The 142,584-nt window shown below is 45.1% G+C and overlaps 3 protein-coding genes and 2 non-coding genes across 11 annotated transcripts; 3 read left to right on the top strand and 2 right to left on the bottom strand.

Moving 5' to 3' along the window:
* Positions 1–30,521: 30,521 nt before the first annotated feature.
* On the bottom strand, positions 30,522–41,967 carry MFSD2A (MFSD2 lysolipid transporter A, lysophospholipid). 5 transcript variants are annotated; one of them, XM_069477747.1, is made up of 14 exons: positions 41,726–41,967; positions 40,178–40,309; positions 38,563–38,726; positions 35,068–35,191; positions 34,853–34,931; positions 34,357–34,514; positions 33,825–33,915; positions 33,588–33,709; positions 33,294–33,377; positions 32,751–32,834; positions 32,543–32,655; positions 31,951–32,094; positions 31,684–31,860; positions 30,522–30,982 (listed from the first exon to the last, which is right to left on the bottom strand). In XM_069477747.1, the coding sequence occupies exons 1-14, from the start codon at positions 41,816–41,818 to the stop codon at positions 30,919–30,921; spliced, it is 1,629 nt and encodes a 542-aa protein (XP_069333848.1). In that variant the 5' UTR covers positions 41,819–41,967; the 3' UTR covers positions 30,522–30,918. The 5 variants fall into 5 exon arrangements, with proteins under 5 accessions (XP_069333848.1, XP_069333849.1, XP_069333850.1 ...); XM_069477748.1 differs by having other exon boundaries at positions 38,563–38,687; XM_069477749.1 differs by having other exon boundaries at positions 38,563–38,687; positions 41,732–41,967.
* Positions 41,968–60,142: 18,175 nt separating this feature from the next.
* LOC138390947 (U1 spliceosomal RNA) lies at positions 60,143–60,303 on the bottom strand. Its single transcript, XR_011234613.1, has one exon. It is a non-coding gene; the product is annotated as a U1 spliceosomal RNA (small nuclear RNA).
* Positions 60,304–69,538: 9,235 nt separating this feature from the next.
* Positions 69,539–76,135, top strand: MYCL (MYCL proto-oncogene, bHLH transcription factor). The gene is made up of 3 exons (XM_069477746.1): positions 69,539–69,648; positions 70,012–70,516; positions 73,564–76,135. Exons 1-3 carry the CDS (start codon positions 69,568–69,570, stop codon positions 74,160–74,162), a joined length of 1,185 nt encoding a protein of 394 aa, XP_069333847.1. The 5' UTR covers positions 69,539–69,567; the 3' UTR covers positions 74,163–76,135.
* An 8,917-nt stretch (positions 76,136–85,052) lies between these two features.
* TRIT1 (tRNA isopentenyltransferase 1) lies at positions 85,053–125,851 on the top strand. Of its 3 annotated transcripts, XM_069477742.1 has the most exons (11): positions 85,073–85,246; positions 108,950–109,090; positions 113,205–113,303; positions 114,027–114,172; positions 116,401–116,543; positions 118,259–118,370; positions 118,746–118,858; positions 119,111–119,188; positions 121,958–122,067; positions 122,380–122,497; positions 124,983–125,819. In XM_069477742.1, exons 1-11 carry the CDS (start codon positions 85,073–85,075, stop codon positions 125,150–125,152), a joined length of 1,404 nt encoding a protein of 467 aa, XP_069333843.1. In that variant the 3' UTR covers positions 125,153–125,819. The 3 variants fall into 3 exon arrangements, with proteins under 3 accessions (XP_069333844.1, XP_069333846.1, XP_069333843.1); XM_069477743.1 differs by lacking the exon at positions 119,111–119,188 and having other exon boundaries at positions 85,053–85,246; positions 124,983–125,851; XM_069477745.1 differs by lacking the exons at positions 108,950–109,090; positions 113,205–113,303 and having other exon boundaries at positions 85,053–85,246; positions 118,265–118,370; positions 124,983–125,851.
* Positions 125,852–132,889: 7,038 nt separating this feature from the next.
* Positions 132,890–133,055, top strand: LOC138391188 (small Cajal body-specific RNA 1). The gene has a single exon (XR_011234801.1). It is a non-coding gene; the product is annotated as a small Cajal body-specific RNA 1 (non-coding RNA).
* The last annotated feature ends 9,529 nt before the right edge of the window (positions 133,056–142,584 follow it).

Genomic DNA, 142,584 nt, shown 5'->3' with positions numbered 1-142,584 from the left:
GGGATTGTGGACAATTCTCCACACTCTCTCCTTCTGGGGCAACTTTGAAAGCTGGGTGTTCAAGACAAGACACAACATGAAAGGAGCCTGGGGCCCTGAATTACTGCTTGGAGGAGAGCAAGTTACTGATCAGTGGTGAAATCCTGTTTTGGATTTCAGAAGTAAAATATCAACTTTTATTAGGAATTTGAGATGTTATGATTGATCTGTTAAACTATTAGCATTACATTAACTCCTACTGTGAGATTATAGGAGACCTTGACATTCTACCTTATGCACTTAGGCATTTGCATTTTGTAGAATTTTGTATTGTATTTATAATCAGCATTGTATCCTGAGTCATTTCTTCTTGCTTAACATTTTAGTGCAAAATGCAAAATTGGATAGTGGTACTAAAGGGCTGGTTGTTCAAGGTCTATAAGCATAGAAATCAGCTTGCTATCATTTCTGGTTTTCTTTATTGAGGTATGATTTGCACACAATAAAATTTACCCCTCTAAGTGTAAAATTCAGTGGTTTTAGTATATTTACAAAGTTTTGCAAACTTCACCAGTATCAAATTCCAGAAATTTTTCATCGCCCCAAAATAAAGCTCCATATCTATTAGCAGTCATTCCCTATCCCCCTCATCTGGCACCTGGCAAGCACTAATCTACTTTCTGTCTCTATGAATTAAGCTATTCTGCACATTTCCTGTAAGTGGAATCATATGATATGTAGCTTTTTGTGATTGGCTTCTTTCACTAAGCATAATGTCTTCAAAGTTCATCCATGTTGCAGCATATATCAGTGCTTCATTCCTTTCTTTGGATGAATAATATTTCATTTATGGATATATGATATTTTGCTTATCCATTCATAAGTTGATGGACATTTGGGTTGTTTCCAGTTTTTGGTTATTATGAATAGTGCTTCTATGAACATTTGTATGCAAAGTGTTGTCTCAACACATGTTTTCAATTTTCTTGAGTGTATACCTAGGAGTAGAATCTATGGGTCATAAGGTAACTCTTCATTTAACTTTTTGAAGAACTGCCAAACTATTTTCCACAGTGGCTGCACCATTTTACATTCCTACCATCAATACATCGAGGTTTCAATTTCTCCACATTCTCTCCAACACTTGTTATTGTCTGCATTTTTTATTGTACCCTTCCTATACATCCTAAGGGTGTGAAATGGTATTTCATTGTGGTTTTGATTTGCATTTCCCTAATGACTAATATGATTTCTTTTTTTAATGCTTGTGTGTGTGAGGCAGTGGTGGTGTGATAATCACCATGCTATAATGACAAGAACTTGTAGATTATATGTTGAAGAAAGCATAAAACACAGAAAAAGTTGGTTCCAGCCTCTCTTACATTTTTCATTCATCTGTCCTCCCTGCAACAAACACCCAATCGATTAATTTTCACCTCTTTATGTAACAAAGTGGCTAGACTGAACACAGTTTGGGAGCCAGTGCTTCTGATGAGTGAAATTCAGTAATACCCTTCCCTCCATCTCCACATACCTATTTCAATCTATCTTAGTCTACTTTGGGCTGCCATAACAAAACATGGGAGACTGCATGGCTTAAACTGCAGAAATATATTTTCTCACAATTCTGAAGAATGGAAAGCCTAAAATCAAGGAGCCAGTCAATTTGGTTCCTGGGGAGGGCTCATTTCCTGGCTTGCAAACCACCTTCTCACTATGTTTTCACATAGAGGCCTTTCCTTATGTCTGTGCATGTGTGAGAGTTCTCTGGTGTCTTTTATAAAGACACTATCTGCCAGATAGGGCCCCACCCTTATGACTTCATTGAATCTTAATTACTTCACTTAATTACTTCACTCCATCTCCAAATACAACCACACTGGGAGTTTGGGGTGTACACAAACATTCGGCATAGCCTCTAATTCCCTAGAAACTTCCTGAGAAACAAAGTCTTGATCTCTGTCCCCTGTTTGATTCAGACACAAACAAACCAATCTGATGGACTGGTACGGCCCTGCCTGATTGCAGGGAAGCTCAACTGTGCATCTGAGAGGCAATTCAAGAAAAAGAGTAGGCTGCATGAGGCTGGCACAAAAAGTCGAACTCAGCAACAAGACTAGGAGAGAAAAAGGTCGCTGCTGCACTGCATAAAGGCACCATTCACATCATAATCTATATGGGTGGCATTTCCTGGAGTTTTGAACAGTGTAAAATCCGTGAGGCCATACTTAGGTAATGGTCCTGAATACAATGTGTCAGCAATTACCGGCACACTGCCTGAAACCTTTTCCCATTCATACACTATGGAGATGTATGCCTGGGGAGAAAATTGCTATACGCATGTTAGAAAAGCTGGATCACTCACTAGCATCTCACGTTTGGGTCCTCTTCGCTATGGGACCTTCCTAACTGAGCGAATGCCAAGAGATTAAAATTCTTTGGCTACAAGCAACAGAAACCAACTCTGACTAACCTAAGGAGGAACATAAAGGAATTAATTAAAAGAAAACATGAAAATTCATAGCCAGCTCTGTGGCGCAATGGAAAATGTGAAAATTCACAGAATCAAAAGACAAGCTGGGAAAAAAAGGACAATCTGAACAGCCAAGTATCAAGATATACAAGAATCAGGGCAGTTCTGGATTAATAGATAACAGAAACGAACAGAAAATCCCTTCAGAATACTGCCCCAAAATGAATCAGCTTTAAGAATTTTCTGTCTTCCAGCCTCCCATTAAAATTTTCTTCCAGAGAAAGCATTTCCAACTGGCCTCGTTGGGATTGGATGTCATCACTGACCGGGGAAGAGCATGGAACTGTGATTGACAGCCCCACCACACCAGTCTGTAGTGGGGGAGGGGCATTCTCCAAAAGAAAGAGGTAGAATGCAGATAGGAAAACAACAGATGTCCTCTGCATTCCAACCATGGGTTGCCAGGCAACGTCTTCCCACTTTTTAAAATACCATATACAATTTTTTAAATGCCTCTGCCTAACATAATATAATTATCTCACATGCAAACAAAAGATACACTCAACTCCTTCCAAAAGGAAACAATACTTGTCTAGTTATGACATCCGTTTCTTTCCTGGTTCCATCATGATCTCCTCCACATTTTGCAACTTGTGGACAAAATGACAAATTTAACCGTCACCAACGCATACCATACACAATTCTAAAAATAGAAAAAGGAAGAGAAGAATAATTACTTTTTAAATATATCAGACTTTCTGCATATTACTGTATATAAGTTATGCTTCAATAAAAGAGAAAAAATATCCATGACACAGCAAAGAAGGACTGCAGGTAGAGGTGACAGTACTCCCTTATGGAATTGATCATGGTATTTATGACTTCTCTCATCTTCTGCCCAGTCCACATTGTCTTGGCATTGACTGGCCAGAACCTCAGTAGGTTTAGTGCTTTGCCAGGTGGGTTGTGGTACCCAGCCTTCAGAGTAGCACCCAATGACTCTCACCTCCTGGTGTCCAGGCCCCTGTGTAGTCCCCTCCCACATTAGGTATCTCCTGGAATATTTTAGATATTTGGAATTACGGCCCTTCCCCAGCATAGCTACACCTTCTGTTCTCGCCATCACCACTCTGGTTTTCAGCTCTCTCTTCACTTTGTACTCTGGCGATTTCTCTTTCTTCTTACAAGTTCAGTTCAACATTTTAGCTGACATTTCTAAGTGTTTCTCATAAGAACATTTTCAGGTTATGTATTCTGCCAGATTGCTGGAATTGGAAGTCCCATGTTTTTACTTTTCTGTCTCTCCATCTAGACTGCAAGTTCCACAGAGAAGGGAAGATACCTTGCTCATAATTATGTTCCCATAATCTAGCACTGTGCCTGGTACATAATAGGCATTCATTACATGCTTGTTGAATGAATGAATGTAACCAGGGAAGCAATAGATGCTATAAACGGACATGGGTTGCCTCCTTTTGGAAAGAGTTGAGTGCATTTTTTGTTTGCATGTAAGCTAATTATATAAACAATTAATTAACTAATTAAGACATAGATGACTTTTGCCCAGTTATAGAGAATGTAAAGATTATCTTTCAGAATTGTCTACTGCCGATAATTAAACTTTGAGACTTGCCTTTTACCTATCATTGCTTGGCCTGCAAATATAGTGGTCATTTGAGTTTTACTTCTTCTGCATTTTTTTTTTTTCAGACAGATCACTCTGTTGCCCGGGCTAGAGTGCCGTGGCATCAGCCTAGCTCACAGCAACCTCAAACTCTTGGGCTCAAGCAATCCTTCTGCCTCAGCCTCCCGAGTAGCTGGGACTACAGGCATGCGCCACCATGCCTGACTAATTTTTTCTATATATTTTTAGTTGTCCAGATCATTTCTTTCTGTTTTTTAGTAGAGACGGGGTCTCGCTCTTGCTCAGGCTGGTCTCGAACTCCTGACCTGGAGCGATCCTCCTGCCTCGGCCTCCCAGAGTGCTAGGATTACAGGCCTGAGCCACCATGCCTGGCCGTTCTGCATTATTTTTAAGCCTTGAAAGTCTCCAGAGGAAATGGAGTTTGGTCATGCTGACCTAGTTATAACACTGACAGGACATGGATTTCTCCATGGCAGGGTAATAGAAACAAAATTTATTTGCACAAATATATTATTTGGATTGGCATTTATAGACCCCATTTTTTTTTTTTTTTTGAGACTGAGTCTCCCTCTGTTGCCTGGGCTAGAGTACTGTGGGGTCAGCCTAACTCACAGCAACCTCAAACTCCTGGGCTTAAGCAATCCTCCTTCCTCAGCCTCCCGAGTAGCTGGGACTACAGGTGCTCACCACCACGCCCAGCTAATTTTTTGTTTCTATTTTTAGTTCCCTGGCTATTTTTTGAAATAAAATTTTCTATTTTAGAAATTTTTTCTATTTTTAGAAAAATATTTTTCTATTTTCTAAATTTAAGATCTTGCTCTTGCTCAGGCTGGTCTCGAACTCCTGACCTCAAGCGATCGTCCCACCTCAGCCTCTCAGAGTGCTAGGATCACAGGTGTGAGCCACCGCGCCTGGCCTATAGAGCCTATTCTTTAATGGATAAATATTTTTTTATCCATTGACTTGAAAATTTGCATTGTTTAGAATAGGTATACCATAGACTGTGAAGTTTGACCTGGTCGATTTCATGATAAAAAGAGAATTCTCAATTGCTATTTTCTAAACCTGCCCTTGTCCCCATCTTCTCCTTTTCTGTAATTTCACCTACTAGTTCAGGCCAAACCCTAGGAATCAACCTTTGATCCTCTTTTTTTGTCCCATCCCTCAGCCTCCCAGCCCACAGCCAATTCATTAGCAGTACTGTTAGCTCCCCCTTTGAAAAGCATCCAGAATCCAACCTCTTCTCAGAAGTCCTCCCTACTAAGACTCAACCCCCGCCATCTCTTGCCTAGACTACGCAAGAGCCCCTTAGCTCATCTGTCTGCTTTCACTCTTGTCCCCGCTATCAGTTCTCCACACAACAGCCAGAGGGAACTTCCCAAAGTACAGATTAGATCACATCAGATATATAATCATGGGCCAACTTAAAAGACAGCTGGAAAAGATAGCCTCTGTGTCATCCCTGACCACACTGCAGGAAGCTAAGGGCCATCTCTTTCAAAAATGGCATAATGTTCCATTCCTAACAAATAAAAGAAAATTTTTTTTTAACGGAGGGGGGTGTGGCTGCTATGGGAAGTTATAAATAGCAGAAGTTGGCCTAATCATCTTGACTCTTCTCTACACTTCATTGTGCAGCACAAACAACCTCTGAGCAATCAGCACGAGAATGCTGAGAAAATAGTCATAATAACTCAAATATTTGGCAGATAGGGTCCTGCCGTTTCTACTCATTTTTCTCATTTCAAAGTTGACATTTGATGAGCTAGTGAAAGGCCGGTTCCTGTGATGACCCAGGCTTGCTGCTCTGATGTTATGCCACCCACTCAGCGGGAATGAATATGGTGGATTTTGGTCCTTTTCCACGTTGCCTTCTAGAAGGACTATTGGCCAGAAATCCAGTGGGCAGAAAAAGGCTTCCTAAATCTCAGGCAAGCTTAGAGGCACATTTACGACAAAGCTAATGATGCTTCAGATTTAGGACCCCTTACTTTCAAGACACCCTTCCAAGGCCCTATCCCTAATTTTGTATTCATATTTTTGTATTCTTTTTCTTAAGAAGGACTCCATGTGTTTGCAACCAAGTTTACAATCCCTCTTCCTGGGTTTTGTGACAGTGATCAGGAACAGGAGGTTCAGGCTGTCCACGACATGAGGAACGAGGGGAGGAGAGCATTCTGTTTTGCTGAGGTTACCATTCCTCTGAAAAACCTTCCGTCCTCGCCATTCGGAGTCATTCAGCACCCATGTTCTTAGCTCAGCAAACAATGTCCTTGCTAAGACTCCCGACAGATTGCCAACTGAATGGACATCGGGGAAACCCCACTGGGAAAGATGTTCCTAAATATCTTGATTATGAAACTGCAGGTTAGCTTGATCATCTCTTCTGCACAGAACAACGAGGACACCAGTCTGCAGTAAGCAGTTCCACTTGGCGCTGCCTCTCCTCTACCCAAGATGTGGACTGTGATTCACTGAAGTCTGGGCATGATGCATTTGAACTTCTCGGAACACAGCAGGCTCTCTGGCTCAGTGAACTTAATTAGAAGTGACATTCTTTAAAAAAAAAAAAAGAAGTGAGACCCTTTGCTTTGACCTCTGCCCCAAGTCATGGATAATCAAAACATTCAGGATTTGTAGCTACTTGGATCCATGTTGAGGCAAAATCGCACTAGTGACTCCACCATCATTAGCACCTCCCAGGTGCTAACAGCACCGGCCCTTCATCATCTCCAAAAGCAGGACATTAAAGACTTACTGAGATATACCTTCAATAATAAATTTCAAAATAATATTTAAAGTAATAACATTTAAGAATCACCATCAAAAAGCACCCCTGAAACTATATAAACCTTACATTCCACAAAACCCAACTTGATCTCTTCCACTCTTCAGGGACCGGCAAATTGAAGATTTCATTATTGAAAGACTTTAATTTCTACTTACAGATCAAGTTAGTAAAAGATTAATATATTCTTGATTAAAACAGATATGCAGAACATTGCATATTTCCCAGCAGTAATATGGAAAGTAATGGAAGTCAATGTGACAACTCAAGTTCCCAGTCTGGCTAAAAGTCACCCTGCTTCTAACTTTACCTATATTCTGTGCTTCTCTCCTATTTATTGAGTATCAAGTAACCCAGGAGGTTCACCAGCAGGTTGCATGGTTGAAAAAAGCCAGTAGTTTTTTTCCTGAGGTTCTTACAACCGTATCATATGTAATGGTATTATAAAGAGAATGAATGCCATTAAATTTAAGACCCTACTTGATGGGTTTAGACATCCAAGTTGGAGGTTCAGAACTGGGGAGAGCTGAATTGCTCTGCACAATAGAGGAAAACAAACGTGGAGCACAGAGGGCAGGTCTAGAGGGAAGAGGAGATGGGAAGGGGAGGGGAGGAGCCAGCAAAATTCTTAAAGACTGGGTGTACATAGGGTTAAATGTTAGTGAGAAACCCCTAGAATGGTAGGATAACTAAAAAGAATTGTAAGATTGGAGTAGTCCCTTTTGCAAAGTTCAAGTGTGCATCATTTCAATTTAACCAATTTCTTCATTTTCTCCCTATCCTCCACCTACAAATCTTTTTTATAATACCTACTACCCAAACAAATGCTTAGTGTGAGCAGTATTTCTAAAGCCTAGAGAAAGAGATGAGATCATACATGTGGAAGGAATTCGAAAACCAGAGGGATAAATGAGAATGTAATCCCTGGGAATCTTAAGGAGGGGATGGATTTCCTCCTGGGGGTGGGGTTGGGTTGGGGGGGTTGGGATTGGAGGTTAGAAGCAATTCAAAGTCATCTCAGGGGGTAGAGAGCTGTGCTACACAGACAGCCTGGGTGCTTAGTCCCTCCTTTTCTCATTCCACAAGGTGTGTCTGGAGATGGGGGAGAGTTCTGGGCAACACCCTTGTTCTGAGTCTGCTCCTGTTGGCAAATGTTCCTTTGCAGCCCACTGGTTCTCAATGAGGGCTGCCACTCAGGGCCACTGAGCATAGCCTTGGAAGTGCCACCCTCTTCTCACGAAACTGTGAGAGGTGCCATTCAGAGTGGGGCACCATTTTATAACTTGCACCAAGGGGCCCTCTGGTATAGAGGGAGCCCTGCTGCCACTGGCTGTGTCAGAACAGAAAGGGGAACCCATCCCTCCCACAGCTGTTCTCTATAACACCTCCTCACCTACCTTCCCCTGGAGGTTTATACAACTCTTGGGTTTCATGAATTGTTCCTACCCTAGGGACCTCCTTCCCTCCCCTTTAAACTGCAAAGCTGCCCCGCTCACAATGGAGTTAGGACTTCGCTTTGCAATGCAGAACAGTTTTATTTATTTCTTTGATCCTTGGCCTTTCAAACTGTGCTCTCTTACGCCTGCTGGGAATAAAGAGCAAGCCTATTGAAGAGTCAGGTACCTCTCACAAGGCTTCTCCCTTTCCTACACAAAGACACAAAGGCATTGCCAAAGCTTTGAAACTAAACCCTTAGACTCCTCCAGTCTACGCTTGTGCATATTACATAAAAAGGAGCCTAGAAAAACGGAGAGAGAAGGGGACAAAGAGTGTGGTTTTCTTTTTCTAGTTACAATTGTGTGCATTTTCTGACTTTTCTGAAATGGGTGCACAGAGGCTCAGGGAGGTTATATAACTTGCCCAGGGTCACACAGCTAGTAAGTCACAGACTGGAAGTTGATCCCAGGACTTCAGATTGCTAGTGCAGGGCTCTTCCACTATAGCTCAGCTGTCCCTGGAAGGTTGAGGCTAGCTGCCCGGCCTGGAGTTGAAAGAGCTTTTTCCATAAGGAGAGACACATATTACTGTTCTCAGCAGGTTAAAAACAAACAAACAAAAAATGGTATAGGGCCTAAATATCTCTACAGTCAAAAGATTAAAATATCTAAAATACTTGCCTTCTAAGGCACCTGCCTACCAAGTGGGCAGCCCGAATACCAAGTGTGTGCTGCATGACTGTACATTTTGTAGCCACGGTTGATTGGACCAGCAACCACTCCCTGATTCGAGCTGGCTAATAAGGTGTCTCTCTGTCTCTGTCTCTCTCCTTTTCTCCCCTTGTCTCAATTCTGTAATTAGAATGAGGAGTTTCCCGTTCAGTCTGGGAATTGAATTCAGTTGAGCAGAGGAGATATGTACTCAGGAGCCGTGAGTTGGCCGTCTTCTACCTGCCATGTGGAACAAGAAGCTGAGGGGTGTTAAGCTGAAAGAGGAAGAATGATATATGACACGAAGAAATAGAAAGAGATTCCTGGTGTCTTCACTTCCAGGTCCCAGTGGGATCCTACTTTGTTTGGGGAGTCCAAAGAACTTGGGATGGAGGACACTACATCCCAAACCAGTCATTTTCAAACAATAAATCCATACCAACTTATCACACTTTTTTATGTAACAATAGGCTATATATGGCCGGGTGCAGTGGCTCACGCCTGTAATCCTAGCACTCTGGGAGGCCGAGGCAGGTGGATCATTTGAGCTCAGGAGTTCAAGACCAGCCTGAGCAAGAGGGAGACCCCTTCTCTACTAAAAATAGAAGGAAATTAGCTGGACAACTAAAAATATATAGAAAAATATAGCCAGGCATGGTGGCGCATGCCTGTAGTCCCAGCTACTGGGGAGGCTGAGGCAGAAGGATTGCTTGAGCCCAAGAGTTTGAGGTTCCTGTGAGCTAGGTTGATGCCACAGCACTCTAGCCCAGGCAACAGAGTGAGACTGTGTCTCAGAAACAAACAAACAAACAAACAAAAACAATAGGCTATATAGCTTTATGGTTAAAAACCCCAGTGAGGATTAAATCCTTTAAATCCCTTGATTAAAAGGATTTGTTCTGTAAAATTTGGATTCAATCAAAAGGCCATAGTCAAGGATCCAGAAGGCCACATGTGGCCCCAATTAAATTCATATACACTTTTTTATCCATGTTTAACTGTCAAACAATATCAATGACAATATCATGCTTCTACCTAACATGGCACAACTATCCTTCACATAAATTAAGGTGCTGTTATGAGATGAATTGTGTTCCCTCAAAATTCGTATGTTGAAGCCCTAACCATCCCTTCTGCCCCCAACCCAGTACCTCAGAATGTGACTGTGTTTGCAGATAGGGCCTTTCAAGAGGTGAGTAAGTTAAACCGAGGCCATCAGGATGGGCGCTAACCCCATCTGACTGAGGTCCTTTTAAGAGGAGGAAATTTAGACACATGGAGAGACACCACGAGTGTGTACACATAGAGGAAAGGTCATATGAGGACATGGTGAGAAGTTGGTTGCCTCCAAACCAAGAAGAGAGGCCTCAGGAGAAACCAAACCTGCTGACACCTTGATCTTAGACTTCCAGCTTCCAGAACTATGAGAGAATAAAGTGCTGATGTTTAAGCTATCTGTGATACTTTACTATGGCAGCCTTTGCAAATTAGACAGGTGTGTTTACCCTTTCTCCAAAAAGGAAGACAGGCTGGGTGAAGTGGTTCACGCCTGTAATTCTAGCACTTTGGGAGGCCAAGGCAGGAGGATTGTTTGAGGCCAGGAGTTCAAGACCAGCCTGAGCAAGAGCAAGACCCCATCTCTACTAAAAATAGAAAAATTAGCCAGGTGTGGTGGTGCAGGCTTGCAGTCGTAGCTACAGCTGGGAGGCTGAGGCAGGAGGATCGCGTGAGTCCAGGAGCTTGAGGTTGCAGTGAGCTATGATGATGCCACTGCACTCTAACCTGGGCAACAGAGTGAGACCTTGTCTCAAAAAAAAAAAAAAAAAAAAAGGAAGACACAAAGTGCCATCAGTTTCTGTATCTATCTCAGGGTGGTATTAATTTTTCTGGTTGAGTCATGACGCTACTGCAGTATCCTGTGAGAGAAAGACTAAATCACAAAGTTAACCACTACCAATACTTCCTGTGTAAGATGGTGAAGAAAGGGAAGGGAGAGGGAAAATCTGGTTAATGCATACAAATATATACACAAGAAAGCAAAGAAGAAAATATTCATAGTTGTAACAGTCTCTATTTCTGTATCAGGTCACATGGCCACAAATCAGAATTTATAACTTACAGGCCATGTTCCCTTAGCTTTCAGCCAACAGCACCTGAAACGCTCCTGACTTCCTACCCCAGCCATTGTAAGTGCCGTAAATGGGAGCGGAGAAATGGAGCCATATCTAGGGAGAGGCTTTTCATTTTTGTTTAATATGGGAGGTAAGGCAACATGTTTTTGTGCTGATGAGAACAGTCCAATGGGAAAAACATATGTTGCAGAAAACAGAGTGGTTTCAGAAGCAATGACCTTGACTAGGGGAGAGGAGACAGATTCCAGGTGCACAGGTGGAGGGATTGGGCTAAGATAGGAGCACAGTTTCATCCAATCAAACAGACAGGAAGACAGAGTGTATGGGTAGAGGTGCCATGGCAAAGTGTTTGGACTTTATCTTCTGGAAATGGGGAATTGACGACAAGTTTTTTTTTTTGTTTTTTTTTTTGTTGAGACAGAGTCTCACTTTGTTGCCCAGGCTAGAGTGAGTGCCGTGGCGTCAGCTTAGCTCACAGCAACCTCAAACTCCTGGGCTTAAGCGATCCTACTGCCTCAGCCTCCAGAGTAGCTGGGACTACAGGCATGCGCCACTATGCCCGGCTAATTTTTTCTGTATAGATTTTTAGTTGTCCATATAATGTCTTTCTATTTTTAGTAGGACGGGGTCTCGCTCTTGCTCAGGCTGGTCTCGAACTCCTGACCTCGAGCGATCCACCCGCCTCGGCCTCCCAGAGTGCTAGGATTACAGGCGTGAGCCACCGCGCCCGGCCTACGACAAGTTTTAAGAAGGGGGAGCCTCCTGGTTAGAGCTATGTTTAAGAAAAATCTCTGGCTACAATGTGGAAAATAGATTTAAGCAGACAAGATGGAGGACAAGGTGACTCTGAGGAGGCTGTTGTACTGACCTAGGTCAGAAATGATAATGGTCTGGACTAGGGTGGTGGCAGTGAGGATATAGGGAAGTGGACGGATTTGAGAGATATTTAGGATAATAAAATCAAACTCAGGAAGGTCAGACAAATAGGTGGCCTAGGACTTGAGCAGCCATGGCAAAGACTTTGGCTCTAACTGTAAGTGAAATGGGGAACTATTACAGGGCTTAGAGTAGAGGCATGATCTGATCAAACTCACATTTAAAAAATGATCACACTGGCTGTCATGTTGCATATAGAAAGTAGGGACCAGAGTGGAAGCAGGGAGACCATTCTGGTAGCTGTTGTCACAGTTCAGGGAAAGACGACAGTAGCTGGGACTGGGGTGGGGGTGACAGTGATGGTGGTAGTGGTAAAAAGTGATCAGATTGGAATATGCAAGTTATGTCCAGAAAGTATCCAGCCATGTAACTATTCTCATTACATTAAATAAATACTTCCGGACGGCACTCGTGTTTCTAAGGTAGAGCCAACCAAATGGTCTGATGGATCAGATGTGAGGCATGAGAAAAAGAGAGGTCTCAGGAATGAGTCTGATATTTTTGGCCTGAACAAGTAAAAGAACTAGATTGCCACATACTAAGCTAAAATAAATCTGGGAGAGGAGAAGGGTGGGGCGGTATGCGTTAGGGAGTAGATCCAAGGTTTTGGTTTTGACATGTAAATTTTGAGATGCCAGGTAATGGCGTAAATAGAGATATCAAGTAGAAATGGAACATATGTGTGTGTGTTCAGGAGAGAGCATGAGACTGAATAAATAGTTTGGAAGGCGTCAGTGAATTTAAATCCAGAGGACCAGAGGGGATCACCTAGACCGGTAATACTCTAATGGTATGACACTCCCACGAGAGACAATTTTGGCAAATTGCCAGGACATTGGGTGGGGTTGGAGGTTGTCATGATGATTAGGATGAAAAGCACTGCAGGATTCCATGGGTGGAGCTGGAGCTGCTAGATGTCCTGCAACAACACACAGGACAACGCTGCACAACAGAAATTGTCCCACATTCCCATGATTTTCAATTTTCCCATTGGACATTCACTTGGTGAAAAATACACTTCCTATTTGTCTCAATCTAGAATCTAACTCTGTTTTTCACATGAACACAAAATATTTTTGGTAAGGTCTTAATATGCACTGAGTTTCCCAGGAATACAACTTCCACGTCATTGATTCAAGAATGTGCTTTGTTTTGTTTGGAAAACCAGCAACACGCTGCTCGCTCTATCTGAGCTGCCAGCCCAGCTCTCCCGCATCAGTCTGCATGTGCAGCTTGGGCAGCACAGTGATTCTAGGAATGACTGCAAGCATCTTACGATGACATCAGGGCTTCTGATGAAGTTGTGCATAACTTTTACGTGTTCAAATATGGAATATTTTTATGCATTAATTTCCTCTTATATCTCCTTATATTACATTTAGGGGATTAGATTCATTAGTTTGAAGTTACATGTGCAGATTGGTGTGGACACTGCTTCCTGACCTAGGAGACCAACTTTTACAGATGGCATCAACCAGCTGGCTTAACCAGTGGCTTCCAGTTGGGTTCAGCAAAAGGAAGATACCACTCCCTCATGTTGGCCCTTCAGGCCCTGGGGTGGCAGATACCCCCTCCAGTGCTCTGTCATTTCTTGTCGGTTCCCTTAATTTTGCCTACGTCTTTGGCAATAATCCATCATTAAATTGGTCTCAATTGGACTCAGTTTGAGTGTACCATCTGTTTCCTGCCAGGCCCTAACTAACACAGTAGTTATATTATCTCTGCATTTCATTTCAGGACAGTAAAGGGCCAAGTTACAAAAGATTTGTTATAAAAAGGGAATACATCCAGAATGTGGAACATTCTACAGGACAATTGAGCGGGTTTCTGCAATAAATCAATGGGATGAAAAATAAAGGGGGAAGGACAAAAGCTGGAGATTTAAAAGATTTTAAGGGCACAGCAAAATGTAATGTGTAGGCCTTTTTTGGATCCAAATGTGAACAAACCAAACCCACTGTAATAAGACATATCTGAGATATTAGGGAAAGTGTAATTAGAGACTCGGTATTAAATGACACCAAAGAACTATTTTAATTTCTGTTAGGCATGGTCATGGCATTGTGGATATGCATGGAAATGACCCATGTCTTTAAGAGATGCATCCTGAAGTATGTAGGAACGAAATCACATGATGCCTGGGATTTGCTTGACAGTACTTTGACAAAGACAAAAAAAAAAAGAAAAGGGATAGATGAAGGAAATGGAAGGAAATATTGTTAAATATGGAATTCAGGTGGTAGGTGTATGGGAATACATTGCACTGTTCTCTCTGCTTTTACATGTATGTTTGAAAGTCTTCACGATAAAAGATTTAGAAAATAAAATAAATGAAAAGGGGTCATTAGGTCTGATAGGGTTGAGAGCTGCCAACCAAGGCAGGGAGTGTACACAAGAGAAGAGGTCAAGACTGGGTCCTGAGCAGTCCAGGTGGAGGTTGGGAAGATGGGAGGAAAAGCCAGGGAGGGAAGAAAAGAAGAGAGTGGTGCGCCTACAGGGTCATGCGAGTGTTGTAAGGAAGAATTGGTCATCTGGACTGCAGACAGGTCAGGTATGAGAATAACTGAGAACTGACCATTGTTTTTTTTTTTGTTTTATTTTGATTTTCAGAGATGGGGTTTCACAGTGTTGCCCAGTGGCTATTCACAGGTGCAAAGTGCACTGCAACCCAGAACTCCTGGCCTCAAGGGATCCTCCCATCTCAACCTCTGGAGTAGCTAGAACTACAGGCGTGCACCACTGCACCTGGCTGACCGTTGCTTTTAATTTTTTTTTTTTTCTGCATCTTATTTCAAGGGAGAAGACCATTGGTTTTAGTGACATGGTGGTCACTGGTGACCTTGACAAGTCAGTTTTGGTGTAATGGTAGGGGCAAAATCTCACTGGGTTTGAATTCAATCCTCCTCTTCTCTAGATCCTGCCCCATTTCTCTGCTCCCTTTTCCAGCACTCCCTGTGGTTAGGGTAAGTGGATTGGAGTGGGTTCAAGAGAGAATGGGAGTAGAGAAAGTGGAGACAGAGGATGGAGTCAGCCTTTTGAGATGTTTTGCCACTAAAGTGGATTAGAGAAATGGCATAGTAACTAGAAAAAAGTGCTGTCAAGGGAGGGGATTGGTTTGATTTGGTTTAAGGTAAGAAATATCATAGCATGTTTGTAAGTTGCCAAGGGTGCATCAGTAGAGAGGGAAAAATCGAAGATGCAAGAGAGATAAAAATAATTGTAGAAGGAAAATGCTTGAATAGGAGAGAGGAGATGGGATCTGGTGCACTGGTGGAGGGCCTGGCCTTAGATAGGAACAAGGACGGTTCGTTCACTCATTGTTGAAAGTGGGGAGCAGAGCACATGGGCACAGATGCTAGTGGGTCGGTAGATGAGGTGGTAGGAGAACAGTATAGAGGGTCCCTTCTGATTGCTTCTCTAATCAAATAAGAAGCAAAATCATCAGTTGAGCTTGAGGAAGGGGAGGAGACTTTGCGGTTTGAGGAGACAGAGTATGAAATAGGTGGCTAAGAGAGTGGGAGAACAAATGCACTAGAGAAATGAGCAGCATTACCAGCCCATTTAAAGTGAAAGTAGGCAATATCGTGTGTTTTTCTCAATCACTGCTATGGACTGAATTGAGTACCCCCCAAATTCATGTGTTGAACCCCTACCACCATTGTGATGGTATTTGCAGACAGGGCCTTTGGGAGGTAATTAGGTTTAGATGAGATTATGAGAGTGGAGCCCCATGATGGGATTGATGTCCTTACAAGAAAAGGAAGAGAGTTGAGAGCTCTCTCTCTCTCCACCATGTGAGGACACAGAGGAGGTGGCCATCTGCAAGCCAGGTGGAGGGTTCTCACTAGGAAATGAAATTGCTAGCACTTGATCTTGGACTCCACAACCCATCCAGTCTATGGCACTTTGTTATATAGTAGCCTGAGCAGACTAAAACAATCACGTTGATCTGAGATGTGGATTTAAACAGGAGTATATCCAGGCAATATCTGTAGAGGGGAAAGAAGGCAAGAAAGTAACAATAATGAATCTAAGGAATTCTAGCTTAGAGTCTATGGAATCTAAGGTAGATAAGTAGGCAAGATGAAGGATAATAAAAAAGTGATAGGGACTGGGAGCAGGGTAATCCTAGCACTCTGGGAGGCTGAGGCAGGAGGATCACTTGAGGCCAGGAGTTTGAGACCAGCTTGAGCAACAGCGAGACCCTGTCTCTACAAAATATAGAAAAGTTAGCCGGGCATGGTGGCATGTGCCTGTAGTCCCATCTACTCGGGAAGCTGAGGCAGGAGGATCACTTGAGCCCGGGAGTTTGAGGTTGCAGTGAGCTATGATAACACCACTGCACTCTAGCCAGGGTGACGAAGCAAGACTCTCTCAAAAAAAAAAAAAAAAAAAAAAAAAAAGATAGGATCAATGGGTTGGATGTTATGAAGAGGTCGAAAATTTACTAGGCTCAGGGTGCTGGAGAGAGTGAGTCAGAAAGGGTGACTCTGTCCCTAAAAATTAAAAAAAAAATATGTACAACCTTCCACCTGAAAACTATAAAATATTCTTAAGATAAATTAATCATGACTTAGATAAATGGATAGATACTCTATGTTCATGAATTAGAAGAATCAATACTGTTAAGATATCAATTTTTGTTTTGCAAATTGGTCCATAGATTTAATGCAATTCAATCAAACTCCCAGCAGGCTCTGTGTGTGTGTATATGTGTGTGTGTGTTTGTGTATGTGTGTACACATTTACAAGCCGATTCCAAAATGCGTATGGACAATAAAAAATCCTAGAATATCCAAAAAAGTCTTGATTTAAAATATGAAGTTGAAAGACATATACCACCAGATTTCAAGATTCACTGTGAAGGCCAGGCACAGTGGCTCACATCTGTAACCCTAGCACTTTGGGAGGCCAAGGCAGGAGGATGGCTTGAGGCCAGGAGTTCGAGACCAGCCTGAGTAACAGTGAGACCCCTGTCTCTACAAAAAAAAAAAAAAAAAAATACAAAAATTAGCCTGTCATGGTGGTGCACGCCTGTAGTCCCAGCTACTCAGGAGGTTGGGGCAGGAGGATCACTTGAATCCGGGAGTTTGAGGTTGCAGTGAGCTATGATGACGCCACTGCACTCTAGCCTGGGTGACAGAGCAAGACCTTGTCTCAAAAAAAAAAAAAGAAAGAAAAAATTTACTCTAAAGCTATAGTAATTAAGACAGGGGACTTCTGGACCAAGAATAGTCAAGTAGATCACCCGAACAGAATAAAGAGTCCAGAAATGAACCTGAATGTGTAAGCTCTCTTGATTTACAGCAAAGGTGCCACTGTGTAAGTAGGGGAAGAGTGGCCTTGTAATAAAAGGTGCTGGAACAATTGGAAACATCTGGAGAAAAATGAACTCTGACCCTTAACTCAAACTATACAAAAAAATTACTTTGAGGTGGATCATAAACCTAACTACAAAAACTACAATAATCAACTTCTATATAAAAACATAAGAGAATTTTTTTTGATATTGGGATAAATAAAGATTTCTTAATCGAATCACAAAATGCACTAAACTGTAAAAGAAAAATTGATAAAATGGACTTAATTAAAATGAAAAACATTTGATCACATGATATCATTAAGAAAGTAAATAAATAAGCTATATACTAGTAAAAAAAAAACCAAAAACAACTCATGTCCAGAATATACAAAGAACCCCTACATATCAATAAAAGACAAACATTCAATTTAAAAATGAGCAAAAGACTTAAAGAGCATTTCAGAAAAGAGGATACTTGAATGGCCAATAAACACATGAAAAGATGCTTAAAATAATAGCTCATCAAAGAAAGGCAATTAAAACCACAATGGGACACCACATCCATTTAGCAGAATGACCACAAAATTATTTTTTTACCAACTGTCCCTATCAAGGGTCGCTGAGGATATGGAGTAACTGGAACTGTCATATGTTATTATTTGGCAGTTTCTTATGAAGCCAAATATATACCTACACTATGATCCAGCAATTCCACAGCCAGACATACCCAAGACAGATTAGTTCATAAATCCATCAAAAGACTTGTGCAAGAATGTTCATAGCAGCTTTATTCATAATAGCCAAAAATTAGTCAAAATCCAAATATCCATCAGCAGGAGAATAAAATAATTCATGATGTATTAATACAATGAAATGTTACCAACAATAATAAAAATAAAAGAACTATGAGTGCACAGAACCATTAGTACACAGAACAACACTAACGAATCTCAAAAACATGCCACTGAAAGAAGCCAGACACAAAAGAATACATAATATATGATTCCATTGACAAGAAGTTCAAGAAGAAGCAAAACTAATCTATGGGCCGGGCGCGGTGGCTCACACCTGTAATCCTAGCACTCTGGGAGGCCGAGGCGGGTGGATCGCTCAAGGTCAGGAGTTCAAGACCAGCCTGAGCAAGAGCGAGACCCCGTCTCTACTAAAAATAGAAAGAAATTATCTGGCCAACTAAAATATATATAGAAAAAATTAGCCAGGCATGGTGGCGCATGCCTGTAGTCCCAGCTACTTGGGAGGCTGAGGCAGTAGGATCGCTTAAGCCCAGGAGTTTGAGGTTGCTGTGAGCTAGGCTGATGCCACGGCACTCACTCTGCCTGGGCAACAAAGCGAGACTCTGTCTCAAAAAAAAAAAAACAAACAAACTAATCTATGGTGATAGAAATCAGAACAGTGGTTACCTCTCATGGATTGAGTATTGATTAAATGGGGCACAGGGAACCTTCCAGGGAGATGGAAATGCTCTATATATTGAACTGGGTGCAAGTTACATGGGTGTATACAATATAGAAAAACTGAGCTGTGTGGTTAAGATTTGTGTACTTTCTGTATATAAATTATACCTCAGGCCGGGCATGGTGGCTCACACCTGTAATCCTAACACTCTGGGAGGCCAAGGCGGGAGGATTGCTTGAGCTCAGGAGTTCGAGACCAGCCTGAGCAAGAGTGAGACCCCGTCTCTACTATAAAATAGAAAGAAATTAGCCAAACAACTAAAAATAGAAAAAATTAGCCGGGTATGGTGGTGCATGCCTGTAGTCCCAGCTACTCGGGAGGCTGCGGCAGGAGGATCGCTTGAGCCCAGGAGTTTGAGGTTGCTGTGAGCTAGGCTGACGCCATGGCACTCTAGCCCAAGCAAGAGAGTGAGACTCTGTCTCAAATAAATAAATAAATAAATAAATTATACCTCAATTAAAAATTTAAATATAAGGGATTTCTTTTTTAATTACAAAAGCAAAATAAATGCATGCTCTTGTTAGATCCGGTTCGCCTTGGCCCCAGGAACAGAGAGGCAGAGTCATTGAGGCTGCAAAAAGGCAAAGGAGTTTATTGGCTAGCCCGAGCCAGGGTCCAAATTCCAGAGCACCAACGCAGTGGCCTCTGCAGGAACTAGGACCCCACCCTGGGGTAAAGGTTAAGCTTTTATACTTTTCTATATGCTAGTTTTCACACGACACGTTAGTCTGCACACGACACGTTAGTCTGCAAACAACACATTAGTCTGCACACGACATACTAGTCTGTACACGACACACTAGTCTGCACACGACACACTAGTCTGCACTTCATCCCCCTTTAGTTTATTTGTCCTTTTTTTAGAAGTGGCTGATTGCGTTGGCTCCTGGTTTGTTGACTCTAAGCTTCAGGCTTTTCGCGCTGGTGCCAGTTGTAGTTAACGTCATCCAGGGGAAGAGGAGGGTCTCCGATGGGGGTGGGGGGGGCTGTTGTTGCATACCTTCTAGTTTTTGGTTACAAGCAATACTGGGAATACACGCCCTGCACAAGCCGTTCATGCGCTGATCATGTCTTGCTCTTCTTATCTACTTAGTTGGCTGGAGGGCCTCTGGACTCTCCAGCCCTTTATCAGGAAGTAACTTGCGGTTACCTCCCCGGGGCTTTGTTTTCCTTTACTTTAGTGAAGCCTGCCATGGCTCCACTTATGCTAAGCACCAAGCCAGCAAGCCATATATACAGAAGCAGAACTAGGCTTCTCACATCCAGGAAGCCTAGCCTATCATGGAGTTACCTTTGCTCTTATCCCTGTTTTTTTTTATTCTGATTAACTACATTTATCAAACAACTAAAAGCAAGCATAGTCACAGAAGCGAATAGCATCAGTTAGAATCAAAGAGAGCACACATTTTCCTACTATCAATTCCTGTTCTTCACTCTTTACAGACTATTAAAATAAGTGTAACTATAATAGAAGAATGACGACCCTTGATCCCATTTCTAGGGACATGATCTGTTTTCAAATCTCTGCAGGTCTTCGATGGGACAGAAAGAGGGGGTGTATTGTATAGGCACCAAAGGGCATATCTAGGATCTGTGGGGCAAGCCATAAGGAGATAGTTAACCATTCAAGAAGAGGAAGACCTTTTTTACATCTTTCCCCAGAAATGAAACAGGGTGTCTGAAGCCGTAATGAGCTGTCTGCCATGTGCAAGCAGAAGGCAGCCTGCCAGCCAGCTGGCTATGTGACCTGTGCAACTCCCTTGCCCTCTCTGAGCCTGGGGGCTGGGCTGGGTGGTTCCTGTGCCTTCTCTAGTACTGGCAGCCTTTGAAGCTGCACGAGGGCCACTGAAGGAGAAGGTATTGGGATGAGTGACTTTCCTGACTCTAGTAGCAGTGAGAAGTCAGAGAGGCTGAAGGCCTCATTCCTCATCTCTTATGAACCACTGTAAGGGTAGATAGTCCTGCCTGTCCCTATTTCTCTGAAAGTAGGCTACCCTAGGACATCCTAGACTCCCCCTAATCCATTCAGGTCACTTTGGATCACCTTCGGGAGGGGAGCCAGTCCACCTACCCCAGGCCAGTTTCAACAGAATTTCTGCCAGATAGAAGCCAATTTCCTGCATGGTGAGCAATTTGGGCTCACCCTAGGCTGGGCCTCTTCAGGACCTCACCCCGGAAACAGCCTTAGGCCACAGTAATCAAGGACTTCCTTGATTGCCTTGGAGATGTGAGCCCCACCCAGCCCTGCCCAGCTGCCCTAGAGGAAAAGGGGAGGCTCTAGATCTTGTCCAAAACACTCAGTCCTAAACCTTCTCGGGCTGCTACCTCCTTTCTTCTCCCCTCTCTTCCCTGCCTCCCTTCTTTTCTTCAACATATATGGTGACTCCTGCACTGTGCCAGGCACTGTGTCAGCTCCTAGAGATGCAGAGACTTGTGATCCAAGGTGGGCCTTGCCCTAAGAATCACACAGCCTCAGAGAGAGACATGTACGGGTACAGTTCGTTCTCGTTATTTGTGGTTGTTACATTCTTTGTAGTCACCATGAACACTGAATCAGCAAATACTAGACCATTGCTCCTAGGGGAAATACAAGGTTGGGCTCCTGTGAGCCTCTGTCATAACATTTTTGTCAAATGATCAATACATAACCTTGTTTTATGTGTGTTTCTATTTAAAAAGACACATTATTTAATAGGTATTATTGACTCATTAACATTGAACTCACTATAACTTATGCCTGAACAAAGCTTGTCTAATGCACATATTTTTTTCTCTGTAAGGCACATCTCAACTGTCTTAGCCTATTTTCTGTTGCTATAACAGAATACTTGAGACTGGGTACTTTATAAAGAAAAACAATGTATTTCTTACAGTTCTGAAGGTTAGGAAGTCTAAGAGCATGGTGCCAGCATCCGGTCAGGGCCTTCTTGCTGCATCATAACCTGGCAGAGGGCATCACATGGCGAGAGAGCAAGAGTGTATGTGTCAGCTCAGGTCTCTCTTCCTCTTCTTATAAAGCCACCAATCCCATCATGAGGGTCCACTCTGTGACCTGATCTAATCCTAAGTAAGTCCAAAACCCAACAGAGAAAACATTAACTCTTGAAGCTGAAGAATAATCTCCTTTGTCTCTGTGTCCTGCATCTGGAGCACACTGGTGCAGGGTTAGGCCCCCAACAACCCTGCCCCCGCAGCCTTGGCTGGGCTCAGCCCAGGCTTCTGCTCTCTTGGGTTGGAGTTTCCTGCCTGTATCTCAGCCAGGCTGCTGCTGCACACTGGTAGCTCTACAGTTCTGGGGTCTTGGTGGTGGTCTCATCTCCCATGGCTCTCTGCCAGGCACAGTGGGGATTCTCTATGGTGGCTCCCCCTGAGACAAGTCTCTGCACGGGTCTTCAGGTTTTTCAGTACATCCTCTGAAATCTAGATGGAGGAAGCCATGTTCCCACAACTCTTGTTTTCTGCATCCACATGGACATGGTCAAAGCTTACTGCTTGTGCCCTCTGGAGCAGTCTCACGAGCTACATCTGGGCCTGCTTGAGCCATGTCATGGGGCCTCCAAGGTTTATGGCTTATATGTCCTGGAGAAACATGTCAAGTCACACCTTGGGCTTCACAGTGCCTGGCACAGTGCAGGAGTCACAATATATGTTGAAGAAAAGAAAGGAGGCAGGGAAGAGAGGGAAGAAAGGAGGTAGCAGCCAGAGAAGGTTTAGAGCTGAGGTGTCTGAGGGGCACTGTGCTGGTATGTGGGAGCATAGTCCCAGGGTGGCTCTGGGCCATGAGCCCATGGAGGGTGCCCTGGCCCTGGCCCTCAAAACCATTCTGCCCTTCTAGAGTTCTGTGATGGGAGGGGCAGCCTCAGAGGTCTTTGAAATGCCTTTGGGGTCTTTCTCCCATTGTCTTGATTAATAGCACCTGCTTCCTTTTATCCATGGTAATCTCTTTATCACAGGGTGGCATGGCCATATCCTTGCATGCTTTTTTGTTCTTTACGTGATCAGGCTGTGAATTTTCCAAATCTTTCTGCTCTGTTTCCCTTTTAATTATAAATTCTGTCTTCAAATAATCTCTTTCCTCTTGTATCTCACAATAAGCAGTTAAAAGTAGCCACACAGCAGTCTGAATGCTTCTCTGCTTAGATATTTTTTCTGCCAGATATCCTGGATCATCACTCTTAAATTCCACCTTCCATGCAGCTCTGGGGCAAAAACTCAGTTTAGACAAATTCTTTGCTACTTTATAACAAGGATGGCCTTTATTTCAGGTTCAATACGATATTCCTCGTTTCTGTCTGAGACCTCATCAGAATGGCATTTACCATTCACATTTCTTTTTTCTTTTCTTTAATACCCAAGGTGATAGTATACCATCCACATTTCCATCAGCATTCTGGTCACAACTACTTAAGTAAGTTCCAGAATTTCTCTAGTCTTCTTGTCTTCTTCTGAGCCCTCATCAGAATCACCGTTAGCAATCCATTTATGGCAATACAGGCTTTTTCTAGCCTACTCCCACAAACTCTTCCAGCCTCTACCCATTACCCAGTTCCAAAGCCACTTCCACATTTCAGGTTATAGCAACCACCCACTCTTGGCATCAGTTTTCTTAGTCCATTTCCTGTTGCTATAACAGAATACCTGAGACAGGATAACTTATGAAGAAAAGAAATGTATTTTTTTTTTTCAGACAAGATCCAAGAAAGGAAAGGGAAATGTATTTCTCACAGTTGTGAAAGCAAGGAAGTCCAAGAGCATGGCTCCAGCATCTGGTCAGGGCCTTCTTGCTGGATCATAACACAGCAGAGAGCATCACATGGTGAAAAGGCAAGCGTGTGCGTGTCCTCTCAGGTCTCTCTTCCTCTTCATGTAAAGCCAGCAGTCCGATCATGGTGGTCTGACCTTGATGACCTTATCTAATCCTAATTACCTCCCAAAGGCCACACCTCCAATGAACATATAAATTTGGGGATTAAGTATTCAACATATGAAATGTGGGGGACACGGTCAAACCATAGCAATAGTCTTCTTACGCTTAGGGACACTAGGCAGTACTTCAGCACTATGCTTGGGGGCCATTTTAAGTAGTGAAATCTCAAGAAGAGACACAAAAATAAAAAAAAAATGGCACTAAATAGACTGTGAAAAGGACACTTGTTAACAGTATGAAGTGAAAAAAAGGAAGGGAAGCTAGGAACGTGCAAATCAGACAACTCCACGTTTTCACTGCTCTGTGCATATCTGTTAAGTGATCACGAGCATTGATTTTGGGGTTACAAATAAATTGCAGCAAGTAGGCAAATTCACAAATATGGAATCTGTGAATAATAAGGGTCAACTGTATTTTGCATTGGGGGAGCCTGGAGGAATCCCTGACCTAGATTGAAAAAGTCAGGGAAGATTCCCCCCAAAATGATACTTTGGCTGTGTTCTGAAATATAAGGAGGTCCAGGCAGGGCCCCCCCCCCCACCCCGTGACCAAAAATTAAGTTATGTGGTGTGACAAAGAATTATTTCATTCTTATTTCTAGGTCTTCTGTTGCTCTCATAAATGAGGTTTTCTCTTTCACTGTATCTTCTCAGTCAATACTGAACAACAGAACTTTCTGCAATGATGGAAATGTTCTATAATAGCACTTATATGGTAGCCAGTAGTCACATGTGGCTATGACAACTTAAAGTGTGATTAGTGTGATTGAAGAACTGAATTTTAAATTTTATTCTATTTTAATTAATTTAAATTTAAAATCAAATAGCCACATGTGGTGTAGTTATCACTGAGGACTAAACTCTGATCTTTTTCTTTTGCCCAAATTCCTTTCTAAGGGGGGCTAGTGAGTCATGCCTACAAATGATAAAATCTCAGTAAACAGGTTTTTATGATGTGATTTACTTCCAACCTGATTCCGGTATAGCATCACATGAAAGATAGAAGACCCTTATCTTAACTCAAGCATTCCTTTCCACTGATTCCTGGTCTTTTGGACAAAGCCTAACTCTTTCAGCCAATTGTTAACTAAAGAATCCCTAAACCCACCTATGACTTGTAAGCCCCCACTTTGAGATGTTCTGCCTTTTTGGGCCAAACCAATGTATGCTTTCATATTGATTTATGACTTTACCTGTAATCTCTCTTTCCCTGAAATGTATAAAACCAAACTGTAATCCAGCCCTGGCGAGTCCACTTGTTCAAGGCTTCTTGGGAGTGGCTCTGAGTCATGGTCCTCAAATTTGGCTCAGAATAAACCTCTTTAAATTATTTCAGAGTTTGTCTTCTTTTCCATTGACATCACATTGAACACTGCAGTTTAGCTTATTGCAATTTGTATACAGAAAGGGTATTGATTTTTTTTTTATTAACTTTATTCCCCATTTCCTAACTGAGTTTTCTTGTTTATGGTAGTTTTTAAGTTGGTTCACTTGGGTTCTCTTAGAACAGAAACATATGATTGCCAAATAAAAATAATTTTACTTGTTCCTTTCCAATTTTTATTTCCTTTTCTCACCTAATTGTATTGGCTAATGCAATTTATATTGTATATTTATATCGGCCAACCAAGTGTTATATCGTAGCAGTGGTGATAGTGTATATCTTTGTTCCTGACAGTAGAATTCCTAAGTGTAATTTCTTCCTTATTTATATGAAAATTATACAAACAAGTGGCAAATGAAGAATTGTTCTGTCCCCCGATCTTGTTCCTGCTCCAGCATTTTCTGAGTAGAGGTGCCACTCATTGTTTCTCAAGTTAGAAATCTAGGCATTACCTTCAAATATTTCCCTACCCCACCCCCCCTTAATTATATCTAGTCCAACCAGCTGCCAAATCAGTCATCTTCCTTCTATCTCCACTGCCACCACCCCAGTCTGGTACTTTCTTTCTTGGGACATTACATGAGCAGCCTCCCCATTAGTCTTCCTGTTTCCATTCTCACCTCCTTCAATCCTGCCTCCACAGAGCGGCTGATATGGTCTTGCTAAACTCTTCATCTATCATATGGCTCCTCTACTTAAAACTCTTTAATGACTTCTCTCTGCCCTTAGGATAAGGACCAAAATGCTTAGCATGGCCTCAAAGCCATGTGTGCACCGTCTGCCTCCACCTTCATCCTCAGCCTCATCTTGCATCTCCTCCCCTCAATCTTTGTGCTCCAGCCACACAGCCGTTCTTCCATTTCTTGACTCCAGCATGATCTCCCTGGCCTCTGAACTTTAGCACATTCTGTTCCTTCTCCCTGAAAGGCTCTCCTGCTCCCTTCTTCTCTTTGCCTGGCTAACTCCTACTCTTTCTTCAAGCCTCAGGCAGGAGCTCTCAACCTTTTGATTCTGTGACACTTTCATAGCTCCTTCCTCTTCCTTGTAACATTCCTGGCATTCATGTTCACTCTGTAAATATCAATTTTTCCCAGCAGGTAGAAAATCCCTAAAGTCAGGATTCTATTGTCTCCCCCACACTCAGAACAGGGCCTGGCACATGGGAAATGCTCACTCAGTATTTGTTGACTAATATCTCTTCCCCTGGAATCATAATGCATAAACCAGCTTCTGCACGTGCTTCATTGAATTTGAGGGAGGCAGGATGACTCAGGCTGTACTTTGCAGACGGGAAGCTCTTGAGGGTGATATGGTTTGTGAGCCACCCAGCCCGAGCCACCAACAATCTCCCCTGGACCATTATAGGAGTCTCTGAATGTTTTCTTCCACTCAATGTTTTCCCGTCTCTAATCAATCCTCCACACGGCAGTCAGGGGAACATTTTTTTTAAAACATAAATAAATTTTCTTCTTAAATGTCTTCAATGGCTTTTCGGCTGCTCTCAAAATTCAAATTCTCACCGTGGGCTACAAAGCCCTGGGTGATCTGGCTCCTGTGCACCTCCCAGCCCCAGCTCGTACCACCCACCCTCTCGTTCACTACGCTCTGGCCACACTGGTCTCCTTCTTGTCCTTTGACTATTCCAAGGTCTTTGGTGTCTCAGGGTCTGCTCCAACTGTCTCTTCTACCCACAACAATTTTCCCGTAAGCTCTCCAAACTTCTGGCTAATTCTCCTCCTTCAGGATTCAAGGCAAATGTCACTATCTCAGAACATTCTCTCCTAAGCACCTGACTTAAAGTAGCCTCTGTACCGACCGGTTCCCTCTACCATGTCACCCTGCGTGTTTCTTTCATGGTGATTATTATGATCTGAAATTTTCTACTTTTTCATTTATTGGTCTTTTGTTCTTACCAAGAATGCAAGCTCTGTTTTGTTCACTGCTCTATTCTCAGAGCCTAGCTGGTGCATGACATATAAGAGACTCGTAAATATCTGTTCAGGTCAATGGAATCAATATTCCGGATCAAGGGAGCTGGAATTCCCTCTTGGCGATGTTGAAGTGTTGCCTCTTTCTTCCAGTAGGTGGAGCCAAAAGCTGCTCCTAGTCCTTAGAGGAGTTGGGGGGTGCGGTTGGCACGATTGAGGGGAGCACAGGAAGGGGAGAGAGAGACCAGGTTTGTCATAGCAACGCTGGGTCAAAGCATAGAGAAAGTCAAGAGGGCACTTCTCCCAAAGGATGGGGAGGGGGAGGTATAAACTGTCCAGAAGGGACCTGGAATAGCCAGTGACCCAGGACATGCTACTTTCCCGCTCTCCCCACCTGTCCCACTCCCAAATCAGCCCCCAGGAACTCAGTGGGGGTCTTGAAAAGGAAAGCAGTTCCCTGTGAGCATGAAACCAGAGAAGGCAAGGGTTTCATGTATTTATTTTGAGGATGTTTTGTTTTGTTTGAGACAGAGTCTAGCTCTCTCGCCTGTGTTAGAGTGCAGTGGCCTCATCAGAGCTCACTGCAGCCTCAACTACATATTTTTAGTTGTCCAGCTAATTTCTTTCTATTTTTTTTTTTTTTCAAGACAGAGTCTCGCTCTGTTGCTCGGGCTAGAGTGAGTGCCGTGGCGTCAGTCTAGCTCACAGCAACCTCAAACTCCTGGGCTTAAGCGATCCTACCGCCTCAGCCTCCCGGGTAGCTGGGACTACAGGCATGCACCACCATGCCCGGCTAATTTTTTCTATATATATTTTAGTTGGCCAGATAATTTCTTTCTATTTTTAGTAGAGACGGGGGTCTCGCTCTTGCTCAGGCTGGTCTCGAACTCCTGACCTTGAGCGATCCACCTGCCTCGGCCCCTCAGAGTGCTAGGATTACAGGCGTGAGCCACCGCACCTGGCCAATGTGCTTAATAAATATTGATTCAGTTAGACTTTAGAACTTCCCTATGAGGAAGGTACTATTCTTATTCCCATGTTACAGATAAGGAAATTGAGGCACTAAGTGCCCTGCCAAGGTCGTCAGACAATGCACTGGAAGAGGAGCTGGTATTTAATCCAGGCTGTCTGGCTATGGTGTCTGTGCTTTTAATTACCACTTAAGGCTGTTATGAGAGCCCATAGTTTTGCCGCTACCAAGCCAGGTACCACTGCCTTTGTAGCTGTCATCTCATGTCAGAGGCTGCCTGGGCAAGGCAGGAGCCTGGGGTGTGGTCAGGCCTCTGTAACTAAAGTGCTCAGGGACTCTGAGATCATGTTTTTTAGAGGCCCATCACCCCTTCCCTTGCCTTCCACTCTAATCGGTAATCACCAAGTCTTGTCTTTAAACAAAATTAAAATTTTTAAACCTCTCAAGCTTGCTTCTTTCCCGTCTCTTACCTGGAAGATTACACCAGCATCCTGGCTGGTCTCCTTGTCTTTGATTTCATCTCCTCGCATTCCTTCTGCAAACTATCCAAGATAGCTGAGTAGCTGTCCTGCTTAGAAACTCTTCTGTGAGTCCCCGTTGCTTTTAGGAGGAAGTCTGAGACCCCTGCCGACCCCAGCCCCGATCTAGATGCAGCCCTTCTTGCAGGCCACCTTCCTGGCCCTGGAATACGTGACTACTTCAGCTCTACTGGCAGACACTCGTCGAACGTGCCTGGGCTCCAGCGAGCCTCTCTGAAGCAGCATCCTGCCCCTCTGCCCCTTTGGGTGGCTCTGAGAGCCCATCCTCTACGTCTCAGTCTCCCACACCAAGCCTAGGGCCAGACCTGGTGGGTGGGGCAGGGCATGTGGAGCTGAGCGAATGTGAATGTGAGCTGTGACTGGACAGGGCTTCGGCTGGGAGCCAGACCCAATCCCGCTGACCCACTATGATGCTTCTCTCCGGGTCTCAGTTTACTCCAAATGTTCTATGGAGATTTAGAACTCAAAACCCTTGTCCTGGCACAGTGGCTCACAACTGTAATCCTGACACTCTGGGAGGCTGAAGGGGGAGGATCCCTTGAGGCCAGGAGTTCGAGACCAGCCTGGGCAAGAGCAAGATCTGGTCTCTACAAAAAATAGAAAAATTACTCAGGCATGGTGGCATGCACTTGTAGTTTCAGCTTACTCAGGAGGCTGAGGCAGGAGGATTGCATGAGCCCAGGAGTTTGAGGTTGCTGTGAGTTAGGCTGATGCCACGGCACTCTAGCCTGGGCAACAGAATGAGACTCTGTCTCAAAAAAAAAAAAAATTTATTAAGCACATATAACAGTGACTGTTAGTAACACTTTATGAAATTTATAAAAGTAATTCGGCAGAACTTCATTGGTAAAAATGGAGCCCCCTTCCCACCCAAAATGGAGCCCAGCATCCAAGATAAAATCCAAACCTGAATAGTCTAAGCACTCCTCTTTGTCTGGGCTTCATTTATCCATCTATAAAATAAGGAGGTTGGACCAGTAGTTCCTGATCTTGCCGGCTTTGCTTTCCTACGATTTTTGGAGCTTAGCCTAAGTGTGAGACCCAGTGGTGTGCTGGGGCAAGCTCCTACCAGTTTGTGAGAACTGTCAAGTTTTTAGGAATTTTTCAAGTTAGAACAACCATTGGTAACTTGAAATTGGTTATGGTGGGAATTACTTACACCATGGAAATCAGAGTGCTACCAACTAGGCTTTCCCCACCACCCTGTTCCCCACCAGACGTGTTTTTGTGTTTGTTTGTTTTTTACCAGCGCACCACTGGTGAGATCCTCCCTCATACGACACAAACACATCTAGCCAGGTACGTCCTCATCTCCCAACACCATTGGAACAGTTGTGCAGAAAGAATTGCAGGTCTCTAGGGGCAGACACTATGGGGCCCAGATCACAGAGTCAGCCCCAGCATAGCCAGCCCCACAAGCTCAGGCACGCCCGGGCAGGAAGCACAGAGCACAGGTGTGGGCACAGTGGCCGTCTGCCTCCAGTCCGTCGGTCACTCTCAGACTCAGGTGAGTGGACCGTGGGACCAAGGTACTGGAGTCTCACAGAGATGGGGTGGAATTCCAGTTAGGTCACTGTTGGCTGTGTGACTTTTCGCCAGGTCCTTCTCTGCACTGGAGCTCGGTTTTCTTATCTTTCAAATGGGGACAGTCCTGACTCAGTGAGATGGTTTCCAGGATTAAATGAGAACACCAGCAAGTGAACACAGAGCCTCCGCACCGGGCCTGGTACAGGGTGGGTGACTCGTAAACATCAGGTGAGGCTGTTACCATACCTCCAGACGCTTTCTCCCCACCCGGTGGCACCTGGGGCTCAGTGTGCCCTGTCACTATCTAAGTCTTGGCGCAGAGGGGCTCAGTGAGTGGCTGAGGACACAGACAGAAACAGGTAGCTCCGTTTTCCGGCTTTTATGAAAATTAATAACATTAATAGCTCACAGACATATACATCCACATACACCGCTATGTACACAGTCATTAAGTTATTAATTAGGCTCCGTATAAAACGTTTCTACATTAGTGTTCCGGGCTAGGCCCCATCAGTCCTTGGCATATTCACAGTCGCAGCCCCAGGGCTCGGCCCCACAGGCAGGCGGAGGGGAGGCAGGAGGCTGTAGAGTGGCCGGCCCCACGGCCAGCACGGCAGACGTCCTGGGCCCGCTGACTCTGAGTCTTCGGTTCCCTTCCTGGACCCTGCAGACCAGCTGCTCAGCAAGCGGGAAAACAGGTCTCGATGCCTCGTGTGGTCTGGTGGCACAGGACCTCGGCATGGTGGCTTCGGCAACACAGCAGGCCCTAGAGGATGCTGGCCAGCTCTGTGGAGTCTGTGTCAGAGCAGCCCGAGCTGCTGGCTTCGTCCCTGCCAGAGCCAGAGGAGAGGGGTTGGAGAAAGTGCCCTCACCCCTCCCCTGCCCCACAGGATCTCAGCCCTGCAGTCTTAGCCAGCTGTGGGACTCGTGTGAGCCACAGGGCACAGAGCTTGTTCACTTTCACTTTCAGCACAGAAATTGCTGGTTGGTCCGTTTACTGTCCTTGCTGCTCATGGGCACCACCAGCTCTAGCACTATACTCTGGCCTGGGCTGGCATGACTCATGCCCCCTGCCCTCTGGCCTCCTGAAAGGCAGGGCTCAGGTCACACCTGAGGTCCCTCATGCCAGGAGGGCAGTGAAGGGTGCAGGCTCCAGCCCCAGCTCCACCCCTTATCAGCTGGGCCAGTCACTCTTCCTGGCTAAAGCTCAGTTTCTTCATCTGCAGGGTAGGAATCGTAGGAATTTGTCACCTAGGGTTGTTGGAGGACCACAGAAGGTCACAAATCAGCACTCCCTGAAATGAGCTCCTCCAGGACAGAGATTTTTGTTTTGTTTGCTAGAGCAATGCCTGGCATCCAGTAGGCATCCAGTAAGTGTTTGTTGAATGAATGAATGTAAAACCACTCAGCGCAGTGCCTGGTGCGTGGCTAAGTGTTGGGGCTGTCAAGAGAAGATGTGCGGGGGGAGGTGAGTCTGGACTTGGCCACAGTCGTCCCCTCCGCCACCAGCTTGTCCCCTCCCCAGTCTCACCTCAGAGCCTGCAGGGCCTTCTTGTTCTGCCGCCGCTTCTCCTCGTCGATAGGGTACAGCTTGAAGAGCAGCAGGCCCAGCAGGATGAGGACTATGGGAGCCATGGTCACCAGCATCTTCAGGGTAAACCTGACACGTGCCGGCTGGGAGCAGCCACGGGTCTGGTACCCGGCAAAGCTGTGGGACCCAGTGGGCAGGGAAGTGGTGAGGAAGGGGTGCCTGGGGCCTGGCCCTGCCAGCCCTGCCCCAGGCCCCCAGCCCACTCACTCGAGACTGAGGGTGGAGATGCCCAGTGAGACTCCGGAGGCAAACTTGGTGAAGAAGACATAGAAGGAGAAGAAGATGGGCTCGGTTCCGTGGGAGTGGGGCTGCTTCAGGTGGAAGTCGTCAATGACGTCGGGCAGCATGGACCTGTGCAGAGTGGCAGCAGCCATGAGGACGTGCCCACCTAGCAACCCCGGGCTCCCACTAACCCAGATGGTGCCTCGGTGTCAATGGGAAGAGGTGGCCCTCGGGGAGCTTGCAGCACCGCAGGTGCACGGCTCAATGAGGGGATGGCACCTTCGCATGAATAAGAAAACAAGACCCCCTCCTCCAAGATGAAGTAGCCCCATTCTAAGTGCTCAGCTTGGCAAGTAGAGCGCAGGCCAGATTTTAGTCCCCATTTTCCACCCTGACTAGGGGGTATTGCACAGTTCCCAACCTGCACAACCATATAGGGTAGACTTGCCCCATCTCCAACCTAGGCCCACAGAATGGCCTGCAGAAGGAGAAGCCCCCATAGAACTGCCCCCAAGGCACTTCAGAACTAGGGGTGAGGGGCTGGGGAATACACTCAGGCAGGCCTATATGTACCTACCAGGGTAGTAAGAAGGCAGCTGCCACACTGATGCCAGCTGCCACGGCTACCACATACGTGACGATTAGGTTACTCTCCATGAGGGCCACCAAGATGAGAAATGGCACTGCTGACTAGGGGAGGGGAGTGAAGGAAGATGAGTCAGCTGGGAGGCTCTTATCAGTCACCCAAAACTCAACCTAGGCCCTGCCCTTTCAGCCCCACTCACTGAGATGCCAACGTATACAGCCGTCTTCTTGCCAAACCGAGTTAGGAACCACTGCCAGATGGGAATGGTGAATGTGGCCGAGAGCTATGGGTGGACAAGAGGGTGAGGGGGTGAGTTAGAGCCACAGAACCCCTCCTACGCTTCCCGGGACCCCAAAGGTGCTCCAGCCCTGCCCAAGAGCAGTTAGATGACAGCATCTGAGTAGCAAGGACGGCCACAGGCACCTTTGACAGCTCCCCAGGGGAGCTGGGAGGTGGTCCCGAGGGATCTCATCTCCTGCCTTCTCCTACCTCTGAGCACAAAGTTCCACAAGGTTCTTGGCATCCATCCCCTTGCTTTTGCTGTGCTCTCCACTTGAATATCCAGCCCCATACTTTCTTTCACAGTCCTACCTATTCAAAGTCCAACCAAGTATTCCGGGAAGCCTCCCTCATCCCTTCATGGCCTCAAGTCAGTCTGGGAAATATCCTCCGACTATCCAAAGAACCGTCCCACTGCCACTTCGGCCCAGGCTGCCAGCCCATGCTCGTGCCCTACACGTACCATGATGGCCAGGAGTAGATTCTGGAATTCGTTGCGGAAGCCCAAGGTGTAGGTGCAAAACAAGGCAAAGTTGCCCTCCACCAGCTGGGGGATGGGGCAGGGTTGGGGCAGGAAATGCAAAGAAGGAGGTTATGTTGGGGCTGAGCCTCCCCAAAACATTCCCTCTGCTCCAGAGACCTCCGTTCACCCCACCCCCATTCTACCTGCCCCTCAGGCTTCATGACATCCTGAGTCCTCTGCCTACCCGCTCCCATGACACCCCCTCTCGGGCTGAGCAGTCAGGTCCCCACTCACCATGAAAGCCAAGGAGGTGAAGAGGAAGCCAGCGATGAGCTTGATGTATGGGCCATGGCTCATGACCAGACGGAGGCCCCGGAAGAAGGATATCGGCTCAGCCTGCTGCGTCTCATAGGGTTCTGGAGACCACAGGGGACAGTGAGGGGGCAGCAGAGGCCCCTCCCAACGCCTGAGAGCCAGACAGACACAGCCACCTGTGCTTGGGCCTGCACCCCTTCCCAAAGCGCCCCTCACCTCTCTGCTCCCGCACTCCCAGGGTCAGGATGACAGCACAGATGACATAGATGGAGGCAATGACCCCTGCTGCCAGCAGGTATGCATTTTGCTATAAAGGAGGTGAAGGCGACATACATAGAGACAGTCAGTCTGGTCTCATCCCAGCAGCCCCACTGAATGATCTTGGGCCAGTCCCTTCTCCTCTGGGGGCCAACTGTCTCCACCTGTGCACCTCGGCTGGCTTCGGTTTCCTAAGGCTGGGCATGGTTCAGATCAACAAAATGTTAAGAAGCCAAGTGTGGAGTCTGAGAGCCCACAGTTCAAACCTTCTCCAATCTCTGCAATTCACTAAGTCTACAACGCTGGACAAATGCAGCCTCTCTAAGCCTCAGATTCCTTATCTGCAAAGTGGGTATATGGGGCCTGCTAATAAGCCTATTAAATGCCCAACATTTAATAAACATCAGCTATTATTACTGTTTTTAGGATGACTGCAAACCATCTCATTGCTCCTCATCTCCCCAAATCCCGGCCCTGCCAGGGGCCTCACCGTGTCTCTGAGTGAGGTGGTGCTCTGCGTGCGATTGGCACTGTCTGAGGCCACTGCAGAGCTGTTGGGGTCCTGGAGACAAGGTGTATCTGCTTGGCCCACGATCTGCCCCTGGATCGCTGTGCCCAGCACCGTGCCCAGCACCTCCACGGTCATCCCTGGGCAGGGAAAAGGGGGTCTTTAGGAGGAGCCTCATGGCTTGTGGGCCCAGGGAGGAAGGTCAGATGGATGGGAGCCCAGCTCTAGCTCCAGTGGGGTGGCTACAGGTGGCGGGGCAGCCAGCATGTTGGCCTGAGCACGTGGCCTTTCTCTGTATGGCCTCTGGTTAGTCCCTGCACCTCTCTGGGTCTCACCTGAGCAATAAGCGGAGTGAGTTATTTTTAAGATGGTTTCACACCCACACCCAAAAGCAGAGCGGGGAGCTGGGCCCACAAGGGAATAGGTATGGCAGGAGAGTCCCTGGTGGGTGGGGGCAGGGGGACCGGGAGAGACTTACGGTAGGCTGTGGCAGAATCCCGCTCGCTCTGCTCTGTGCTGATGAACATGGTGAGGGCTGAGTAGGGCACGTGGAAACACTGGCACAGAACAGAGGCCCTTGGCCAGTCAGATGGATGGACAGACAGACGCGGCTTCAGGCACCAACCCTGGAGGCTCCAGGGACTGCCCTCATCCCTGCCCCCAGAGATACCCAGGGGAGGTGCCCACACTCACCGTGACCAGCGTCTCAAAGAGGCAATAGAAAAGCAGGTACCAGAGGGGCTGGACCTGCGGGAAGTCGGGCACGAACCAAATGAGGAAGTAGGCGATGATGGCCAGGGGCGTGGAGAAGATGATCCTGAGGAAGGGGAGGGTCTGAGTGGGGCTGGAAGCCAGAACCCCAGAGCCAGGCCCCGCTGGGCTGCTCTGTTCCACAGGTACCCGCTGGGAAAGCAGTCCCGGCTCCTGAAACCACCCGCCTCTGGGCATCTGGGAAGAGGCTGGTGGCCAAGCCTAGAAGGGCACCCTGGGACGGGGCCTGGAACTGCAGTCCTGAGCAGGGGGTGCGAGAAGGGCAGACCCTGAGTCTCAGCCAGGCCTCACGAGGAGCCCGGGCTCCAAAGGCAGCAGCTTCCTGTGGGCTGGGGGAGCAGCAAATGGAGGCTAAGACCGCAGTGGTAGGGCAGGGAGCAAAGGAGCAAGCTCAACACCCACGTGTTCCCACAAGTGCACACTCATCCAGTGCACACACATGCCCTAGTCACACACACGGGGACGCGGGGGTGGGGTGGCTGGGGGAGGGGCCCTGTGGGAGGAACCAAAAGGGAGTGAAGGCCTGCCTCCCACGTGTGGGTCCCACACGCCACAAGGGGTGCGACCTCAGTCAGGATGGTCTAACTTGGTGGCATCAGTACAGAAAGCCAGCTGGAGCCACACTTCAGGGAGCCAGCTCTGGCTCTACCAACTAACTATAAATAACTTAGGCTTGGGGAAGTTATTGAACGTCTCTGAGGCTCATTTCCTCATCTGTAAAATGAGAACAGTAACAGCGCATAACTTACATTCAACGTTTACTCAAGAAATATTTATTAAGTGCCAACTATGTGCTGGGCACTATTCTAATTACTTAGGATGGATATATCAGTGAACAAAACAGACAAGAAATCCTTGCCCTTGTGGAACTTACATTCTAAAAACATAAAAATCATTTAAAAGTTATATATATTATTCAGCCTTACAAAGGAATAAAATTCTGACCCATGCTACAACATGGACGAACCTTGAAGACATTATGCTGAGTGAAATAAACCAGACAAAAAAGACAAATAGTGTGTGATTTCCCTTATATGAGGTACCTAGCATGGTCAAATTCATAGAGACAGAAAGTAGAATGGTGGTTGCCAGGGGACAGGGGAAGAGGGGAATGGGAAGTTCGTGTTTAATGGGTACAGAGTTCAAGTTTGGGAAGATGAAAAGTTCTGGAGATACAACAATGTGAATGTACTTCATGCCACTGAACTGGACACTTAAAAATGGTTATAATGGCCAGGCACAGTAGCTAGTCCCAGCTACGTGGGAGGCTGAGGCTGGAGGGAGCTGGCCTTGCAGACATCCGAGGCAAGAGGGGGCCAGGCGAGGGAAGAGTCAGTACAAAGGTCCTTGGTCAGGGGTCAGGCAGGTCTGAGGAAAGGTGAGGCTGCTGGGGCTGGAGTACAGTAAGCAAGGGAACAGGAATCAGATGAGGAGGGAGAGGAAATGGGACTCCTTACAGGCTGTTGTAAGGATTTTGGTTCTACCTCATAGGGTTGAAGTAATTTTGAGACTTACATAAGTTGATACTAAAATGTCAAACAGTGCTTGGGCCACTAAGTGCTACGGTTATCCCATCAGGAAAGCGCCACAGGAGGCCGGCATGTGGTGACTAGTGCAGGCCAGGAAAGCACTGGGCTGAGAGTCAGACCTCAGGCCCAGCCCCGTGTGACACCCCTGCCCACTAGGTGGCCTTGGGAACTCCAGGAATGTGAATGTCAAAGTATCCGTGGTCCGAAGGAGAGGATTTAAATGTAGGCTTACAGCAGGGGCTGCCCTGAGGGGGCTGCAGGGCTCCTGAACCCTGACAGGCCCAGCCTCTTACTGCGCTGAAAGAAAAAGGGGCTCCAGGTCTCCGGGCCTGAGAAGGGGCCCAGGTCCTAACTGTGGTATGGATGGGCAGGCCACACACATGGGAGCGCCTCAGCCCACAGGCCATCCTGTGTGCACTCAGACACGGGTCCCACCAGACAGGTGGGCACACAGACGTGGACACCTGCTAAATCAGAACCCAGCCTCAAAGGCCACCAGCCACTTCCCCATGCTGGCTGCCACACCTGCCCAGCAAGAATCTCTCATATCCTATCTCCCACAGGGAGACCCTGCCCACCTCCACCCTTCCCAAATCCACGTGTCCCCTCAGGGAACAAGGGCTCCTCATCGCCCTCGTCAGACACCCCATCCTCTGCTCGCAGGCAGCTGCAGCTGCCACTGAGAAACCCAGTGTGACTGAGAGTAACCCGGCCCGCCGCCGGGCTAGCCCAGCAGCTGCCTCCCATTGGCCGGGCCCCATGAGGAGATGTGGCAGCAGGGCCCCGCCTTCCACCGGCTGCCAGGGAGGCGGGCACAGGGCCAAGTCTCATGGGCGCCCAGGGAGCCCTGAGCAGCCTGCCCAGGTAAGGCAGCCTGTCCTGTCCCCGGCCCTGAAGTCTGGATCAAAGACTCCAACCTGGGCCTTAGCCAGGGGCTGGAAGGATTGGGGTGGGTGGGGGGCCTCGTGGGAAAGGAAGCTGTCAAGGAACAGGGGCTGGGGGAAGAGCTTTGAAGGCCGGAGACCAGGTATGGGCGCCCCTGGGGCAGGAAGGCGCCCACTTGAGCCTGGATGGGCTGGAGATGAAAGGGGTATATCCCCCCACCCTCTGAAGCAGGATGTCCTGGAGGGAACCAGAGCCCCGGCCTGACAGCCTGTCCTATGTGTCTCCCTTGCTGTCTGATCTATGGCACCACCTCCCCCGCACCTTGCCCCATAGCCTGAGGCTGAATAGTGCAGGCTTTATACCAAGAGAAAAGGGAGTTCACAGCATCCAAGGCGCGAGAGGTTATGGGTCTGCTACCCCATTCCAGTTTTACCCCGACCCCTGCTCCACCAGGGGGTACCTTGAAGAGGTGTGCAATTGTATGTCACTCAGGAACTGTACTTTAAATATTTAAAAAAATTTAATCCTCACCAAAACTCTGTCAGATAGACATAGTTATTTTCCCTGTTTTACAGATGAATAAACTTGAGGCTCAGAGATGTTAAGTGACTTGCTCAAGGTTGTACAGCTATAAGTAGTGAAGCAGGTCTCCTCTCAAGCACTCTGAAGTACTACCTCTGCCATGATGGGAAGCGACTAAGTGGAAGATGTTAGAATTCCAGCTTCACCAAGAGGAGCAAGTGGACCTTGGGGAGCAAAGGGGCCTGAGCTGGTGCAAGCTGCCCAGCCTAGCACTTTGGCCAGCCTGAGAATGAACTGGCTGAGTGTCCCAGTGCCCTGCCTGGGGAAGCTGCGACCCCAGATAGGGTTTCAACACTCTTGGGCTTTTGCGTCATTCCGTCTCCTCACCCCCTAGCCTGTGATAAGCCAGATGGAAGGACCAAGGGGCAGATATGCCAGAAGCCCCATCTCCTGCCACCTTGAAGGAGCCTCTTCTACTCACCAGGGCATGAGGCGGCCCAGGCGGGTCCAGGAGGATTTGCTAATGCAGAAGCCCACCAGGGGGTCTGTGAAGGCATCCCAGGCTCGGCCCACAAATAGGATGATGGAGGCAGGGAAAGGGTCCACCTGGAATGTGAAGAGGCAAAAAACAACTCCCTCATCCTTCTTCTCACCCCAACCCTCATTCACAGGCAAAAGCCGGGGCTCCTCCTCCCTGCTTCAGCCAGGCCTTTGAGACCCAGTGCTGCTCCCACGTGGGCGTGGGCATTAAACATCTTCGCTGGCCTTGTTAATAATGACAATGGCATTTCTCCAATAACAGTAGCACTGTGTGCCTCCTTAGAGGCTTTCCCAGATCTGTCCTCTTATTTCCTGCCCTCCACTGCCCTTGAAAACATTCCCATCGATTAGAATGAATCCAGAGACATTTCTTTCCCTCCCCCTCACAGCTCTGAGCCCCTGACCACCTGATATCAGAAAAAGCATTCACTGGGTTACCACAGTTGGCCTCAGTTTCCCCATCTGTATAATGAGAGTTATGATTTCTATCTCATAGGGTCAAGCTCTATCTTGGATGTGGAAAAGGAGTCCATAGGTACTTTTTAAACAGTGACCTGTCACTACACACTCAAGCTATCCCTCTCCCCACAAACCCTCTATGCCCTAAGTATGGATTTTCTGGACTCCTCCCCATCCATCAAAGCCCTGCTATGCTATTGCTCCGGGAAGCAGGTGTTCTCTCTCCCACACTGTGGTCTCCCTAGTCTAGCCCCCACCCCTCCAGCTCTCACACTCACTACAACACAGTTTTATAGTTCACACCCCACTCAAGATCCAGCCCATGGAAGTTGCTCAAAAACTAGCTGCTGAATAAAGTCATTTGTCCTATCTGGGGCTTAGTGTTCCCCACCTGCAAATGGATACAACTAAGATGCCCTGCTTCCCAAGTCAGATGCTACAGAGAGGAGATGACTAGTGAGGGAGCCCTGATAGCCATGGCTGTTTAGCCTCCCACTCTCCCATCCAAGCAGGGTGAATTCTCAGGATGCCAGGCTGCTGGCCAAGGCTCCTCAAAGCACAAAGTAGCCCTGCTTCACCCTCAGTACCCCTCCCAGTCAAAGACCGTGTGTGTGGGGGCACTCTAACTTAGCCCAGCACTTGCCAGCCCCTCTGCCCACCAACCTGCCTCTGCTCCTCAGGTGAAGGTGAGAGGCACCTTGTCCACAAGCCTGGCAACATCCACCAACCCCAGAGCCAAGCCAGCTCACTGTCTTCCAGCCAGGGACGTGGTGTGCCAATCTCTTCTAAGAACCATGTCACTAGCAGGCCTCGTTCTCTCTCACGCTACCACCTTCCCCTCCAGGCTCTACTGCTCTTGCTAGGCAAGGAGGAGTTGCCAGACCTCGCCAGCTAAGACTCCTGGGGTGAAGAGACTCCCCTCCTGGATGCTTTCCAAAGTCTTCTCATTTCTCATCCACTGTGATTCTGAGAGGCAGCAAAGGAGGGATTTCTGATCCCATTTCACAGATGGGAAAACTGAGTGAACTAACCCAGAGATGCTTAGTCTTTCCCACCTCAGGATGCAGGAGGAGCCCTGGAGGGCTCAGGCTACTCACCTGAGCAACATCCAGCAGGTAGATCTGAAGGAAGAAACCCAGGACACAGCCTGTCACCTGGTAGGGGGCCCCTCCAACTGCATAGCAAAGCTTGTTGCAAATGGACAACTGTTGTTTCTTCTTCGGTTCCTTCTGGGAAGAGGAGAAAAGGATGAAAAGAGGCCCAAGATCCTGGCCTCCATCCTAGAAGGTTCCAGATGCAAGACCATCCCTCCAGCCAACTCTGCCAGGAGGAACAACTCTGCCTTGCCCTGTTCCACCCAGGGAGATCTCATTTCCCACAAGAAAAAAGTATTTTCTGTTCTTAGGAATCTAGAAAAAGGGAATCCACACTCCTGTGGAAGTTGTTCCTAAGCCTCCTCCCTCCCTCCCTCAAATTCTAAGGAAACTTAGCCCACCATCTCTAAAGAACTCCTGCCAAGGCCTCTTTCCAAGTTACAGAGGGGGAACATGCTCTAGCAAAGGACCTGTCCCCACCCGGCACCAACTGCCGCAACCTGAAAATCCTCTTGCTGCCAAAAGCCGCCTGAGCCCAGCCCAGACTCCTGCCCTGGCTCAGAGGCCAGTATCCACCTGCCTGCTGGTGAGAGCTCTAGAAAGTTGTAGGGGCCCAGCCTAACTAGCTGCAGGCACAGCTGTTCCTTCCATCTGTCCCAGAGCGTCCCTGGCCCCCGTAGGCAGCCAGAGCTTCAGGCAAACCCAGGAGCTGCCCTACCCTGAGGCTCCCCTCCTCCCACCAGCTCCTAGGGGACCTTGGAGAGGAAAGGAAAGAACTCCAGATGCAGGACTGGGCCTTCTCTGAGCGGGGCACTAGGGAGGTTGGGGTTGCCCAGGGAAAGTAGAGATTACTCATACATACTAACAGCGTAATTGCTCACCCCGGCTCCTTCCAAGAATCGTTAATAAAATGAAAAGAAAAAGGCGGTCACCTCCCTGGCAGATATCTATTACCTGAGATCCCTTCCTGGGGCCGCCTGATTTCATTCGGTCCTTCAGTAGGTCCCCAGGGCTGGGGCTAGGGCCGATTGAGATGCGCGAAGCATCGTGCGTGCGCGAACACCCACACTCACACAAACGCCCGAGGAATGCGGCTCCTTTAAGAGCAGAGCCTTGTTCTTATGAATGAACTTGAGCGGCCCTCACGACAGAGTTGAGCGCGAGAGTAGGGAGCTGGGAGTGAGAGAAGGGGAATAAAGGGGGTTCCCAGATTTCTGGGGTCTCCCCAGTTTCTAAGGCGGCAAACTCCAGCCGCTCAGCACAGAAGAACCGAAACCAGCACAGAAAAGCCGGGCACCATGTGGAGCTGCCGGCGGAGCGCTTCCGCAGAGATGGGGAGTAGGGGTGAGCAAACGCGGGCGCCGGCGCCTACCGACCTTCTCCATCACCCTCTGCCCCCGGGGCACCCCCAGACCCTCTCCTACCAGCAGGCCTGCTTGTCCCTGGCTATCTCAAGTGTCTCTGGACCAGATCTATCCCCCAACGCCCCCCTCGCCTCATATCAGCCTGCCCCCCACCCCTTGCCTTCCTCTCGGGGTGCCAGACCCTCACCTTCGCCTGGGCCGGGCGTTCACCCGCTTGGAGGATGCCGGTGGGCAGCAGTCCCGCCGCGGAGCCGCTCTCGGCGCCCTCTCCTTTGGCCATGACCCGCGGGCCACGCCGCCTGGGACCAGGACGCCGGGATGCTCCTGTGTGCCGTGGGCCTCCGCTCCTCGCCGGGCTCCTGCCGTAACTGCCGCTGCCGGTGTCGCCGTGCACTAGCAAGCCCGGCAGGCAGGCGAGGCACGCACTCTGCTGCACGCCCCCTCCGCGCCTCTTAAAGGTTCGGCCCCGCTGTCTCGGATCCGGCCAATTCCTGAGCCCTGCTGTGCCGCCTCCAGCCAATCCCCTCGCCCGCCGGCCTCCCGCCCCCGCCCCTGCCCGGCTGCGCTCTGCAACTAAGCCACGTTCTCAAAGCCGCGGAACCGGCATCCGGCTGTGCTTGCTCCTGGCAACCCGAGAAGGCCGGCGAGACCCCCTGACGCGCACGAGGAAACTGAGACCCTAGGCTGAAAGTGAACTACCCAAGGTCCCCCAGAGTGAGTTCGCCCTGAGTTGGGCCTACGATCTACAACCCATGACTTTTGACCCCCAGGCCTAGGAAAGGAAGGGGCTCGGAAGCCCACTGCCCCCTTTAAAATCTGGAGTCAGGTCAGTGTCTCCGTCTCCAAACCTGGAGGATGTAGGTTGGCACTTTCGCCACCGATGCTCCCTCTCTCGTTCCTGTCCCCGCAGGACCTTCTGTTCCCTCCTCCTGCCGTTGCCATCTATGCAGTGGGGGAGAAAGACGAGGCAACTCAGCAGCGGGCCCTACCAGGGCTGCAGCCACTGGTACACTGTGATACTAACAGTGGCCTTTTATAGATAGCTTTCTCCAGGCTTAACATGATCTCTTTCGGGCCTCACAGCCACCAAATGAGGGTGGTACTATTATTATCCCCATTTTACAGCCAAGGAAAGGGAGACTGGAAGAAGTGAAACAGCTGTTTTATGGCAGAGCCAGGTCTGGAAGGTTTTGCCTGATTCGAAAGCCCTTACTCTCAACAGCTATCCTCTGTCTCTCTTAGCATAAATTACAGAAAGCTGAATGGGGTACATGTGTCTCCCCAACAAGAAGCCCTGGGAGATACAAGGCTACAGAGGCCCCCTGCGTTGAAACAATCAAGGAAAGTTTTGAAAAAGAGAGTTCAGAGTAATCTGGTCCTTGAAAGAAGATGGGAGGACATTAGTCTGGCACATAGCCAGAAAAGAACAGCGTTTAATTGCACCTCTGGGTCCCTTATGCCAATGTCACCCCAGTCTTCCCAGTTCTCTCTGATTAGTGAAGGGGTTGCTGGGACTCTCAAAAACCACTCACTCCTGTTACTGTGGCTCTCCATGTCAGACTCTTTTTTTCTTTCTTTAGATCTCTGATTGCAGGGAGGAGAAATGAGGTCTGGTTGCTCCAGGATGGCCACGCCAAGCTCCCTCAAATGCCCTAGCAGATCCTGTCTGGGCACACAGCTCTTGGCCACTGCTGAACCGAAGAAAGCCAAAGTGAGGCAGTCGGATATTATGAAAAGGGCATGGACTGGCCTCCCCACCTCCACCCTCAGCTGTGTGATACTGTTCTGTCCCTCGTCGTCCCCACTTTGGACTTGAGGTGGCTACGGTGGACTCTATGATCCCTTCCAACCCTAAAATCTTCACTCCCAAAGAATCACACCACATCACAAGTGATCTGGATCCCTCACCAGACCATGAGTTCCTTGGAGGTGGAAGCCATAACTTTTTCACTTCTGTAACCCCACTAACTAGCTTGGGGCTTGACGCATAATAGAAACTTAATAAATATGTGTTTAGTGAATGAATGTTCATTCTTCCCCCCTAAGGTACAAGCATAAGAGGAGCCCATTTGGAAAAGCCCTAGGCTCCTCCATTTATAGGCTGTGTGGTTGACCCTGTGCAACTCAGTTAACCTCCCTGAGTGTAAAAATGTGGATATTAATAGTAGCTACCTAGGAAGATTGTTTGGGGGATGAAACAAGAAAGTGCACAGGAAGCATTTAGCACAAGTGCCTGGGAGCTGAGGCTGAGTTGGTCCCCCTCCTGGCCTGATTCCAGTCTGTCAATGTAGCAATGCAAGATTCCAGATATGGCCTGACCAAGCCAGCACAATAGGCCTATTATTTCCCCCAGTCTGGACGCGACACATTGTTAATGCAGCCTAAGACTGCTGGGCTTCAGAGCCTTTCTCTCCCATGATTAGTTCCCATCAGGTTGTGGTCAACTAAATCATTCGGATCCTTTTCACCGGAGCTGGGGTCAAGTCAGGTCTCTCCCCCATCCTCTGCTTTGTGTAATGTCTTGAAGCTCACAACAGAACAATGTCATCTTGCTTATTCCAGCCTGTCAAAATTGTTTTGGATGCTGGTTCTATGGCCTACTGTTTTCTCTCACTCTAAATTTAGATCCAGCCTGGCCCTTGCAACTTCAACTTCACCAGCCATATTGTTGGTCAGGACAGAGTCCCATAACACACCAATAGAGACATTCATTCACCATTAACTGAGTCAGGGCACTGCCAATCCAACAGCTCTCAATTACCCAGCACCCATGGTATGATGGGCAATCACTATGCTAAATACTTTATATGTACTGTCTGATTTACTCCTTACAAACACCACTGAGGATGGTCATTTTTATTAACCCCATTTTATAGATGATAAAACTGAGGCTAAGAGAGGGGAAGCAGGGATTCCATTTTATAAACACAATGAGGCCCCTTTTTCTGATGATGAGCTTGGTTGTTGGTTTCATCATTTAGAGATGTTGTCTTCTAGGTGCCTACAGTCCTGACCAGATGACTCCACTGGCCCCCTTGGGCATTCTCCTTCCTACCTCCTTACCCTCATACCACCAGGCCTAGAGCCCAAGGGGCTTTGCTGAGGCTCCAGTCCATGGTGGGCAGAGAGCAACCTCACCAGCTCTATTAGCTTCAGGAGCCTGGAGCAGAGACCTGGGCCCGTTCTTTGTAGAAACATTCTTTCCATCTGGAACAGTGGCTTCTCCCTGAGGGACATACAGCTCCCTACTCTGTGGTGGGACCAATCTCCCAGCAGTCCTTGACCCTTTCTGGGTCTAGCCCAGCCTCATAGCCTGGGGCAAATCAACCAAAGAGCTCCCCTTGTTGTTCTCCACCTATCTGTATCCTGATGGGGATCAAGCCCCGCACAGTGGGCTCTTTTATGTGTCCCTAACATACTCCACTGAGGCCAACAGGGGAGGCCACCTCATACCTCGAGCTTCTTGGGAGGCAGGGCAGCAGAGTTAAGTGCAGAGATCCCAGAGTCAGGTTACCTGGCTTCATATCCTATCTCTACCATTACAGTTTACTTTTGGGCAAATTACTGAATCTCTTTGAGCCTCAGTTTCCCCAGCTGTCAAATGGGGATGATAACTGTACCTATCTCATAGGGTTGGCATGAGGATTAAGTGGAGTGCTTGGAACAGTGCTTAGCACACGGTAAGCACTTAAAAAGATTTATTATCATTATCAGGTGGGCAAAATCTCACCAAGTAAGGCCACTTAGGTCAAAGGGGAGAAAACTTGTTGGTGAGTGGTTAGGGGCTAGATTTATGTCTGGTGACTCAAGGTGGTATTTTTGGTGCAGTGGGATCCTGGGATACTTCCAGGGCAGAATTACCAGGTGGAACTGTTGGGGTGCTGGTGCTAGGATATTGTTGCTGAGTGAATGTGTTGCCAGATGCCAGTGTTGCCAGGTGGGGTAGCTTGCAGTCTGTCATCCAGTGGTAAGATCTTGTCAGTCCCTAACTGGCAGCCCTACTCCCTGACTTCTGAAGAAAAGGAGCCATGCCCATGCCTTGAAACACACTTGGCTTAACCAGCCACTAGAAAGGTGGCAGTGCTCTGTGGGACCAGCCACATTAAAGAGGTGAGGGCTGAGCAGGCCATGGAGCAAGGACTTCCTGGAACAGCCGCTGTGATAGGGATGCTTCAGCCTGTTTCCCATCTTGCTCCTTTGTTTGGCCTGTGGGGACGAGGCAGGCAGAAAATAGGGAGGAGGGACTCTCAAGGGTCCCAAGAGAGGCTCTCTGGGGAGGAAGTTATTAGAGGGCCCTTGAAGTCACTTGACTTCAGTTCCTGCCTGGATGTTGGTTGGGCAATTGGGGAGCAGGAGAGGCCTCCCAGCTGATCCATCTGATCTCATGAGGCTGTGGACCACTCCCCAGGGAGGTCCTCTGGGCTGGGCGATGGGTCTGACTGCCGAGCCTCAGTTCTCAGGGGGCTGAGGGGTATGGAGAGCACCCAGAGATTCCTTGGGACAGCTGGTACCCACCCCCAACAACCAATGTCCCAGTGTCTTCTCATCTTAGACTTCCCTGAGGTCCTCCCAGAAGAGAGAGACAGACCCACTCTTTCAGGAAGACTCTGACTGCTGAGGAGACATAAGAATGACGGTGAGCAAGAAGCTGAGTAACATCAGCCTTGGCTCAGACAGCTATGCCACCTGAGGACATAGTGTAGCTCTAGGATCCCCATTGGTTGGACCAAACTACAAGGTGGCCTCAGGGCCCATTACATTAGATCAGGTGAGGTGTTCCTTGAGCAAGAGCTCAGAGCCTGGCCTCAGAGAATAGGGTGGGGACTGATGCTAGAGCAATACATCTCCTTTCCTGGCTGGCCAGAACCCTGCTCTCCTCATACTCACACCATATTCCTACAGGGAGCCTCTGCCTTAGTCTGTTGGCCTGAACCTCGTCAGAGCTGCAAGAGTCTTTCAAAGCAAATGGTAACTTGCTACATTCAGGCCGGTGTACCTTGGGCACCCCTGGAGTCCTGCCCCTTCTTTGAATCTCCTTTTACCCACCTGCACAAAAAGCATGTTGGGCAACCCATGCTCTGTGATGGCTGCTTCCCACCTCCACTGTGGCAAGCCAGGACCTCCAGCTGGCTGCAGACCGGACACGCTAATGCTGTGATCTCATGCTGATTGACAGCAAGAGATAAAGGCATAGCTGGGGCTTCGTGTGCCTGGAGTCAGACTCATCAGGGTTTGAATCCAGTTCTCTCTCTAGCTAGTCACCTACCTTTTCTGAGCTAATACTTACTATGTTATCCCGAGGATCCAGTGAGACAATGTGTATATCCAAAACAAACCTTGCAGTTGGCTCTCAACAAATGTTAACTTCTTTCCATTATCTTTTCCCTCTAATTGGCAGGATGTATGTTTTTGATTAATAGACAACAGAAAAACAAGGTCCTTACCATGTTCTGAGATTAAAAATTTAAACATGGGGCCTTAAGGGAAAAAAGAAACACACAGAAGGATACTTGGTGATATAAAGGTAGCTTTGTCAGTGCATTCGTGGAGCCCACTCAGCAACACAGAGATGAATAAGGCGTGGATCATCTTGTCCTCTGAGGGGCTCACATCTAGTCATAGAGAAAAACACAAGCAGAGTGTTACAAAATAATTTGGCAAAGGCCTAGTGAAGATCTATCCGTGTATACAGAATTGAGAACATCAGATTCTATTGGAGGCATGGAGGTCTGGGAAGGCTTCAGAGAGGAGGTGATGATGGAGCCAAGCCTTGAAGGCTGAGTAGGAGTTCCAGAGACAGAGAAGGACATGCCAGGCAAAGGGAGCACCACAGACATGGCGGTGAGATGGAAGTTGGTGGGTGCAGAGTCAGTGAGCAGCTTGGACTGGCTAAGCATTTACTGGATGGGAAATTGGTAGACCCTGAGGCTGAGAAGGTAGGAGGAGGCCTTGTATTCTCAACCCGAAGACAGTGGGGAGTCATTGAAAGGATTCTGAGAAGAGGAGTAAAATGACCACATGTGTACTTTATGAAGATGACATTACCACTTGGCCATCCTTGGACCCTCGTCCCATCACTCCTGGACTGTTGCCGCAATGTCTGTTTCTCTCTGATTCAGTCTGCAACAACAATCAGACAATTTTTTAAAAAAACAAATCTAACTATTTTATCTCCCAGTTAAAAATCTACTTATTATATGTGTTCAATAACTGTTTAATGAATAAATGAATGCAGGGGCTACCTGTGATAGTCCCCTCCTCTATGTTTCTGAGTCTATGGGTCTAAATAAAGCACCTCCTGATTTCCCTTCTGGGAGAAGTAAGACGGAAGAAGGGAAGGGACTTGCCCAAGGTCACACAGCAAGTCAGCAGCAGCAGGACTCTGCTTCCTATCCCACTGGGGTTCTGAGAGGCAGCTCTTGCAGAGAAAGCCCAGGCCATGTTTTGCCTGATCTCTGAATCCCCTATATAGGTCCTCCAGACCAGGGCTAAGAGAACCATACAACGCCCTCCCCCCAATCCCACACTTCACACACAAATACCAGCTCCTTGTCTCCTCCTGCCAGGAGTAGGGTTGGGATCTAGAATGCCCCATTCTCAGCTTATAGCCTTGGCCTCTTCCTTTGGGGTTGCCCCTAGAAGGAGCATCGAGGAACTGCTAGGCTCTGGGTTGGGAGGACAGTTCTACCTACCCTGACTGTTAGGTGGGACTCAGTTCTGGAGCTAAGATGGGGTCTGTGCTGGGTTCTAGGCTTTGTGTAGGTTATGAGCTGGACCCTGGGCTGCTCTGGGCTGTAAACTAGGCTTAGTTTTGGTCTGAATTCTGGGCTCTGTGTTTGTGAGCTGGGTTATAGATCCTGGGCTTTGCTTTAAGTTCTGAGCTCTCGTCTTTGCCCCTGGATGGACTTTGGGCCTGTACTGAGTTGTCCTGTGAGTTCTAAGGTCTGGGTCCTGGGCTCTGGGTTTCAGTTCTGAATTCTGAACTGGACTTTAAATTCATGTTGGGCTGGGCTCTGGGTTCTAGGCTCTAGGCCCTAGTATGAGTACTGGGGTAGATTTTGAGCTCTGGGCTCTGGGTCTAGGCTCTGGGCTGAACTTTGGGGCTGGGCTGGTTTCTAGCCCTTAAGCAGTAAGCTGTGGTCTCTACTCTGAACTCCAGGCTCTGGGCTTATGTGGGGTGGGAGCAGTGGTATGGGGGGACAGTAGCAACTTCAGCCTCTCCCTTCACCCCACTCTTGTTCCTGGAAACTTTCAGCCTGACTCCATCCTCCTGGGAGAGGGGCCAAAGTGAAGGTGGTAGTAGACTTCCTTGAGCTGCCCAAGAACTTCCCTGGCCACCAAGAAGGTAAAGGGCAGGGCAGGTGGCTCATGGGAGTATCTTCTGGTGCCAATCCATCCTGTTGTTATCAAGAAACTTTCTGTAGAGCAGAGAGCAGTGAGGAAACCCAGGCACAGCCCACAGCCTGGCTTCCCAGGGGCGGGAGAGAGGCAACAGCCAGGGCCTGGAGCTGGGTCTGAGGTGCTCTTGCCCCACCTCTTCTACCTCATTCCCAGAGGCTTTGCATCCCCCTCCATTCTAGCTGGGAGCTGGGCTTGAAGCTCTCAGTCCCCAGAAGAGCCATCCCAGGGCTCACCCAAGCCTTTGGTGGAGTCCTGAGGCTCACCCTGATCATCTGTCCCTTACAGTAGACTGTTCCACTTTTGTTCTCCCTCAGGGTCCCCTTCCTCCCACCTCTGCCCCAAGCCTCCCACCCAGTAGGGTTCCTCCGCAGCTACACTGCTGGTCACACTCCCCCGGGAGGCCTCTTTCTCACATAGACCCCCACAGAAGACAGCCAGGCAGGCTTCACCTCTTTTACTTGCCCACGCCTTAACCTGCCCCCTCTAGCACCGTGAACTCAAGGCCCACGTGTATGCAACAGACTTCACTGAAGGGGCAGGAATTCCTGTAGGAAATACAGCTGGAAGAAATCATTTAAAATTGTACATGTCACATAACTGCCCAAGGAGAAAACAGCCAAAACCTCTTCAGCTTTTTCACAGGATATCCCCTCGTGGGTACGCTCAGTTCCCAACTTTATTCCCTCGTCTCAGATCCTCCTTCCCTACACCCGCAGAAAGAGACCACCTTGTCAGCCCTCCACTGGGCAAGACCTCCGTTAGGCTCTGTGAAGGAAACCTCACCCCCAAGACCCATGGGATAGGATCAACAGAAACTACTAGGTTTCTACTAAGAAACACTTAGTAGAATACTTCCCAACAGTCTAGAATAGTATCACAGCAGGAGGACGGAGAGCTGCAGGAAACAGCTTCAGTCAAGCAGTCTAGGTGAGGCTTGGCAATTCTGATCCTCAAGCTCCTGTTCCTTTTTTTTTTTTTTTTTTTTTTTTTTTTTTTTTTTTTTTTTTTTTTTTTTTGAGACAGAGTCTCACTCTGTTGCCCAGGCTAGAGTGAGTGCCGTGGCATCAGCCTAGCTCACAGCAACCTCAAACTCCTGAGCTCAAGCGATCCTCCTGTCTCAGCCTCCCGAGTAGCTGGGACTACAGGCATGCACCACCATGCCCGGCTAATTTTTTCTATATATATTTTTAGCTGTCCATATAATTTCTTTCTATTTTTAGTAGAGATGGGGTCTCGCTCTTGCTCAGGCTGGTCTCGAACTCCTGAGCTCAAACGATCCGCCCACCTCGGCCTCCCAGAGTGCTAGGATTACAGGCGTGAGCCACCGCGCCCGGCCCAAGCTCCTGTTCCTTTAAAGTCTTTCTACCAATGGGAAGTGACGAACTATGCCTCCTCCTCACTGTTGACACTTGGCCTTTGGGAGTGAGTGGGAATGAGAGTGGGGTGGTTAAATGCAGATCAAATACACACACACCCCCCTACAAAAGACAAGTGTTTATTCTCCGCAACAATACAGTCTAAATCCATACCGAGGAAGAAAAACACTTTCCTACGGGCTCTATAATCTGGTCCCTGCCTATAGTGAGACTGCCTATAGTGAGACTAACGCTCCGATTATATTTTAGAGTAATGTCATATCCTCTGGGTACATCCTCCTGCTTCCGGGCTATGTTCCCACCTCCTGTGTGTAACAAACGGGCCTGGAAAGGAGCATCAACCCATGATGGTTCCTCCTGGATATGTAATATTCCTGCAAGAGCTTTGAAACTATTACTTCCTTCACTTTAGGCCAGAGGAGAATCATGGGCTTGGGGGCTGGAATTCTTCCCAGCCCTAGGCAGAGCCATCCAGAAGCATGAGACCTTGGGTTTTCTGAGTACATCCTCATTTTTCCATCTCCACTCCACCCCGCACTCTGCCCACTGCGTCCTCCCTCACAGCTCTGCTTGTCCTAGGAAAGCCTCAGGGATGCGAACCTCCGTTCATGCTCAGTTCTTGACATGTTTCATGTCGGTTCATTCTGTCTCCCCAGCCAGGCTGGGAGCCTCAGGATGCCGCAGGTAGGCCTGGATGCCTTCACTCAGGTGAGCGTTTACTGAGCCCTGACTGTGTCAAGCAGAGTCCTTGAGGAGTTCAGAGTCTGAGGAAGAGGCCTACAGGTAAATAAATCATTATGGTAAGAGTGCGATAAAAAGTATGATAGAGGGAAATAGAACAGAGATACAGGTAAAGTTGCCATGTTGCACAACTCCTGGGGTCCGTATGACTGGTCCCCCTGGAATTGTGCAATGAGACAGCCTGGGTCATGTGCGAGCCCAGAGGGGGCATCTGGCCCAGCCGGGGAAGTCCAGGCAGGTGCCTCAAGAAGACCAGGCATCAGCCGAGGCTCAAAGGGCGAGTTTGCCAGGCAGAAGAAGAAGAGTAAACCGCATGAGAAAAGCCGCTGAGGGCTGAGGGAACATGTTAAGTGTTGGGAAATATCAGGAAATACATCTTGGCTGACTCACTGGGCACATGTGGAGGAATGCCTAGAGCTTGTTTGTTAAATGAGTTAATGAATGCAAGAACTATAATAACAAAAGTCATAATCACCAACATTTGTTAACCACTCTCTCTGTGCCAGGGGCTGTGCTAAGTGGTTTACGTGCATTGTCTCAGTTTAACTTCACAACAACCCCATGAACCCACCGGTGAGGTAGGTTCTTTGTTATCCTCCCCTCTGCAGATAAAGGAACCGAGGCTCAGGGAAGTGAATCTGTTCCCTCAAGGTCACAGAGCTAGTGAACGGCAGAGCTAGGATGGAAAACCAGATGTCCCGGCTCTAGAACCCTGAGCTGCTGACCACTGCTTCGCTCAACACCAGTGCCTTTGACTTTGGGCAGTGGTGACCTGAGTGCAGACGCAGAGGGCCACCAGCAGTCACGTCAGGTCCCCTTTGAGCTTCGCCAGCAGCAGTGCCCTCAGTGGGTATTGGCATTGACAGGGGTCGAGCTCCTGAGCAGGAGGAGGGGACATGGGCAGGGAGTCTAAATCTCCCAGCGTGTATATGAGAAGCCCCTGGGAGTCCCAGAGCTCTCCAGAAGGAATTTGAGGGAGGCCGGGGTGTTGCAGAGCCAGAAAAACACTATTTGGGTGAAGTTGTTTTTATCCTAGGCATGGTGTGGCCTGGTTACACCTGAAAAATGCCAAATTCTCTTCTGCTCACTCATGTCTGCATTCCTGCCACGTCACCTGTTTTTTAATCCCATCAGGACCACCCACCCTGATTCCCCTCCATCTTCTCCCAGCCCAGCAGCCCCGGCTAGTTTTAGTCTGTCTGTCCTCCCACAGGCTGGCATGTCTCTTGCTGCACCTTCCTCTGGCCTCAGCCTGGGTCAGGCCGGAGCAATTCCTTTCTCTGCTCCTGTCCCAGGCTGCCGTGAGCTGCTGGAAGAAACCATGTGGTCTCTGAGCTCACTTGCTCTGCAGCCCTTTGCCTGGTCCTTGCTGGCTCTCTGGCTTCTTCTCGGTCTTACTCTAGGGCTTTTTCTCCTCAACACGACCTTACGTGGTAGAGCTCTGAGGACCTCTTCCTTTAGTTCTCTTTTCACCCCACCATCTCCCGCCACTTCAGTGACCATGTTTATACCAATAACTCCCAAATCTATAGCTCCACCCACATATGGATCCCTAAATGTATATTTCACACGTTTGTTCATACAACTGACCTTTCTTGGTTTGTTAGACACTGTGCTTGGAAACTGACATGGACCCTGCCCTCCTGAGCTCACCGTCTAGCAAGCAGATAGAACCAAGCAATGAGAATGGAATGCAGTGTGTCAGAGAGAGAGCTGACAGGACAAGAGAAGAGACAGATGGTCCAAGGAAAGTGTATCAGTTAGGCTTGGGTTTGGCTGTGGGTGACAGAAAACTCCAAATCACAGTCATTACAACCAGTTAGAAGTCTGAAAATAACTAGCGCAGAGCTAATAGGCGGCTCCATGATCATCAGAGTCCTGGTGCTCTCTGTCTTATTGCTCTGCCACTCTCTGCCATCCTTAACACAATGCTTCTACTTCATTGCCCAGTATAGTAGCTCAAGCTCTAGACATCACATCTGCATTCCAGACAGTTCCAAGGAGGAATGGGTGAAACACAGCACATTCTCTTTTAAAACAGTTCCTGGAATTTGCACGGAATGCTCTGCCTACAAGCTGTTGGCCAGAACTTAGGCACATGGCTACACCTAGCTGCAAGGAATTCTGGAAAACATGGTTTTTACTCTAGGCCAACCATGTGCGCAGCTAAAAATCAGGCTTCTATGACTAAGGACATGCGAGATAATGGTTATTAGGGGACAACTAGTAGTTTTAGCCTCAGCCTGATGAGCTGGCACTTAACCTGGATTTTGAGAGATGTATCAGAGTTAGGCAGAGTAGAATATCTTTGGCAGTGAGCTGCAGAGTGCATTTTTGGAAATGCAAGTGGTTTGGGATGGTGTATGATAGGAAACACAGGCAGGATCACTTTATTTGAGGAGTCATTTAGAGGGAGGAGGCATGGCCCATTCTGAGGAAAGAGGCACACTTAGAGGTGGAGCAGGGAGGGGCCGGCCTGGGTTAAAATTTGGTTCCTCCAGAGATCAGCAGCCTGGGTACTACTTGGCCCTAGAAGTCCCTAACCTCTCTTCCTCACAGACCTGGAGTTCCAAGAAACTCTGATTTGCAATTGGGCCAAGTTTCCTTGGCAAGGATGTTCTGGAAGCTCTGGAGCTGGCTAAAGTACTGAGATAAGAATGTAGGACTGGCCAGTGGCAGCAAGGCCATCAGCCCACCACCCTCAACCACTGGTCAATGGCAGGGCAGTGGGATGGGAACAGAGCTCAGATGAACTGCCAGCTGGGCCTCCTCCCCAGACACGTCACCAGGACTTCCAAAAGTTGTATTTATTTTCCTGGTGTGTTTGCAGACACCAGGGCAGGGCAGCCAGCTGGGTGTGTGGCATCTGGCTTTCTGGAAGAATGGACTCAATCCCCTTGGCTCTGCCCCCACTGTGCTTCTTGGGTCCTGCAGCAAGTGTACAATGACCTTGGCCCAGGCCCCCGCAGAGAGCTTGATAGGAAATCCCAAATGCTCTAGCACCTCTCTGCTGCCCAACATAGCTTTCCAGCTCTCAGTGGCCCCAGTCCCCTTCCCACGGGCACAACACATATCACATGCAGACATGCCAATACACATTGCTCACACTACATACCCAGGTCCTCATCCATCTCCAGATATACAGTTCTTCACACATAAAAGTCACATACACCACACACCTGCTCTGTAGAGCCCTCCCACTCTCCACATTACATATAGGTGTGTGAACACCCTGACATACATATCACATACAGACATATACACACCACACATGATACTCCAACATGCCTACACTCACTACATACCATGTCATACATACACATCCCATACATACACCAATACCCACATGCTCACTCACCTACACATCACACTCAGACCCCCATCAATGTTGGTCCCTATGTTTGGGGAGCAGGGTCCCCAAGTTCTCTTATCCATGGGAACCCTTGCCTTCTGATGAGACGTAGACTCAGCGAGGCAGTTGGAGGACAGAAGGAAGCACCACTACCTCCCCGACCTAAATGCATATACTCAGCCCACAGCAAAGAAGGGAGACTGGCCTTTCCCCTACTACCCTGTGGACCTGTGTTTGCCCCTGACGTCAGGGACATGGAGTTCTGGGCAGAGGATCCAATATGATGCTTCAGCCCTGCCCCCGCTGCCCCAAGATACACTAGGCTAGGAACAAGAGTCCCAGCCAGCAGCCTGGAAGCAAGGCTGTGCCAGGCCCACCAATGTCATAGTGACAGGAAAAGACCTTATGCAATAGGCACTGTGGAATGGGCAGGGCACCTGCAGGAGCTGAGAACAGGGTAAAAGGAAAGGCCCTCTCGGTTGTTGACATTGACTCTGGGCCAGCACTGTACCCACAGCTCCACAGTATTGTCTCCTGTTGTTCTCACACCAAATGTTATCCCCATTTTATAAACAAGAGAACTGGGGCCCAAAAAGGGGCCCAAAGCCTCATGGCCATTAAGTGGAAGGGTCTTGCTTTGAACCTGGGACTATTTTTCCCCATAGCACGGCCAGCACCCTGAGGTTGGGCTGGGATGCTACAGCGCGATGGCTCCCAGGCAGGGGAACTGATTCCCGGGTGTGTGGGGCTCTGTCCCAGGCTTCTCCCTCCCTCCTTCTAGTGGGAAACACTGAGGCACGAAACTTGAGCCCAAGAAACTGGAACTGGGGGTCAGGAAAGAGGGAAATGGTTAGATGGGTTGTGAGTTTTGTCCCAATGCCATAGGCTAAGCCCACATGAGTTCTGGATATTCAGCCGAAGCTGGCGCCACACTAGGGCCTAGAGCTAAATCTTGAGGCAGGTCAGAGCTAGAATCAGAGCTGGAGTTGAATCAAGAGCCAAACCCAGAACTGCAACTGCTTGAGCGGATCCAGGGCAGGGCAAGGGGCTGAACCTGCAGCCAGAGCCAGGGTGGAGGGGATGGGAGACAGAGGTCAAGGCATTCCCACCACACGCTGAATAGAACCTTCCCAGCGTGTCAGGCACGATGTGGGCACAGAGGGAGGGACACACAGGAGCTCACACTGCTCAGTCGGGGAGAGATGAACACAAATAACTTTAATCCCGGGCACACTAGGCTCTGGCAAAAGGGCCCTCCATGAAGCTGGGCTTTGAAGGGTGGCCAGAACTTCAGTCGGCAGAAATGGATGAGAGAGATTGTGGTAGGAAGTCAGTGGTGAGAACAAAGGGGCAGAGCCAAGAAAGTTCAGCCCAGGGCCTGTTCGGAGGAGGGTGAGTGAGCATTCTGTTTAGCTAGAGTGCACAGCAGGCCACAGAGCAGTGAGCATGAGGCTGCTGAGGCTGGTGACAAGAGCCTACAGTATTGGGTGACCTGTTCAGGAATTTGAACTTTATCCGGAGGGCGATAGGATATCATTGGCAGGCAATAAGAAGGACAGTGATGTGGTCAGACTTGTGTTTTAGAATAGCCCTCTGGTTGCTGACGTGGAGCAGGGACTGGGGGTGGGGGTGGGAGAAGTGGAAGGCAGGGAGATCAAGGTGGAAGCTGATGTAGTAGCCAGCGTTGGAGCTCATGAAGCCCAAACTGGGAGAATGACCCAGGAGAGGAGGGAAGGGCACAGACGCACGATCTGCAGAGGTGCAAGAGGGACAGGATTTGGTGATCATTTGGAGGCTGGGTGTAAGAGAGGGTGAGGGATAAGACACTCAGGGCAGGGCCCAAGTGTGAGGGAGGCTGAGAGGCAGAATCGGGACCACCCCAGGAGAAACCAGAGGGACAGAGCCTAAACTCCCAACGCTACCTCTCACCAGCTGGGCATCCTTGGCATGTCACTTATGTTCTCTGAGCCTCAGTTTCCTCTTCTGTAGAATAGGGAAAATTTTATTTCCTCCGTAGGGTTTTCATGAGGGTTAGACAAAATATGTATGAGGGTGTCTGGTGCATATAAGAGTCAACGTATGTTTCAAAGCTCAGCTCTGCTCCAGCCCAGATCTCCAGCTCCCAAGCAAGATGCTGCCTCTCTTAATGCTGAGCTCAATACCTTCCGGCCACAAGGAATGGCGCTCCCTAGCCTGGCCTTCACCCAGCCTGGTATCCCATGGGGAATGGTCTGAGAAGCCAGTATGGTAGCCCTGGGCACCTCTGGCCTCCCAACACCACCATAGCTGAGATGTCCTGGGTGTCCTGTTTGTTCATTCTTCAGTCAGTGGGGCCCAGCTGGGCCCTTCCTCTGAGTTCCCCTTCCCAGCAGTGTCCCAGAGGCCCACCAAGTGGCCTTGGAGGGCAGGAAGGAGCCACTGAAGGGCACTTAGGTATCTTGAACTTGCCTGGGATTTTGTCACACCTCATCCTTTACCTGGCTAGAGCAGACTCTTGTTGGAACCCCTCCTCCACCCTGTTCCTCAGTCTGCCTCTGCAGTGAGATACTGGGAAGGGGTCCAGCCCTGCAGGATGGAAGCTAAAACCACCTGGGGAGGCAACTGGACCTTGCAGAGTCTTTCAATCTCCTTTCCTCCTCCATTAACATCCCTCCAACTCCCTTAAACATCTTTAATCCCTTAAATATAAATGGATCCTCATGGTCTGTCCTAGGTCCATGGTTGTTCTTTGCACACATCGCTGGTGGTGATTTTGCCACTCCCCAGACACCCTGTCTCACCAGTGGTGAATCTTAAGCCCAGCTCCCTCTCCTGGGCACCAGGACCCCGATATTCCACTGATCTCATGGCTGACCCAGACTCTCAGACCCCACATGGCTACAAGCAAACTCGTTTTCCTCCTCTTGACCCTCAGGCGAGTGAATGTGTCCACCTCCCACCCATTCTCCCAGGCCAGAAACCCAAAAGCCAACTTTGTCTCCTCTCTCTCCCCTCTACTCCACAGCCTGCCAACTCTACTTTTTACTAATAAATACCTGTCTCCTGTCTGCCCCTTTCTCTCCACCTGCACTTCCAGGTGAGATTGTCACTTCCTCCACCAGGTCACTAACTTCTGGTCTCTAGCCCAGCTGTGCAAACTCAAAGGCCTATAGATCTTTTTCTTGGTTCAGGAGACTAGATTGTCATAAGCTGTCCCATTCTGACATGGTTGAGAAATTTTCTATAGAGTATGTCCCAGAAGGCAATTTAAAACTCAGGCAATCAAGAATTACAACTAAATAAAATATCTGCCTTTCCAAATAAACTTGCCTTTCAGATGTTTGTAACAGGGGAATTGCCCAAGAGTTTTTTCTTGTACAAAAATAATTAACACTACTTTGCAAAAGGCAATACAAAAATACATTTTATATATATATATATATATATATATATATAAAAGCCATTGCCTCTAGCACAACACCCAAAAGCAGCTTAAAAAAACACAAGTTTCCCAGATCTTCAATCTTTTCAAAAGAAGTAAAAATTTGAGTTTTTAGATGAAATTTCACAACTTCTAACGGTTGGCAATCAATTTAAAAAATTAAACCACTGTTCAGGCCTCCAGTTTGCAACTTTGGGCTCTTCTAGTCCATGTTTCATTCCTGAAATGGTCTTTTGTAGTAATAAAAATAAAAATAATTTTTTATTTTATTTTATTTTAAAAAGGCTCAGAGTGGCTGCAGGACCCCCACCCCGGGCCTCATAAAAAAAGTAATTTTTAAAAAATCCTACATGTAACAAATGCTTACTAGTTGCAGACATGGTTTCAAATGCTTCACATAGAATTCATTTAATCCAGCTCCCCACGAAGTAGTAAGACGACCTCTGCTCACAAAACTTGTCATCTGAATCCCAGAGAAGTTAAGAAATTTGCCCAAATTACACAGGGAGTCAGCAGAGGAGCCAGGATTCCAACCCAGCTGTCTGACGGTGCACACTGCCACGACTTGCAAAGGTCCTCAGGATCATGGACTATGTTTTTGTGTACTAACTCCTGCCACAGCTCAATGACTGATGGATGTATGAATGAGTGAATGCATGAATGAATGAATGAATGAATGAAAGTGCAGATCTAGTCTTCTCTGTCCAGTTAATACCTGCCTGAAAGCCGCAGGCCCCGCCGCAGAAGCTGGACTCCAAGAACTCGTGCCAAGGGTTCACGGCTGCTCAGCGGGGAGCGGGGCTCGCACAATGCGGTACCGGCTGCTCCCTCCCTTCCGCAGCTTTGAGGCTCGGGACAGCCCGGGCCAGTGCTTCCTGCACTCAGCCCCCGGGCCTGTGACATCCGGCTGCCAGCACTCTGCCCCCGCCCCAGTCCCCCGAGCTCCAGGCAGAGGAGGGTGGGAGGGGAGAGGCCCTCCTTGCCAGGTATGGAGCATTATGGAGCATTTGGCTGAGTCCTGGCTGGAGGGCTGGTGTCCAGTCCTTCGGTTCACTTCCTGTGTTACTGGGGCACATCTGACACCTGCGCCATCATAGATTTGTTGCCTTCTAGTCTTTCTTGCTCCACCACGCCAGACTCCCTACCATCCTTGACACACGGGTGTCAGGCACTGAGAGCCCAGTTAACTTCAGCACCCCTACCCCACCCCAAGTATGATAATAATAATAGCGCTTCACCACAGAACACCTTCTAGGTGAAGGGAACACCCAGCTGAGAGTTTTGCACGGATCATCGTATTCAATCTTCACAACAGCCAAGCATGATGAGTAGTAGTCTTCCCATTTTACAAGTTAGGTTTTACAAGTTCGACTGGAGACCACATTGGGTAAGTGACTTTCTCAGGTCATATGGCTACCAGGTGGCACAGCCCAAGTCTGACTCTAATGTCCATCTTGCTTGTTTCTGAGTGTTCTGTGTGGCTGCTCCAGTATTTAGGCCCAGGGACTTAGGCCTGGGAATATAGTCCCAGTTGGGTACTTCCCTGGCTCTCGTAAAAACTCCATTTCTGATGGGGAGAACACTCTCTAGCACTGGATGACCTAGAACCTTACTTCCTTGCTAGGCGGACAAAAAGGCATGCCTAAGCACTTAAGTACAAATGAATTTCAGGTGGATGGAATAGCTTGTGCAAAGCTTGAGACTGGGTGAGCCGCTCCAGTACGAGTTCCTGCAACAACAGAACGCTCCCCCCACAGAACCCCCGCAACAGCCTCTGCCTGCTGAAATGGGGTGCTCCCTCCACAGGGACATCTCTCGGTGTGTCTATGTTGGCAAGACTTCCGGGAAAGCCGACCTTTTCCCCACAACAGCTGGTATGGGAAAGACCTAAGCAGTGATGTTCTGGTAAATGTTTAACAACGTGGGGGGTGGGCAGCAGTGGCAGGTGGGGAACCCTGATTGATAGCATTTGTGGGTTTCCATGGAGTAAATATTCTTTTCTTTTTTTTTGAGATAGGATCTGGCTCCGTCACTCAGACTGGAGTGCAGTGGCATGATCACAGCTCACAGCAACCTCGAACTTCTGGGCTCAAGGGATCTTCCTGCCCCATGGAGTAAATATTCTGCCATTCTGCCATGGCCAATTTCAAGCTACCGAAGTTGAAGTTGAACAGTAGTAGTACACCATTATATAGGTGTACCACCAAAACAGATACAATAGATACATAGTGTTAAAATATAGTAATTAAGGAATCTTGAGTTTGGAGTGTTTGTTTTAGCTTGTTTTGTTGTGTTTTTTAATACAGAAAAGATCAGGGGAAAATATATATGCAGTCCTCCACTACCACAAATTATACAGTCAAGTTTCTCACGTTTGGGGAAATCTCAGGGGTCAGCATATCCGGAGTGCAATAGATAAGCCTCGCCCCGGGAAAACCTTCATGATCATGGTATCTCCCCTTTTACTTTGTTTTAATATAGTTTATTTAAGTGTAAATTTATATAACTTAATTTTTATTGGCCATGTTTAACAACTAGCTCTCACGATTCCTGCAAATGCAGCAATCGGCTCTCACCAGGCTGATACAAGCAGCTCCAGCACAGCACTGAGCCTGACTCGCTCAGGTCCCGGGTCTGTCCTTCCTGCAGCCTCAAGGCTCCCACACAGATTCCCCATCTCTCTAGCCTGGGTTTCCCTCTAGTGGACAGAAGAGTCATTTCCAGGTGATTCTCTTGTTCCACCTGTACCCAGAGCTTAGCACCCAGAGAGGGGTATGGCTGAGGTTGGTTGTCACTCGTGGCAAGAGTTTCTTAAGGAGGGTCCATACAGTTTCGCAATTGTCTTCAGGCACTAGGCACTTGGTAATATGTCCCTGTAAGGGGCAGTGCCAGGAGGGCCACCGGGGCTTTAGTCATTATCACAATCTCCAGAGCTTCTCAGAAATCTCATCTCATCTCCCATGTCACATCTCAGGCTGGCTATATCGGCCCTTCAGGTTTGGGGAACACCCTTCCCCTGCCCCACATTCAAGTCTAAGAAGGCAAACTGGAAGACCCGGTTTGTGTTAGGAATTAAGTTCTCACGCAACTCATAGCCCACTGGGGAAACATTGACAGGTACCATTCACGGGTTGGGCACATGTGAGAAAACTGAATCAATAAAACGCAGATCTGGGGCTCAGGACACCCCCTCCTGCATTATGCCTGGACTCTCTTCTTCCAGAAGTGATCTTCCAAAGCACAGATATATCTATGTCACTCTTCTGCTCACAAACATCCTGATTCTCTGTCGCTTTCAGCTTCAGTCCAAGCTCCTTAGCCAGGCTGTTCAGGGCCTTGGATGGGACCCCACCCGGATTGTTTACCTTAAATCTCCAAAGAAAGAGAAGAAAACTGACATTTTTCTAACTATCCTCGGTGCTAAATGCAGGCACTGTGCTAAACACTTTGCAAACAGTTTAATTTAATTCTCCAGTGATACTGCTAGATAGGGATAACGACTTTACAGGTGAGAAAACTCAGTGTGACACAGCTTGCCAACAGAGAAGTTCTTTGTTCAACTCACTTCTCTTTGTTCTTGAAAGCTGCTCTTGTCTCTCTAGGCCTGGCCCTTTCCCCGGTTGGCTGCAGAATGAGGTGCAAAGTCTCTAGAACCCCTTTCTCACTGCACATAAAGCAGGGCTACATTCCTCAGGGTTCTAAGGAAAGGACTGCTTTGCAGGGAAACCCAAGCAGGGGTTACAGAGCCACAACTATGGGATAAGAAACCAGATTTTAATCTGGTTAAATTTTGGTGCTGGCCCCAGAGCCTGTCCTCTTCCTCCCTCCCCCCCACTTAACTCTCCTTTTTCATCCTTTCCCACCTTCTCTTTACTTCTACTGGAATCCTAGACATCTTATGGCTCAGATCAAATTTCTCTCCTCCAGAAAGCCCTCTCAGACCTCCTGCCTCAGGAATCTGCCTAATGAAAGTAAGAATTGTTGCAATTTGAAAGGAAGAGCAGATTGCTGGCTAAATATGAGGATTAATCACATGTGTTTATCTCTACTCATGCCCCAAATGCCACTAAAATGACAGCAAATGGATTAGAAAAAAAAATTTAAACTCACAAGGACAAAAAATAAATTAAAAAGAAAGATGGCCAGCCACGGTGGCTCATGCCTGTAATCCCAGCACTTTGAGAGGCCAAAAGGGTAGGCTTGCTGGAGGCCAGGAGCTAAAGACCAGCCTGGACAACATGACGAGACCCCATCTCTACAAAAAAATTTTAAAAGTAGCCAAGCATGGTGGCACACACTACTTAGGAGGCTGAGGCGGGAGGATTGCTTGAGCCCAGGAATCGGAGGTTATAGTGAGCTATGATTGCACCACTGCACCCCAGCCTGGGTGACAGAGTGAGACCCCCCATCTCTTAAAAAAAAAAAAGAAAGAAAAAGACAGAAACAAGAAAACTTGGACCTTTACCTCACACCATATACAAAAATTAACTTAAATGGATCAAAGACCTAAATGTAAAAGCTAAAATTATAAAACAAATCTACATGACCTTGGATTTTGTGAAGGATTCTTAGATATTCTTAGATATAAAGCACCAAAAGCCACAAGCAACAAAAGAAAAAATAAATAAATTGGATTTAATCAAAATTAAAGACTTTTGTGCATCAAAGGACACTATCAAGAAAGTGAAGGCCAGGCATGGTGGCTCAAGTCTATAATCCTAGCACTTTGGGAAGCCCAGGCTGGAGAATTGCTTCAGGCCAGGAGTTCATGACCAACCCGCGCAACATGGTAAGACCCCATCACTACAAAAAATAAAAAAAAATTAGCTGAGCATGGTGATGCACACCTATGGTCCCAGCTACTTGGGAGGCCAAGGTGGGAGGATGGACTGCTTGAGGCCAGGAGTTGGAGGCTGCAGTGCACTGTAACAGTACCTGTGAATAGCCACGGCATTCCAGCCTGAGCAACATAGTGAGACCCTGTCTCTTTAAAAAAAAAAAAAGAGAAATGAAGTGCCATAACACAGATGACCCTGAAAACATTATGACATTATACTTAATGAAAGAAGCCAGCACAAAAAGCCATATATTGTATAATTCTGTTTGTATGAAATATCCAGAGTAGGCAAATGTATAGAGACAGAAAGCAGATTAGTAGTTACTAGGGTTTAGAAGGGAAAGGGAGTGACTGCTTAATGGGTATGGGGTTTCTTTTTTGGGGTGATGAAAATGTTCTGGATTTAGATAGTGGGGATGGTTGTACAACCTTATGAATACTTATTGTAGAAATCACTGAATACACACTTTATATGGTTAAAATGGTGAATTTTATGTCATGTAAATTTTACCTTAATTTAGAAAACAGAAAAAGAGGAGAGGAAACAACAGCAATTGAGAGATGTGTACAAACCTTGTGACACTTGAAAGCAGGCATGTAGCAAAAGGCCAGAGAAAGCAGAAATTGTAACCACTTTTGGTGGAAGCGGGGAGACGGAGAGAGAAATGTCAATAAGCAGCCAGTCCATTAGTGAAATCAGAACCTAAGAACAGCTTATAAACTGGAGGCACTGGATACTTCTGAAGCCAGGGTTGTAGGATGGGGCTGAAAGAAGAATAGATGAAAGATAAAGGAGTTAGACTCCTAAATCTCCTCCCTCAACCTCTGTAGCCAGGTGACTGCCTTCTTCCGGCCTGGCAGAAGACAAGTTAAATTGAGAGACTGTGGATTTGGGAACACCAGGCACAGCTGAGAGCAGGAGTGACAGATTATACTGAAATGGGGGGTGGGGGGTGGGGGGGAGGATTTGCTGAACTGTAGAACACCTTCATCCCCTTCCCTTCTTGGTTCCCAGAAGATTGGCAGCCAGACTTATGACCTTGCCCTGGTAGATTAGAGGACTTCTCTACATGAAAATTGAAAGATGCCCTGGTGCTGACAGTTGAGGAGTCTCCTGGTAAATCTGCCAGGTACCTGCATAATAACCCTTTAGTGAAGCTCAATAATCAGCACCCCCCCCCCCCCACCCACACACATTCACACATATAGAGCTTGCAATCAGCTTTTAATGTCTCACTCTTTAATATAAATAAAAACTGACAGCAAGGATCACCAGATGTTTGATGAAAGCCTCTAACAAAAAACACAGAGCAAAGTAAACAGGGGAGGAGTCAGGAGAAATAGAGAAAATAAGGAGCAGGAAAAACTTTCAAACTTCATAATTAATATGAAAACTATTATTAATAGCCTCAGAAAAAAGAGGGGAAAAAATGTGTGCATGAAGAAAATCCAAAAAGCTACAAAAATGAAACATTTAGGGAATAAAAAAAGAGCTCTTAAAAATTAAAAAATATGTCCAGGCCGGGCGCAGTGGCTCACGCCTGTAATCCTAGCACTCTGGGAGGCCGAGGTGGGCGGATCGTTTGAGCTCAGGAGTTCGAGACCAGCCTGAGCAAGAGCGAGACCCCATCTCTACTAAAAATAGAAAGAAATTATATGGACAGCTAAAAATATATAGAAAAAATTAGCCGGGCATGGTGGTGCATGCCTGTAGTCCCAGCTACTCGGGAGGCTGAGACAGGAGGATCGCTTGAGCTCAGGAGTTTGAGGTTGCTGTGAGCTAGGCTGACGCCACGGCACTCACTCTAGCCTGGGCAACAGAGTGAGACTCTGTCTCAAAAAAAAAAAAAAAAAATATGTCCAAAAAATTTTAAGTTAATAGAAAGATTGGAAATTGAGAAACTCTCCCAGGAAGAAAAAAAAAAACAGAGGTAGAGATATGAGAAAAGATTTTTTAAAAGACTAGCAGGAGTTTCAGAAAGAGAGAAGGAAAAAAATGGAGGAGGGGGAATTTTTCAAAGAAATAATTCCAGAGTAAATGGGTTTCCAGTTAATAGTTTCAGGGTAAAGAATGCAAAAAAGATGTTACAATGCAATTCTGAGACTCTCTGAAATTAGACCAGCTTCACAGGTTAATGGCACAATTTCCACGAGATTGCCTTCACTTCAGAAACCAGCTGCAAGCTCAGGGTTTCCCAAGCCACCCACATTTCTGACGAACTGGGTACGAATTTGGGGCTTCCCACTACACTCTCGGGTTCAATAATTCCCTGAAATGTGTCACAGAACTCAGGAAGGTGCTATACTTATAGTTACAGTTTTACTATAGCAAAGATTATACAAATCAGGACCAGCCAAAAGAAGAGACACAATGGGCAAAATCTTAGAGGGTCTCAAATGTGAAGCTTCCAGTGTCCTCTTCCCATGAAATCAGGAAGCATCACCCTCCTGGCACACTGATGTGTAACAGTACACACAGAGTATTATTATTTTTTTTTGAGACAGAGTCTCACTCTGTTGCCCAGGCTAGAGTGAGTGCCGTGGCGTCAGCCTAGCTCACAGCAACCTCAAACTCCTGAGCTCAAGCGATCCTCCTGTCTCAGCCTCCCGAGTAGCTGGGACTACAGGCATGCACCACCATGCCCGGCTAATTTTTTCTATATATATTTTTAGCTGTCCATATAATTTCTTTCTATTTTTAGTAGAGGTGGGGTCTCGCTCTTGCTCAGGCTGGTCTCGAACTCCTGAGCTCAAACGATCCGCCCACCTCGGCCTCCCAGAGTGCTAGGATTACAGGCGTGAGCCACCACGCCCGGCCTACACAGAGTATTATTAACCAGGAAAGCTCATCTGAGCTTCAGTGTCCAGCGTTTTTATTGGGGGTTCATTATGTAGGCATGATTGATTGGATCATTGTCCACATGATTGAACTCAATCTTCAGTCCTCTTCTCCAACCCAAAAGTGAGACTGATATCATGTGGCTCACAGCCCCAACACTCTACTCACATGGTCTTTCTGGTATGGCCAGTCCCTACTGTCTATTGTGAGTCATCTTAAACTACCCAGAGGTCCACTATAGATAATCTTATTAGCATAAATGATCAGGATCCACCAGGAGTAACAAAGACAGTTCTATTACTTGGGAAATTCCAAGGGTTTAGAGGTTAGCTCCCAGGAACTGGAGACAAAGGCCACTCAAATTCTTTATTACAACAGACCCATACCAAAGCACATTGTTGAAAAAATTCAGAATGATAGGGACAAAGAGTACATCCTAAAATCTATCAGGGAAACAAGTCACATACAAAGATTTATAGATCAAATGATATCAATCTTCTCAATAGCAACACCAATTGCTAAGAAACAGGAAATTAGTACCTTTAAAATTCTTGGGGAAAATTATTTCCAATCTAATATTCTATATGTAGCCAAACTGTCAATGAAAGAACGCCATAAAGACAATTTGAGAAATGCAAAGTCTCAAAAATTTTACTTCCCAAGTATCCTTTCTCAAGCAGCTACTTGAGGATGTGCTCCGCCAAGGTGAGGAAGTAAATTAAGAACGAGGAAGAAATGAGCTCCAGAAACAGGAGATCCAACACAGGAGAGCAGCAGAGGGAATTTCCAAGATAATGGTGAAGGGAAGTCACAGGATGGCAATTGTGATGCAGGCCAAGAGATCAATAAGTTTAGATTGGAACCGGAAGACAAAGGGTTCCAAGAGGGATGATTCCAAGAAAAAAATGTAACTGATAGATTGATTACCTGGTGTATTTTACCATATGGAGTGATTTCTGTAGTTGTGGTGGGACTGTATAGAGTTAAATTCATGATAGATACATAGAAATCTAAGCAAAAGGAAAAATGAGATACTTTAACTCTAAAAAAAATAGTATAAGAAAGGAAATGTTATCATAATATAGCATACTTGTGTAGCCAAAGTACTGTGAATGTTGAATATTTATTTATTTATTTAAAAATTGAACGATAATTCTATTGGTAGAATAAGGGAAGACCAAGTATTGGGGGGAAAGGGAAATATAAGAGCTATATCTCTCCTTCTACTGTAGGATGTCAATCGAAATTCTAAAATCAGGAAAAAATAGATTTCTGTATTGGTCAAAATATGGGAAGAAATATGAAAGACAAAGAACAGCTAAAACAATGGTTGCCTTTGAAGAGTTGGAATCAGTTGAGGACAGGGCAGAAGACTGCCTTTGTTTTAAACCTTGCCATATGCCTACGTACATGTATTTTTTTTATTAAAAATATGTTTTAAGAAAAATAAAGGAAATAAAAAATTGCAGAAAAATTGAAAGTCCCTAGGGTAGCATTTGTTACCGTGGTGAATTCATCACCATCCTGGGTCCAGACATTAGCTCAGAAACCAGAGTTTTTAGCCCTCAAAGCAATAGCATCTCTACAGAAAAGACACACTTTAACCAGGCTCATGAGGCTGATATTTAAAATCAGATGCCAATTCATTAATTTGTACGGGGAAGCAGGGCTTTGAAGCAGACTGGTTCTTCCTGTTCAATGATGAGTGCATTCTCTCCCTGTGGGTGGATCTACATGGAAGAACAGAATGGATTTCAGAGGGTTGCTTGGTGATCCAGAGGATGAGTGAGGTGGGAGGTGAATTGGGTGACTTCAAAGAATGATGCCTCCATCTCCTCTGTTCCTGGACCAGCATCCTTTTCCCCAGAGGATGGACACTGCAAGTCAATGCCTTGGCAACTCTCCTTGATCTCTGGCTTCCTTGGCTGCCCAGACCCTCCTGACTGGCACTTTCTTTCTTTAGCTGCATTAATACCTTTAAACAGGTTATAGTCTAGACTGGGCCTAAGAGTTATTCTGTCTCCATCAGGTAGGTTGGCACATCTCTACTTTAAAGCATTTGAGCTTTGTGTTCAGTCAAAGAGCCAACACATATACTAAGCACCCATGATATGCCAGGCTCTGTTCTAAGTCCTGGGGTTACAGCAATGAACAAGAAGGACATTTGTCCCTGCCCTCATTGAGCTTACAGTGTGATGAGAAAGAGAGTATGGATGCTGCTCCAGATAGAGAAAAAGGGTCCCTTCTCCAAGCATAGACTCCCAGCCTCCCGTGAATTCTATACCCCAAATTCTTCCAATAAAGTCATTTTCTGCTTAAATTTATTTAATGTTGTATTCTGTCATCTGTAACCAAGAACCCTGACTGGTAGAGCAAGCATCTCAGACATCTGTGCATCAGAGAACCAAAAGACAGCCCAATCCTTCTGCTTCAAGGCTGCCACCACACCTGGAATCTTTCTGATCTGTGCCTTCCATTCAGCACAAAGCATGGCACACAGCCTGTCACAATAAAATCTCGTTGGCTAAGTCTCTCAGTCAGTCAGTTCACAACTGTCTGCCAGAAGCTATTCTAGGTGCTGAGATTACAAAGCAAGAGCTAGTTCCTGCCCTTAAGGATGTCCCATATGGACCTTACACCTAACTTATCCAAAACTGAGGGGATCATCTGCCCTGCCCTCTCTCCCAACCCATATATCAACTCACACCTGTGTCTTGTGCTCTAACCAGACTGAACTTCTCACTTCCTTGCTAGGATGCCAACAGTGAGTAGTTTGGTGCTCTTAGACCACAAGGGTGGGAGGGAAAGAGAGACAGCAGACAAGCAGCCTAGGGCAGACAAAACTCAACCAAACCTCCATGCCAAGTGGAGGAATCTAGATGTATTGGCTGCTATCCGAAGTTACCTTCCTCAAGCCTAAATCTTAGAGTAGCCGTATAGTTTAGTTTTTCCTCTTTCACCAAAGGTAGTCTGCATAGAAGATGACACAAAGGGGTCATATATCTATCATCTTGGCCAGTGATGCAGGACAAAGCTTCTAGTGACTTGGCTAGAAAGTGGCAAAGCAAGAGCTTGAAGGAAGTTTCCAGGCTCCAAATCCCCATGCTCTACTAGTACATGAGTGTTTTCTGTCAGGCACGAGGGAGGGGAGCAGGTCACAGCCCTGACTTTGCAAGGTTGGGGTATTTCTTCCTCACTGTTGCCTCCGCCCCCACCCCGGGGCCTAGGCCAGTTCTGCTGGCCTTTCCTCCCGCATCAGGTCTCTTCCCTAGATTCTCTTCTTAAATCCTCACAACCACCCTTCATTTTAGTAAGCATTACATCCCTTCACTTTACAGAGGAAACTGAGGCTCAGAAAGGTTAAGTTTCAGGCTCTAAAGCCTGGAATCTTCACCACTTCGCTTAGCTGCCATCCAAGTTTAGGTCACCGAGCTAAAGAAACAGGCCAACGCGTGATGAAGCGGACTCCGGGACCGGCCCTAGTTCACGGCTGAGGGCCACCAGGTGGCGCGACGAAGGTGCGGTTGCCCCCTGCCGCGGGTCGCTCGCACCTGAACCCAGCAGGGCGCGCCGGGGAAAGTAGGCTCGCAGGGTGGGGCGGAGAGTAGCCCTATTTCCCAGCTCAGGGTGGGCAAGGAGCACGGCTTTAGTTCGGCCGGCTGGGGACCGTCAGCGCCTCGCTAAAGAGTCCCGCCTCCACCAGGCGACTGCCAGGCTGCATCAGCTCGCCTCCTGCTCTGCGCTCCCCAGCGTGCAATTTACGTGGGGGTTACAAGGGACAGAATAGAGCGGGCGAGCGCACCCGGGAGGTGTGGCCGGCCCCACCTGTCCACTGCCCAGACGGGGGCAGGGAGGGGGCGGGGCTTGTCCCGTAGGGCCCGCCTCCCAGTCCCCGAGTCCGGGGCGCGCGACGAGATATAAGGCAGCCGGGAAACAATGCTCCTGCAGCTCGCGCTCCCGCGCCGATCCCGGGAGCGTCCGGGCTGTCGTGCGCGAGCGAGGGAGGGGGCGCGCGCGGAGGGGGCGCGCTCGTGAGTGCGGGCCGCGCGCTCGGTGGCGCGCATGTGCGTGTGTGCGGGCTGCCGGGCTGCCCCGAGCGGGCAGGGAGCCGGTACGCTCCAGGTGGCGGGCGGCGGGCGCGAGGTGAGACTGCGGGTGGCCCGGGCGCGGGTGCCGGGGGGTGGGCTGGCTGCAGGCTGCCTTCTGGGCACAGCGCGCCCCCGCCCGGCCCGGCCGGGCTGGGCCCCGGGAGCTGCGCTCCGGGCGTCGCTGGCAAAGTTTGCTTTGAACTCGCTCCCTGCAGCCTGGTCCGCGCGCTGTGAGCGGCTTCCCTGGGTGCTCTAACCCAGGTCCCGGCTTGCCAGGACTCGAGGATAGGACGCAGACTGCTAGCCGGTGGGGTTGGGGAGGGACGAGAGCCCGGCAGCTGGCTGTGCCAAGGGACCCGGGGACGCCTCCTTCCCTCGGCCCGCACCCAGCCAGCACGTCCCCCCTTCCCTCCCGCAGGGAGCGGACATGGACTTCGACTCGTACCAGCACTATTTCTACGACTATGACTGCGGGGAGGATTTCTACCGATCCACGGCGCCCAGCGAGGACATCTGGAAGAAATTCGAGCTGGTGCCGTCGCCCCCCACGTCGCCGCCTTGGGGCTCGGGTCCCGGCGCCGGGGACCTGGCTCCTGCGATTGGTCCCCCGGAGCCGTGGCCCGGAGGGGGCGCAGGGGACGAGGGGGAATCTCGGGGCCACTCGAAAGCTTGTGGCAGGAACTACGCCTCCATCATTCGTCGTGACTGCATGTGGAGCGGCTTCTCCGCCCGGGAACGGCTGGAGAGAGCTGTGAGCGACCGGCTGGCTGCTGGCGCGCCCCGAGGGAACCCGCCCAAGGCGCCCACCGCCCCGGACTGCAGTCCCAGCCTCGAAGCCGGCACCCCGGCACCCGCCGCCCCCTGTCCGCTGGGCGAGCCCAAGACCCAGGCCTGCTCGGGATCCGAGAGCCCAAGTGACTCGGGTAAGAACTGCCCCGGACCATCCAAGTGGGGGACACCCCACGGGTGGCCAAAGCTCTCTACCTCTGTCAGGTCAAGCACTGGGTCTTCTCAAGCCTTTCGACCACCTCCCCTTTTCTTTGGTAGAAGCTGCTGAGGTAGCCCCCAGCAGTGTGTGTCTGGCACGTGGGTGTGTTGGTAAACAGTTTGGAGATGTGGCGTGGGAGCCAGCATCCCCTGGAAGATGATTGGAGCCTCAGGGGACAAGGGAGACAGTGGTGAGGGTTGGCGCTTAGAGAACAATACTGGGGTTGGACTGTAAGGGATTCCTGCCCAAAGGAGGCTGGAGGAGTCACTCCAAGCTTGAAGCTTTTTTGTTGCCGCCTCTTTCCCTGGGAAACTCACACTCCCTTAGGGAGAGAAAAGCTGAGGAGCCTTTTGTGCAAAGCCAAAGCCTTCGTCCTTTTAAAACACCTAGGTCTTCAGTGAGCTTCACTTTAAAATGCCAATAATGAATGTCCTCTCCTTGCACCTCCCAGCCTTAAGAACTTGTGCATTTTCTCCATCACTCATGAGACAGGTAGGGGAGGAATGAATGCTCCCTATTAACGGATGGAAAAACTGAGGACTAGAGATAGGAAATCACTAGAAGTGAGTCCCAGCTTCCTGCCATCTAGCCAGCCTCTTTTCCCCAATGCTCCATCTCAACCTGGCACCTCTTCCTTGGTGTTTATAAGGTTTTTGTGGTAGTTTATCTGAGAAGGGCTACACTTCTCAGTGTAAGCTTTGCTGCTTTGACCTGAGGTGGAAAGATTTTCTTCCAGCTCCCTCCCAATATGTCTGCAGGCTTCAGATGCTCCCTTGCATTCAACAAATATTCACTGGCCCCTACTTTGTGTCAACCTCTAGGCTAGATGCTTGGGTCACCAGGGCCATAGAGCTCCAGGCCCTCCTTCCTGATCCTTGATGCAAGTGCAAACCTCACGGAGGGAGGACTGGAGCATCCTGTGCCACCAGATTGCGTTGTTCTTGCCCCAACATCTTGGGCATCTGTAGCCATGAGAAGTACTGGAGAGGGTGCTTTTGCAGGGTGCAGACTCAGGCTAGCAGCATGTAGATCAGGACAGAGAAAACTCACTGTAGCTTTGAAGAATAACTTTTATGTGACTATTGGAGAGGGAACTGGGGAATGGGGTATGGAAGTTGTTATACACTTGAGGGGAAAAGAGGATAACAAGAAAAATTAACAGTCAAATTTTTTTGGTCCACTGTGGTAAGGTCATTTTTAACCTGCTTGCTTGGTGACACGCTGGTGACCAAGGGCTATGTTTGTTTAACAGGCAGCATAGGAACCTTGAGATCAAGAAAGTAACAAAGATGTATCTCTACCTTGACTAGTCTTAGAAAAGATGTATCTCTACAAAGCCTGGTGGAGTAGTAGAGTGGAAAGAGAATTGTTTTGGAAGTTGGGAGATCTTAGTTTGAGATGCAGAATGTTACAAAGGTGATGTGTGGACTTGGCTGATCTGGGTCTCACTTTCTCCCTTTGCACATGAGGGGATTGGAGTTGATTGTCCTGCTGAAGACATTTCCTTATCTGGGTAGAGTTAGACACAACTCTCTGAAAAGGAGAATAACGTCTTAAATTATTTCTTTCTTAGACAGAACCTTCCTGAGCCATGAGGTTTAACACTGAAAATTAAAGGTTTGGGATGTAGGGAAGCTTCCTGAATCATTTTCTGACCTGCCCTTTAACCTGAACCTGTTTGTGGGCTCCTGGTTCACTCACAGGCCACATGGCCTAGAACAAAATGCAACAGATTGCAAACAATGAGGAGGGGGTGGGGAGAGTGACTGACAGCAGAGCTCAGCCAATAGGGGTTAGGGGCTGTGTAAAAACAGCATTCCAAACACAGCATGGCCAGCCAATCACAGGCTTTGGGGCCAGGAGGGCTGAATGGTCAGGTTTTATTAATGGAGAAATAATGCGATTGTCCACACAATGGGAGCCTTCCTGACAAAGGAGCTCAAGCTTCCTGATATGCAAAGAGGCTGAGAACGGAGCTCTTCAGTTGTCAGGCCAAAATGCATTAAGGTGGCCTTCTGTGTGGGGGCTGGAAAATGTGTGGAGCAGGAGTGTTTTCCTCCAATTGCTCCCTGCTGGTTGGGTTAACCTAAGAGACCATCCGAGCCAGGAAATGATAGGGACATGTCCAGGTATCTCCAGGTCCCTGCTGTTTTGGCTCTTGTATCCGGGACATTCTCCTGCTGCCCAGTCTCTGCCTCTGGTGCAGGTAGCTTGGAAATGGTTGCTTGAACCTTTGTGAAGTTTCTGCAGCTTTCTCCGACCTGTGATTACAAATCCAACCTTCTTCAGGTCCAGGGAAGGGGGTGGGGCGGGCAACTTATACTTGATGGATGACTTTAGAATCCCATTGAACCCAGGAGCAAAATACTCCTAAGGGAAACCCCTTCCCTCCCCTCTGTGGGTGACAAGGAATGGGTTGTAGCCCTCCCCTCTCTGAATCTCCAGCTGAAAGGGATGGCAGAATAGAGAGGTGGGGGAATAATAGGATTTATAACTTGTGAAAAGTAACAATTCCCCAAGTGCAGGCTGTGTTGGGCAGGAACAAAGGGCAGCTCTGCCCACAGACCCCTCATTTACAATTCTGATGACGCATGAAAGAGCCCGACTGGGGAAGATCTTTATAGCTAAACTTTGTCCCAGGCCGGTAGCTCTTTCTCTCCATTCCCTCAGTGGGGGAGGGGAGAATCTTTGCAGACTGGGGGCTGTTGGCTTGGGTCTGCCTTTTGTTCTTATCTAAGCCTTGCTGTGCAAAAGGAAATTGGAGAATATTTTCCTTCTTGCTTATTTCCCGTCATTTCCTTCACTCTGCCCTTACCCCATTACAAATGAGTCCACTTTCTTCTCACTTCAATTTGTTTATCTCTAAATTGGGAAAATGTTACCTACCTGCCCAAGCCCCAGCATAGAGAGCTAAGCTGTAGGGTCTATGTATGTATTTCTCATGGGATGTGTTTCTTCTCTTGATCTCTCTTCTTTGGACAGAGGGTGAAGAAATCGACGTTGTGACAGTAGAGAAGAGACAGTCCCTGGGTATACGGAAGCCTGTGACCATCACGGTGCGAGCGGACCCCCTGGACCCCTGCATGAAACACTTCCACATCGCCATCCACCAGCAGCAGCACAACTATGCAGCCCGTTTTCCTCCAGAAAGCTGCTCCCAGGAAGGCGCTCCAGAGAGGGATCCCCAAGAAGAGGCTCTGGAGGGAGATGCTCCAGAGGAGAAGGAAGATGAGGAGGATGAAGAGATTGTGAGCCCCCTGCCTGCAGAAAACGAGGCTCCCCAGTCCTGCCACCCTAAACCTGTCAGTTCTGATACTGAGGACGTGACCAAGAGGAAGAACCACAATTTCCTGGAGCGCAAAAGGCGGAATGACCTGCGTTCACGGTTCTTGGCCCTGAGGGACCAGGTACCCACCCTGGCCAGCTGCTCTAAGGCCCCCAAAGTAGTGATCCTAAGCAAGGCCTTGGAATACTTGCAAGCCCTGGTGGGGGCCGAGAAGAGGATGGCGACGGAGAAAAGGCAGCTTCGATGCCGGCAACAGCAATTGCAGAAAAGAATTGCATACCTCAGTGGCTACTAACTGTGGCTACTAACTCACCAAAAAGCCTGACTGTTCTGTCTTACCAAGACAGTTTCTTTTTAACTTCCCTCTCCCCTTTAGTAATTTGCACATTTTGGTTACGGCGGGACAGTCTGGACAGTAGATCCCAGGATGCATTGCAGCCGGTGCACACACAATAAGGGCTTGCATTCTTGGAAACCTTGAAACCCAGCTCTCCCTCTTCCCCGACTCATGGGAGTGCTGTGTCTTCTCTGGCGCCTTTGGCTTCTCAGCAGGCAGCTGACTGAGGAGCCTTGGGGTCTGCCTAGCTCGCTAGCTCGGAAGAAAAGGCTGACAGATGCTATGCAACAGGTGGTGGACGTTATCGAGGGCTCCAGCCTGCATGAAATCTCACACTCCGCATGAGCTTTAGGCTAGGAAAGGATGCTCCCACTGGTGTCTCTGGGGTGATGCAAGGACAGCTGGGCCTGGATGCCCTCCCTGAGGCTCCTTTTTCCAGGAGACACATGAGCTGTCTTGAGTGAAGACAAGCTCGTAGACTTGATCAATATGGACCATTACCTCACTGTCAGACACTTTACAGTAGCTGAGGAGTTGGAAACCTTCGATATAAATGTTATGATGTTAAATGACACCTCTCCTCTCACTCTCAATGCTGCGACTCTGAGAACGTTTAAAGAGCCTGGACTCTAGGTTGTTTGTCTCAGAGCCCTCTGGGCCCTCTCCTCTGAGGGAGGGACCTTTCTGTCCTCACAAGGGATGTTTTTGTTTCATTCTACCTTTGTTATGCAATGGACTCTACAGCACCCTTTCCCACAAGTCAGAAATATTTCCCCAAGACACAGGGAAATGGCTTCTAGCCTGGGGCCCAGGGAAGGCTTGGAGTCCTGGCCAATGAATTTGTTCTCTGCCCAGGTGTTTTCCAAGGGTCACTTGAGGCCCATCTTAGAATCTTTTCTCAAGGCAGGTGTAAGGCACCTCAGAAGGGAGAACTGTTACCACTTCCTCTTTCCCACCTGCCTCTCATCTCAATCCTTGACTGATAAGTTTGAAGTTCTACTGGAACCATGCAAACCTGTTCTCATGCAACTCCAAGGAGCTTACCGGCTCTACAGCCACCCTTGGACCCCCGCCAACCTGCCATGAGTCAGATCTCTTTCCCAGAATCTGGGCCTTACTAAAGTTCTGGGGAGAGCAGTTGGGACTCATCCAGCACTCCAGAAGGTGGACTTGCTTCCTGGTGGGTTTTAAAGGAGCTTCCAGGAGCTCTGTTTAGCCAACCATGATGGATTTTGCCCCAGCTGGACTATGCAGCTCCAAGTGGAATCCAGGTGCAGCCGCCAATCTGGGAAAGTCACCCAACCCAGCAGGTGTCATATGGGCAACCTCTGGAACCCCTAAGCCTGTCCTGGAGAAAGGACCAGGCCCTTGAGGACTCTGCCCAGGACAGCAGGTGCCTGCTGGCTCTAGGTTTGGAAATGGGGGAGGGGGGTGGTGGTAGGCACTATATGTGGCCCTGGAAAAACCAACTGGTACTTCCAAACCTATTGTCCAAGATGGTTTCTTTCTGAGGTTGCTTCTTGGCCTCAGAGAATCCCAGTGGAAGTTTGGAAATAGCCTCTCTACCTTCTGGAGCATGGTTTTCAGGAGCCTACTGACTTCTGGAACTGTCTTTGGAGGACAGGTGGGGTGTAGGTTACTGATGTCTCACCTGAATAGCTTGTGTTTTATAAGCTGCTGATGGGTATTATGCTGGGGGAGTTTTTTTTTTTTTAATACCGTATTTTTGTATGCCTTTTGCAAAGTGGTGTTAACTGTTTTTGTACAAGGAAAAAAAAAAAAAAACTCTTGGGCAATTCTCCTGTTGCAAGGGTCTGATTTATTTTGAAAGGCAAGTTTACCTGAAATTTTGTATTTAGTTGTGATTATTGTTTGCCTGATTTTAAAATGTTGCCTTCTGGGACATCTTCTAATAAAAGATTTCTCAAACATGTCAGAGTGGGGGCAGCTTACGCCATCAGAATCCTCCTGAACCATGGAAAAATATTTCAGGGTAGCCACAAGTGATCCAGATGGCTGCATTTCTTTAACCATGTTGCTAACCTGGTCATTCCACTCTGGGTTCCTGAAATGCCATTTCAGACATGTCTAAACAATGTAGGCTTAGTAATCAGTGAACACGAAAGTCTCTTGTGAATTGCAAAGAGTGCTGAATTTGTACTTTAGAAGGCTTGAAATCCCGGCTCTGCCACATCTTCTGTGGCCTTTTAACTTTACCTTTATGAGTCCTAGTCTCCTTATCTGTAAAATGGGGATAAATGCTACTTCACAGGGTTTTTGTAGGTATTAAATGAAGTAATAGACTTTAAACTGCTTTCTAAACTATAAACCCTTATACTCTTTAGGGTGATACTATTCTTAGCAGTATGATGACCTTTTCCAGGATGTCTTTTATAAAACTCTTTGAGAATTTGCAAAGTAATGTAATTTTTTCTTATAGAAAGGTAGTTTTTAAATTCTTTCTCCCTTAATGAATGAAAGAAAATTAAGGCTCCCTTTCCCTCCTAGGGTTCTCGTAAACTTGCTATAAGTGCAAGAGGGGGGAAGTTAATAATAACTGTTTCTGCTAGAGCACTGCTTGTGTCTGAGCACTCTGCTGACTCCTTTATATCTCACCACACCAAGCCAGGGCCACGGATGAGGAAACTGAGGTTCTAAGAGTAAACAAAACTGCCCAAGTTCACGCAGCTTGTAAGTGAGTTGGGATCTGAAACCAGCTCTGCCTATCACTGGAGCCAGAGATCTTAACATATTATAACGATCAGCCTGTTTGTTAGCATGAGGCATGTGGAGAAGAGAAACGTGGAATTCCATCACTTCACTGCTTGTTGGAACTGTCTTCTCTTTGGGGCTATTGCTCCTGCCACTTACTGGATGAAATGGAGCAAGTGTTCCATGACCAGCTACTCACAGCATGATGTGCTAGGTGGGACAGTCTTGTTGCAAAGAGGCCAACTCTGGGACTGTAAGAAGAAAACAGTTGCTGTTCAGGAAGGCTCTGAGCATCACAGTGAGAGAAGGCCACTTTTGCTTTGCCTCCACTAATCCCGCTTTGCAGCTGCGAACTGGGTTAGCATTGCCCACCCGGCCTGTATGCCTGTGGAGTTGGAGTAGGGTCAAAAAGGTACTGCTAATTTCTCACATTTACAAAATGACTCTCTTGTGACCCCCACTACAACCTAGTAAGTAAGCAATATCTGCCCTACGGTCCTAGAGCCCAGAGAGTTTTCTTGCTCAAAGTCATGTAGCAAAATCAGGATCCCAAGCCCAGTCTACGGTCAAGTAAACTTTCCATTCATCCCTCACTGCCGCCCCCCCCCCCATGGCAAACCGAGAACCTAAGGAGCTGTTTGATAAAACAGACTTGGACTACCCGAAGTCTTTTTTTTTTTTTAAACTCCCAGTGTATTCATCGTTTTTCAAGGCCATTTGTCAACAGACTAATTTGTAGGACTTCTTCCCCTTAATATTGGGCCTTGAAAAGATTTGTGGGCACTCAGTAAAATGTTAGGGACCCCTGAGTACAGGCAGTAATGCTGGTTGTTTTGCATATCTTAATTCTCCCAATAACATGGGGAGCCGGGTGGTGTCAGCCCCATTTCATAGATAAGCAGACTGAAGCTTAGAGACATTCAAGTCATTTGTCTAAACCCACACAGCTAGTACCAGCTGCCTGACTCCAAGCTTCAGCTCCTTTGAGTCAACTCTGCTGAGAAAGGAGTGGGAATAAAGCCATCTCCTGGGGGGAAGGCAGGGTGTTTCTGGAATGTGAAGTATTTTAAGCTCTTTCCTAGCTCATTTCAACAGACTCCTACCTCTATCTTTGTCTGAAAATAGCCAGGAGTTTATTCCTGGATTTCAGAGAACAATTTCTACAAATTAGGTTTGCCTCTGAATAAAACACCTAAGGGATCACACTCCTAATTTGGGATATAGACAATAAGGGATAGCCCAGAAGCCAGGCTTAGTGTAGAAAAGAGAGAACATTCTCTCGTTAGACAATAAAAGGCTAAAGCATTTGCTTAACTTCTGCCCCTATTGGCAGTTTTATCTTGGGGAATTGAGATGGTTAAACCATCTTAGATGTGCTGAACTTGTCTAAAGTGCTCCTGAGGTCAGAATATTTCAGAATATTCACTTTAAAAGAGGAAATAAAAGGAGGCTGAACATGGTGGCTCACTCCTGTAAACCCAGCTCTTTGGGAGGTCAAGGTGGGAGGATTGCTTGAGCCCAGGAGTTCGAGACCAGCCTGAGCTACATAGTGAGATTCTGTCTCTACAAAAAATTAGCCTGGCATGCTGGCACACACCTGTAGTCCCCAATACTAGGGTGGCTGAGGGAGGAGGATCCTTGAGACCAGGAGTTTGAGGTTGCAGTGAGCTATGATGATCCCACTGTACTCTAGCCCAGTTTAACCATGTTAAGAGAATGAGACCCTATCTCAAATAAATAAATAAATAAATAAAAGTGGAAAAGGGGATGGGGATGGCTTTGCTAATCTGGAAGGTGATAGGAGGGCATGAGAGAGAGGTTCCTTTGTGAGGATAAGATAACCAGTTGGGAGATGATTCATAATGGAGGGGGTGACTGGGGAGGGGGAAGGAGGAAGTGTCTAAATGTGTCAGCTAAAATTCTTTGGGTGTGTGGGCATTTCTACCATAAGCCCAGTGGGCAGTTTTTGTTAATGTCTGTTTATTTTCAACTGCTCATGCCAAAGGGATCAACTGTATTAATGTTACCATTCTCTTGGCAAGGAAATGTAAGTATGTTCTTAAAGTCTCTAATCAGGTGTGTCATTAAGTGATTAGGCTCAGTGCCAGGGGTCCAGTAGGTGCCCAGTAAATACTAGATTGCCTTTAAGCTTGTGGGAAGCATTATGGTTAAGTGGTTACCCACACCCAACAGATCTCAGTTCCATATCTTGGCTCTGCATTTTCTAGTTTTCTTCACCCTGGGCAAGTTATCAACCTCTCCTGGCTCCTGGCTCATCTGCAAACTAGATATAAATAATAGCACCTGCTTCATTGGGTCATTGTGTGCAACAGTAAGTGCTCAGTAAATGATTGGTGTTATTTAAACCATGTTAACAAGCCACACCTACAATACAGATTAGTCAGATTTGATAGATAGAAGGAATTGGTAAAATATGAAATCTTCCCAGAAGGAGTATTTAAAGTAATCTGGAGTGCACATATCGATGTCTCAAGAGATGGTAAATCATCAGGGAAGGAATAGCCAGGGTTTGGGGAGACTGAGATAGGCAGAGGACGAACGGAGGGCAAAGACTCTAGCCTCTGACTGGCCCAAAGCATCCATGGCCCATGGCAGACAGAGGCTGTGCATCTGTAAAGCTGTTGAACATACAGACTCCACACTTCTCCTCATTGGGCACTGTGGTGCCTTTAAACTGAGCAGGAGACGATTCACTCCATTAAGTCATTAAATACTTTAATCCCTATCTTGTAAAAACATTGATACTCAAACCTAAATGTCTCTTAAGAATCTACCCACCCTGGAGACCCTGATGCAGTAGGTTGGGACCAGAAATCTGCATTGCTAAAAAGCAATCAGGGAGGTGGAATCCTGAGGCCACACTTAGAAAATCATGGGTATAAGGGGTTGGAGCCTAGGTCCTTCAAAGATACAAAAGTATTCATAGACGGTGCTATAGAGGGTATAGTATAATAGTTAAGAACAGGGAGTCAGGGTTACTACCTGTGTGATCTTGGGCAAATCACTCAACCTCTCTGAGTCCTGCAAGTCTCCTGCAAAATGGAGATGACGATATCTATGTCGCAGGACTATTGTAAAAATTAAATAAATTGTTACATGTAAAGCATTTAGAACAGTTGCTGCCACATAGTAAAAGCAATATGTTTGCAATGATACATGAAGCTATGGTTCCTTACTTCTGGAAGTTTATGAGCACCCAAACATGATCACAGAATAAGGCAGTCTCAGACAACAATTATAAGCCTCAGAAGGGGAAGAGAACATTTTGTTTGGACTCATAAAGAAAGTTCTTGTTGGAGATTGTGACTTTAACTGGAACTAGAAGTACAGGTAGTATTTAGCTAAGTGAAGAAAAAGATGTTGTAGGCTAAAGGAATAGCTTTGGGGAAGAGCAGTTGGGAATTTCCTGTCAAATCTGGGGAGAGGGGAGGAACTGGTCTGATTTGCTGGCTGGGTAGTCTCATTTTTACAAAACAAAAACAGTTGCACTAGATTTCTGAGGGGATCCTTTCAGTAGCAAACATCCTCTTGTGATTCTTTGAAATAGGGAAGTCAGGGGATGAAACTGATTGCGGTTGGGACACAATGAGATTGAGGTGGTGGGCTCATCCAAAATGAAGCACCAACGAGTTGGAAATATGATGTTGAGGCTTTAGAAAGGGATTTGAATGGGAAATACAGGTTTGAGAAGCACTGGGATATAAAGATGATTACGATCCAGAATGCCAAGCCAAGAGAAAGAGATGGGGCCAGAGAAGTAAAGGAGAGGGCTTCGAAGAGCCATGAGATTAGGACCTCTGGTGGCTTTTTCCCTTTTGCATCTTCCCCACCCTGATTTTACAGCCTTCAGGGATCCTCTGGTGTCGTGCAGGCTCTCCTAGAGGGCTGAGCAAGCTGGAAGCAAGCTCCCCCTGAGAACATTCTGGTGTGCTCTGGAACAAACCCTATAAGTCAACTTCAGGTGTAACACAAACCCTATAACAAGGTGAACTCTACTCTCTTCTTCCCTCACTTGTTTTGAGCAATTCTGATGCCCCCAAAAATTCAAATCTGAATTGGTCAATCACCAATGGAAACAGTACTGTAAATAGCAATTCAATAAACCAACATGAGGTGTCATGGTTACTCATAGGCACCATACTAGGGGAATATTGTCCCCCCCACCACCAAAATTCATGTCCTTTCAGAACTTGTGAATGTGACCTTATTTGGAAATATTTGGAAATAGGGTCTTTGCAGATGTAATCAAGTTAAGATGAGGTCATACTGGATTAAGGTGAGCCCTAATTCAATGGCTGATGTCCCAAGAAGAGAGAAATTTGGATAGACATGTACAGGGAAAATGGACATGTGAAGACAGAGGCAGAGATTGGGGTTATGTTGCCACAAACCAAAGAATGCCACAAGGATTGTTGGCACCCACTGGAAACTAGAAGAGGCAAGGAAGGATTCTTCCCTAGAGAGAAGCATGGGAGCATGGCCCTGCCAACAACTAGCCTCTAGAACCATGAGAAAATAAATTTCTGTGGTTTTTAAGCCACCCAGTTTGTGGTAATTTGTCATGACAGCCCTAAGAATCTAATACAGGAACCAAGTTCATCATGAAAGACCTCCTACAGGAAATTTTTTTTTATTTGGAGTACCTAATCAGCGTGAAGGTTGGGCTGCAAAGGTATCTTAAGTCATACCAAAAAGCTGGTGTTTGTCTCCGACCCAACTTTCATCTTTTAAGAGGCAGATGCTTCAGGCCTCTCATGGCACATTCCTCTTTCTTTTCTTTTCTTTTTTTTTTGAGACAGAGTCTTGCTCTGTCACCCCGGCTAGAGTGCAGTGGCATCATCATGGCTCACCGCAATCTCAAACTCCTGTCTCAGCCTCCTGAGTAGCTGGGACTACAGGTGTGTACCACAATGCCTGGCTAGTTTTTCCATGTTTTGTAGAGATGGTGTCTTGCTCTTGCTCAGGCTAGTTTTGAACTCCTGAGCTCAAGTGATCTTCCCACCTTGGCCTTCCAGAGTGCCAGAATTACAGGCATTAGCTACCACGCTGGCCAGCATTCTTCTTTCTGTCCCCAATGTCACTGCATCCTCTAGAATCCCACCTCAAATCTTTGAGCCTTTTGGGTGATCCTCTTTGAATGACGCCTCACCTTTTGCCATGTCCCTGCATGCTTCTTTCTTTTTCTAAAAAGTTTTTAAATAAGTTATTTGAAGGATACAGAGGTCAGGAAATACTACAATAAACATTCATGGGTCATCACCCAGCTTTTCCTCCCTACCTTTCTGCACCCCTCCCTTTCTCCTTTTCTGCCATCTCTTCTTGTGCATCCCACCCTATGCACTTCTCTCAATTTCCTAAAGAAGGTGGGGTAGGTACAGAGAGGCTCAGCCTGACTTATATACCTGCCGCTAGGGTAAAACACACACACACACACACACACACACACACACAGGGGTTGAGAATTAGAGAATTAAGGTAGCTGATTGCAGGCTTTTGGAAGGGCAGGCAAGGAATTATTGCCCTCGAAGTAATTTGAGTATCCCTAGTAACTTATTCCTGCATTTTAGATATGCTCTTCCAGACTGGATTTATCCCGGTATTTCTGCCTTTAAAATTAGAATTTTTTTGCCTATAATAATCTGTAATATGTGGAGCATGTTGGAGATGGGCTTCTGTTTCCTTAACCTCTAGACATACACATAAACTTTAAGTGAGGGACTATCTTGGGCCTCCTTTCAGAATAGAGTGAGCTACTTCCTTTCTGCTCTCATAGAAAGAGGAGGGGGGCCAAGGCTAATACCTGGGCATGAGTACAAATAGCTTTCTTGACTCTCTTTTGCCTTCTTTTGTCTCCTTATTATTCTGTAGAGCTTCCCATTAGAGGGTTTTATGTTGTTCCGTTTTAGAAATACTTATTAACTCTTGGTCATACACTTCACTTTCCCAATTTTCCCTTGAACCTAATGTCTCCAATTAGGATTTCAAATTACAGAATATCTTTCAGGAACGATTTTTAGTATGATTTAGAGTTCAGAAGATCTCTAGGGAGACAAACGGAGTTACACATAAAATAGGCTAAGGAATTGTAAAAAATATATTCCCATTCTCTTTTGGTAGAAGTGGTAGAATTATGATGAATGGAAATGGTACTATGTTTTTCTCACTTCTCATTTGTTTTGGACCACAGGCTCCATTCTGATATAGGAGTCTTTCCTGCTCAGCATTTCAGTGATAATTCTCCCCATGGTCTATAGGATCCCTGTTCTCCTTGTTTCTATAGCAACAGTCCTGTGTTGCTTGGCTAGAAGCAATTTTCTGCTGCTGCGGTGAAGCCCCATTTTTTCATTCCTTTCTCCGTAGTTGCCTTGGTAACCACTCTCTTCTTCTTCTTCTGGTCTCTAGATGGTAAATTCCACCCCCTCCTTTTTTCTCTCTCTAGTAACAGTCACCTGGTCATGACTTGGACAGTGCTATCCCATCTGTGAGTAAGCATACTCTGTCATGGTCAGATTGTCATCATGAAATCAGCCTCCCTTTTCCTTTAATTGCATCATTTCTCTGGCCTGCCATCTTTCTGGTGGTTGTCATGGTAACCATACCCTCTGAAAGTCTCCAGGCAAAGGTTCTACAGTTAACAACCATCATGTGAGAGTGTCTGCCAATATGTGGCCATGCATCTCCATTTTTAAACCAAGCCCCAGGCGGGTACCACAAATTGGAGAGAACAAGGCTTTTGATCAAAGCAGGCTGGGTTGAGAAAAGGAGGTACAGGGGATCGAGAACTGGGAACCGGTGTTCTCCAAACAATATATGTGGCTACAAGGTTTAGGCTGGGTCTGCAAGAGTGGTCATTATGCCAATGGTGATTCAAGTGATTGAGAAATGCATTGGCGTCATTCCAGGCAGGACTGTCATATTCTGGAAGCTTCCAGTGGTTATTCCTCTGGCCCAGGGGATCCTGGTGATATGACCTGAGAGCTAGGCAGAGACAATCTCAGGAAGAAAGCAATTAAAACTCTTAAATTTGCTAAGGAGGGGTTAGCAGAATAGGTATTCAGGCACTTTTACACATTACTGAAAATTTCTCTGCCCTTAGGCTGTTGCTCTTACCTCTTTAGAGAGGCAGATGGGGTGTTACCATTATAATAATACAAAGTGTTCAACAAATGGTGCTTGTTTTGTGCCAGGGCATTGTAGTGTACTGGGCACTTTTCAGGCATTACTTCATTTCTCCTCAAGGCAGTCTTGAGAGGAATTTAAAGGTAAGAACACTGAGGCTAGGAGGTGAAATTAATGAAGGTCACACAGCTGGTAAGTGAGAGAGCTTGGGATTTGAACCCAGCTCCATCGAACTCCAAAGCCATTTCTTAAAATGTGGATAATTTTGGTCTTCTCTGGTCCTAATTTTTTCCACCCCACTTTAATCTGAGGGTTGCTACTATTTTATCGTTTCTGCCTGCCTTCCTTTTCCTCTTCCTATTTTGTGGATTGTACTTTGTTTTTCTCTGTTCTCACCCCATTTGTTGCATCCTTTGGCCAAGGAGATGGAAAGTTTTGTCCTGCCTTCGGATTGCGTCTGAAGCGGTACTGTGGGATGAAAACGTAAGAGCAGCCGCCCTTACCTAAGAACTGGGTAGGTCTGATTCTGGAGAACACCACACCTCTGGGCTCACTGGCTCCCGCACTAGATAGGCAAGTCATTCTTCTCTCCATTTAACAATTATTGGGTGTCTATTCGGTACCAGGTACTGTGCTAGACACTGGAAATAAAGCAATGACCTAGGCAGAATTTGTCCCAAGAAGTCAGACAATAGACAAGAGGCCAATATCTAATTTTATATTGTAGTGCTATAAAAAAAAAAGAATTGGGTGCTGTAAAAAGTAACAGGGACAGATCTATTTTAGATAGGGCTGCCATCTACCACTTAAGACGACAGCAGGTAGGTGAGATCTGACACCAGCTAAATGATTAAGTGATGGCAGTGATGCCATGAACCTCCTTAGCTTGGGACTTTCATTTCGCGGTTCCTCCTTTAGCATCCCGGTCTATAGAGCCCGAGATCCGCGCAGGCGCACTGACGTTTGCCAGGGGGGGGGGGGCCGACAGCTCCGGCGCAAGCGCAGATGGATTTAAGATGGCGGCCGTGGTGGCTGCACGAGCAGTTCCTGTGGGCCCTGGGATCCGAGGCCTGCGTCGGACACTGCCTCTTGTAGTGATTCTCGGGGCCACAGGCACCGGCAAATCCACTCTGGCGTTGCAGCTAGGCCAGCGGCTCGATGGTGAGATCGTCAGCGCTGACTCCATGCAGGTATGGCAGTGCGGCTGGCCCCGGGCGCCTGGGAACGCGGGACAGTGGGACAGGGTAAACAGATCTGGAATCTAGTCTTGAATCTGCCATAGGCCACGTGATTTAGGATTAACAATGTCGTTCATTTGGACATTATTTTATTTATCTGTAAAGGGGGGAAGATGTCACCTACCTCACAAAGCTATAGTGCTTACTAAATGGTATCTTGAGTGCTAGAATGAGAGCAGGGTAGCCTGTCCTGAAGAAGGCCAGACATGTGATGAATGCTGGTTGAAGCTGAGATTTTTAACTCTATTGGCTGATCCAAGTTGAGGGGGCTTTGTCCTCTTCTTTGAGGTTGGAGGCCCAGAAGGGGTGTACTCATTGCATCTGGGAGCATTTGTGCTCTATTGAAAGTGGGCAACATTTTGGGTAAATCTCTGGTGGAGAAATTACAGCAGTTACTTGTTGAAGAGAATATACAGTTATGAGTCTTCAGAGAGTAAATGAGATATTGGACATGAAATGCATCTGATGGGTACTCAGGAGGGACGGGCAGTTCTTGCCTCTACTCTATCCCACAGGCCTCCAGGCATGGTTTCTACCCTCATTAGTTCATTTGGGGTGACAAGACCATCAGCACACATAAAACAGTAGGGTAATTCAGCAAATATTTATTTGCATCTTACTTTGTGCCAGTGTGGAGAGACAGTTTATCTCAGCCCTGTCTTTTCCAAGATAGGAAACTTCAGCCTTTGTGCCTTGTTTGTGCCTTTGTTTCTTTTTCTGTAAAGTAGGAAGAATAATATCAATAATCATCACATTATTGTGATAATTAAATGAGATAAAGTATGTGAAGTACTTAATACAACATATGGCACATAGTAAGAGCTAAAAATATGGTAGCTGCTATTTTCTGCAAGGCCCTCTTGGAGAGACAAAACCGTAATCCCTATCCTTAATGAGTTTTAGTCCAGCTAAAGTGAAACAAGGCAGAGCTAATACGTGTTTGAACAGAGATATTAATGGTGTTTTGCAAGGTGGATGGGGTTGGGAGGAGAGAGACTACAGGTGCTAGATTTTATGATAAACTATTAAGTATTACAGACTTTCTGGGGAGAAATCAATGAAAGCTGGCATAGTCATGGAAAGCTCTTTGAAAAGGGGCTTGAAAAATAGGTCGAGTTTGGATAGGTAAGAAAGAAGAAAAGGGATGTCAAAGAAAGGAACATAAGTGAAGGTTTAGAAGGTGAAATGGGCCATAGTGTGTATGTAGGATGGTGAAAGCAGACTGTTCAATAGCGAGGTACTGTAGATATTGTGGAGTGGGAGATAAGTAACATGATACAGGCAGTGTGTAAGGAGCATTCATATGTGAGCAGCATGCATGATGAATTTGGGGTAGGTGGGAGATGCATACAAAGAAAAAATATGGTGTCATAATAGATCTTTGGCCTGATACTTGGGGCCTTGAGTACTATGGCTTTCAGTATGATGGAGTTAAACTGATAATATCTAAGGTCCATTCCAGTCTTTATGTTCTGTAATTCCTATAATTCTGAGTTGATGTGGTGTTAGCGGGATGGAGAGGAAGAGAAAGATGTAATATTTTGAAGGTAGTATCATGTTACAATATGAGTTGGTCGCTGATTGGGGAAAGAAGAGAATAATTTCCACAATGTGATTCGGGATTCAAGTTTGGGTGCCTGGGAGAGTGTGGTGAATCTGGAAGTCAGAAAGATCTTGCAGAGCACATGGGAGTGGGAAGAGGACGTTGGAGGGGAAGTCTAGTTAGTGGATGTGTGGAAAATGCTACAGATGTGAACCCACTTCAGAACTCTTGTGCTTATTCCCTCTGCCTGATGGACCCTCTCCTCCTATATAACCACGTGGCTTGCTCCCTTTCTTTGTTCAGGTCTTTGCTCACCTTATTGAGGCCTTCTGTGACGACCTGCGCCCCCCCCCCCCCACATAGTTCCTGTTAAGAAAGTGTTCTGAATAAATCATCTTAATTTTGCGTCAATTAATATATTTAAGTAAATTAGTGGGTTCTGGCAATAAGGGTTGGATATAGCTCTGTAGTAGCTATTACATTCTCAGAAAGGTTTCTTTACTCATAACTGTGTACCATAAGGTGAAGTTGCTAGAGGTCTTGCTCACTGTAAAATAGGCCACATCACTGGGACATTTTATGCCTCATTTAGTGCTGATGATATGGTAGATCCTTAATATTTGATGAACTATTTTATTAAAATGGCACATCTTAATCCATTAAGGTTCTTCCTGTGGTTTTAAGTAACTAGAATATGAGAATTAAATTTCTTTTATCCTTTGGATGCCATGAGGATTAATTAACATATGAAAAACTCTGAAGAGTATTGAGCTTTCTGAACTGGCCATGGTTATTTTTAACTTTGATTATACCCTGGATATTCATAACTTTTCCTCTTAATCCCTATTGGAAAACTTTGACCTTTAATTTTACTTTTCAGTCCAAATAATGAAATAAAGTATCCATGTCCCATTCACTGTGTGTTAAGGAAATAGGCCCAAGGTCTCAGAGTAAGTAGCAGACCTGGAATTGAACCTCGGTCTCTACTTCCCAGGCCCATAGTGCCTTATCCGCTACACAAAGCCATGCCCTTTGGATGAGGTAGGAGCTATGGGACTCAATCATTAGAGTGGTTCTTAACTTGTATGGCACTCATCCTTCATAGGAGTTTGCTACATTTTGATCATAAGGAGTGTGCTACATTTTGTATTTTAGGATTCATATTGTGAATCATAGCGTGAATTTGTAGTGACGTCTGTCGAGTGGAGTGTTGAGCTGACTGGCAGGCACTTGATGGGTTGTAGGGGGATGAAATTTAATGTCAAGTTGGTACTGAAGACAGACAGTGTTTATTTGAACGAAGGAGAAACTTGGCCTTGTGGAGAGCCTAGACAGAGTAGTAAACCACTTTGTTGTAACAGCCACACAGACCAGAGGGTGACCAAATGGAAAGTGTGATAACTAGAAAGTGTTTTCAAGTTTCTAAACTGAGTTTTTAAAAACCAATATTTGCATTTTAATAATCCCTTTTGATATGCTGCCAAGAATGTTGTATTCAGAATTATACCAGTAACTCAAAAACTATTGTAAAACACTGCCTTAAATCTTAAATTATCTTGTACTTCATGCTTCTTTGGTCACTCCTTTGTCCTACCTTAACTGTAGCATCATCCCAAGGCAACCCCTACAGAGCACTTCCTGTCAGGGGAAGTACTTATCTTCTTAAACATTGAATAAGTAAGTGTTTTAAGCTTCTTTGAGGTAAAACTACAATGGGATTTTTAAGGGTAGTATGTCTAGAGTGACAATTTCTTCATGGAACCTGCTATGCAGTGACTTGCTTCTATAGCCACTTAGCATCTGAAGGTCTTGCCAGGCCTCTTGCTTCCCGTTATTCTTATGTACGGGATTTGTGGAGCAGGAAGAGGCAACTACTTTCTGAGGGATTATTTGCTTAGGGTGTCCTGTTGGGCTCAACTGTGGATTTCTGCATGGCAGTTCCGACAAAAGTGGGAAACAACATTTGTGCTTAATTTTCTGAGTTTTCTGAAGCCTGGTTGTTTCACAAATTGTAGAAACAAATATTCTCATTTGGTAGTGAGAGTCTGAATTCAAGGAGGATAGGTAATATAATCCCTGTTTTCCAGGATGGAAAAACTGAGGTACAGAAAGATTAAAGAGCGGTCTAGAGATCACACTGCAAGACACTGGGAATTGGATCTGGGTCTTCTAACTCATTTGTAGAGTCTGATATATTTCAGGAAGATGATACTGAAGGTCTTCTTTTCAGTCTGAGTCTTTATCTTGGCATGTAAATTCAAGGTACAATGCATCGCCTTCAGTGATGAGATGAAATATTGTACTGAGAAACTTGAAGGTACTTGCCAAACGTGTACAATGACTGGCTGGAAATACAGACTACTAACTATATGCTAAGAGAAAATAAACAAAGTGTTCTGTTTGGGTTTAAAGAGAGGAAGTATCTCTAATGCCTCAATTCTTCAAGTCCTCTGGAGAAGCAGTAGTCATACACAGAGGCACAGTTCCCTTTGTGTTTGCTTAAATCTACAAGAGGAGAAGCAAATGATTTTTGGCAGTCTGACTAGTAGGCAGGGTGTGTGTCATCTAACAGATGTGGACTCTGTTCTTTTTGTTTGCTTTGAGACATAATTTAGGAGCAGTGTTTTGTACCAAAGGATGGACTGTCTGACAGTGCTCAAGGGAGATTGGGGATTCATGGGGGGAGGGGTACGAAAGGAGAGATGCGATGGTGTGTCACAGTGGCCTAATAGATGTGCAAAAAAAGGCAGGAAGATCTGTTAACCTGTAAACTGGGAGAGGTGGGGCCTATCTGGAAGCTATTTGCCACAACTGACAGAGGGAATCTTTTAAAAGGACTGAGCCTGACAAGAGGCTAAGAAGGAAATTTCGAATTTTTTGACTCATCTAACATTTGATGAGTTTCTAGGCCCCTTGGTTTTCCTTTGGCTACAGTGGGTGTGTTTGTTTGTTTGTTTGTTTTTTAAGACAGACTGTTACTCTGCCAGCCTGGATAGAATGCAATTGTACCATCATAGCTCACTGCAACCTCAAACTCCTGGGTGCAAGTGATCCTCCTGCCTCAGCCTCCCGAGTAGCTGGGACTACAGGCGCACGTCACCATACCCAGCTAATTTTTCCTATTTTTGGTAGAGACAGGGTCCCGCTCTTGCTCAGGCTGGTCTCGAATTCCTGAGTTCAAGTAATCCTCCCACCCTTGCCTCCCAGAGTGCTAGGATTACAGGCATGAGCCACTGTGCCTGGCCTCCTTTGGCTGCAGTATTAAGCTGGGTAGGTTGTACATATGTGGTCACTTTTTTGCAGCTACTGGGAGAACTTTGATGTCAAACCTTCTCTATTATATAAGGAAAGAGAAGTGACTATTGGCCAGTTGGGAAAGCAAAGGAGCATAAATGAGGCTTACAGATTCAGATTCATGAGGGTGAGGTGCTGCCCTGATGCTTCAGTGCCTGGGGCAGGGTGGTGAAGCAGCTGTACTTCAAAAAGAAGGATTTGAGGGGTAAAAGTTACTTCTAGTGTATAGGAATTCACATATGTGCCCCAGTGTGACTGAATGGAATTGGTTTTGGTTTCTTGTGTAGTTTGTTGGATTCCTTAGGTAAATTTGATCATACCAGATCCTGTTTACCTCATTGCTTACCTTTGGGGCTCTGCTTCTGAGCAGCAGCCTGACTGCTCCACCCTCATTGTGGCAGCCAGAGTTTAAGCCCTCACCACTGCACCATGAATGACGATGATGATATTACTATTGAAAATAAAAACAAGAATAATATATATGCCAGGCTGTCTAAAAAGTTTGACATATTATCTCATTTAATATTCTCAATGTCCTCACCACAGCCTTTTTTCCCCCCTGTTTCAGAGACAGGGTCTTGCTCTGTTGCCCAGGCTGAAGTACAGTGGTGTAATCATAGCTCACTGTAACCCTGAACTCCTGGGCTCGAGTGATCCTCCTTCTTCAGCCTCCCAAATAGCTGGGACTCCAGGCACATGCCATTAGACCCAGCTAACTTTTTGAATTATTTTTGTAAAAACGGGGTCTCACTCTGTTTCCCAGGCTGGTCTCAAACTCCTGGCCTCAAGCAATCTCCTGCCTTGGCCTCCCAAAGTGCTGAGATTACAGGCAGGAGCCACTGCACCTGGCCGCTACAACCTTTTGAGGTACATGCTATTATTATCTCATCCCCACCAAAAATTACCTTACTCTCATCTCCATGCTGTTCTGTATTTCCCCTCTAGTTTCTCCTATTTATTTATCCATTCATCCTCCATCCCATTATTTATCTTTGTACCACTGTGTACACTTTATCAGGCAGAAAAGAGGGAAGAATAATGTTCTTGATGAAAGAACAGCATGAACAAAGATAAGGAAGAATAAAAGAGCATGGTATGTTTTCAAGGAATGCCCAGCAACTGTCTGGCATAGAGGACACTTGAAGGACAGTAGTAGTAGGAGGTGAAATTAAAAATGTAGACCATGGGAACAAATTGTTGAGGCCCTTGAAAGCGTATTATGGTGTTTGGGGTTTTAAACAGGGAAGTAGTAGTAAATCTATTTCATGAGGTAACTGATGTCTGGATGGAGAATGGGTTAGAGAGGGAAAAACAGTTTAGGATTCTGTTACATTAACCTGGGTGAGAGGTGCTGGAGCTTGGCTGGGGAAAAGAGGTAACCATTTTGACATTTTGGAAACAGAGCCAATAGGATTTTGGTTATTGAATTGGAAGCATTATGAAAAAGAAAAAGATGAGAACAAAACCTTTGTATGTTTAGAAAAAATGAGACATGCTTATTGAAAAGAAATCCAAATAACACTAAAGGGTTCAAAGAAAACACAACCATAGTCTTAACATCTGGGGGCAACCATTTTTAATATTTTGGTCCACGTACTTCCAGACATTTGTCTGTGTATTTATGCACATGTATATATGTTTTTATGCAAATAGACTCATATCCTGTTCTGTATTCTGCTTTTTTCCCCTCTTAATATGTTAAGGATATCTTTATTTGTTAGTATATAGCTCTTCATAAGTTGTCTCAACCTGGGGCAGTTGTCTCCCAGGGACATATGACAATCTCTGGAGATATTTTTGGTTATAGTAACAGGGGAGATGGGTTCCTGGCATCCAGGGGGTAGAGGCCAGAGACATTGCTAAACATTCTACTAGACATAAGATAGCCTCCACAACAAAGAATTATCTGGACCAGAATATCAATAATACTGAGGTTGAGAGACCCTGTTCTACATTATTATTGTTTTAAATTTTGGAATAGTTGTAGATTTACAGAAGTATTTCAAAGATAGTACAGAGAATTCCTGTATACCCTCTGTCCATTTTGTCCTAATGTTAACCTCTTACAACATCATGGTACAGTTATGAAAACTAAGAAATTGACATAGGTGCAATACTATTAGTAGTAACTAAACTGTAAACTTGGAATTCACCAGTTTTTTCACTAATGTCCCTTTTCTGTTTCAGGATCCAATTTAGGATACCATATTGCATTTAGTCATCATGTACTCTTTTTTTTTTTTTTTTGAGACAGAGTTTTGCTTTGCTGCCTGGGCTAGAGTGAAGTGCCTTGGCGTCAGCCTAGCTCACAGCAACCTCAAACTCCTGGGCCCAAGCAATCCTTCTGCCTCAGCCTCCCAAGTAGCTGGGACTACAGGCATGTGCCACCATGCCTGGCTAATTTTTATATATATATATATATATATTTTTTTTTTTTTTTAGCTGTCCAAATCATTTCTTTCTATTTTTAGTAGAGACAGGGTCTCGCTCTTGCTCAGGCTGGTCTCGAACTCCTGACCTCAAGCGATCCTCCCGCCTAGGCCTCCCAGAGTGCTAGGATTACAGGCGTGAGCCACCGTGCCCCGTCCATCATGTACTCTTAGTCTCCTCCACTCTTTGCCAGTTTTTAGTCTTTCTTTTTCTTTTGTGACCTTGATACTTTTGAAGAGCCCTTGAGTTTGAGTTTTGGTTTCTCATGATTAGACTGGCATTATGGATTTTGGGAAAGCATACCACAGAAGTGAGGTACCCTTCTCTTTGCGCCTTGTCAGGGTGTGATATCAACCTGATATCAGCATGGTTTATCATTGTTAATGCTGATCATTTGGTTAAGGTATGTCTGTCAGATTTCTCTACTATTAAAGTCAAGATTTTTCCCTTTCCATATTATTTTCCCTTTTCATTACCATAAAATAAGAGTATCCAGTCATATTTGTTAGAAATGAGTTGCCAAGTCTGGCCCCCACTGAATAGAGGGACAATTAAGCTCCACCTCCTAGAAGGAAGACTATCAAAGAATTGCTGACATGTTAAAAGCATCACAGTAATTAATAAATGTTTTAGGGGAGATACTTTGAGGCCATGCAGATATCCTGTTTCTCCTTAAAGTTTAACCCACTAGACCGGCGTGGTGGCTCACACCTGTAATCTTAGCACTCTGGGAGGCCGAGGCAGGAGGATGGCTTGAGGTCAGGAGTTCAAGACCAGCCTGAGCAAGAGTGAGACCCCGTCTATACTAAAAATAGAAGAAATTAGCCAGTCAACTAAAACTAGAAATAAAAAATTAGCCGAGTGTGGTGGCTTGCACCTGTAGTCCCAGCTACCTGGGAGGCTGAGGCAGGAGGATCGCTTGAGCCCAGGAGTTTGAGGTTGCTGTGAGCTAGGCTAATGCCATGGCACTCTAGCCCAGGCAAGAGAGTGAGACTCTGTCTCAAAAAAAAAAAAAAAAAAAAGGTTAACCCACTAATTTTAACATTCATCGGTGAATCTTTACTGCTGCAGTTGCTGTTGTAATTTTCTTCATTCCTTCTACTTTATTTATTATTTATTTTTTTGAGGCAGGGTCTGGCTCTGTTGCCTGTGCTAGAATGCAGTGATGTCATCATAGCTCACTGCAACCTCAAACTCCTGGGCTCAAGCCATCCTCGTGCCTCAGCCTCCAGAGGAACTGGGACTACAGGTGCATACCACTGCACCCAGATAATTTTTCTATTTTTTGTAGAAATGGGATCTCGCTCTTGTTCAGGCTGGTCTCGAACTCCAGACCTCAAGCAATCCTCCCACCTCGGCCTCCCAGAATGCTAGGATTATAGGCATGAGCCATGGTGCCCAGCCCCTTCTACATTAATGGAAATTCTACAAATATTTGTCCCTTCTCCCCCATTTATTTATACTATTTATTTACATCATTATTATTTTATTCTTTGGGTTATAATCCAATACTACATTATTTATTTTGTTGCTTAAATTCCTCCAACTCTGGTTATTGGATACTCTTACATAGACTCCTGTGTCCTTTGACATGTCCCCAACTTTGTGTATGTGTGTGTGTGTGTGTTTAGTACTTCCTTACTTTCTGGCACTACAAGATGCTTCTAGTGATCTAGTCCCTCTCAATGGAAAGAACTAGGAAATAATATGTATGTAATATGTATATATACTAATCTATGTACACACGTCTACATTTCTGTATCCATATGTGTGTGTGCATGTGTATATGTATTATGTATAGATGCAGGAGTTTACACTGGTATCTCTGGCTATAATCCAGCACTACAGGGTTCTTTCTAGTTTCTCCCTACTCCTGCCCCTGACTCCCCTTGCTTACTTGTGACTTCTTTCTCTGAGAGTTAAGAAATCTGGCTCTCACTGTCTACAGTATATTTGCTAATTTGTGTAACCTATAAAGTAGTTTCAGTAGTTTCTCCTGTGAGAAACAAATATACCAAATAGAGAACAATGTTTGTGTACAGTTTTTTTGGTTTGGTTTTAGCCTTCCATGATCCAGTAATGACATTGTTTTATGAAGTTACTTGGGTCAGCTCCTCCCCACCCCATTCCCCACAGTGAGGTTATGTCAGATGTTTGTAATACAGTTAGATTCATTTGTTGCAGTCTATCCTGTGTTCCTCAGACATGCTGGTTATTTTTTTAAATTTGTGTATAGTACAGTGTACTTTTTGTGGTATAAAGTTTTGTGGGTTTTGACAAATGCATAGAGTCAGGTGTCCACTATCATAGTACCGTACTGAATAGTTCCATCGCCCTAAAAATTCTGTGTGGCCTCTTTGTAGTCAACCTCTCTTTCTCCCCTAACCTCTGGCAATATCTTACCTATTTTTTATCCCTATAGTGTTAACCTTTTCCAGAATATCAAAAAATGGAATCATACAATATGTACCCCTTGGGGTTTGGCTTTTTTCACTTAGCAAAATGTTTTTAATATTCTTCCATGTTGTTGCGTGAGTCCATTACTCTTTATTGCTGAGTATTATTCCATTGTATGGATGTACCATAGTTTGTCCATTCACCTATTAAAGGACATCTGGGTTTCTAGTGTTTGGCGATTATAAAGAAAGCTATTATACACATTCACATACAGGTTTTTGTGTGAACTTAAGTTTTCACTCATTTCATTTGGATGAATACCTAGGAGTGGGCTACTGGGTTGTGTGGTAACTTTGTGATTTAACTTTATAGGAAACTACCAAACTGTTTTCTAAAGTGGCTGTGCCATTTTCCATTCCTTCTGGCAATGAACAAGAATTTCTGTTCCTCCGTAGTCCTTCTAGCATTTGGTATTGTCAGTTTGAAAAAAAAATTTAGCAATTCTAATAGGTATGTACTGGTATCTCATTGTGGTTAATTTACATTTCCCTAAAGACTAATGATGTTGAGCTTTTCATATGCTTATTTGCCATCTGTATATTTTTGCTGAAGTGTCTGTCAGCTCTTTTGTCCATGAGTGGGGGTTGGGGTTGTTTCTTTTCTTATTGTTGAATGTTAAAAGTTCTTTATATATTCTGGGTACAAATCCTTTATCAGATATGTTATTTGCAAATAATTTTCTCACAGTCTGTGGTTTATGTTTTCATTCTCTCCACAGTGTCTTTCACAGAGCAGAAGTTCTAAATTTTTGTAATGCCTTATTTATCTATTTTATCTACCACCTCTGTCTAGTTGCAAAATATTTTCATCTCCCTCAAAAGAAAACCCATACCTACTAAGCATTACTCCCCATTTCGCCTTCCCACTAGCCCCTGGCAACCACCAGTCTGCTTTCTGTCTCTGTAGAGTTACCCATTCTGAGTATTTCATATAAATGGAATCATACAATATATGACCTTTTATGTCTGACTTCTTTTTTTTTTTTTTTTTTGAGACAGAGTCTCACTCTGTTGCACGGGCTAGAGTGAGTGCCGTGGCGTCAGCCTAGCTCACAGCAACCTCAAACTCCTGAGCTCAAGCGATCCTCCTGTCTCAGCCTCCCAAGTAGCTGGGACTACAGGCATGCGCCACCATGCCCGGCTAATTTTTTCTATATATATTTTTAGCTGTCCATATAATTTCTTTCTATTTTTAGTAGAGGTGGGGTCTCGCTCTTGCTCAGGCTGGTCTCGAACTCCTGAGCTCAAACGATCCGCCCACCTCGGCCTCCCAGAGTGCTAGGATTACAGGCGTGAGCCACCGCGCCCGGCCTGTGTCTGACTTCTTTCACTTACATTAGTTGTAGCATGTATTGATGCTTCATTCCTTAAAATGATATCTCAGCGTATGTATATACTATAGTTTGTTCATCTGTTGATGGGCATTAGCGCCTTTAGGCTATTGTAAATAGTGCTGCTATAACATGTGTGTACATGTATTTGTTCTAGTACCTGTTTTCAATTATTGCAGGTATATACCTAGGAGTGGAATTGCTGGATCATGTGGTAATTCTGTGTTTAACTATTTGAGGAACTTCCACACTGTTTTTCACAGTGGCTGTACCAACAACGTACAGGGGTACCAGTTTCTCCATGTCTTCTCCAACAGTTGTTATCTTCCATTTTTTTAAATTATAGCCATCCTAATGGGTATGAAAGTGGTATTTCACTGTAGTTTTGATTTATATTTCCCAGTGACTAATGATGTTGAACATTTTCTAGTGTATTTGTTGGCCATTTGTATCTTCTCTGGGGAAATATCTATTCAAGTCCTTTGCTTATTTTAGTTTTTATTTTATTTATTTATTTATTTTTGGGGGACAGGGTCTCACTCTGTCACTCAGGCTGGAGTACAGTGGTATGATCATAGCTCACTGCAGCCTCAAACTCCTGGGCTCAAGTGGTCCTTCTTCCTCAGCCTCCTGCCTCAGGTGGGACTACAGGGGCACCACCATGCCCACCTAACCTTTACTCATTTTTAAATTGGGTTTTTTGTCTTTTTATTGTGGAATTCCACACATTACATTTTGATATATATTACCATACTACTTTCTAGAAAGTTTATACTATGAATAGTAGTATGTCTGTTTCCTTCACTTTTCAATTCTTTATTACCCATCTTTTTCATTCTTGTCAATCTGGTAAAGAAGAATGGAGTTCATTTTAATTTCATTTCTTTGTGAGGCTAATTGTCTTTTCAAGGTTGTATTGGCCATTTGTTTTTTTTTCTTTTTTGAATTTTCTGTTTGTTGTGCCCACTTTTATAATGCTTTTCAGTTTTGTGTTTATTGATTTGTTAGAGCTTTTTGTGTATTGGGGGTTTTAACCTTCTGTACAGTGTCATGTATTGGAAGTATTTTTTCAGCTGGTCATTTATTTTTTGACTTACGATTTTTTGGGGGAGCATACAGAGGTTTGAAGGTTTTATATTCTTGTATACTTTTTTAGGAGTACAAGTTAGTTTTAACACTCTTTTTAGAAAGACTCCATGTCTGAAGTTTATAATCCTTTGAGCCGTTGGAACTTACAGAGCTGAATAAAAAATGTCATCGATTGTTTAGTGTAAATGAACACATGCCCAGGGCTTTCTTGCCTTCTTTTTTTTTTTTAATTTTTATTTTCCTTATCAAAAGACAATCAGCAGCATTTTTTTTCTTTTTTTCTGCTTTCTTGCCTTCATTGGGCCAGTTGCTCTTCCCTTGGAGTTTCCTACACATATGTGTAGGTAATTGCCAGGGAGCAATAACCCCATGGGGTTCTGTATTGTCCAGGCTTAACATAGGTCTGGATACGTTTGGTTAGCTACCCAATCATTTTCTACTCTCTCTCTCTTTTTTTTGGTTTACATCTTAACTGCCAAACACAGTGCTTGTAACAGTGATTCACCTGGAAAGCATTAAAAAAATACTGATGCCTGGGCTTATCGTGGTCAATAAGTATCTGTTGATTAGAATTAGATGATTTATTAATACCTAACTCTTCAGATGCCAGTATTCTCTCTTCATTTACAGTCTGTCTTTAAAGTCTCCATTTGGCCTGATAGGCAGTTTTATTTACTGGGAAAACTGGGTTTTAGTCCCAGCTCTACCACTCACTCGTTGTACGTATAAACTTCAAGTCACTGACTTTCTCTGGGCCTTAGTTTTCTCTTTGAATATATTAGAGAAAGGAAACACATTGGATTAGATCAAGGATTGGCAGAGTTTTGCAGGTTAAGAGCCAGATAATAAGTATTTTAGGCTTTGTAGGTCATACATTGTCTGTCTTGGTGTCTAAAGCCCCTTTCAGGTCTAGCATTTTGTGATTCTTTTCTTTCAAACTCTAGCCGGGGGTCTTACCTCAAAGAGCCAAGGAAAATCTTGTTTAGCCACTGCCAATTAAATATAGATAATGTCAAGCACTTATGTAATACTCATCATTTGCCTTGCAATATTCTAAACATTTTACCTATATTAACTTTAATCCTCAGAATAACCTAAGGAGGAATATAGGTGTTCTTATCATCCACGTTGTACACATGAGGAAAGCTGAAGCAAAGAAAAATTAGATACTTAAATAATCTGCCAAATGATGGCTACAACTGGGTGGTAGAGCCAAAATTTGAATTCAGATAGTCTGGCTCTTTTATATTATATTGCCTCTCCCTAACTTACACATACAGCTCTAAATATTGGAGCACCTCAGCTATCATAGGTATCCTGAGCTAAATTATCCCTGAAACCATCAAAGATGGGTCAGTCTTGAGGTTGTAAAGATGGCCAAAGAGTAAAAACTTTCTTATGAACTTTATTTTCTCTCTCTTCCTCTTCTTCTTTTTTTTTTTGTCTTTTTTTTTTAAGACAGGGCCTTGCTCTATTGCCCAGGCTGGAGTGCAGTGATGCAGTTATAGTTCACTACAGCCTCAAACCCCTGGGCTCAAGCAATCTTCCTGTCTCAGCCTCCCAAATACCTGGGACTACAGGTGCGTGCCACCACACCTAGCTAATTTTTCTTATTTTCTTTAGTAGAGACAGGGTCTCGCTATGTTGCTCAGGCTGGTCTCAAACTCCTGGCCTCAAGTGATCCTCCCATCTTGGCCTCCCAAAGTGCTGGGATTACAGGCATGAGCCACTGTGCCTGCCTATTTTCTCAAATGAGCCCTTTGTTTTTATCTCAGCATTATAGTCACATGACATTGTCTGTGCGTATATTTCTAGCTTTCTGTCATGCTTGTTCTTAAGAACCTTGAAGGGGTTCAGTGTGTGGTAGGTTGTCTTCTTAGTTTCTGGAATTTAATTTCACCTCGGTAGGAATTCATTACGTAAAGCAAGCAAATAGACCAGAGTCAAATGGGGATAAAAATTCTACCAGTAAGAGGCAACAGAAATAGCTTGGGTTATAGACAGAGCACCCAGGCTTTAGTTCTGTCTCTGCTTGCAGCCAGTTATATGGCCAGGGAGCTTTCTGAGCCACAGTATTCTCAAATATAAAGTCCGAGCCTCAGTATTCTCAAATATAAAGTTTCCAGGGATTGGACTGGATGATCTCTGGAATTTCATTATATCCATGCTTCTCTAGTATTTGCAGGTGCCCTTCCAAGCAGCCATTACAGAGGCTCTGTGTTGCAAAGTTTCTCATGTTTTCACTTAAAAGTATATGCCAATTTTGCATATTCTGCCCTAATCAATCTATATTTATTGAGACATAAAAATATTTCAGAATTTCTTTACCACGTAGTAAGATTGATGCTCCAAAAGAATGCATCACATGCATGTTATACACTTCTCAGTTAGAAAAGTAGGGCCTTTTATGATTCTAGTCTCTATTCCCTTAAGGAGAGACAGCCATGGAAGAGTAAAAGCCATGATATGCAGTATAAATTCCAAACCACCAGTCTCACCAGACTGACTGAAGAGATCAGCCACAGGTTCTCTTGCTTTCTGAGCATCTTAATCTCTCCAATTTATTCAGCAAGTCTATATTTGAATTTGTACCAAAGTTAAAAGGAGTAATTGCCATGGTGTTCCTGCAGCCAATTCATTATTTCTAACCTAGTAACATTGCAAGTTAAAAAAAAAGAGTTATCCTTTATATTAAGAAAGTAAAGTTAGTTTAGAGATTGACCTTTCCCCTACTCCTCAGGATCTCTTCAGTTGAATTTGATTAAAGGAAAATCAACTTTCTGGTTGAGTGTCAACATCTTTTAAAAAGATAATTTTTCCTTTCACCCACCTATGCCAAAACCATCTTTCTTTCTGAAGCTTGGACTGTTAGAACTAGGAGCAATGTTAGATATGAGAAACTTGAGGTTCCAGTGGAGAAAGGGGCTTCCTAAAGTCACAAATCTGATGTGTTAAACAGTGTTTAACGATATAGTGGAAATAGAACACTGACCATGAAGTCAGAAGACATGGATTCAAAGTTTGTTTCTGCCACTAACTAGCTGTGTGATTTTGGGCAGGATACCTAATGTATCTGAGTTCCAGTTTCCTGTAGCTAAGAGGAGAGCAAAATGACTTTGTAGGATGTGAAGCCCTTAGCATAGAGTCTAGAACTCTGTACTTCACACATAGAATATTCACTGAGCATTTTCCATGTGTTAGGTGCTGTGCTATATGCTGGCTATCTCGTGGGAGAGATAGTCTGGTTGAGCATGAAGTTTTTACTTGATGTAATGGCAGTGGGAAATGTGAGGGTGGTGAGCTTTGAGATAATTTTAGGAACTGGCATGAACAGAAATTGAGACAGGCAGATGGGAAATGTGGGGAGAGAGACAAGACAGACTGGAGCACTTCAGGTTTTTGGTTTGATTATCTAGGTCAGCGGTTCCCAACCTTTTTGGCACCAGGGACCAGTTTCATGGAAGACAGTTTTTCCAAGGACTGGGAGGGGTAGGGCCCAGAGCTCAGGCGGTGATACCAGGCATGGGGAGTGGCTACAAATCTGGTCTGCAGCCCAGGGGTTGGGGACTGCAGATCTAGGGGGTTAACCCAAGTGTGGCTGAGAAGATAGTTAAGTTTTGGTACCTGTTTTTGGGGGGGGGGCGGTGATGATGATGATGATAGCTAGCTAACATTTATTGACTGCTTTCTAAAAGGCCCTATTCCATGTGCTTTGCATGTATTAATCACTTAATCATAACACTTAGCCCTTTGAGGTTAGATTTATGATTATTCTCACTTCATAAATGAGGAATCTGAGGCATAGAGAGGTTAAATAACTTGCCCAAGGTTACATAGCTAGTAAGTGATGGAGCCAGGGCTTAAATACGGAATCTGGCTCCTAATTTCTTACTGTTAACCACTTTACTATACTTCTCTCATTAATGATGGAAATGCCTACTAGGCAGTTGAATATACAGGTCTGGCACCACAAGAGAGAACTAGATTGTGGATATGGATTTTGGGAGTTGTAAGCACAAAAATGGTTGTGTAGGTCTTAGATGTTACCCAAAGAAAATTTGTCATACAGAAAGGGCACATAGATGCCGTAAAGACTGCCATTTCTCAATATGATTGCCATGACAGACATTGCTAATAGATCAGTGGCTGGCCTCGGTAAAGGAGACCGAGGAAGGGCCAGAGAGATAGGAAGAAAACCTAGAAAGAATGGTGCCATTGAAGCTCCAAAGGAGAGAGCTCAGTAGTATCAGATTTTTGCTTTTTCCATTACTTGTTTTGAGAGCTTAGTAGAAAATGTTATATTTGGCAGTCAAGGTTCCTTAGTGCTCTCAGCGAGATATTCACGGGCAATGGAGAGCAGCAAACAGAGAAGGTGGATACTTGTATTGATCCATAATCCCAGGTTGTGGTTTTCAAGGCAGGTGTAATCCATAGAGGCAAGAAAGTGATTGAAGGACTTCAGGATTTGGAATGGGAAGGAAATGAAATCAAAACGGGATGATAACTTGAGGGGAAAGAGCCAAATTAGGGGGCAGCTTTTCCTCTTGTTTGTGGACAGCTACGTTGGGACATCACAGCCAGCATTTAGACCACCAGGATCTGCCCAGTGCCCAGAACACTGCTGATTAGCATACTCATAAGGCCACCCTACATCGAAGCCCCAAAGCGTTGGAGCCTTAGATGGATGGGATCTTTGGCTGTATATACTTAAAAATCTGGAAGAGTTTCTCCAAGGTGAAATTTCTTTAGACTATTGATATTTTTAGGCTAGATAATTCCTTGTTGCAGGGGCTGAGGGCTGTCCTATGCATTGTAGGATGTTCAGCAGCCTCCCTGGCCTCTACCCACTAGATCTGCCATCCCCAAACCCTAGGCCATGGACCCGTACTGGTCCCGGTCTGCAGCCTGTTAGGGACTGGGCTGCAGAACTCCTCTAACCCCTGCACCCATCTGTGGAAAAAATTGTCGCATAGCAGGAGGTGAGTGGCAGGCGAGTGAGTGAAGCATCTGTATGTATAGCTGCTCTCCATCCCTCACATCACTACCTGAGCTCCACCATTCACCATCGCTGCCACCACCACCACCACCCCCAACAAGGAAAAATTGTCTTCCTTGAAACCAGTCCCTGGTGCCAATGGTGCCAAAAAGGTTGGGGACTGCTGCACAAGATGATAAGTAGCAGCCCCACCCCCAAAGTTGTGACAATCAAAAGTGTTTCTGGACATTTCCTTGGTGAACAAAATCACTTCCAGTTGAGAACCACTGCTCTAGATTCTGTTGGTTTTCCTCTAGGTCTCTGTTGTAGATTTCTCTTGCCTTCATTAGCTCCGTTGGGTACTTTAGCTCTGTTGATTTGGAGAGTTCAGGTTATTTCAGCCTTTTGGCCTTTTCCTAGAATTTTTTCAGTCTGGAAATAAACACTCAGTAGAGGTGAGACAAAGAGGTATATTTCTCTATCATACCTCTTAATTTTTGTAATATAATGTTACATACATTATAATGTTCAATGCCTAGAACGTTAGATGTGTAATGGTTATGATATTTAAAGAAGACTACAAAGTTAAACTTTAATATCTCTCATAAACTTTTATATCACTTACTTCTTTTTATTATAGCTATTTGTATGTGTGTCTCTTGCTGGCTTGGACTCCTTAAGGACAGGGACTCTTTCTTAATCATCTTTGCATGCCTAACATCTTGCAGAGTACCTGGCACATAGTAGTAGGCTCTTAGTAAATGTTTGCTGAGATAAGTCAATTATGTTGGGTAGTTGGCTAGGTCGGTTAAACGTCTAATTTTTCAGAATATTTCAGTGGTCAGTCCTCACAGAGAAGCCAGAGGTCCCATAGTGCTGATTTGTGCAGACAGAAGCATTTTATTCAAACTCGTTTTTATCTACACAGATCACAAGTGTCCTCTGGGAGAAGGGGAAACAGAACAGAGTGGCACACTGCTTTTAAAAGATAACACAGATCCTTTTAGCTCTTCCTAGCGCCCAGGGTGACTGTTTTATAGCTAGAGTCACACTGAAGCTATAATTGAATCTGGAAAATAGGGGAAATGTAAAGCATTCAGCTACAAATCTAACCTGTTAATGTTTTCTAGGCAGGTAATAAAATTATAAGCCTGATTGTGGCATTTACAATATAAATGTCATCTAAACCCCTGGACCAAATGTGACATTTATAAAACGGATTGGTTTCTAGGTTTGTTTAGATATTTATGCTTGGTGCAAACGTGTAAAATGTTGCTGCGTTCTTGCTTTTTAACTGTGTGGTATGATTTTAATTGATAAATAGTAGACACCCATAAAAACACATAATTCATAATTATACAGCTCAAAAATTATCAAAAACTGAAAACAGCTATGTAACCACAACTCAGTTCAAGAAATAATACCAGCTCTCTCAGTAATTTTGAAAATTTTATTTCATTGCTAATATTTACGGGTTTCTCTTTTTCTTTTCTTTCTTTCTTTCTTTTTTTTTTTTTTTTTTGAGACAGAGTCTCACTCTGTTGCCCGGGCTAGAGTGCCGTGGCATCAGCCTAGCTCACAGCAACCTCAAACTCCTGGGCTTAAGCGATCCTACTGCTTCAGCCCGAGTAGCTGGGACTACAGGCATACGCCACCATGCCTGGCTAATTTTTTATCTCTATTTTTAGTTGTCCAGCTAATTTCTTTCTATTTTTTAGTAGAGATGGGGTCTCGCTCTTGCTCAGGCTGGTCTTAAACTCCTGAGCTCAAATGATCCTCCCGCCTTGGCCTCCCAGAGTCCTAGGATTACAGACGTGAGCCACTGTGCCTGGCCATTCACGGGTTTCTCATTGTGCTATCATCCAAGTCTTTTTAAAAAAAAATTGTGGTAACATATACATGAGATTTACCATTTTAACCATTTCAGTGGCCATTTATTTTAACCTTTTCAGTGGCATTAAATACGTTCACATTGTTCTTTAACCATTGCTACCTTCCATCTTCAATACTTTTTTATTTTCCCTGAATGAAACTCTGTACTCATTAAATAATAAGTCCCCATTCTCCCCTTCCCCCAGCTCTACTTTGTGTCTCTATGAATTTAACTGCTCTGGGTACTACATATAAATGGAATCATACAGTGTTTATCCTTTTGTGGCTGACGTATGTCACTTAGCATAATGTCTTTAAGATTTATCCATGTTGTATCATAATTTCCTGCCCTTTTAAAGGCTGTATAATATTCCATTGAATGTATAGACTGCAATTTGTTTAACCATTTGTCCATTGATGGACATTTGGGTTTCTTCCACCTTTTGGCTATTGTGAATAATGCTGCTGTGAACATGGATGTATAAATATCTGTTCAACATCCTGCTTTCAATTCTTTTCAGTATACACCTGAAGTGGAATTGCTGGATCATATCATAATTTTATTTTTTTTTGAGGAACTGCCATATTGTTTTCCACAATGGCTGCACCATTTTGCATTTCCATCAGCAGTACATAAGGGTTAAGGTTTCTCTTCATCCTTGTCAACATTTGTTGCTTGCTGTTTTTTTTTTCCTAACAGCCATGATGAGTGTAAAGTACAGTAGTACAGCCAAGTCTTTTTTAAAGAAACTTTTTGTTACAGAAATTTCCCAACATACAAAGAAAATGGAGGAAACAGTAGATTAAACTCCCATATATTCCACCTAGCCTCAATAGTTATAACACTTGGCTGATCTTGTTTCATAGTCTGGCTCCCCTCCCCCCATTGTTGCAATGCAAATCCCAGTCATATGCTTTCATTCCTATGTACTTTATGTGAATGCAAGTATATGTCTAGAATATGTATACAGGTTGAGTATCCCTTATGCAAAATGCTTGGGACCAGAACTGCTTTGGATTTTGGATTTTTTCTGATTTTGGAATATTTGTATTATACTTACCAGTTGAGCATCCCAAATCTGGAAATCTGAAATCTGAAATGTTCCAGTGAGCATTTTCCTGTGAGTATCATGTCTGATCTCAAAAGTTTCAGCTTTTTTAGCATTTCAAATTTTGGATTTTCGGATTTGAGATGCTCAACCTGTACCTCTAAAAGTTAAGACTCTATAAAACATAACCATAAAACCATATCATACCTAACAATTAACAATAATTCCTTTATCATCAGATATCTAGTCAGTATCATCTACATCTTTATATCTCATTTCTTTTAATCTGATGGTATAGGAGGCAAAGGGTTAATAAATCACTCAAAGATGACAATTTACGTTGGTAACCAAGATTCAGTGCTTTTATATGAATTAATAGTTTTTAATTTGTGAACTCTGAGGAAAAGAAAGCAGAGCTTTCTTTAAAAATTAATACTCTCGGCTGGGTGCGGTGGCTCACGCCTGTAATCCTAGCACTCTGGGAGGCCTAGGCGTTTGGATTGCTTGAGCTCAGGAGTTCGAGACCAGCCTGAGCAAGAGCGAGAGCCCCGTCTCTACTAAAAATAGAAAGAAATTTAGCCAAATAACTAAAAAAGAGAAAAAATTAGCCAGGCATGGTGGTGCGTGACTATAGTCTCAGCTACCCAGGAGGCTGAGGCAGAAGGATTGCTTGAGCCCAGGAGTTTGAGGTTGCTGTGAGCTAGGCTAATGCCATGGCACTCTAGCCCAGGCAAGAGAGTGAGACTCTGTCTCAAAAAAAAAAAAAAAAAAAAAAAAAATGAATACTCTCCTTCTTTCTGGAATTTGTATATGCCATAAACAGTACAATAGGCCACTTCTTTTAGTAAATAAGGTGAGCCTAGTTCTGGGGTTACCTTGTTTCAATTATTAATATATCTATGTGTGTGTTTGTTTAAACTCACCATTTTAAGGGCCTCTAGAACAGCAGTTTCCAACCTTTTTGACATTAGGGACCTGTTTCATGGAAGATAGTTTTTTCCATGGCAGGTGGTAGGGTGGGGGTAGAGGATGGGGTAGCGTTGCCACCTCAGCTCCACTTCAGATTATCAGGCATTGGATTCTCCTGGGGAGTGCGCAGCTTGGATCCCTCACATGTGCAGTTTGCAGTGGGGTGCACAGTTTGCTGTGGAGTTCATGCTCCTATGGGGTCCTGTGTGCTACTGATCTGATGGGGTGCAGGGGCAGGGCTTGGCTGGTGATGCGAGGGATGGGGAGCGGCTGTGGGTGCAGGAGAGGCTTTGTTCAGTCCCTTCCGCTTGCCTCCTGCTGTCTGGCCAGTTCCTGGCAGGCATGGGCTGGTGACACTGGTGTTGGTTCGTGGCCCAGGGATTGGGGACCACCGCAGCTCTAGAAGATAATACCTAGGCCAGGTGCAATGGCTCACACCTATAATCCCAGCACTTTGGGAGTCTGAGGCGGGAGGGTCAGTTGAGGCCCGGAGTTCGAGACCAATGTGGGCAACACAGCGAGACAAAAAAATTAAAAACAAAAACAAAAACAAAACCAAAAACAAATGTCAGGAGGCTGAGGCAGGAGGATTGCTTGAGTCCAGGAGCAAGAGGCAGCAGTGAGCTATGATCACAGCACTGTACTCCAGCCAGGGCCACAGAGCGAGTCTCTTTCTCTTAAAAAAAAAAAAAAAGAAGAAGAAGAAGATACACCTAAAGGCAGATCACAGGATAAAATTTTATGTAGCCTTCTTGGGTCTCTGATAGAATGAGCTGGAAGAGGTATTTTTATTTTGGCTTTTTTCAAGGGATGGGTAATTGTGTACATTTGCAGCTATGCATTTAACACTGATTAACATTAATTAACACTAATCTCAGTATAAAAAATGAGAATCCTTTTTACTATGACATACTTATCAATATTCAGAAATCCTCTACTGGCAAAATCAAGTTGTTGCTATGTGAGCTTTTTAACATTGGATCATTTGGAATTCTAAGCTACAGCAAAGCCAACCAACCAAGGACTGTGTGAAATGAGAGTTTGAGGAACACATAGTTATTAACTCTTTTCCCCTCGTTAGTTTTCTTACTTTGCACAGCAGAAGACCCCAGTGTATGATCTACTCAGAACCCTTTGTAACTGCAGAAGGAAGTCTTGTTCAAGATATACAGAAAAGAACTCCCTATGATTTACAACTCTATCACTTTTCAGGTGTAAGAATGCAAGTCTCCTGTCAGGCACAGATTAAATGAGCTAATAAAAAGGCAGAGCTAATACTTTCCCTGTGGTTCTATTTATATTATTTTTTCCGTGTGCTGTTTTACTATTTAACAATTTTATTTACTTGAAGATAGCTTCTATCCTTGCTGGTAAATAACCTCAGTCACTAAGAGCACAGAGGCTTCAGAGTGTTAAGCAGTGACACTAAAATTATTTCCCTTTCTCCTTGTGTTATTGTAATAGTAATTTAGGTGGTAATATAATGACCCTCATGTGGCACTTAGAGTGTGCCAGGCAAAAACTAAGTGCTTTTTACACATAGCAACTCATTTAATCTTCACAATAGCCCTAGGAGTTCGATATTAGTATCCCCATTTTACTGATGAGGGATTGAAGCGCAGAGAGGTTAGTAACTGACTACTCCAAGTACAAATAACCAGTAAGTGGCAGAGCTAGGAACTGATCCGAGGCAGCCTGGCGCCAGGGTCCTTCCTCCTAACCATTACACTGTACTGTACTTATTTGACACCCATATAAGTAAAGGGAAATGTGAGATAAAAAATGCTTTTAACATCTTTGTGGGCTCTACAGAACTTATCATTTGTTCATTCAGTGCTCCCTGTAGAATCAGTGATTACAGAGAGAACATTTAATCTCAAAGCATTCATCCCTGTTTTCAAACTAGTATTTTCAGATCTGTTCTCCATCTGAGACCTTACATTTAGAAAAAGTACACATGAACTTTTTAGTTGGATTGGCAGATCAAGAGCTTAGGGACAGGATATTGCCTTTGAGTATTTAAACTGTATGTGTTGACCCCTGAAGCAGTAATTTGGGTAGATCACAATGTTTCTACCAGAGTACAATAGTATTAGGGGTTCTGACTTCAAAGTGTGTATGTATATGTTTTGTATGTATCTTTATAGATAGGCCACTTCTCCACAAAGGAACTAGTCTTATGCAAATTCTGAAACCTTTTAGAGCCATTTAAATCCAAGAAATATCTAAGCATTTTGAAGTAGAACTGTGAAAAACAAATGCAAAATGTTACCTTTCTGTAGACTTGTGATAAGTAGAATAAATAAAACAACCTGCCCATTTTTAAATGCATAAAAAAGTTCGAGCCTAAAGAACTTTCTTTTAATCTTGCAGAATTAGTTCTCACTTGCGTATGGATTTACATACCCTTCTTATCTTAAAGTCCGAGCTAACAGCTACTGTTTGATAAGAAAACCAATCCTCTGTTTTCTTTCTTTGTCTTGGGTTGTGTAGATCTGGCTGTGCTTTCTGTTAGAATACATCTACCCTGGTGCTTTGGGCCAGTCAAGTGTTTGGCTGGAGGGAGGGATAGATCACCATTTCCACCCATCTAAGGTGCGTGTTATGGAGGCGTATGGCTTTCTCATGTTAATTTTCTTTCCCCTAGGTCTATGAAGGGCTTGACATCATCACCAACAAGGTTTCTGCCCAAGAGCAGAGAATCTGCCGGCACCACATGATCAGCTTTGTGGATCCTCTTGTGACCAATTACACAGTGGTGGACTTCAGGAACAAAGCAACTGCTCTGATATCCTTAGGAAAGATAGCAACTAGACTTGGTAGCTACAGAGCAACCCAAGCCGAGAAAGAAGTTTGCTTTTAGTGGCAATTCTTTAAGTAAGGGTACCCAAGACCAAACTGATAGCATCCTCATCAGACTACGGATTGAAAGATACAGTGCCCTTGAAACTCAAATTCCTGTCAGTCTGCAGCATCAGCAGCCTCTGGGAACTTATTAGAAATGCTGAATTTTGGGCCCCACTCCAGACCTACTGAATTAGAATCTGCATTATGACACAAGTCCCAGGTGATTTATAATCACATAAAAATTTGAAAAGCACTATTACAGTGATGAGAACACTGATTTAGGAATCAGAACATTTGTGTTCTAGTTCAGAACTGTGTCTTTTGGCCATGTTAATTTTATTGGGTAAACCATTTACTTAATCCCACTGAGCTTCAGTTTCCTGCCCTTTAAATAGGGATAAAAATTAATTTAAAATTTATTGGAGTTACAGTTAAAATTTCAAAGGGATTATTGGGTGAGGAAGTATTAGACAAAGTAGTTCTGGGTAAAACCAAGAAATTTTTGAAAAAAGAATAATATAAGGGGGACTGCCCTTATATTTAAATACCCAGGCTGCCTTTAACATCTGGACTGCCATGTATTAAAACATATTGAAAAGTTATAATAATTATAGCAGCATGGAGTTTATGTAATCTAGATAAATATATGGCACAGAACAGAGAACCCAGATATAGATTTAAAAGGATGTATGTATTTAGATTATGATCAAGTGGCATTTCAAAATAATGGAGAAATAATGAAGTTCCGTCAGCCCTCAGTATCCACAGGTTCCACATCCACAGATTCAACCAACTGTGGCTTGAAAATATTTGGGGAAAAAAAAAAACAATGTAATGATAAAAAATAATACAATACAAATAAAAAACCAATACAGTATAACAACTTTTTATGTAGTATTTACATAAAATACTACATAAGTATTTACATTGTATTAGGTATTATAAGTAATCTAGAGATGATTGAAGTATATAAGAGGACATGCATAGGTTATATGCAAATACTATGCCATTTTGTATAAGGGACTTGAATATCCTTGGGTTTTGGTATCTGAGCAGAGTCCTGGAACTAATCCCTCATGGATACCAGTGGACAACTGTAGTTCATAATTGTTCCTGGGGCAGTTAATTGTTTTGGGAAGAAAGCCAGGTCCTCATTGTATATGACATGTTATAAATGACATAATAAATTCCAGATGGATTTTGGAGTTTAATATCCATTTTTTTTTTTAATGAAACCTTAAAATGTGGAAGAAGAGTAGTCATAGGATTTTAGAGTAGGGAAGGGCTTTGTAGATGCAACTTTTTTAAAAAAGGAAAATAGTTAGATTTGAGTATGTAAGAATTAAGAATTTATATTGGTGAAAATGTATATTAACTAGAATTCCTAGGTATATACCTTAGAGAAACTCTTGCCACAGTTATATCAGGAAATATGTGGTAGAACTGATCATAACAGCATTGTACTTAATAGCAAAAACTTATAAGCACCCAAATTCTCACTTACAGAAGAATGTATAAAAATTTCCTTTGTTCACGTAAGTTAAGTACTTTTGAACAGTGAAAATGAATAAATTGCAATTCCATGCATCAATCATGTGGAATAATCTCCAGAAACTTACGTAAAGTGTGGGAGATTACAGAAGGATACATATATATTCATGTCATTATATGTTATTTTAAAGGTTAAAAAAGCAAAACAAACTAATATATTGTTTAGGGATACATATATATCATTAGTTATTAAAGAAGAGCAAGGGTATGGCGAAAAACCAAAAAATGAAAGAAGTTCAGTATGGTGCTTCCCTCTGAGAGGGGAAGTAGGGGTTGGGATGGAAATGAATACACAGAAGGCTTTGAAGAAATTTGTAATATTCCATTTCTTACATTGGGTTCATGAGTGTTAGTTTTATTATTAAGCTTCATAATTTACATGTATTACACATATTCTATTGTATGTATGGAATAAGGAAAACAGCTCACTGTAAACAAAATTTAGAAGCAGACTACAAACCTTGGGGAAAATATTTGTAATGTAGGAAAGGCACATGGTTAATATTCTTATTATATAAAGAAATCTTATGAATCAATACAAAAAATACTTAAAAGTCATGAGCAGTAATTCACAAAGGAAGAAATACAAATAGTGGTAAACATGAAAAAGGTTTATCTTTGCTGTAAATCAGGGACATGCAAATCAAAATAATGAGATAATATTTTTTGCCTAGCACATGGCAGAGATTAAAATGCAGATAATAATTCCTGCCCTACCTACTTCACAAGGCTGTTGTGTCAGATGAAATAATGTATATGAAAGCCCTTTGCAAATTAAAATATATCACCAAATGTGAGTTGGTTGCTATAAGACAGTTCTGTTGTTCAGAAAGAACTGATATAAAATGGAGAGTTAATTAAGATTTTTCAAAGGACAGCAACAACAGGGGATGACTTAATGAGATCCCTTACAGGCTAGGAGATTTGTGAATTTTAGTAAGAGCCTAGAATCAGAATGTCAGACTTTAAGTATCTTAAGAAGTATCAGTCAGCCTTCTTGATTTGACAAGTGAAGTTCTATATACTGAGGCCCAGAGAGAAGAGCTTTGCCAGTATCACGTCATTTCATGACTTGGGCAGACACACCTTTTCCCATGAAATACCTACAATCCTATCTCCCTCCGTCTTTTCCACTCTCTCCTCTTTTGATATCTTATTATTTTCCCCTTCCGCTTTTCATTTCCTTGCTCACTTTCCCTTTGTTAATCACATTATAGGTTGAATATCCCAAATCTGAAAATCTGAAATCAAAATGCTCCAAAGCATGAACCTTTTTGAGCGCCAACATCATGCTCAGAGGAAGATTTTCAGATTTTGGGTACTCAAACAGTAAGCATAATGGCAAATGTTTGAAAATCTGAAAAAATTTGAAATCTGAAATACTTTCTTGGTCTCAAGCATTTCAGATAAGGGATATTCAGCCTGTATGTAATTGAAGTTTTATTATGCTGTCTAATTGTATGCTCCCTGTACTTAATTTAAAGGGGGAATAGAGAATTTGTTTTCTCTTTTTAAAACAAATAGTTTTTTCTTTATGGTCCTTGATTGATAACATGTTTGTTTTCACCTCACCCCAACCCCTTAAGGACTAGTGGGCTTCTGATAGAAAAGAGGTCATCTGTCTGTATGCCCACAGATTGGCTGGCAAGAGGGAGAAGTGTGTAAATGATTCTTTATCTGGATAATGAAAGTTTCTTTTTAATCAGTTATCCTCAGAAGCAAAGCCCTTGATGAAGCGGATAATTATCTGTTGAACAGAAATTTTAAAAAGAAAAATTCAAAGGAGCAGAGATATGAAAACAGTAGTGGTTAAAGTAAATCAAGTGCTTGCTATTTTTCAGGTATTGTGGTGTGGGATTTATATGCTTTGTCACATTTAATGCTCATAAGAACTCATGGGGATTTTACAGGTGAGAAAACTGAAGCTCAGACAGTCTGAGTAACTTCCCCAAGAGCTAGACCTAGTAATTGAAGTCTATTTGTCTTCAGAACCTGTGCTTCTCATTTAATGTGGTGAAGTCTCTAGTGGCAAAATGTACATTACTACTACATAATGGTAGAGACTGATTGAGTCTAAGAACCTTAGAGAAACCAGCTTGTGTTTTGCCTTAGAAGGTAAAGTTGCACAATGGATGTCACCTTGGTAGCTTCCTAAGCAGTTGACACTTGGTTCTATGAGAGTCCTTGGGCTTGTGCTTGTTAAACTTCCTTGGCATACCAATAGAACTTTGACTTTTAGGAGCAAGACCTAGAAAGTTCTAGAACTGGAAGGCATTACCATCAAGCATTTGTCTCTAGTTTACGTAAGTCCCTCCAGAAATGAATGGAAATGATTCTGAAAAGTTATAGGAAACATTGAAAGGCGGGTGTCAGTTCATCTTGGTTTCTGCCTTTTCTCCTCTGCTTTGCAGATGAATGTGTTTTCTTGCTAATACTCTCCTTCCCAGGTGAGCCAGGATTCTCTTCTTGATATTAAATTTGGTGATGTTTTTCTTAATGTTCACATTGAAGATATATTTGCCAGAGACAAAATTCCTATTGTCGTGGGAGGAACCAATTATTACATTGAGTCTCTGCTCTGGAAAGTTCTTGTCAATACCAAGGTAGGTTTAATTCACTTGTAACTCACTGAGAAATGGGTTCCTTTTTCTTGTTGGCCAATTTTAGTGGGAGGAAGGTTGACTCTTGGCCTATTTCTTATACTCAGCAACTGTAATTTTCCTACTTAATAATCTGAAGCAAATGCCACCTCCATACGTGAAGTGTACTCCTCCAGGCTGGCCTAAGGGAGGAGGCAGTGTGGGAAAAATGCTCCTGTGTGGATTAATTAGCATCTCCACATAAGTTAACAGTACATTAGTCTGATTCAGCCTTTTCTGTCTGGCAGCACAATGTATATGTCAGGGAGATGTCCAATACTGACCTTACTTATGGATATGCTGTAACATAGGGTAAGACTTTACAAACTGTAATATACTGGCAATCTGGTCTACTTTTTGGTCACCCTTGCTGAGAAGCCTGGACTCCTATATATGTTAAATTAGATGTGGTAGCTGTGGGACCTGTTTGTACTTCTGACAAGGAAGCAGGGTGGCTGAGTACTTCCTAGTGCAGTAAGTCCTCCTTCCTCTTTGTTTGCTGTGGCCTCACAGCACTTACCACAGCATACTGGAATTTTCTGGTTATGATCTGTCTCTCACGGTATGGCAAGATCTTCTGATTCATCTATATTTTGTATTCGTAACACTTTGCAAAGTGCTTGGCACATTGTCTCAATGTTTGTTGAATTGTTGAATTAAATTTACCGCTAAACCTTTGCTTAATAGCCCCAGAAGATGGGCACTGAGAAAGCAGCTGACCGGAAAGCAGAGCTTGAAAAGGAGGATGGCCATGCACTCCACAAACGCCTCAGCCAGGTGGACCCAGAAATGGCTGCCAAGCTGCACCCACATGACAAGCGCAAATTGGCCAGGTAAGGAAGCCTGGCCTGCTGACCCTGAACTCTTTAGTTAGGGGGCAGAGAGTTCTTCAGTCTGTCTCGGTGACGAGAGAGGCTTGGTAGTAGCAGTTAGTGGAGATTGATGTGTTTGTTGTTCTAGCTTAGCAGGTTGGGAGTCTCTGACTTATGCCTCAGTTCAACTCCCTCAATAAATAGTTGCACCCTACTTTGTTCTTACATTTTAAATGCATACATAGTACAATATCGTTTTTCCCTAGGGCCTATGTAATCTTGCTTCATTTTCTATTTGATCTTGGCTTGTATAACAGTTTTCATATAAATTTTTTTCTGGCATGCAGCCCGTGTACGTTCTGCATTGCATTTCATAATTGATTGTGCAATGCTGAGTTCTGCCCCAGCAGCTTTCCCAGTGGGAGGTAGGTTTTATAAACTGTCCTGTAGATCAGCTCACCTTTGCACATGGAGACTTTCTTGTTGGAAAGAGAGGTGTTGAATGAACTCATAAGGTCATGTTTTCTTAGGTTGTTTTGAAATTGCAGCCTCATGATTAGGTTTGTTTTTCTGCAGTATTGGGAATGATACCACTTCTGGCATAGTAGAACATCTAAAGAAGGACCTACTATTTGGATGGTTATACAGAGTAAATATAGTAACATCTGGCATTGATAGGGCTTACGAAGTGTTCCAATTAACCGAATTTTCTAGATTAGTGTTTCTTAATTCTTTTTTCATTATTGTCCTCTAGGAGCCTTTTTATTTATTTATTTTCTATTAAAAAAATTTGTTTTAGAGACAAGATCTCACTTTGTCACCCACATTAAAGTGTAGTGGCCCATCATAGCTCACTGTAACCTTGAATTCCTGGGCTCAAGAGATCTTCCCGCCTTGGCCTCCCAAAGTACTGGGATTATAGGTGTGAGCCACTGCGCCTGCCCCCAGGAGTCTTTTTAGAAATTTTTTTCCCAGTGGTTCCCCCTGCCAGTGAAATTTAATATTAAAAAATAGGATTTTTTTCAGGTAGGGTTGTCTTTCGTGGGGCACACATTGTATCTATTAAGTTTTTCATCTCCTTGAAGTCAGTATCACCCCATAAGAATGCATGTTGTAGATTAATGAAGTTTATACTTTTTAGTATCCAAACATTTTATTTTAAACATTTTAATAGGAATCTTTCCCCCCTTTTTTTTCTTAAAATTCGGAAACATGATGAACATTCATTTTTATATTATTTTATCACCTGATTCTTGAGTTTGGTCTTTATTATTCTCTCCTTTTACTAATCAGTTCTTCCTTATCAGCTCTCCTCATTTTGCTGCTTTTAAACTAGCAATAAGTTGGAGAGTTTTGTCTTAGTAAGAGTCGATAGGTTCCAAGCAAAAGTTCTAGATTCTCTCTTTTAGAGAGGATTGGAGGACTTCTTTCATCTTTCTTTTGATTTGAGGCTGTATTCTAACCTCCAGATAAGTGAAATATCTATTACTACATTTTTTTTCTCATAGATCTTCTTTTAGTGACCAGTGACACTGAAAGACAAGGGGGCTTCATTCTTGTGGTGGGGTTTCAGGAAGTAGAATTGGGTCAGGAAAGGGAAAGATCACTTTCAAGACGGTAAGTTGCAATCACGCAGAGTGGTAGAGTATAGATTTGGGAGTTAAATTACCCAGTGCTGCATATCATGGTAGATATGGACAGGCGTGGATGGTGGTTTAGGAAGGAGTATATGAGTTGTTTTTTCAGTGATCTTTCTGCCAGTAGAGCACTGGATTAGCCAGAAACATTCTTCATTAATTTTAGACATATTTAAAAAGAAAGCTGATAAGCTGGATATACGACATACTTGTATTGTGGGAAAGGCATGCCAGGCAGCGAGACCAGACTTGTTGGCTTGTAACAAAGTGTCCCAAACAAGCTCTTTTACTGCTTACCTGAAAGTGAATGAGAACCATTCTGTTTGTGTAGAAGAAACTTGTTTCTGAACTTAACTGATCTCAGGAAAATTTATGCATGTTTAGAAAAATAGTATTATTTCTTACTTTACCTAAAGTTTTCTCTAGGACCCTTTTTGCGTAGCTGTAGGATTAGCGTAATCCTAGTCCTTCACATCTTCTGGGATTTATGCAGTGAAAATGAGAATGAGACTTTCTATAATAAACAGCCTCTCTCCTTGTTTCACTTGAGAATGAATATATCCCAGTTGGTTTTATGGCTGTGCCCCTTCTCCCTGCTTTTAAACAACTCAGGAGCTTACAAGTGTTTGAAGAAACGGGAATCTCTCACAGTGAATTTCTTCATCGTCAACATGCAGAGGAAGGTGGTGGTCCCCTTGGAGGTCCTCTGAAGTTCTCTAACCCCTGCATCCTCTGGCTTCATGCTGACCAGACAGGTAAAAGCCCTTTGATGCCCCAGAGTCCATCTGAGATAGAACTTAGAGCATAAGTTACTGTATATAAAATGCTCAGAACCATGAGTGGCTCATAATAAGCACCAAAAATGTGTAAGCTATTAATTATATTATCATTGTCATTATTTGTTGACTTAGATATAGTGCCATTCCCCTAGGTGTCTGTCTGGAAAGGGAGGAAGGATAGCCCTGGCACTTAGGATAAGGTAGCAGGGGTGAGACAGTATGGAATGGGTGGAATGGGAAAGAGACTGCCATTCAGGGAAGGTCCAAAGGAGAAAGAGAAGGAAGCTTCCTGTGGAAGGAGGTCTGATCCCTTGGTTGGCTGGAGGCTGGATCACTGATTATTCTAGAAGCAGTAGGCCTGAGAAGTAGCTATGATGGTTAGTTAGCCTGATTGCATTTTGTTGCTAAAATGTAATAATGCCCTGTGATAGTAGTAACTTATTTATCCAGCAGACATTCAATGAAGCATCAGGTATTCTGCATACTACTTGAATTTCAGAGATAAATAAGAGGCAGTGCCTCCTCTTATGTAGCTTCCAGTCTAGTGGGGTGACAGACAAGGAAATAGATACTACAGTGTGATAAATGCAGGGCTAGAGATACATTCGGAGTGCTGTGGGGCCACAGAGAAGGGATGATGAATGTTCTCTTGGGGGAGTCGGACCAATTTACAAAGGTAACCTATGAGCTAGGTCTGGAGAGATGAGATTATTATGTGGACAGGCAGTATAGTGTAGTGATTAAGAGCACGGGCTCTGAGGCAGACTGTCTGATTTCAAATTCTTGCTCTACCATCTTCTAGCTATGTGAGTTGTAAGACAAGTTAGTTACCTTTCTGTACCCCAATTCTCTTATAAAGTGATTATAATAATAATACTGTATATCTCATAACTTCATTAAGGATTAGATGAATTTATATATACAAAGTGCTCAGAATGTGTCTGACACATGGTGGATCATCAGTAAACACAAACTTTTTAGGAAGATAGGAAACAATTGTTGCAGGCCGAGCCATAGCAATGGTAGAGATGTAGAAGGGCATAATTGAAGTGGTAAAAAATTTGTTAAATTAATCTGTTATAAATTTATAGAAGAATGAAATTTTTGTAAATAAAAACTTTTACTACAATTCAGCATAAAATAATGGTATCTGATTCACAATAAAGTTGTGTTTGACCATGCTATCTGAACGATTATGACCTCAAGCTTTGCTCCTTTGTCTGGTTTAGTAATTCAGGATATATTTAGGATGGCATTGGATTAAAGTTTCTTGTTTCTATTCGAGGTGTCCTCTGGGGGGTTCTTTAAAATAACACCAAGTTAGAGTACAATGACAAATTAAATGACAAAGAATTAAGGAAGGTAAACCAAGGGGTCTTCAGCCAGCTCTTAAACACATTGGATATACATTCCATATGAGAATAAAATATTTGTCCTTCATAACAGCTGTAGTTGTATGCTTTCTGTTAATACAATGAGAAGGCATGTACTTCATTCTGGCTGTTTTTATTTGAAGTTGCAGAGTCTTAAGTGTGAGTAAATGTAATGTGAATTACTATATAATCTGAATTCTGAATCCTTTCTTCCATTTGGACAGATTGTCTTTTTGTGGCAGTCTGTTCATTCACCATAGAAGTGATTGGTAGGCCCCTGTAACATGCTTGCTGGTTGATGGGCTAATTTGATTCAAGTCCTAGATGAGCGCTTGGATAAGAGGGTAGATGACATGCTTGCTGCTGGGCTCTTGGAGGAACTAAGAGATTTTCACAGACGCTATAATCAGAAGAATGCTTCAGAAAATAGGTAAGGATTTGGCTATTGCTCTGACCTACTCTCCATCTCTTGCCTGTGGTTGAAAGACCATAGACACAATACTGGCTTTAGATCTACTTGTTTATTAGCCTTTGTGTTTGGTATTGGCAAGACTTGTTGGAAGGAGGTTTGGTATACTTGTTACAGTTGCAATTTTCTAATCTTTCAGACATTCCCAGGAGTTATTTTTCAAGGAAGTAACCTGGGAGCTGGTGGGGAGGGGAAGGGAGAATTTCAGAGAGTCATTAATTGCTCAGAATCTCAGTTCCTCATCTGTGAAATAGAATGGCTCAACTAGGTCATCTCCAATGCCCCTGCTAGCTTTCAGAAGCAATGGCTCATCTGCTGATGCTCTCCTATTCCCAGCCAGGACTATCAACATGGTATCTTCCAATCAATTGGCTTCAAGGAATTTCACGAGTACCTGATCACTGAGGGAAAATGCACACCAGAGACTAGTAACCAGCTTCTAAAGAAAGGTGTGAATTCCTCCATCTAACCTAGTCTTGGACATCCTTGGGTGACAGAGTACCCTGCTGGTATGGTCTGAGAAAGAGCTGAGGCTAGAAGAGTACCAAATGGCTTTCAGCTCAGAATTGAGATTTGCATCCACCAAGTCTAACATTGTACTGCTGTGGCTGATTTTGTCTTCTGCTGGGCTGGGAGGGCCTGCCTCTCTCTAGGGTAAGAAGTGCTTACCTAGATGTTCTTATATCTACTGTATCTTTCAGGTATTGAGACTCTGAAACAAGTAACTAAGAGATACGCCCGGAAGCAAAACCGATGGGTTAAAAACCGTTTTTTGAGCAGTAAGTCTCATGTTTTTCTTAATCCCTGAGTCTGTTTTCAATAGAATATAGATGTCCTCAGCTAACCCAGAAAACAAACTTTAGTTTCTGGGCCTGTTCTAAGATTTTGGAACTGACCTGGGGCAGGGTTGATTATGATTATCTAGGTATATTTTCTTGTGATGCCTCGGAAAAAAAAAAAATTAAGTTTTCACTGAGGAGCCTGTTTATGCCTCCAACAGATAGGTACTGCAAACAGCTGCAAACAAAATAGCAATGTCTTCTTAGCAGAGTTGATGTTCAAGGTTGATTTTAGCTTCACTTTTGTACCTGAAGAACAATCAGATTTCTGTAGGGAGGATTTCCTATTTACAATATTTTTTTGGCCAAATGAGCAGTATAAAAAGACAAAACAGGCCAGGTCTGGTGGCTCTTGCCTGTAATCTCAGCACTTTGGGAGGCTGAGGTGGGAGGATCGCTTGAGGCCAGGAGTTCGAGACCCGACTGAGTAATATAGGGAGACCCCATCTCTACCAAAAATAAAAAAGTTAGCCAGGTGTGGTGGCGCATGCCTGTAGTCCCAGCTACTCGGGAGGCTGAGGCAGGAGGATCACTTGAGCCCAGGAGTTTGAGGTTGAAGTGAGCTATGATGATGCCACTGCACTCTAGCCCAGACAACAGAGTGAGATCTTGTCTCAAAAAAAAAAAAAAAGACAAAGCCTTCACCACTTCCCCCAGCATCTCCATCATGGCATCATGGTCATGTATGTAGTGCTTCAGATTGCTCCAACTTTGTTCCAGCTGAAACTTTTGTTGAATAGCACTTTTAAGGGAAAGGAAAGGAAATTCTTATTCATTGACCCTGTACTTTGTCTTTGGCACTAAATTTCATGCTATTCATATATTATTGAGCCTTTGCGTAGGTGTTATTCTTTTCTTTTTACAGATAAGAAAATGAGGGGCTAGAGAAGTTAAATAACTTGCCCCAAATCCCCCAGCTAATAGGCAGTACTTTGTTCATATGCTTTTTTTTTTTTTCCACATTATGTTGAGTGAATCTTCATATGCTTCTAGATGATCCCATGTCTACCTTTTGCTCTCAGTTACAGACAGGGCCAGCTGAAACTTCCACTCCTGCTCCTTGATGCCTGGGAACATAATACACCTTGATCCATGTTGTTGATCACTAGATTGGTGACGTTATCTCTCCTAGCTCCCGCCCTCTTCCTGAGCTTCCCATTGGAGTTCTGGTGCCAAGAGACTCTTTACACTGTCTTCTACTTATCCTGCTTTCTCTGCATGTAGAAGAAGGTAGAAGTCTTAGTGCCAGCTGAAGTGGAAGCTCAGTACTGTACTGCAAATTTCTAATGCAGCTTCTCTTCTACCCTAGCCGGACAATAAGTCTGTAACAAAGGGCTTTTTTGGTAATAAATTGAAACTTCCTCCTGCAGTAAAGCCACAATAACTCCTCCATCTCTGAGGCAGGAGGAGCTGATGGCATAGTGTGTCACGTGCCTGTTCCTCATTCGTGTGTATGCCGGCACAGTCCTGGAGCTAGAGTGAAAGGCACAGCTGCCCTGTAAATCAGGAGCTGCATGCAATTGGCCAGGGCTGGTCTGTTGGGATATGGTTCTGGCAAGAAGCCAGAGGGACTTCCCCACCCCAGCTTGGCCTTGGACCCAAGCCAGAAATAGCAGCTGGGAGCCGAGAACTTGTTGAAAGGTGCTTAGACAGGGCACAGAAGCCCAACAAAGGGCTTAGAGGAGAAAGGAAAATGTAGAGTGGCCTGGAAACAGGTGCAGAGCTTAGCCAAGGCCAGGTGTGCTGTGGATGCTGCCTGCACCCTCCCAGTCTCACCTTTCCATGTGGTGGCAGGTGCAGCCCAGTCCAGTTTATGAAGAATCTTATTTGTGGTTGGCACAATCAAAAGGCTAGCACCTGCCAGCCGTTGGCATCCCAAGGCCTTTGATGTTTTTGTCCATGGGGTGATGCTCTTTGCCTTTGGGCAACTGACTTAACTTAGCTGTGGAAGGCAATTTAGTGTGTGTGTAGGCTGGGGAAGCTACCATCAGAGACTAAACTCTTGCAATGTGATTGGCTAAGATGGGTGAAACGTCCGTAAGCTGTACTCTTCGCTACCTCCAGTCTCATCTCCATTCAGAAATGTTTACCAGAGTGTTTCTTGAATACCCTCTGGATCTGGTTCTTAAACGAGGGGGCTCAACTAGATATTTCCAGGGCTTCTTTCTAGTTCTCAGATTCAGTGGCTCATTGGCTGATACTATTCTGTTCCCAGCCCATGATTATCAGCTTGCTGTCAAGGAGTTTCACAAATACTAAGCTTCTGAAGGGATACGTGCAAACCTGAGACCTAAAGAAAGCTGCAAACTGTCTTACCACAGAGCGCCATCACTGTAAGATGATATGGAGCTTAGAACAGGCACTCACTTAAAGCATTAGTTTCTTTCTTTCTATAATGTGCTTGCTATCTTTATATTGTAGCCCACACAGTGGTTATTAGAGCTGTTACTCTATTCTGGTTTCCTGACTGATCTGGAAGATCCTGTACTCGAGTCTCTGGATTATACAGCTAGGCTTATTGGCTGCAGATCAGTGAAACCTCCAGGTCTTTCTTGGATTGTGCTTCATGTTTCTGGTTAGAATAAATAGCATGGCAGAATATTTATTCCTTTGGCCCCTGTGTGTCCCTTAAGGATTTTGGAGTCCTGGGAGTAGAATAGATTGGGTCTTGGAGGCTGACCTCTCACAGCTTTTCTTTGTTACCATTAGGACCTGGTCCCAGTGTCCCCCCAGTATATGGATTAGAAGTATCTGATGTCTCGAAGTGGGATGAGTCTGTTCTCGAACCTGCTCTTGGAATCGTGCAGAGTTTCATCCAGGTGATTATTAATCATGGTACAGTCTGTTTTCTGGTTTTCAGAGCACTTTCCTTAGCTAATTATTGCTATATTGTGGAACCAAGCCTTCTTTTCCATGGAATAAAGCAGAAGGGCTTGCTGCTTTTAGGTACCTGGAGGTTGCGTTTCTCCTTTTACATTTTTTAGAAAGGTTATTGCTAAAATGTGTACACAGCTCTCCTGCTCTTTGGGGTGAGAAAAAGGAATCTTGGGAAAATCCCACTCCCCATAATATCAAAGAATTATATCCAAATCTCTTTGAATTGAATGCTCTTGCCACTTTTGTTCTTTTAGGGCCACAAGCCTGCAGCTGCTCCAATAAAGATGCCGTACAGTGAAACTGAGAACAAGAGAAGTTATCACATGTGTGATTTCTGTGATCGAATCATCATTGGGGACCGTGAATGGGCAGGTAGAGTATGGGGAAAGGTATGGAGAAATCTGTAAGGGTGAGGTCACATTGGCTTCATGAAATATAAGGTCTTTGGTAGGTTGAACGCTACAGTCTGTTTATTTGTAAAGGTACAGCCAGATTCCTCTAAGAGCCTGTGCCCAAATTCCCTGGAGGCTTCCCCCGATTGGGGAATTGTTTCTGTATTGTGAAATTCAAAGGGAGATTAGATGCCCTCTAGCTTCAGCTGGAATAGATATTTTGTACTGAGAGGTCTGCGATTAACTTTCTCCTTTTTTTTTTTTTTTGAGACAGTCTTGCTCTGTTGCCTGGGATAGAGTGCTGTGACATCACCCTGGCTCACAGCAACCTCAAACTCCTGGGCCCAAGCAATCCTCCTGCGTCAGCCTCCTGAATAGCTGGGACCACAGGCATGCACCACTATGCCTGGCTAATTTTTTTTTTTTTCCCATTTTTAATTGTCCAGCTAATTTCTTTCTATTTTTTTAGTAGAGACAGGGTCTTGCTCTTGCTGAGGCTGGTCTTGAACTCCTGACCTCGGCTTCCCAGAGTCCTAGGAAACTTTCTCCTTTGACTTCACAATCTTGCTTTAGAGGAGTTTAGTACTCAGTGGGGATAAGATAGGATTGTAAGGGAAGCCGGGCAACTCCTCCAAGAGACTAGAAGAAGCAGAAGCATAGCTGGGAGGGAGCAGGAAGGGCAGTTACTACTCCTAATACATTCTTCAAAAGTGGTGTCTCTTCAGTAATTTTTGAGGTAGTATGTTGAAATGGCAGTAGTTGCTAAAACTGTGATGAAAAGATGTTAAGGGAAACCGTGGAGGCAAGCCTGTCAGGCATGTATAAAGAAGGTAGCCCCCCACCAACCCAAGGCCAGCCCCACCCTCGGGCTGCTTTAGAGCCTGGGTCTGCCTCTTCTGGCATTGTAGGATTTCTGTTGTCTTCCAGTCAAATCCCAGAGGGCTTTGTCCCCAAGCCTTGAATTTACATGGTATTTAGAAACTGGTATAAGGCCTGCTCCTTTTAGGCACAGTGGGGCTTGTAGATTACCCAGCGGCTGGGATCCTTCTGTTCAGGGTACTGTTTTGCATGGGATTCTCAATGAAGTAGATTTTTCTCCTCATATCAACCAATAGAATGATTAGGTCTATTAACTGGTAACTCTGGCAAAATGAACTCCATTGTCAGAGACTGGGGATGGCTGTGATTGCCCAACCAGCAGAAGAAGCCTTGATTGTTGATTGTCCGTTGGTTTATAATGATGAAAGGGGAAGGGAAAGAGAGTGTCTGATTGTTTTTTCTAAAGGAAACTTAGTGGTTCGATTTGTCAAATGTCCTTCAGGGATAGCCTTAGAGAAGCAACATGTGTGAGCCTTTGTGAGCTTAGCTTGTGTAAGCCCTTCTGTAGTGCCATCTGTCAAGTCCTTGCTCCCATCTCCTGCTGTCATGGAGAGCCAGCCCAGAAGCCCTTTTTTTTTTTTTGCCTTAGGCTCTAGCTGGAGAACAAAGCTGACTATTTTCCCCAATTAAACTTTTCTTTGACTTCTAACCTTCCTTGCTTCCAAACCCTTAAAAATGATGTTTTTGATGTGTATAAAAGAGAATTTAATCTAGTCATCTCTTTAGGTGTTCCCAGATGAAATTTCCTTGAAAAAAGAACAGGATAGTAAAAATGAGCCTGTACAAGTTAGTCAGAAGGTGGGAACTGTCTTAGAAGTGACAGGTCAGCAGTTGCTATCAGGCAGCAGTGGCCTTTAAGTTTTGCTGCTCTGTGGCCCCTCAGAAGAGATTGTCAGAGATGAATACCCCTTACTGTCTCCCTGGAGCATTGTGTGCTCAGAGAATAGGTCATTCAAATGGCCTATCTGACCTGGGCATGGGGATGTCAGACTAGGAGGGACAACCTGGGAGAGCAGGGAAGGACTGGGAAAGACAGCTGTGTTCCTCACCTCTCTGTAGGGCCGAGCGCTGCAGGCATGAGGCAGGACATACAGACGAGGATTTGAATTTCTAACTTTTTAGCCTTATGAGTTGAAATGCATCTGTAACGGGAAGCCCCATGCCATAGAGACCTAATTCTGGAAAGTAGGGTCTCTCTTTAAAGCTGTAGGTCTAAGCAAAAGCGTTTACCTGCTGTGTGACCTTAGACTTGGACAAAATATAAGACCTCTCTGAACTTTAGTTTCCCCTTCTACAAAATGAGCAGAATAGTTCTGTTGTCCTGCAAGACCGTTGTAAGGATTAGTGATGTAAAGTACCTAGCAGGGGGCACTTGATATGTGGTAGCTCACTCTAGTTTGCTGGCTAGCGGCCATGTAATTTATTCTTCCCTTAAAAATGCTCAGCAGTTATACCAATACGTGTGTCGATCCTGTTATTTATTGTTAAAGAAAAGGATTGTATAGTTAATTTTATTTGCTTCTAGGATTAATTCTAGAAAATTTTAATGAGTTTTTTATTTGGTTGGTTTGGTTTTGTCTTATCAGCGCATACAAAATCCAAATCCCACTTGCACCAACTGAAGAAAAGAAGAAGGTTGGACTCAGATGCTGTCAACACCATAGAAAGTCAGAGTATTTCCCCAGACCGTGACAAAGAGCTTAAAGAGAAGGGATCCCCAGGGCAGAGTGATCAAGAGCTGAAACCCAACATTTAAGAGACGCATCCAGTGGCCTTTGCAAAGGTGGCGGGGATCCAGTTCAGGAGGGAGGAGTGTCCCTGTCTCCCTGTCTGGACTGAGGAGTGCTGTGCAGAAAGCTCCCACCGTTTTCTTTCATTCAGTGGCACGGTTTTAAAGCCTCATGTTCTCTCTAATGGAACCAGCAGGTCTTGTCAGCTCCTTGTGTGGCTGATGTGTCTGGTAATGATGTAGTTCAAAAAGGGATTTTTTTCCTTTGAACCTTAAAGCTTCTATTTTTAAAAGAGGCACAGACTGTACAGTTTTATACGTGAAGATCTTTTTAGTGGTGACTACCAGGATTCACTATATCCCTTAAAAGAAGTTTTTATGTCCCTGACTGGCTAAAATTATCTAATTTTCAGATGCTTTTGTAGATGACTGAAGTATTGTGAACCACAAATTAGGAGTTCTAGATTTGAGTGAATGGCAGGAATGGACCAGCCCCAGTGAGATGATTAAGTGAACCAACCAGTTCTTGGAATTCCACAGAGAAGGGAGAGAATCAGCAGCCTGAGGTAGCTGTGACATGGGACTTGAAGACTAAAGACTTTGAAATTTGTTGAGCTGCTCCTATGTGATCCTATCACTGCTGTCTTTCTGAATTGGGAGTCTATATTTGTATTGAAAGGTAAATAAAGAAAAAGTTTGCAAGAGCCTCTTTAATCCTTAAAAAAATATATATGTCCATGTCTGGTTTATATACAACGTGTTCTATTATCAACATGGTAGCTTTTTTTCAAAATTGGCATTCTTCATAGATCATGCTGTCTGTTCATTTATGTAGCAGATGTTTATTGAGCACTTATATATTACTTGAAGACATTTGGAGAAGGTCTTTTATTGAAGATTTATTATTTCCAGTTGAAGCCCTCTTTTTGGAGTGATCCGAGCTAACAGCAGTGTTAAATATTTATTTATATAACATAAAATAAAGTATTCTTACGTGTACAGTGCAGTGGCATTGATTATAGTGACATTGCTGTGCAACCATCACCACTGTTTATTTCCAAAACTTTTTTGTCACTTCAAACAGAAAATGCTGTACTCCTTAAGCAGTGACTCCCCACTCAAACATATTTTATTTGTTCAGAATCTACTATATGAGAGTTCCTGGACTAGGCTAGAGGGAATGCAGATACGAGATGAGGACCTTGCCGTCAGGGGGCTTATAAATAATCCTGTGTATGTACATAAACAACCAACCTAGGCAAGAAAGTATCAAAGCCATAAAAGCTCTGTAGATTGTCCATTTAGAGGGAAGAGGAAGGGATCATAGAAGAAGGATCATTTCTGCTGGACCTTAAGAAGCAATTCTTGGTGCATGTATTGTTACCTATGCATACAAGATTACATAGAGGAGAAGGTAGAGTAAAAAAAAAACTAAATTGACCTTTTTAACAGTCCTGAATTCCAGAGCCTCACCTTAACTGATTTGAATCTCAAGAATAAATTTATTCTGTGGTCAAAGAAGAAACCATCCTTGTATCCACCCAGTCTTGTTCTTAACGTGGTATAATTTTCTCAATCAGTTTCTTGACTGTTTTAGGACCTAATAGGGTGGGAAGCCACATCTTCCCGCTGGGAGTGGAGATGAGTACTTGCTGTGAGCCAAACAGTGCACTTTATGTACATTATCTTCTCCCACAGCCCTGGGAGGGAGATGCTGTTCCCATTGCTGTAGCCAGCAGGGAAGCCGAGGCTCAGCAAAGGAGCATAGCCAGGAAGTGGCAGGGCTGGAGTGGCGGTGAGGCTGGTAGACTTGTACTATAAAGAACGGTATTAAGCTGGCTGTTCTTAGGGAGGAAACTTAGTCTCTGAAATGTTTTCCACTCAATTGCTAAATATGTTTTAAAGCTTAAAAAAGTATCAGTGGACAAACAGGAAAAACTAGTTTTAATAATCCTACCTCAAAAAGCCTTTAATCCTTCCATCTGAAATACCTGGAGCAGTAACTTCTCATTGAACTCATTGTTATCTCTATGGCAATTGGAAATAAGGAGTTTTTTACCAAAAAAAAAAAATCAAAGTGCCCAATATTTATGAAGCATCTATTAAGTTCAAGGCATTGTGGTTGGGCCTAGTGCCCATATACTTAGAAACTGTAAATTCAGCAAGATGGAATTCCTTCAACAGCAGCAAAGAACCTGGGAAGGCAGAACACGCCTTAGAGATCTGCTTGCTGCTCTGGTCTGACGTATCGCCCTGAGTAGGTTTCCCCTTCTTTGCCTGCTGCCCTCTGAATGGCTTTGCTGTTGAATGTAGGGAAGGAAAGTAATTCTGTCTTGTGATTGTCATAAATATGGAGATGAAAGAATCCTTAACCCCTTCTTGTACAGAGGGGGGAACTGAGGCCCAAAACATGGATATTCTACAGTTACGGAGCAGTTTGTGGCAAAGCCAGGACAACTCAGGTCACCTCTCTTACATGACTGCTATATCTCATGCCAGATCTCATTTAAGAGCTGAGAAGTACCACAGAGACCAGCTTTGGGCATCCTTGCTCAGCCTGGAGTGAGGATGAGGAATGCCGCTTTGCATCATCTGGCCGCAGCTGTTCCCATGACGAGCAGAGCCTTCCAGCCCAGGTACCAGAGTCCAGTCCCACACAGCAGCAGTGCTATCTAAATGGCCTTTGTAATTAATTCTAACACTCCGCGAGCTATTGGGTTCATCTACCTCTTTCAGTAAAAATCTGGATTAGGCTTTAGATACTGCATGTAGTTAGGCCAATGTTGTTTTAAGTGGTTAGGAAGTACTTTGAAGAGAGCTGGATTCTTAGTCTTCGAACATTTCGCTTGATTATTAGGACTAAGGAGAACAGCTCATCTGTAGTCCAGGTTGGTGGTTTGCTCCTTTGTAACACTCAGTAATTATTTGTGTTCTCAGCCTTAGTTCCACATTCTACAAAGGGGATTTTTCTGCTTCAAACAAAACACACAGTGTAACATTATAAAACAGCAGCTACCCCCACATACACACAAATGCATAAAAGCAAGCTTTTAGGAATGCAGTGACCAGTCTGTGTCCCCAGCACCTAGAAACAAATATTTGTGGAAGTAATTACACGAAAGCATAAAAGTCAAGTGGGTCTCTACGTAAGTGATCTGCTTCAATCCTTACATAGCCTTTAGCCACGATGAGGAAATCTCGGGATGGTAGCCACAGGCAGGAATTTCGTTATTTGATTGTCACCTACTTGGGCAGTTAGGGCTGTTTTCTAAAATGATGGCCAACTGGTTATTTATACAGCTATTCTGAATGTGTACAAAGGGAAGCTACATGGTTGTGTTAGGGTAAAAGGCTAAGTCGCTGTAACAAAGACACTCAATAATACAGTGGCTTAAAGAACAAAGAAGTTCATTCTTTCTCACGTAACAGCTCTGAAGGGAGTTAACGTGTCTAAAGTGAGCAGTCCAGGTCAGTGGGGCAGCTCTGCTCCAAATGGTCATTCGGGGACACAGGTTCCTTGTCTCATGTTGCTTCCACATCCTCTGGAGCATTGTCCTCATCTGCTGTGTGCTGGAAGCTGGGTCATCACTGGTCTCAGCCGGTGGGAAGGAGAAAAGGAGCAGGGAGAAGGGCCCACTGCCTGAAGGCCTACCCCGCAGTGGCAGGCATACTTCTGCGTGCGTTCCCACTTTCCATTGGCAAGAACTTAGTCCTCTGGCCACACCTACCTGCCAGGGAGGCTGAGAAATGTAGTCAAACCTTGTGCCAAGAAGGAATGGGAGAACAGATTTTGGTGGACAACTTGCAGTCTCCACTAAATTGGTATCTTGGAAAGAGCACTGAATTCCAGGCTCATTTAACTAATTAACTCTGTTAGTTTGCTAGGGGCAAATCTATTTTCCCATCTGTGAAATTAGTGAATTGTGTAGAGCTGACCTATGAAATATTTCAAAAAGTAAAGCTTGACAAAATCCTGGCTGGTGGGACTTTTAAGATGGGAATAAAAAAGCATTTATAGGAAATGTGAGACTGTATGAGCCTTAGAGCCAATGGCTGATACTTTAAAAATGGTGGGGAAGAAAGAAAGTATTTTGCTGGCATTGTGGAGTAACTGAACTAATGACTGCCTATCTCCAGCCTTTGTTTTATTGGGAGTGGGGGGAGGAAAAAAAAGAAAGAAATTGCTATCTGTATTTGCAACTGAACGCTTTCCTATCTAATATACTATCTGTGTGACCTTGGGAAAATTGCTTAAGCAGCTTCAGTTTCCTCATGTGTAGAATGGTGTTATCTCCTCCAGGGAACATGGTAAAGATTAAATGAGGTAGGTCCTTTTATAAATAGCATAGTGTTTTGGCACCATAGTGCCCAGTAAACAGTAAGTATTGATTGGATTTATTTGCTTCATTGGGGAAAAATTGTTAATGCTACTAAAGGGTTGGCTCATGGTATGGTGTCAGTTCTTAAGTTATCAGGGCAAGCTCTGACTCAAAACTGACTAGTTTGGCGGACCAAAGTGCTAATGGCCAAAAGTGGTGCCTCAGGCTTTATCTGCCACCCAACTAGGCTTCAGCTATTAGCTTTTATTTGTTGTTTTAACACATACGATTTCTTCCATGGGTCAGTGCATTTGCTTGAACTGTTTTCTTCACCTGAAATGCCCTTTCCTCTAGTCTTTACCTAGTGAGTGAACTTCTACACATCCTTCAAGGCCCAGAGCTGATGTCCTCTCCTTCGAAAAAGCTTCCTTGACTCCTCCAGGGAGGCTTAGTTCCTCTTTCCTATGTGTTCCCTGGCAGTTTATATGTAATAGTATTAATATTAGCAGGTACTTATATAGCACTGTATGTTCTAAGTGCTTTTACACATATTAACTCATTTAATCCTCACAACAGCCCTATGAGGTAGTATCGTCATTGTTAATATGAGCTCTATTTTACAACTGAGGAAACTGAGTAGAGCAGGTAAGTGATTTTCCCAGAGGCAAGCTGGGATTTGAAAGTAGGTGGGTGACTCCAAAGTCTGTACAGGTTCCACCTCCTCATTGCTCTGCTATAGCACATATTATCTGTAACTACCTCTTGCTCCTGGTGCAAAGTAAATTCTGCCGGGATGTGAGTCCTATGTTAAGACTACTGTGGGACATAGAGCTGGCACCCAGTAGACACTGAGGCTGACTCCTGCAAGGCACATCTCGTGTCTAGACATAAGCATGGCTGCTCTTCACTGAGTGCTCGCTGTGTGCTGGCATTGCATGCTAAGCACATGCATAGCTTACAGTGATTCCTTAAAGCAGATAGACCAGGTGATTTATTATCACCATTTTGTAAACAACCAGACCTATTCAGAGAGCTGAATTAACGGTGGCTGGCACAGAGTAGACAAGCAAACGTTTGCAAAGTACTAAAAAGAAAGCTCTGTGAGGGCAGGGATTTTGTCCATTGTTCAGTGCTTTATCCCTGGCACCTATAAGAACCTGCTGCTTGAAGGCACTCTGCTAAAACGTTTGTGTGTGCGTGTTTTCCTTTAAGCCAGTCTCTTATTTTTTTCTAGGTTGATTGATGTATAATTGACAAAATTGCATTTAAAGTGTGTAACGTGATGATATATGTATATATTGTGAGATGATTGCCACACAAGTTAATTAACACACCCAGTAAACATTTGTTGAGCTAGGATTTGAAGCCAATTTGGGCTGACTCCTCACTCATGCTCTAACCACTATACTTCAGCAAGGGCATTCCTTTAGGGTTTTTTAAATGTACAAATTACTTACATCCCACCTACTTCTAAAAACAAACTAAGGGACGAAAAAGCAAAAAAGAGATTACTGAAGAACTATTAATACTAATGTGTTTATGTTAGTTAAAACTCGTGGTAATAAATGTAACAGCCCAACTCAAACTAACTTAAGCAAAAAGGTGAATTTGTGATTGGGCTGCTGAGGTATCTCATCAAATTCAAGGACAGGAAAGCACCTAGACTCCAGATACAACTTGTACTACCTAATCGACCCCCTCTCTCCCTTCTGTGCAGGTCAGCTCACTCCTCTCACTGCAAATAGGCTTTCTCCACGTGGCAGGAGATGGGGCTGCTGGGAGGGCTTGAGCTTCACCTCGTACAGCTTTGCAAATGGGGAGAGATTGTGCTGATGTTTCTTTTGGTTCTAAGTTAAAAAGTCCCAGGACTCCTCATATCCATTAGGATGGCTACTGTCAAAAAACCAGAAAAATAACGTGTTGGTGAAGATGTGGGTAAATTGGACCTCTGTGCACTGTTGGTGAGAAGTGAAATGGTGCAGCCACTGTGGAAAATGGTGTGGCAGTTCCTCAAAAAAATTAAAAATAGAATTGCCATATGTTCCAGTAGTCCCCACTCTGGGTATATATCCGAAAGAACGGAAAGCAGGATCTCCCAAGAGATATTTTTACAAAGCTGCATTATTCACAATAGCCAAGGGGTAGAAGCAACCCACGTGTCTAAGAAGGGATGAATGGATAAAATGTGGTATATACATATGGTAGAATATTTAGCCTTAAGAAGGAAGGCAATTCTGACATGCTACAACATGGATGAACATGGAGCACATCATGCTGAATGAAATAAGCCAGTCACAAAAAGACAAATTTATGGTATGATCCCACTTATGTGAGGTTATCTAGAGTAGAGTAGTCAGATTCATAGAGATAGAATGTTCGGTGGTTGCCAGGGCCTGGGGGGACAGGCAAATGGGGAATTGCTTAATGGGTTAGAGTTTTAGTTTTGTAAGATGAAAAAGTTCTGGAGATTGGTTGTGCAACAATGTGAATATGCTTAACACTACTGAACTGTACACTTAAAATGGTTAAGATGGTAAATTTTATGTGTATTTCACCACAGTTAATGGTCCCAGGAACAGAATCCATAGTCCAGCTTGGGTCTATTGCTTACCCTGAGTCCCATCAACCAGGCTGGAGATGAATCCCTGAAAGGATAGGGTGGTTCCTATGGAGACCAAATGGATGGAGTGGAGGTGGAGTGATTCCCAGAAGGGTGTGTGGGTTGGTGGGAGGGGAGGGTCCCTGGGCAGACAAGCAGTGGATGCCCACTGTGGAGTTACTGCCTGCTTGTCAGGAAGACACTTGCTTTTCTTGCAGCAGGGCTGAGCTTAAGCTAAGTCCAAACACCATCTGGGTAGTACTTGCCATTATCTTCATCATCAGATGTCTATGATAGTCACTCCTTACAAATTTATAGTTCTGTATGATTTTAACAGAGCTATGTATCTCATTCGTCCTTGTCAAAAACCTTTGAAGTAGTTTCTACAAATGAAGAAACAGACTCTAACAAAGGCTTGGTGTTCAGTTGTAATGGACTAAATGCCAATTTAAACTAATTTCGGTATGAAGGAGGATTTATTGGCTCGTGGAATCCAAGAGTCAAACAACTGAGCCTCTTCCGAAGGACGGGCAAGGTACACCTGGGCCTCAGGAACAACTGCCACCAAGGACTCAGACACCTCCAGCCCTGTATGGCTCATGTCTCTTCTCTGTGTGCTGACTTCACTTTTTTCTCCATGCAAACCAGCTTTCTTCAAATGGTCATTAGAACCTTCCACACCTCAACATCTTATAGCTTTTGCCCACTGCAAAGAAGTGGACTGAGTCCCCTAGTTTAAAAATCTCAGGGAAAGACTCTGAGTTGAATTCTGCTGCCCACCTTTGGATTAAGCAGGAGAGTCTGCCATCTAAGGACACGGCCACTCCCTGGAGAACTGTATAACTTCAGCACTTGATACTAACCGAGCTATCTATATCCTAGTCTTGTGTCAAAGGCTTGTGATGTGTTGTGATAGCTGGGTTTAAGAAGTGCAATATTAAAACAAAAGCCATGAGCCTTTTAAGCCCAGTGTGTAAAGATACACTCTGAGTTATAACTCAAAGGCACAACTAGAGATGAAGAAAAAAAATGTATGACTAGACTGGGCCTAGGGGAAGAAAGGGTTTTCAGAAAGATGGTGGGGATGGGATGGGTGCTGAGTAGACCAAACAATAAATGTCCACAGCAGTGACAGAGTAAGTGGCAGATAGGAGAGAAGCCCAGGTCTTCTGACTACAACCCTCACTAGCACAAGCTAACTGCTAAGTACTTCCCACCCAAAAGGGAGGCCCTGTCTCTGCCAGGGCCCTGAGAGAGTGCATTACCAGATGTGGGACTAGGGCCGGACTTTGAGTCACCAGAAGTTGGGTGATGAGCCACCTGAAAGCAAGACTTAAGGGAAAACCATTTAGGCCTGTGTCTTCTGCCTGTGCTTCCTCATTAGTATCAAGGGGATCGAGGATGAAGACTTAAAGAAATGTTATGTGTGGATTCAAAAATGTCTGTCCTGCCATATCTGCATAATGAGATGGAGTTGCTTGGAAGCTGGTGGGTTCCTGACACCAGGAAGTACCAGCCTGCCCTCTCCAGGCTTTTGCAATCAGAAGCTTCAGGTGCTTTTTAAAAACTATTTAATATCTTCTTAGTGACATTCATGGCTTTCTGTTGTTTTAGATGCCAGCATGTAAAGGGTGCAGAGAATTCAGTGATCATGTTTCAGTTGTTTTCAAACTTGTTTTAGTTGTGGATCCTTTTTTTTTTTTTTTTTCCACTTCCCTCAAATCATGCATGAATTCCAGTATATAATAAAGATCAAAGTAGAGCGTCTGGATGGGGCACACAGTCCTTTGGTCCCTCTGATTTAGTCTCCTCCCTTGTGAAGCATACACTGAAAATCACTGATCTAGATTAGCCACTTTATTTAGCAGATGGAGAAATTGAGTCCCAGGGAGGCTAAGCGAGTCACCAACAGCAGCACAAAAAGTTGGTATGCCTGGAGCCCTGGTCTCCTAGTTTAGGAGTGTTCTTTTTATTGTATTGTGCTGCTTCTAGCTCTTTTGAATAAGCACTCCAACAAAGTGGTTGTATTTTTCATCAGGTGCTTGGTAACTGGAACTGGACTAACATAAAGGCAAGTAGAGGACTTTGGGAGTCTAATAAACAGATTAGAGCTTTATGATTAGGAATGTCTGTTTGTTAATTTGTTCAACAGACTTAACAACGAGTACTTACTATTTACCATTCTAGGTGCTAGAGATGTATCAGTGAACAAGATGATTCTTCAAAGAGTTTAAGTCTTCCATGCTATTTCTTTTTTTTTTTTTTTTTTTTTTTTTGAGACAGAGTCTCACTCTGTTGCCCAGGCTAGAGTGAGTGCCGTGGCGTCAGCCTAGCTCACAGCAACCTCAAACTCCTGAGCTCAAGCGATCCTCCTGTCTCAGCCTCCCGAGTAGCTGGGACTACAGGCATGCGCCACCATGCCCGGCTAATTTTTTCTATATATATTTTTAGCTGTCCATATAATTCTTTCTATTTTTAGTAGAGATGGGGTCTCGCTCTTGCTCAGGCTGGTCTCGAACTCCTGAGCTCAAACGATCCGCCCACCTCGGCCTCCCAGAGAGCTAGGATTACAGGCGTGAGCCACCGCGCCCGGCCCTTCCATGCTATTTCAATGAATGTGATAAATGCTGTGATAGAGGTGTTCAGGGAACATACATGATTTTACCTGACCCAGTCCAGAGGCGTCTGGCAAGCCTGTCTTGAGGAAATGGTGTCTAAGAAAACATCAGAAAGAGTAACTGGAGTGAGCCAGGCATGGGAGTGTTAGGGGGAAAGGCAGGAGAGGTCTGCAGGACCCTGGTCTTAGAGGACCCTTTGGACCATTAGTCCCGAGATAATATCAGATGTGTTTACTGGAGAGATCACTCTGGTGCAATGCGGAGAATGGGTTGGCTGGAGACAGCTAGAAGCAGGAGGACAGTTAAGATACTTAGCAGGTAGCATTTATAGGACTTGATTAAATGTAGGAGGTGAGAGAGAGGAAGGGGTCAAGAATGAAGCTCATGTTTCTGACCTTAGCAGTTGATTGGATGGTGGCCAAGTCCTTTGGCCAAGATGAGAACACTGAAGGAAGAGCAGGTTTGGGCTAAGTTTAGTTTGGGACTTGCCGAGATTGAGTTGTCTGTAGAGAATCCTAATGGAAAATACAGTAAGGAACTGGATATTCAGGTTGAGCCCAGATTGCATTCTGGCTGGAGATAGGGATCTCTAAGTCTTCAACATTGATGGTATTTGAAGCTGTGGGAGATGAGGTCACTAGAACAGGGGGTGTAGTGAGAAAAGTCTAGAGCAGAACCTTGAGAAACATTGGTACAATTCAAAGAGCTTTGAGAAGGGAGTGGGCAGCAGGGCAGAATGTGTCAAGAGGCCACGCACAATAAGGAATGGGAAGTATCCATTGGATTTTGGTGATGAGGACATCAGTGGTGACCTTGGTAAGAGAAGGGCCAGTTGAGGGTTAGAAAGTGGAAGCCACATTTCAGTGGTTTGAGGAATGAAGAGGAGGAGAGAAAGTGGAGACAGCGAACATCTTAAGTTAAAGGCAGGAGAGAGGATGGTTGCTAGAGGGAGGTTTAGGGTTAAAGAACTTTTTTCCCTTTATTTCCAAGAGATTATCACATGTTAAAATGCTACTTGGAAGGAGCTAGTAGTTCTAAATACTAGAAAACAATTTCTTCCTTTTGTGAAAGATTTGGAGGTCTGTTTGTCACAATATGACACAATGACAGAGTTTGTTTGTTGTTTTTTTTTTTTTTTTTTGAGAGAGGGTTTCCCTCTGTCACCCAAGCTAGAGTGCAGTGGTATCATCATAGCTCACTGCAACCTCAAACTCCTAGGCTCAAGTGATCCTCCTGCCTCAGACTCCTGAATAGCTGGGACTACAAGTGCACACCACCACACCCAGCTAATTTTTAAAAATATTTTATAGAGATGGGGGTCTCGCTATTGCCCAGGCTGGTCTCGAACTCCTGGCCTCAATTGATCCCCCCGCTTTGGCTTCCCAAAATGCTAGGAGTACAGGTGTGAGTGAGCCACTGAGCCTAACCTCAGAGCTCTTCCTTGACGCTGCCTACAGGTGGAGGTAGAGTTACCAACTCATCCCATTTTGCCTGGGGCTTTCCTGGTGTTAGCACTGAAAGTCTTGTTTCCTGGGAAACCCTCGGTAGGAATAAACCAAGATGATCATTCACCCTAGGTCAAGAGTTCCTTCCATGAGGATTAAGTAAGAAATACCCTCTAGCTGAGTTGCAGAGAGGGTGATTTATCATTCCTCTGAAGATTTAGAGGAGCTGCCTACCTCAGAAAAAGACCTGCTGCAAGGAACAGAAGAAACTGTAGGTGATACTTGATTGATGTTTCAATAGGATTCCAAAGATGCCACATAATTAACTTAGAACCAGCAATCCCACAAAGGGCATAATCTAGGATAAGGAAGGATTAGGAGATTAAAGACACGGCTGCTAAGTTAAAAAATGCATGGAAGCAAGGAAGGCCAGGTTGAACACAGTAGATAAATTTAGTAAAGAAAACAAACTTCGGATGGTCTCCTAGAACACAGGAAGCTGATAAAAATATGGAAATAAGATCAAAGAGGAGTTATGAAAGGCAGAACAATGAAAGATGAATTTCAAGAATTCAAAAATAAATGGACTCATGATTAATAAAGAATAAGAGTGAAGACATGTTGAGTGCTCGGTGGCAAGCCCTTTCTAAACCCTTGTCACATGTGAACTCATCTAATCCTCACGACAGTACCATGGGATCTGTCCCTCCCTCTCCCTCATTCCCTATCCCTCCTTTTGCATATGGCCACACTGAAACACAGATAAGCTTAAACAACCTGTGCAGATTTACCCAGGTAGGAGGTGAGGGGCTGGTGAGCCCAGGTGGTCTGGCTCCAGAGCTTTTGCTCTAAGGTGCTGTACTACACTGCCTTGTGGTATGGCATTGAAACCCAATTATTCAGGCATTCATTCAAGCGTTGTTTGGTCTCTACTAACTGCCAGCTTCAGGTCTCCTGCTAGGAAGAATATCAAAGGAAGAGACAGACTGGGTCCCTTACATTCTTTTTTTTTTTTTTTTTTTTTTTTGAGACAGAGTCTCACTCTGTTGCCTGGACTAGAGTACTGTGGCGTTAGCCTAGCTCAGAGCAACCTCAAACTCCTGGACTCAAGTGCTCCTCGTGCCTCAGCCTCCCGAGTAGCTGGGACTACAGGCGAGCACCACCATGCCTGGCTAAATTTTTCTATTTTTAGTAGAGTTGGGGTCTCACTCTTGCTCAGGCTGGTCTCGAACTCCTGAGCTCAAGCGATCCTCCCGCCTCGGCCTCCCAGAGTGCTAGGATTACAGGCGTGAGCCACCGTGCCCAGCCAGTCCCTTACATTCTAATAGGGAGAGAAAAAAAATATGCAATTAAGAAAATTGCAGTAGACATTAAGTCCTATGATGAAAAAAACTAAAAAATAGGGTAAAGAGTGACTGGTGTATATGTGTTTTGAGGTGGGTGTTACTTCTTCAGATGGAATGAAGATGATGAGAGATGGCATCATTTGAGTCCAGAATGATGTGGAGGTAGTCGTATAAGAATATGGAGCAGAAGGAACAGCAAGTGCAAAGGCCCTGAGGTGGGAATGAGCTTGGCCTATTTAAGGACAAAAAAGAAGGCCAGTATGGCTATAGCAGAGAGAATGAGGGGAAGATTTGTGCAAGACAAAGAGAAGTAGCCAGAATCTAGATCAGGTAGGGCCTGATAGGCCTTGGTAAGGATTTTAGATTTTATTCTAATCGCAAAGGAAGGAGTTGAAGAGTTTTCTGGTTTATTTGTTTAGCAGGGAAGAATATGATCTGATTTACATGTTAAAAGGTAAGTCTGGCTGCTATGTGGCCAATGGACTGTGAAGGCATAACTAGCTGTGGAATGTGGAAGCAGGAAAAAGTTTAACAGGATGTTCTGGCTGGAACCAGGGCCTGGAGTTCTGAACTTTTGGGTGGGTTGAGGTTAGCTATCTCTCTGCCTGAGGGCATCCCCTCCCCAGCTTGTTATCACATTCACTAATTTATTACATAGAGATGAAGGATGTCCTGAGGAAAAAGGGATTAGAGATGTAACCCCCTTAGAGGAATGACTATCCGGCCCCCCTGGCCGTAGCTTATTACATCAACCAGCTGGGCCAATCAGATGACTCCTGGGAATTTCATATCGCAGCTCGGTCTTAGCTGGGTACCCCTGGACATGGAAATGGAACAGCCATGTCTGGCGTACGAACGGGTACACGGCGAAACACAGAAGACTGGTCTGCAGAGAAGGAGAAATGAAGCCGATGTGGGAGGGGAGCCCAGACGAGGAAGAGAGACAAAGAGAGGTTTCCTGTTGATTTCTCAGTTCCAGTTTCCGACCTTCTGAGGCCTAGCGTGCTTCCCTGGGTTCCTGAGATACTGCTATTTGCTTATAAAACGCCCATATTTTTGCCTTAGTGGATTTCTTTTACTGCACCCCAGGGCCTCTTGTTCCAGGGTGTGCACGTTCATAGCTCCTGCCCCTTGTGTCCCCGTGCTGGCATCTGTGGCTGGGGGAGCCCTCCCTTCCCACAGCCTCACTGCTTTGGGGCTTGGTTGCCTCTTTTTGTTTTTTTCTAGTTTTATGGGCCTATAAGATTATCTTAAAGGTAATGGAATTTGCATTTATTCTTTTCACTGGTCAGACTATCATTTTCCTGAGATAACTTTACATTCCTGTTGTTTACATTTTAAGCCCTTTCTGAGTAGAATCCAGTTTCACACTTATAATACTTAATTCAATTATTTGGATAATAAACATGTACCTGTTTTTTTTATCGACATATCTTTCCACATTCTCTTTCTTTCCTTTTTATATTCTACAGAAGATAAAGTACAAATTCATTCATTCATCAAACATCCTTTGAGTTCCTACTATGTGAATCAGTCCTGGGTCCCCCTTCCCTTCCTTTGCCCACCCTGTAGAAGTCGGTTTCTCGGCCCTCTCCCCCTCGTAGGCCACAAGCACTCCCTGAGTGATCTCATCTGCTCTCGGGCTCAGCTCCCACCTGTTCTGCAGGATGAACAGGCTTTTGAAATTTTTTTAATGATATGTAACTTTTACCCCATGCACTTTGTATTTGGTGCTTAAATGTGCAGTTTGACTCATGGGACACTCCACTGAGATATTTCTGTTACTGTTGGAAACACCCTGGTGCTGTCCAAAGGTACTGCCTGAGTTAAATCAGCTTATACACTAAAAGGTATCTTCAAAGGGACCAGTGGGACAGAGTGGCTCTTCAGGAGTCAATAGAGCTTTCCTATAAGCAACTGGGCAGAGCTGATCTACTTGGACTTTGGCTTGTAGACTGCCCTGCAAGGCCCTGGCAGGTGAAGGCTGCGTTTGCTACCAGAGGGGGCACTTGGGTACCTCCATGGAAGAGTCCCTTCGGCTTCTACCATCTGGAATAAGTCTTCTCTACCCACTGTCAACAGGGAAAGGTGTGAGGAGGGTGCTAGGACTGGAGCTTAAGTGCCCCACAGCTGCATTTAGGAGAGACTCTTGGCCCCGTGTCGCAGAGTATGAGGTGTAAAGGAAAGCCCATGTCGCTGGCCACGAGGTCTCCTAACAGTTCTCAGACTGGAGCCTGTGCACACCAGTGGCTCCCAAGCTCCATCCTACGTTCCAGACCCTCCTCCGGATGTCCCATGGACACTTCACACTCGATATGTCCAAAGCTGAACACACCACCCTCCCACCATTCCCCAACTGCTCCCTCCTCGCTCTTCTCAGTCCTGACTGTAATGGTCTCACCACCGGCCCCATCACCCGAGCCAGATTCCTGGCCGTCATCCTCAGCCCTTTCTGTGACCCTTCCTTTCCTTAACCCTCTCTATTAGTTTCCTACTGCTGATAACAAATACAGGTGACCCTTAAACAACACGGGCTTGAACTGCACAGGTCCACTTACACTCGGCCTTTTTTCAACAAAGTGCAGATCAAAAATACAGGATTCATGGGATGTGAAACCTATGTATACAGAGGGCCCACTTCATATATGCAGGTTCTAAAGGGCAGACGACAGGACTTTGAGTATGTGCACCTTTGGGTGTTCATGGGAGGGGTGGGCCCTGGAACCAATCCCCTGCATATACCGAGGGTCGACTGTAATCACAAATTTTGTGGTTTAAAATAACACAAATTTATTATCTTACAGTGGTCTTGGTCAGAAATCTCAAATGAGTTTTACGGGGCTAAAATCAAACTGTCTGCAGGGCCACTTCCTTCTGGAGGCTCTAGGGAAGAGCCTGTTCCTCGTCCCTCCCGGCTTCTGGAGGCCGCCTGCACTTCTTGGCTTGTAGCCGCATCACTTCACTCTCTGTGTCTGTGCTCAGACCCACTCCGGTTACATCGGGCCCCCCAGATAACTTCACATCTCATTTCAGGATCTTTAGTCACATCTGCAAGCTCTCTTTTGTCATATAAAATGACAGCCACAGGCTCTGGGGATTAGGATGTGGACATCTTTGAGGACATCTTTCACCCATCCTGCCCACTTAACATTCCTGAACTCCTCCATGCCAACTGTCATCGTTCTTGAAGCCAAGTCGCCCTCATTTCTGTTAAACACACCCTCCTAGGTGGTCTCTGCCTCTGGTCTGCCCCCTCAGATCCATTCTCCTTCTCATTGCATCTCCCATGTCTCTCTCGATTCAAAGTTTGTACTGACCCCCTACTACCAGGATCAAGTCTGAGCCCCTCAGATGGTGGGCACAATCTTCTGAGGTCTTTCTCCTGCTCAGTCCTTCAGCTAAAGCCCCCACCTGCCCTAACAAGCTACTGCAATGCCCCGAGACACAGAACAGAGTGAGTCTTAGAGCTTTGGGATCCATGCTTCTCAGACTTGAATCTCGGCTCCACCACTTGACAGATAGGAATTCTTGGCCCAGTGACTTCCCATGTCTGTGCCCTAGTTTCATCTTTTTAAAAATTTGGGCCATAAAAATGGTTGTGATGATTTAATTAATATTTTTCAAGTACTTATTAAGATACTGCTTGGCACGTAGTCCCTTCATTCGGTCCTGTCGACACTGTCTGGAATGCTCTCCCCATGTCCCTGTTTCCCTGGAAATTCTTACCCCTCCCTCCCAGGCTCACCACAAGCATCTCTTCCTCTGCACAGGCCCCCAAGCTGTCCCCTCCCACTACGTGCCAGGTGAGCCAGCTACTTTCTTTCTTTTTTTTTTTTTTTTTGAGACAGAGTCTCACTCTGTTGCCCAGGCTAGAGTACCATGGCGTCAGCCTAGCTCACAGCAACCTCAAACTCCTGGGCTCAAGCAATCCTCCTGCCTCAGCCTCCCAAGTAGCTGGGACTACAGACATGTGCCACCATGCCTGGCTAATTTTTTTCTATATATTTTTAGTTGTCCAGCTAATTTTCTTCTATTTTTAGTAGAGACAAGGTCTCACTCTTGCTCAGGCTGGTCTTAAACTCCTGAGCTCAAATGATCTGCCCGCCTCAGCCTCCCAGAGTGCTAGGATTACAGGTGTGAGTTACTGCGCCCAGCCAAGCCAGCTACTTTCTTCTCTGCAGCCGTTGGACTCCGGGAACTCTGTCAACCCTAACCACAGACCCTACCACACTGTTTACAATTATTTGATTATGTGTGTAGGAGGAAAACATCTTGAAATACTAATATTTGGGCTTTTCTTTTCCATACTTCCTTGTATGTGCTCCTCCCCCCCCCCCGCCCCCGGTCAGCCAGAAGCATTCTGTTGCCTTCAAGAATTGATATTTTTATAGCAAGAATGCAAAAAGAAAGAAAAAAAAACTTATGTTTAGTTTTTCAACTACCAAACTGGGCTTCAATGTGGTCACCCACATGAATAGTTTTGAAAGTCAAGTGCTGGGCATTTGGGGAGAAGGGATTTTGAGAACCCAAAGGATGTCCCTGAAGGAAGCAGAGTGGAAAGTTTATGCCTCAGTAGTGGACTAGGAAGAGCACAGAAGGGTGTCTGGCCCATTCTGTTTGCAGGGAGGCTCCGTGGGGGTAACTCAGGCTAAGAACAGGGACAGGAGTTGATTTGGGGAGAGATCAGAGTGGTCTGAGATGGAAGCAAAGACGTGGAGAGGGGTAGGGTCAGTGTTAGGGCCGGGCTGCATTGTGGCAGCCCAGCAACACCTGTAGCTATCAATGGCCTTCCAGTTGGCACTGCTGTCACCTGCGCTGAGAAAACACAGTCACTGTTCTGCTCCTCACTTGCTGGGAAGCTTTTTTCTTGTCAGTCGCCTACCATTGCCCTTGTACTGCCCAGCCGAAGCAATGTCCACCCGTGCCTCGCCCCTTCTCAGGCATTTCCTGCAGATGTTCACTTTTCCTAACAGTTCAGGAATCTTGTAAACCTCCTGAAACAAAGGTGGGATCTTGCCACTGTCAATGGTGTGGGAAAGGAAGTCCCCAGCACCTGAACTTGGAAGGATCCGGTCAGTGGGGCTGATCCATTCCACATCAGCCAGGCCGCCAGCGCTGGGTCGGAGTCATCT

This window comes from Eulemur rufifrons, chromosome 8 (genome assembly GCF_041146395.1).
Source record: "Eulemur rufifrons isolate Redbay chromosome 8, OSU_ERuf_1, whole genome shotgun sequence".
Taxonomy (NCBI): domain Eukaryota; kingdom Metazoa; phylum Chordata; class Mammalia; order Primates; family Lemuridae; genus Eulemur; species Eulemur rufifrons.
Note: the sequence above shows the minus strand (reverse complement) of the source record. Positions and strands in the feature narration are given on the sequence as shown.

Bases quoted from the DNA above. Each gene is read 5' to 3' on its own strand.
- TRIT1 (XM_069477742.1), top strand. From the start codon at position 85,073: ATGGCGGCCGTGGTGGCTGCACGAGCAGTTCCTGTGGGCCCTGGGATC. The intron at 109,091-113,204 runs ATATCCTTAGGA...CTTAATGTTCAC, and splicing joins GGAACAAAGCAACTGCTCTG to ATTGAAGATATATTTGCCAG. The intron at 122,498-124,982 runs GTAGAGTATGGG...TTGTCTTATCAG, and splicing joins TGGGGACCGTGAATGGGCAG to CGCATACAAAATCCAAATCC.
- MYCL (XM_069477746.1), top strand. From the start codon at position 69,568: ATGTGCGTGTGTGCGGGCTGCCGGGCTGCCCCGAGCGGGCAGGGAGCC. The intron at 69,649-70,011 runs GTGAGACTGCGG...TCCCTCCCGCAG, and splicing joins TGGCGGGCGGCGGGCGCGAG to GGAGCGGACATGGACTTCGA. The intron at 70,517-73,563 runs GTAAGAACTGCC...TTCTTTGGACAG, and splicing joins CGAGAGCCCAAGTGACTCGG to AGGGTGAAGAAATCGACGTT.
- MFSD2A (XM_069477747.1), bottom strand. From the start codon at position 41,818: ATGGCCAAAGGAGAGGGCGCCGAGAGCGGCTCCGCGGCGGGACTGCTG. The intron at 40,310-41,725 runs GTGAGGGTCTGG...TCCTCTTCCCAG, and splicing joins AACGCCCGGCCCAGGCGAAG to AAGGAACCGAAGAAGAAACA. The intron at 32,095-32,542 runs GTAGGTACATAT...CACTCTGCACAG, and splicing joins GCTGCCTTCTTACTACCCTG to GTCCATGCTGCCCGACGTCA.